Source organism: Protopterus annectens, chromosome 3.part1 (assembly GCF_019279795.1).
Source record: "Protopterus annectens isolate FY-2018-M chromosome 3.part1, PAN1.0, whole genome shotgun sequence".
Taxonomy (NCBI): Eukaryota; Metazoa; Chordata; order Ceratodontiformes; family Protopteridae; genus Protopterus; species Protopterus annectens.
In genome coordinates, this window is record NC_056732.1 from 1,844,778,507 (window position 1) to 1,844,922,685 (window position 144,179).

Below are 144,179 nucleotides of genomic sequence, written 5' to 3' on the forward strand. Positions count from 1 at the left end.
TTTCTTCAGTCACCAAGGCCATTAAGGGCAGATCCTGCCTCACAGCCTGGTTGATTTCTTTGAAACAGTCACCAAGGCCATTGATAGGGAAGGTGGTCCACACAGCCTACCTAGATAAGCTCACCAGCTTAAATATAATACCCCTATGTCACTAGATGGATTGCAAACTGGCTCAAGGACAGAACCCACATGGTTAGAATTGCTGGAGCCATGTCAGACTCCAAACCAGTTACAAGTGGTGTCCCACAAGGCTCAGTCCTGGGACCTCTCTTGTCCAGTATATATTTCTCGGAGGTACAGGCCAACACGGAAGGACTGTGGCTGACCAAGTTCGCAGATGACTGCAAACTGGGTGCCATAATCGACTCTCCAGCCGACACAAGCATCCTCCAAAAGGGCCTCATAGAAACAGACAACTGGTGCCAGTGCCATGGCCTCAAGCTAAATGCCAAAAAGTGTATAGTCATCCCCTTTGGCAAAAACAAAGTGCCCACAAATTACCACATAGGTGGAAATCCATTAAGTACAGAAGAAGTAATTAGGGACCTGGGGACCCAAGTTGATAGCAATCTCTCATTTGACAACCACGTGGCCAAAGTGGTTAGAAAAACATTTTATATAGCCCACCTAATCATGAAGGGATTCACATCTAGATCAGGGGAGGTCATCGTGTCTCTTTACTCATCCCTCATCAGGCCCATAATTGAGTACAATGCCCCTTTTGGGATGTACCTTACCAGACACCTGCAGCAACTGGAAAGACCCCAAAAGTACCTCACCAAGAGGATCAAAGGGCTCAAACAGATGCCATATGCTGCCCGGTTAAAGAAACTCCAGCTCTACTCAGTGACATACCGCCTGTTCAGAGGGCTCTGTGCCTGATGTATAAAGCCATGAACAACCCGGAATTAATGGACATGCTGCACCTCAGAAAATCCAAATCCCATCGAGCTACGCGCTCGAGAGACTTGAACCTCAGCACTGAAATAAATAGGACATGCTGGAGGGACAGATTCATAACCCAGAGGCTCCCTTCACTCTGGAATAAAATCCCAGTCCAGGTTAGGCAGAGTCCCTCATTGACTCTCTTCAAGAGGAATCTTGATGAGTGGATGGGAGATCGTAGGTTTACCCCGGGTATCACTTCTGTGTCACTGTTACATAGAGGCACAGTATACTAACCTCGAAAAAGGGCATAGCAAAATAAATTTAAAATGGGTGGCGAAAGCCAAACACATTCTGGCTAGGCTTATAAATGCCCTAGGGCAGATAGCCTAGTATGAACCTATGAACCTAATAATAAAGTGTTTTTATTGGAAAATTTGCTACATTCCCACAAGATTGATGTTATAGTTTGTGAAACATGGTTAAAGAACAATGACTGGAAACCAATTCTGTCAGGATATAAATGGTTTTAGTGTAACAGACATTCTAACAAATAATCAGGTGGAGGTGTTATGATAGGGATTAAAGATAGCTATGAGACCTGTGATTATTACATGCTCAATGATAACATTAATACTATAGACTGTGTAACTGTGACAATAAAGACAATCCTGGAACACATATTGTTGGAGTGTATAGATCACCAAAGTCAAGTGCAGATGACCTAGAGGAATTCATACATTTCTTACATGAAACACAGGAGAGAGGAATAATATTAGCTGGGAACTTAAATTTACCAGAAATGACTGGCATAATATTGACTCAACAACGTTAGTAAAGTATTTATTTATAGTATATTCAGGAAAATTCCGCTGGTTGTAAAAAAACCTACCAGGGGTTGGAACATACTAGATATTGTTTGTGTTTAAAGAAATTACTGTAACTTCAAGTCAAGTTTTACCACCATTGATGTGCAGTGATCATGGGGTTATAAGGTTAATTTGTCACTAGATAATTCTGATAAATTGAAATCTAAAAATCTAAACCAATGCACAGAAGGGTAATTACAGATTATATGGAAGCAAAACAGTCACTATGTAAAACTAACTGGAGTGAGGTGTTCAGTGGAAAAACTGCAGATGGAATGTGGAAAGTTTTGAAAGAGAAATTGCTTGAGTGCAAAAAGTCAAAAAATGTTTAACATCAGGATCTAGACATACAACATCAGGGGGATATACTTCCATAAGAACAAAACATCTGATTAAGGTTAGAGACAGAAAATATAAGAAATGGAAGACAGGTAGAACTACAACTTTGAGAACTGAAATAAACAAGCTGGACAAACAGATCAAGCATAGTGTGAGACAAGATCAAGAAAATTTTGAAGAAAATGTATATAAAGATATTGAGCATAATAGGAAACCTTTTTATAGATACATAGGATGTGGAAGGAGTAAAGACACACAAGTTGATAAAATGTGTGCAGATTCTAAAATGTATTCTCAGACAAACAGATTACAGATATATTTACAAAATCTTATGCAAAGCAGTTTGGTTCCACAAAAGGGGTGATAGGTTGTCCTAGTGACATCCAGGTAACCCCAGATACTGGAATCAAATTATATTATACAGAAAAAGAACTGCGCAAACTGGATCCCAATAAAAAGTGCAGGGAGCAGATGGAATTAGTAACAATGACCTGAGAACACTTCAGCAAGAACTTACACTACCATTATATTTATTATTCACTATGTCATATCATCCAGGTAACCCCAGATACTGGAATCAAATTATATTATACAGAAAAAGAACTGCGCAAACTGGATCCCAATAAAAAGTGCAGGGAGCAGATGGAATTAGTAACAATGACCTGAGAACACTTCAGCAAGAACTTACACTACCATTATATCTATTATTCACTATGTCATATAAATATGGGGAGATTCCTCAAGATTGAATGCATGCGCTTATTAAACCTGCCTTTAAGGGAAACAGGAGTAGGACAAACCCAGAATCACATAGACTCTTAGGTCTACTTTCATGTTGTAGAAAATTAATGGAGAAGGTAATATTGGATAAGTTATTGTCAGAACTTGATAGGTTGGGACTAGAAACCATATATCAGCATGCATATGTTGAAAATAGATCTATTACCACCTGTAACATGATGTTCTATAACAATTTAACAGCTATGAATGAAAAAATGTGCTGTGATGTAATTTATATAGACTTAACTTCACTATTTGACAAGGACATACACAAAACACTGATCAATAAATTAGTACAACTAGGTATTGATGTACTCTTGATAAGTTGGATAGCTGCATGGCTTACAAATAGGACATGGCAAGTATAATACAGCAACTGGACAGGTGAAACCTTTGGTTATAGTCAAGGTGTCCCACAGGGGATCTACTTCATAACACTGAAATTTCATAACATCGAATTTCATAACATAGAGACCTAAACATCTAAATCCCAAAACACTGAAAACTACAATGCATATGTAACTAACATCCTGTCCACCTATAACAACACCTAACTAACACACTTTCTACTACATTTCTGCAGGGGGCGCAAGCCTCCCTGCACCCCCACACCCACTTGTAAATTAAATATACCAACTCGAAGCTCGAACTACAGTGGAAAAAAGTTAATTTCTTAACCTCATTGTATCACAATCACCATACACTAATGTTGGGAAATTAACTTTTTTCCACTGTAGTGTGATCTTGGAGTTGGTATATTTAATTAATGTGGGGTGTGGGGGGCAGAGCCCTCCACATGGGGGGTGCAGAGGGGCTTCCCCCCTGCAGAAACATAGTAGTAAGTGTGTTTGTTAGTTAGCTGGTGGTGTAGGTGAAGGGGATCTTATTTACTTGTGCAATGTCATTTTCAATGTAAAGAAGCACACTTTCAATGTTCTAAGTTTTCAATGTTTTGGGTTTTCGGTGTTTTGAATTTTCGATGTCATACTCTCAATGTTATAAAACTCAACATTATGAAATTTCAATGTTATGAAGTAGACCCCCAGAGGGCTCTGTCCTAGGCCCTTGCTTGTTTAGATTGTATCTTTCAGACCTAACTTTTTCATCTGAGGTGTTCTATAGTCTATATGCAGATGACCTGAAATTGGGTAAACGGATTACAAGTGTTACAGATAAGGCATGTCTGCAAAATAACTTGACTAAATTGACCATTTGGGCACAGGAGAATAATATGCTAATAAATACATCAAAATCTAAGCATATGAGATTTGGGAGACATAAACTGAAAGGTGAATATTTACTACAGCACACAGTGATTGAAACTGTTGACTCATTTAAGGACCTAGGTATATGGGTAGATTCAGCTATGAGTTTTCCTTATTATATCAACAAATTGGTTGATGATAGTTATAGAACTATAGGATGTATAAAAAGATTTATAAAGTCTAGGAAATCAAACATAATGAAGTCATTGTTTGTTAGTTACACTAGACCCAAACCTGAGTATGGAATAATAATATGGAAACCCTATAAGAAAACAAGCATGAATAAATTGGAAAGAGTACAATGGAAATATACCAAGGGCATCCATGGATGTGAAAATTTAAGTTATTATAAAAGACTAAAATATCTGAACTTGTACAGTGTCTCTTTCAGATATGTAAGAGGAGATCTTATTCAGGTATATAGGGCATTTAGGGACAACTACCTCTGGGAATGTTTGGGGTTATCAAGAAGTATTAGAGAACCATCAGACAACCTGTGTAGAAGATTCTGTAGGAATGCGAAGTGTACTTATTGTTTCTCTGACAGAGTAGCTGATGCATGGAACAGATTACCAAATTGCATTAAAGCAGGTAGTAGTTTAGATATTTTTAAGAACAGCCTGGACATTTATTACGGGAACAAGTGTTTCGGTATATTGGCAAGCTAGAAGGGCATTTATGCCCATGCTCGAAATATTTGTATGTATGTATGTTTGTATGAATGTATGCTCAGTATGCAAGGCTTTTCCCTGGCCATTCCTTCTGCACTCTATCACACAATACTGACTCTATGCTCCTAGTCTGCGCAGAGGATATGACCCCTGCTGCGATTGGCACCCATTTCCCTAAAGACCTATCCTCTGTAATATAGCAGAGTCATTCACTACAGTCTCTGTGCTGTTAGTCCTTCTTGCCTGGCACCCTTAGAGTGACAGTCTGCAGGAATGGTACACTGCCCTCTCCATCAGAATCCATTCTTCAAATGTCCCCAAAAGTAATGGAAGTTTTTCTGACTGATAACTGCAGGATTCACCCCACCCCTTGCTATTCAGAAACACTATTCAAGTTCCAGTCAAGTTCCAGTCTTGTGAAGGCTAAACCATTTATGGGGAGGTGTTAAAGTATCAGCTAATGGATGTCCCAGTATCTCCGCCATCCTGCCAAGAACCAGACAGTGGAAACATACAGATCCAGGGCTCCTCACATGTCCACTGCCTTCAGACAGTCTACAAGTGCACCACTGGATATTCTCTCATACTTCCTACTCACCATTAGAACCCCAGTCTCCACCCACACCCTGCAATGGCAAAACCAAAAACAATAAATTATATCTGTATAAAGAAATTCATGTCACACTGCAGCTCTCCTGTGTGCTTACATCCCTAGTTGTAAACTGTGACATTTACCTCATCTTCATTTACTATGTGGGGAAGACTAAGAAAAGTATTACGGACAGAATATACTAATACACGTATGCTATGAGAAAAATGACAGCAACAATGCTCTGTATAAACACGGTCCTGTTTGTATGAATTTCAATAAGTTTCTCTTTTTGTTTTAGAGAAGGTTCTACATCAGGATAGGGGGCCTCTTAACTGTCCAGATTTTCACAGAATGCCCAGATTTTTGCTTCATATTTTTGGTCTGTTCCTCATAAAATTTGCAGTTTTCTGCCAAACCACTGAGAACTGAAGTCACTAAATAATGACAGACATTTAAGTTTCGTGTTTCATATCCTTCAGAAAATGCATGCTAACACACAACCTGGTATTCTAGCAACTTTCTACAAGAGCAACATTTAAAATCTGTCCTTATTTTTGGGGTTTTGTCTCCCCATTATTTTTGGATTTGTCCAGATTTCATGCTCTAAGAGGTTGAGAGGCATGTAGGGCAGTGACTGGTAAAATAATGTTCTCAAATACAAACTATTTTGGCAACTGTTAGCTGCTGATAGACCACCAGGGATCAATAATTATATATATATATATATATATATATATATATATATATATATATATATATATATATATATATATATATATATATATCAACTGCATTGTGAAAGAGAAACACAATAAAGGGAATTATACAATTCCTCCCTATTAATATTTTAAAACCTAACCCCAATATTAACCTATTTGTTTTTTCTCAAACTATTACCTCCCCCACCAGGATAAACAAGCCCAATAAGAAGGAAAGTACCTTAGACTGGATTCTCATCTATAACCATCCTCAAACTTATGGAACCCTCCCTGATGACGTAAGTGATCACTCACTAACCTACATCATCAGGCTTAAAACCAATCTACCCATTCCAACAATTTTTAGGACTATCAGAACCAACAAAAGCTTTAACCCCAATCTCTGCCAGAGAGAACTAAGAGCATGTAACTGGTCTCCCTTAAAATACCTGACACTGGAGGAAGCTGTTAATTACTTTAATTCTAACTTCCTAGCCATACTAGACCACCATGCCCCAACCCGCTCTATTACAATGAGAACTAAATCTGCCCCGTGGCTTTCAAAAGAAACCAGGCAAAAAATCCAGCTCAGAAATAAATACTGGAATAAATCTCGTTTAACTAAAAACCCAGTCGACCAACAAAACTTCAGACAGCTGAGAAATGAAATTAGAAAAGCTATACTGTCTGACAAAAGAAACTACTACCTACAGTTCCAGCAGACTCACCATAATAAACCACAAAAGTTCTGGGCGAGTATTAATCAATTATTACACCAAGGTCAATCCATCACACCAAACCCACAAGGCACAGACCAGGGGAATCCCAAGCAGACTGCTAATGCCTTTAATACCTTTTTCACTGAGGCCATTCAAACTCTTACCAGTCAGTTATCAACTCAGAACTTAACCTTATCTAACTCTAACACTATCCCACCCCCTCCATTTCTCTTCCAACCTGTCCCAACAACATATATATATTCTTACCCTTATCCAAAAACTGAAACCGTGCACCCCTTCAGCAGACCAACTATCTGCTGAATATCTACAAATAGCAGCCAAATCCATTGCCTGTCCCATTTACAATCTCATCAATAGAACCATCAGTGAAGGACACATCCCTAAAATCTGGAAAGTCTCCCATATTATCCCTCTTCATAAGGGTGGGAACTCTACTGAATACTCCAATTACCGTCCCATACCCCTACTTTCTCCCTTGGCAAAGATCATGGAAAAATGCATCCACAGACAATTGCTAGACCACCTAGTCTAAAATAATTTACTTTCAAACTCTCAACATCGTTTCAGACCTTTTCACAGCACTACTACTGCCCTCCTTTCCTTTACTGACTGTAACCTGAATATGCTTTCCTCTGCACTGTTTATTGATCTGTCTAAGGCATTTGATATGGTAAATCACCAGATACTTATAAATATCCTAAAATCCCTGTCACTAGATGCACTAGCTATAAAATGGTTCCAGTCCTACTTAGACAACAGACAAAAGGGTGTACTTTGGCACAACATTCTATCTACCCACCTGCCCATTAACCTTGGTGTCCCTCAAGGATCCATTTTAGGACCTCTCCTGTTTTCTATATTTAGCAATGACCTTCACCTAGCAATCCCCCAAGCTACATGCATACAATATGCAGATGATTCCACACTTATATGCTCAGCCACATATATATCTGAACTTCACTCCCTTACCCAAAATGTATTTTAACACAGTTGAACAATGGTTTACACAGCGCTGTCTCCTTCTGAACCATAAAAAAACTAAGCTCCTCCTTTTTACTCCTACTCATAAGTCCCCCCTATAGATTTTACAGTCACATCCAATAATGGTACTGTCATATCCTCAGATCCAGCTACCAAACTACTAGGTATCACCATAGATAACAACCTTAACTTCGACATCCATAGCAACAATACTATAAAAACTGTTAACAGAAAACAAGGCTCTCTCTACAGGATCAAACCCTTCCCCTCTCCTGCAGCTAGAATAACTATTGCTCACACCCATCTAATCTCTATTCTCCTCTATGTCTCACCCATATATACTAGTCTATCTAAAAATAACCTTAATAAAATGGAAAACTCCTTCAATAACATAACCAGATTTGCTACAGGAAACCCATTCAGAGCCCACCACGGTTACAATCTAAAACAGCTAGGATGGCTTGAATTACAAAATCAGCTTAAATTCCACCAACTGACCATTGTCCATAAAACCCTTTACAAACCTACAAATACCCCTATACTATCTACCCTCATCATCCCCTACAACAATCTGAAGACCTTACGATCGTCACATAAACTTCTTGTAAATATTTGCATATCAAACAACAGGGCTGGGGATTCTTTTCTCTAATACTGTTGGAAAATCCTGAAACCTTCTTCCTAATGAACTTTCCTCTCTTCTCACTATATCACTCTTTAAAACCAAATTGAAACTTTTCCTCAGAACACACTGGTTGTGCCCCTGTACTAAACCTGACTGATCTACTAGCTCTTCTTACTTGGTTCAACCTACCCTCCTCTTCTCAGTAATCAAGATCCTTTCCTTAAGAACAACAAACCTTGTCCTTCTAGATACTATTACTTACATCTTCTGGAATCTCATTAATGTGACTTCTTTTGTACTAATAAATTGTATATAATCAGCTGCCTTCTTTTTCGTATATTATATACAGAAACTGCATTTGTATTGTTCTACTTATACCTGCACATTTTGCACTATGTTATGAACTTCTGACCTCTGCACTATGTTATGAACTTCTGACCTCTTTGATTATTCTCTCTAATGTAACTGCATTGTGCATTGTTTACATTAATTTTGTATAAATGATTTTGTTACTGTTTCATCGGAGCTTATCTCCCCGGGTATCTACAGAAAATGGACATATATCCAGTTTAGCCCGGTCAACTAATGTAAAATAAATAAATATACCAACGGAAAAAGTTCCGGTCACCCGGACTTTTTTCCATTGGTATAAACTGCCCCAAAATCTTTTTTTTTTACAATTACAAAAAGAGAGAAAATGGAGCAACGGAAACTTTCTTTTTTCCGTTGCTTCCACTTCAAAGCCTTGATGTAGTGGGTATGCGTGGGAACACAAGTCCCATACGCATGCACAGTGCATCAAAAAGCAGAATCAGTATACAACAACCGGCGGAAGAACAGCAATCCGCCATTATACAAAGACATTATTTAAGAAAAGTAACTATTTTTTTCTTAAATAATGTCATTGTATAATAGCAATAACCGACTCCATGGTTGTGGTATCCTGAAGATTTACCCACGGTTGCCTTTGTTTAATCACACCAACCGTGGGTAAATCTTCAATATACCACACCACGTTGTCGGTTATTGCTTAAATAATCTTTATTGGTAGTTTTTGATCACATGGGCTGGTGTGTATTCTCTAAATGTTTCACTTTCTGTGCGTTTTGTCTTTTTCATGATGTCTTGTCATTTAGATAAAAGCAATCAATACATTTTAAGGTAAATTAGTCTTGCTTGGTCAGACTGTTATTTTTATTGGTTTTCTGTGTTTCAGTCTGACTGGTTGTATTTCACTTTTTGTTTTATTCTTTATTTTCTTTTTACTTCTTTTATTACCTTTTTACAAAACATGTCAGCACTGCACATGACTCACTAGATGTTACATGTCAGCACTGTACATGAGTCACTAGATGTTACATGTCAGCACTGTACATGACTCACTAGATGTTACATGTCAGCACTGTAAATGACTCACTAGATGTTACATGTCAGCACTGTCCATGACTCACTAGATGTTACATGTCAGCACTGTCCATGAGTCACTAGATGTTACATGTCAGCACTGTCCATGACTCACTAGAGGTTACATGTCAGCACTGTCCATGACTCACTAGATGTTACATGTCAGCACTGTACATGAGTCACTAGATGTTACATGTCAGCACTGTACATGAGTCACTAGATGTTACATGTCAGCACTGTACATGACTCACTAGATGTTAAGCACATTAGCAGTATCTTGGTGTAACCAAGTAATCTGATCCAGAAGCTTTATTCTCAGTGTTGTTAATTTTAACTATCAAAAGCTTGACTTTTAAGTACACAGTTATACCAGATGTTCAAATATTATTTACTGTAGGAATCTATAAAGTCATGAAATAGTTTATCCCTTCTCATGTCATAATCATCATTTTATACCATCTTCTTTCAGCTAAACAGTCTCTAAGTAAAGGAGGACGCTAGTAATTTATAAAAAAGGAAAAAGAAAAAGAAAAAAGGCAGAACTATGACTTACAAATATATGTGAGCAAACTTAAAAAACAACTACAGTTCAGGTATTAATAAGCCTAGAGTTAAGGCACACGTCTGTAATAGTAGGTTTCCTGGGTAAATATGTCAGGGGCAGCTGACCAAAAATCTAGTACGCCCTACTTAAGTGTCACAACTTGTTGCTGAATTTGGATAGTGTAAACAAATGAATTTGGATAGTGTAAACAAAACAAAGTATGGCCCATGCCATTAAGTAATTCATTTGCCAGATTTTCTAGCACAATAAAAGCATATATTCATCAATTAATATTAAGACTGCCGAATAAAACTCTCCTGATACAATAGGGGACAAGAGTTCAGTTTTGGTTTTTATCTTTTTGAGATCCTTTGCAGTGCTTCTTTAAAGCAAACAAATAATTATTCACAGCAAAGCATTTTCCAGTGAAGCTTTTAATGCACTCTGCATCCTTTATCTCCAACTTTAACAGCCTGGCTCTGTCCCCACCAACACAAACTGCTGATATTAGAATCGAGAGCATGATGTTCGTTACAAATCAGATCAGATGCATAGCAGAATAGAAGTTTATTTTACAAAAGTTCCTTCTGCAGCTCCCTGCAGAAGAAAATCCCCAAGAACACAAACTACACCATTCATAAACAAAAGTCCAACAGTCACAAAAAGCAGGTTTTCTCATTAGCTCAGTTCTTACCTCCAATTTCATGATGCAGTGCACTATTCAGGAAGTGAAGCAGCTACTGCTTGCAAGAGATACAAACCAGAAGAATGATAAACAGACACACAAATCTAAGTATTTCTGTAATGTCTGCACAAGAAACAAACCTCTCTAACTCAACTTTCCAGTTACTCTCTTCCTGTCCTCCTGTGAAATATATCCCCACAGCATGCAGGCAGCCTGATTAATATTCATGACATAAAGCTGTGAGAATATAGAAGAAGGGAGGGGATTGTATAAATATTTAATGAGATGGGCTGGCTCATTCAGCTTGGACTTCATATTGCTAGTTGCTTCTGCTGCAGGCAGAGTAAACCAAGTTCCATACATTTTCCTTTTCTTGCATAGTGCTTCTGTATTATTTTATGGGTGTGCTGCTCTGTCAGATGGCATTTAATCTGATAATCTACCAAAGGTCAGAATGTAGCTCAAGAATACATAAGAATGTGCAGCTGGGTCTTCAGCCACTGCTAATCATAGGTAGGTACTAGGCTATTGGCCCAAGGGCCTATATAAGCCTAGCCAAAAAGGTACCCTGGCTTTCACCACCCAAGAAAATTATTTTCCTGTGCCCCTGTCGAGCAGAGCCACAGAAGTGATCCCTGGGGTGAATTTCCTATTTCCCATCTAATCATCAGAACAACAAAATTTCTGCTGACAGATAATGAGTGCTTGGGTGATCTATTTGCTTATTCTCCTGTATTATAAATAAGATGCACGTATTACTTAACCACCAGCCTATTTCTATTTTATTCCAGAAAACATATAAATTGTCATGACTTTGCCCATTGCAGTCTTCTGTTCTGCTTTTGTTTTTGTTGCTCTCACTTCTTCACAAAGACTATTCTGCTGATGTACTATCCTTTCTGTGAAAAATACATCCCGATATCTCCCTTGAATCTTACTCGTTTTATATTCAGATTATGAATTCTTGTCACTGCATGTACTCTGAAGGTTCCCTTGTGGTACTTAAATTTTCCTATCTTACATCTTTTCTGCCTCTTTTCTTCAACTCTGTTCACATTAAACCATTCTAGTCTTTCTTTATGTTGTTTATGGTGCAGACTGTTCACAGATTTTGCTGCCATGTTCCATACCATAATTTTGAAGGTTCATAGGTTTATACTATACGTTCAGCCCCAAATGAGAAGCTTGATCCCACAATTACTTTTTGCTCATGAAATTTAACAAGGAATTTCTTTGTTTGACATGTAAGGAGAGTATATTCCACACCACCTGTACCTTGTGTATGTTCATGTGCCTCTTTACTACTTTGTCTTACTTCTTCTTTACCTAACAGATCATCTGGTATGAATACCCAAAGTCTCTTTTACTATCATTGCTACTGTTTTCTCCTCATTTGCAAAGTTGTTCTGCAGGTGTACTGTTTTGCATTTCTGTAGTAAATTTAACATGTCTTGTTTTAGAACATTCCTCTGGTCTTTCCATTATGTTCTCATATGCTTTACTTAATTGCTTATACATACTGTTGCATATTTTGTGTCTTATCCACAAAGATGCATTATTTTCTTTCCAGGCCTTCTGTAGTGCTACTTTACCAGGCCAATCTTGATATATCTGGGATAACACTAACAATCATGCTTTCATATGGTTGGACTCTCTTTACAATGTTCCAGATACATTAGATTATATGTCAGATTCAAAAATAAATTTACATAAAATGCAACCTGCTAAGCTATAGTTAAATTGTAATGAATTAATGTATTTTGCAAAAAAAAGTTATTTTGTTTTCAGAGAGAAGAAATTGTTAAAATCTGTTTCTTAGACAAAGATCAGATATATTTTCTTAGGGTATATTATTTATTCATCTCTGTTCCAAAGAGTGTACGTAAGTGTGTTTAGTGTCATTTTTGTGAACTGCAACTTTAGAGTACTATCTATTGATAATGTTCTTTTTCAACTTGTTATAGCTGTACAAATATTTGCACTACATATGTATAAATCCACACTGCGTGAAATGAAGCTGAATTTTTACTTTGTTTATGTCATTTTTTTGTATTAGGTTTGGTAATAGTGCCATTTATTTGTTACCATATTAAGACAATGTGGAACTTTTCTCCCTGGACCTCTGCTGTAACTGGGATATTATCTCATTTGGACTTTCCCAGTAAACAAATGTCAAATAAATACAATAACATTAAATACATTGTTAAGTTAATGGTGATGTAAGTGATCAACATTAGATGCCTTTAATGAGATTTAGATATGTGTGTGTGTGTGTGTGTGTGTGTGTGTGTGTGTGTGTGTGTGTGTGTGTGTGTGTGTGTGTGTGTGTGTGTGTGTGTGTGTGTGTGTGTGTGTGTCTGTGTGTGTGTGTGTGTGCGTGTGTGTGTGTGTGTGTGTGTGTGTGTGTGTGTGTGTGTGTGTGTGTGTGTGTGTGTGTGTGTGTGTGTGTGTGTGTGTGTACACATTGTTTTTGCAGAAATGAGGACATGTTGCATTTCACCACAGAGGTGTTTCACAGGCAGGATGTGACAGACCATAGTGAACAGGAAGAAGTTGTGTGTTATGCAGCCAGAAGGTGAGCAGCGCAGCATTGGGACAGGCTTCAGTTACACATCTCTCTGAGCAGGGAATCATGAACAGGTGAAGACTTAACAGATAGTTGGTGTAGACTGTCTGTGGATGTATACTCCCCCCATATTATCATACAGTCTGCAGAGAAGGTCTCTTCCCCTAAAGCAGTGGTGTAGATCGGGGGATGGAAGGCTGCTGTGGGTGAGAAGTGTTAGGAGCAGTCACAAGGTGTTAATGTTGTGGACCTGCAGTGCCTGTATTTAGAAACAAATACTGATACTGCACTTGGAGTTATGGCTGTGTGGTAATGTAATAGCAGCAAGCTTGTCTTCAACTTCTAGAACTCTTTTTTTCCTACTCAGCTTTGAGATGAGGGGCTATCAGAAACTGGTGTCCTACAAATCCAGGTCTGCCTTTCACTCAACATAATGACCTCAGTGACATTGCAGTATCACATGTCTGACACTGTAGGGGTATCCCAAACAGCCAGGTTTTACATCCTACAAATGTTACCAACAGTCATGTGCCACAGGGCAAAAGTTCCCATCACCACTGCTAGTTTGGCAGATTACCACAGAACCCATCTATGGAGCTGCCAAAATCTCACATTTTTCCAGAACTACAACCACAGGCCTTACCTATAGGTCATAAGGACACAGATGAGATAGACCTACAGCATGGGAGATGCAGTCTGTGGCTTTTAACTAAGTAAATGATTAACAACTGAAAATAACAAAAACAGTGTTTTTATCTAAGTATTAGCAACCTGGCAAAGTCTGTTTCTGTACAATTAGCTGTGTGATAACACACTACCTGTACCTGTACAAAGTGCAAACAGATTAATGTATGATAGCCTACACTGCATGTCTTTGTGACTATCCATATACATGGCAGACATTCCCATGTATGACGTGTTCTCAGTGCCATCTTCCAATTATACACTGTATGGGCAAAGGAATTTGTACAGGTGTTACTCCAGCTGTACACATACAGTCATCTGCATAAACATTAGGCAATGTCAGAGGGACACACACAAAATATCAGAGGGATACACACACAAAATACTATGTGTGTGTGTGTGTGTGTGTGTGTGTGTGTGTGTGTGTGTGTGTGTGTGTGTGTGTGTGTGTGTGTGTGTGTGTGTGTGTGTGTGTGTGTGTGTGTGTGTGTGTGTGTGTGTTTGTATATAGTTATATAAATATGAGTTAACACGCATTAAGCAGATATAGTTATGCATTACACGCAGTTACAGTATGTGTATGGTAAATGCTTGGAGCATGTTATGACTGCCTGTTCCTAGAGCATTGCCTTCCAGACAGCCTACATAGGAGTCCATTTTATTTTATCCCTTGTTTATTGGGCTAGTACCACTAGGACAGTGGCCTTTTTTCAAGGAGAACCAGAGGTGGCATCCATACTAACTATTTGAAATTTGGCCAAAGCATTGAGCTCCAGCAACTCAAGCAAGTAGAACTTCTTAAACAGGATCTCTATAATAAAACCTTAGCAACACACTAACAACACACTAACACCCATTGTGCACTACATACAGCATCTTCTATCACCATTACAGGCAAGAGTGGCCAGATTGGCTTGGGTAAATCCTTCAGACTACAAATATAGTCCACTATCTATACTAATGTACTTCTTACAGATTTTTTCATCCAATATGGCTTGCACCTATCTCATTCAGGCTTTTGTATACTGGCTAAAAAGTTTTCTACCCACATAATCCTCCTTTTAAGGCAATGTCAATCCACTCAGGCAACCAGCTTAGTAAACACAAATTCAAATCTAAAGAATAAAAGCAGGCAGAGGCAAGGCTCCAGTTTCTTCAGCTGATTTATTACAAGACACACAAGCGCTTTCACCACAAGGCTTCTTCAGGTGTATACAATTTTATACACCTGAAGAAGCCTTGTGGTGAAAGCGCTTGTGTGTCTTGTAATAAATCAGCTGAAGAAACTGGAGCCTTGCCTCTGCCTGCCTTTATTCTTTGGATTTGTTTTGTGTTTTTGCAGAGGTACCTGGTTACTATTGGAATTATATTCTGCTTTACAAATTCAAATCTGACAAATATCAGTGCAGAGTTTCAAAATAATGGCATCATTCTTCCTTAACTTGTGTATCCCTCTGTCACTCATATAGGCATACAAGTGTAGGTAGCAGTAATGCTGATGGTGGAAGAGTGCCTTTCTTTATCCAAAACACCATCCCCCTTGTAGACTAACTGTCCAGAACAATGCCCTGCAACTCCTTCATATCTCAATATCAGTAAACAAGATCAATAACACATACTGGCCAAACAGAGAACCCTATGTATTCTTGTGAGAGGAGTGGGTAGTATTCACCCTTCTGAGCTAGGAATTGTGGGTTGAAGGCTTATTGTGTCTGTTATTCTAAAAGTGTTTTTGTCCTGATTTAAGTTCAATTAACTGGAGCTGCTCTGTGTCAGCCTCCTTTGCCAGAGGACCAGAGTGTTTCTGCTTAAACCCAAGCCATCCACAGCCACCCAAATCTTACATAAGGAAAGTTTATGGTCTACACTCTTGTGGCAGGACAGGTAGCTTACATCCTTCTAAGATGTGACTTGCTGGTTCAAGGTTTATTGTGTCTGTTATTCTAAAAGTGTCTTAGTTCTGGTTTAAGCACTTGGGCTTCAGGCCAGTTATGTAACATTAAGAAGGTTTGTTGGTGTACACTCTTGTCAGGGGGAGAGAGTAGTCTACACCCTTGTGAGCTAGGAATTGCTGGTTCAAGGCTTATTGTGTCTGTTATTCTAAAAGTATCTTAGTTCTGGTTTAAGCACTTGGGCTTCAGGCCAGTTATTTTATATTAAGAAGGTTTGTTGGTCTACACTCTTGTCTTGTGCTGAGGGTAGTCTACACCCTTCTGAGCTCCACCCTTCTGAGCTAGGGATTGCTGGTTGAAGGCTTATTGTGCCTGTTATTCTAAGTGTCTTTGTTCTGGTTTAAGCTGAATTAACCAGAGCTGCTCTCTGTTTGGTATCCTTTTACTGGAGGACCAGAGTGTTTCTGCTTAAATCCAAGCCACCCAAAGCCACCCAAATCTTACATAAGTTGTGAATTGCTGGTTCAAGATTTATTGTGTCTTAGTTCTGGTTTAAAGTTTAAAGTAAAAGTGTCTTAGTTCTGGTTTAAGTACTTGGGCTTCAGGCCAGTTATGTAACATTAAGAATGTTTGTTGGTGTACACTCTTGTCTTGGGCTGAGGGTAGTCTACACCCTTCTAAGCTGGGGATTGCTGGTTGAAGGCTTATTGTGCCTGTTATTCTAAGTGTCTTTGTTCTTATTAAACTCAATTAACCAGAGCTGCTCTGTGAAATGAACTCCAACATGATATTTGTGACTTTAGATATATAATCCTTATTCACTATCATACCAAACAATGTGGGTGTAACAACTATTAAAAATTGTCTCACTAAACATAGTGAATATACAGACAAACAAATAGATCTTATTTGTTTTTTTCCTTGAAATCATTTTGGAGAACAATGTATTTATCTACAATCTTAATATATACATTCAGCCTAATGGCGTGGCTATGGGCACATCATGTGCCAAAAGCTACGCCAACATATTCTTAGCCCTGTGGGAGGAAGAACAATTATTTATTAACCCATGGCATCAGGAAAAGGTTTGTTTCTATCAACATTTTTTGGACGATGTTTTTTGATATGGGAGGGTAGCCCTGAGGAATTGTCAAAATATATAGTTTGTATGAACAATATGACTACATATCTAAGGTTTACTTCTAATTTTTCAAAGACAAGAATCAAATATTTAGATGTTTTTGTGGAAAGAGTTATGGACACTTATGTCAACACAGGAGTATATAGAAAACAATGTTATAGAAATTCACTTCTCCACCGTTACAGCATGCATCCAGCATATATATTTAGAAACATTATTAAAGGACAAAGCTTGCATATATCACATTTAAATGCTAGCAATGCCAGATATCAACATGAAATCAATACGTTTAAACATAGGCTTCTCAAACATGGCTATAAAGAGCATGAAATTACAACAGGGCTTGAGAATATAAATAAATTAAGGGAAGATAGAGCGGCACCCTATTTTTCTGCACAAGTGAACTCCCAACATCAGCGTATGGATACCACTCTACACATCACTAAAATTCCTATCTTCTATACTAGTGATGTTCAAGAAATTAGGGACTGAATTAGCAGCTATTGGCATATCCTTATTATGGATAATGACATCCTAAACATAGTAGGTGAGAAACCCATTTTTTTATATAAAAATAAACCCAATCTCAAAAGCTTATTATGTAACACCTTGACAAAAGTCACCACCAATTTATTTACAGGCACTCATCCCTGTGGTAAATGTAACTTTTGCATGTATATTGAAGCAGGGGATACCTATACACATCCAGATAATGGCCAGTTTTATTGGTTTCATGTTTCAGCTGATTGTAGTACCAGCCATATATTTACTTGACTACCTTTCAGCAATGCCACTCTTTTTATATCGGTAAAATCGATGGATCATTCCGTACTAGGATACGTGAACACCTTTATGCCATCAGGATTCAACACTTAGCTAATGCTTTAGCTAAACATGTCATGGCTGCAGGTCAGGACCATACATTCTCTTTCATGGTTATTGATTACACTACTCCTTCAGTTAGAGAAGGTAATATACGTAACCATACAGAGCAGAAAGAGATAAGTTGGGTAATGAGGTTAAGGGCAGACAAGGGTAGAGGGTTAAATGAACAAGCCTCCATCAAACCTACGTTAAGAGCCAGACATCTCTGAGTTAGGTAATCCTAATTCTATTAGAGTAGATCTATTTGTTTATATACTTTTTGTGTTTTTGTTGCATATATGATTTTTGTTGTTTGGACCTTGTTATATGGTAGTTATTTTTAGACAGGTATAGTTATCATAATTTTTTCCTATTCAGGTTTTTACTGATGTTGATTTTTAGATTGATTTTTTTGTTAATTTTTTACTATGTTTCTTGATTTTCTTATTTTAATATATTTGTTAATTTGGCTGTTATGTATTTGTCGATTATTATGCCTATCCATTGCGTTGAGCATTTATAATATGTATTTTTGCCACACTTTGGTTAGCTTACTGTTATCATATGTTTAGTTTATATTTTAGATATGATTAAGTTATTTGATTATTTCTGAACATCCGATTGAAGCAGCATGCGAAGGTAGTCGCTATATACAGTTAGATTTTATTAATACCATCGCACGCTTTTGAGTTTGAAGGGCATCAATGATGGCAGGTAATTTATCCCTGCTATGGATCTTCATTTTAGTTTTAATATTTTTATTTTTATTTTTATCTTCATTTATCAATAGAGCGTATAGCGTTTAAGGTTTTACATCCAGTCTACTGTAAGAAGTCGGTTTGACGACTGCCGTAAGATAATATTACCTAGTTTTACCACTTCCTAAATAGCTTAACAGTTGACATAGAGCATTACGCTCAGTACAATTACTGATCGGGATTCTCTTTTTTAATATATATAAGACATATATTTGGGTCATTAGTATAAATTAGTTTGGATTTCATGTCTTATTAGCGTTGTAATATACTCCACATCACATAGAACGTGGCAAATGCCGTGTGCATGTGGTTAGCATAGACTTTAGATATTAAGTACAAACCTACATGATCAGATTGTAAACAATCTTATTATACATCTTTTGTGCATGCAGCAAACCTTTTATATTAGCCTTATATATGTGGCGATTCTCCACAAAATTTATTAACAAGGTGTTTAGGCAACTTTTAAGTAATTTGGTATGTTGTTGAATTGTCAACTAATGTATGATATTTATATTTATGTCCATTAGTTTTTCTTTTGAATAACATAATATTTGAAAAAATGTATCATGACGATGATTTATTCTTAGTCACAAAGACATTTTTTAAGATTATCATCGTATATGTGTTTGGTATTTCCTATACAGCAGTGTTGAGATATATTTTTGATTTCATAGCCGGTGGTAAATGTTTTAGATTGGTCATCATCTAGTATAAATTCTGTTGATGTACTATTGAATAACACTATCAACTATATAACTTTCACTAGTTTTTAAGTGAAAGACTGCTATAAACTATATGCGTAGATTCACATGGATTGTGTCGCAATAAGTAGCAAGCGTTAATCCATTTTAGCTGGTTGTCACAAAAAAGTATTTATTTGAATAGTGATGTTATTTTATTAATATCATAAAGCTAGATCTGACTTTGTGTGTTTTGCATTGTATTTTTATTATATAAAGTAAAATATCTATCTTCGTTTTATTGATATAAGGATGTAACTTTAAATGACTTAATTAAGCTGTATATACACGTGATAGAGCTATATATAAAGGCTTAATTGATTGCATTTTTTGAAATTTAAAGGTCTGACGAAGCTTTTTTGAAAGCGCTTACCTACAGCATGCCCAATAAACCATGATTTTCCATTTTTAACTGAGTTTTTGGATCATTACTTCCAATGGAATTTTCGTTTTTGGTTTCTTTCATTACCACAGTTTTTTGGTGAGAGACTATACTGGCTTTTGAACTACTCCATGGTCACCTCTTAGCTTATTTTATTAGACTTTGTCATAAGATGTAAATAAACCCACCTTCAGTTTCATGTGAGATGTGTCTGTCTTCAGAAATGACACACCCCTAAACCTCCCATCTCCTGTTGTCACGTACCTTCCAGATGTGCCATCTTCCTCCTTATTCACAAACGTACATGAGCTGTAAATAAACCCACCTTCAGTTTCAGGTGAGATGTGTCAGTCTTCAGAAATGACACACCCCCTAAACCTCCCATCACCTGCTGTCAGCTACCTTCCAGATGTGCCAGCTTCCTCCTTATTCGCAAATGTACATCAGCTGTAAATAAACCCACCTTCAGTTTCATGTGAGATGTTTCTGTCATCAGAAATGACACACCCCCTAAAGCTCCCATCTCCTGCTATCAGCTACCTTCCAGATGTGCTATCTTCCTCCGTATTTCCAAATGTACATAAGCTGTAAATAAACCCAACTTCAGTTTCAGATGTAATGTGTCCTTCAGAAATGACACACCCCCTAAAACTCCCATCTCCTGCTGTCACGTACCTTCCAGATGTAGCATCTTCCTCCTTATTTCCAAATGCACCTCCCATCTCCTGCTGTCATGTACTTCCAGATGTGCCATCTTCTCCTTATTCACAAATGTACACGAGCTGTAAATAAACCCACCTTCAGTTTCATGTGAGATGTGTCTGTCATCAGAAATGACACACCCCTTAAACCTCCCATCTCCTGCTGTCACGTACCTTCCAGATGTGCCATCTTCCTCCTTATTCCCAAATGTACATGAGCTGTAAATAAACCCACCTTCAGTTTTAGGTGAGACGTGTCTGTCATCAGAAATGACACACCCCCTAAACCTCCCATCTCCTGCTGTCACGTACCTTCAAGATGTGCCATCTTTCTCCTTGTTCCCAAACGTACATAAGCTGTACATAGGTTCATAGGTTCATAGGTAGATACTAGGCTATCGGCCCAAGGGCCTATGCAAGCTTAGCCAACAAGTTTCCCTGGCTTACGCCACCGAAGAAAGTTATTTTCCAGTGCCACTGACGAGCAGAGACATAGAAGTGATCCCCGGGGTGTATTTCCTATTTCCCATCCACTCATCAAGATTTTTCTTGAAGAGTGCTGATGAAGAACTTTGCTTGACATAGATGGGTAGCCTGTTCCGAGTATGGGAAGTCTCTGGGATAGGAATCTATCCCTCCAGAATGTCCTGTTTATTGTGGTGACAAGGTTTAGGTCCCTAGAGCGTGTAGCTCGGAGGGATTGGGATTTCTTTAGGTGTAGCATGTCCAACAGCTCTGGGTTTGACATAGCTTTATATGTTAGGCAGAGATCACCTCTGAGTAGGCGATATGCTACGGAGTAAAGCTGGAGTTTTTTAAGACGGTCAGTGTAGGGCATTTGTTTGAGTCCAGTAATCCTCTTTGTGAGGTACTTCTGTGGCCTTTCCAGCTGCTGCACGTCTTGTGAGGTACATTCCAAAAGGGGCATTGTACTCTATAATGGGTCTAATGAGTGATGAGTAGAGGGTAATGATGACCTCTTTTTTCCTGGACGAGAACCCTTTTATGATGAGGTGTGCCATGTAGAAGGACTTCCTGACTACTGTGGCAATGTGACTATCAAAGGAGAGACTACTGTCCACCTGGGTCCCAAGGTCTCTTATCACTCATTCGGTGTTAAGTAGATTGCTGCCTATGTGGTAGTACATGGGTACAGAGTTTTTACCAAAGGGGATGACACTGCACTTTTTGGCATTGAGCTTGTGGCCATGGCTCTGACACCAGGCATCTGTCTCAGAGAGGCCCTTCTGTAGGATGCTCACATCATTTGGGGACTTAACTATTTCTCCTAGTTTGCAGTCATCTGCGAACTTCATTAGCCAGAGGCCTTCATTGTTAGCCTGTACTTCAGAGAAGTAGATACCAAACAGAAGCGATCCCAGGACGGAACCCTGTGGTACTCCACTTGTCACTGGTTTGAAGTCAGGTTTGGAGTCTGCAACTTTTACAGTGTGGGTTCTGTCAGTGAGCCAGTTGGCAACCTATCTTGTGATGTAGGGATTTATGCCTAGTTTATTGAGTTTAGCTATAATTCCAGAATGGGGTATGGTGTTGAAAGCCTTGGAGAGGTCAAGATAGGCTGTGTGAACCACTTTACTCTCATCTACGGCTTTGGTGACTGCCTCAAAGAAGTTGATCAGGTTCAGGAGGCATGATCTGCCTTTCACAAACCCGAACTGGGTGGGATCCAGAGTTTGGAGGTTACCAATGTCTTTGTTTATGAGTTCCATGATGATACGTTCCATGGCTTTGCAGACCAGGCTCGTCAGGCTAATAGGTCTATAGTTCCCGGGATCAGTGGTGGCTCCCCCTTTGTGGAGTGGGATGACTGTTGCTGTGTGACATTCAGTGGGCACAAAGCCTGATGCGAGGCTATTATTGAACATGGTGCTTAAGTGGGGAGCCAGTTCATTCTGAAGTTTGTGTAAAATGCAGCCTGGGATGTTGTCCAGTCCCATGGATGCTGTGTTTTTGGCATTAGAGAGTGCAGCTTTCACCTGCGTAGTTGTGATTACAGGGACTTTACATTATTCCTGTATAGATATGGGCCCTTTAGGGGGTGGGGGGGTAAAGTTAGCACTGAACCTATCTGCCAGGATGTTGGCAATATCAGTTGGTTCTGTAATTTTCATGCCTTTGTGCTGCAACTCAGAGCAGATCTGGGTGTTACCATTGAGATTCTTGACATAGCTATAGAATGCTTTGTGGTTGTCCTTGGAATTAGTGGCAATTTTATTTTTGTAGCTAACTTTGGAGGATCTTATAAGGGATCTGTGCTTCTTACTGAGGCTGACCAGGGAGCTCCTCCACTCATGAGATTTTACTCTCTTTTGCAACAGTTTCTTCCTTCTGTTGTACAGTTTGTTTATGGAAGGGGACCACCAGATTGGCTTCCTTTTTTTGGAGGATAGCGTCTTGGTTCTGTTTGGGAAAGCACAATCCATGCACTCATGTAGGTGCTTATAGAGCGCATTTGTGTAGGATTCAGCAGTTGTAACTGTACTGTCCATCTACATGGATGTCTTGAAGTTCACTACTTCTGTCTTAAGAAGCATGAAGTTGGCTTTGGAGAAATTTCTTACTGTGGTTTCCTTAATGGGGGGTGGGGGTTGGATGTGGATATCAAGGGGGATTAGCTTATGGTCGGATCAGATCAATGAGGAGTTGACTTCAGGTGTGGAACACCGGTCACTCATGTTGGTAATGACTAGGTCTAGGATATTGTTGCTCCTGGTGGGGGTGTGGATAAGTTGATCTAGGGCATTGGAGTTTATGAATTCCAGAAAGCGTTGTGCTAAGGAGTTAGTACATGAGTAGTTTTCCCAGTTAATGGTGGGGTAGTTGAAGTTGCCCATTATTAGGGTGTTTGGTTGAACCCTAATATTTTCCAGTACATCAAGAAAAGAGGAGTGGGAATCCTGGGGCATGGTGGGGGATCTGTAGCAAGCTACAATTTGGATTGCAGTTTTGCCAAGAGATAGTTGCACTTGGATAACCTCGGATGCATTATGCTGAGCAACTAGCCTGGAGATGTGGATATCCTTAATGAATATGGACACCGCCCCCACCTTATGTGTTTCAGTCCAGGTTAGATGGCCGAAAAGTGTGGTATGAGTTATAGCCTGGTAGTGAAGGGGTGCTCTCTGGATCCTTAAAGCAGGTCTCAGTCACTGCACAGATATCGATGGTCTCCATTTTAAGAAGTGCCTCGAGTGAGTGCATTTTGAAATTTAGACTTCTAGCATTGAGTAGCATTACCCTCAGTTTTTGCTTACCTGTTCCTGTTAAGGTGCTGAATTTGTTACTTGAACCCTGCCTAAAAAAAGGCACTATGGGGGCAGCAAGAGCCTGAGCCAGTATCCGGAATCCTAGGGGTGACAGGTGCAGGCCATCTGTGGCAAAGCATCGTGGTCTGTCGACCATGTCATCCCAAGCAGACAGATACTGGATCCCCTTTGAATGACACCAGAAGCTTAGCCAATTGTTGAAATCAATCATTTTGTCCTTGTACTGTGGTATCATTCTGGCCGATGGCAGAATGCTACTCAGAGCTAGGGTCATACCTGCCTGGTCTACAAGATCGCAGAACTCTTCCATGTCTCTTTTCATGTAGTCCAGGGAGATACGTCTCAGGTCATTCACACCAACATGGACAATGACAGAGTCATATTTGTACTTGTTGTGGAGTGACCTGAGTGATTGGGTTATGTGGGGAATCCTTGCACCTGACAGGCAGCTGACAGTAACCTTCTCCTTGTTTAGCCTGGTGAGTGGGACATCAGTGTGCCTGACTATACAGTCACCTATGACTAGTTTGTTGGGTATGTTGTTTTGCCTTATTGGCTGTGCTTGAGTGGCACACTGAATCTGTGGGCTATGTGTCATTTGAGTTGTGTTGGGGGATGGAGGTTGCTTGTGTTTCTGCTTTGGAGGTCTCTGTTGATTAGGCAGATTATTATTGAGAGCCTCCGCAAATGTTTTTGAGTTTCTATGTGTGGATTTTGGTGGTGTAGATGTAGTGAGACTATGTGATGTGTGTGGTGTGGTGCAAATGTTTACCTTTCCCTCATGACTGTCAGGTTCAGTCTTGGTTGGTGAGAGCTTTACCTCCAGTTTGGCTAGATAAGTGCATCTCTCATAGGTTGTAGTGTTGGGTGGTAGGAGGAGAGGATTGTCTGTGTACATGAGGCAATTTCTACATTGCCTCAAGATGCCCAGATTCATCACATAGACAGGGGAGAACACTGGGAGATGACTCTTGGACATGCCTGAATAAAAAACTATTTTCCTCTAGATAAGTGAGGAAAGTGAGTACAAAACCCACCTTCAGTTTCATATGAGATGTGTCTCTCTTCAGAAATGACACACCCATTAAACCTCCCATATCCTGCTGTCACGTACCTTCCAGATGTGTCATCTTACTCCTTATTCACAAATGTACATAAACTACAAATGAACCCACCTTCAGATTCATGTGAGATGTATCTGTCTTCAGAAATGACACACCCCTAAACCTCCCATCTCCTTCAGTCACGTACCTTCCAGATGTGCCATCTTCCTCCTTATTTACAAATGTATATAAGCTAAACATAAATCCACCCTCAGTTTCATGTGAGATATATCTGTCTCCAGAAATTACACACCCCTGAACCTCCCATCTCCTTCAGTCAAGTACCTTCCAGATGTGCCACCTTCCTTCTTATTCCCAAATGTACATAAGCTGTAAATAAACCCACCTTCAGTTTCGGGTGAGATGTGTCAGAAATGACACTCCCTCTAAACCTCCCATCTCTTGCTGTCAAATACCTTCCAGATGTGCCGTCTTCCTCTTTATTCCCAAATGTACATGAGCTGTAAATAAACCCACCTTCAGTTTCATGTGAGATGTGTCTGTCTTCAGAATTGACACACCCCCTAAACCTCTCATCTCCTGTTGTCACGTACTTCCAGATGTGCCATCTACTTCCTTATTCCCAAAGGCGCATAAGCTATAAATAAACCCACCTTCAGTTTCAGGTGAGATGTGTATGTCATCAGAAATAATACCCCCCTAAACCTCCCATCTCCTCCATCCACGTACATTCCAGATGTGCCATCTTCCTCATTAAGCCACAGGGGCATCCTACCGTAGTCACCACTGTCTCTCACTTGCTGAACTGGGCTGGCTTTAACTCCCTCACCTCCTTCAATGGTATCAACTCTCACTCGCCCACAAACTAGTAAACCATCCACTAAATTTCCCATCCCTCCCGAATCTACTCCAACCCTATCGCACCACCAGACCACTAAGATCCAGCCACAAAAATCACTTGCAGATCACTAAAGACAATAACTCTGCTGGTGAAGCACTGTTCTCTTGCACCATAGCCAAATTATGGAACTCCCTCCCACCCACAATTACCTCCATACCATCATGCACCCACTTCAAAACTTTACTAAAAGCGCACCTAAAAACATGCTGGCTATGCCTTTGCAACTCCCACTCTAATATCACCCACCCCATCCAACCACTACCTTTCTTTCCAAACTACTAACTACCTTGATTATAGCAAGCTCAGATGCTCATAAGCCTAGTACTTATTATACAGCAGGAACTTCTTATTGTAACATTTGTTAATGTATGTTCTGGACTTCGCAGATAAAGATTCTAGTTGTCTACTGATGTACTATGTTCTTCATCTGTAAATATGTTGTAAGTAATTGCTATGTAAATTGTTAATCGCTATGTAATCCAATGTAACTACTGTCTGTTTATTTTAACTGTGGAGCTTTTCTCCCCGGGCCTCCGCTGACACTCCCGGTCAACAAATATAAATAAATAAATAAATAAATTCCTAAGCATACATAAGCTGTAAATAAACCCACCTTAAGTTTCAGGTGAGATGGGTCTGTCATCAGAAATGACACACCCCTAAACCTCCCATCTCCTGCTGTCACGTACCTTCCAGATGTGCCATCTTCCTCCTTATTCCCAAACGTACATAAGCTGTAAATAAACCCACCTTCAGTTTCAGGTGAGATGTGTAAGTCATCAGAAATAACACCCCCCTAAACCTCCCATCTCCTCCATCCACGTACATTACAGATGTGCCATCTTCCTCATTAAGCCACAGGGGCATCCTACCATAGTCACCACTGTCTCTCACTTGCTGAACTGGGCTGGCTTTAACTCCCTCACCTCCTTCAATGGTATCAACTCTCACTCACCCACAAACTAGTAAACCTTCCACTAAATTTCCCATCCCACCAGAATCTACTCCAACCCTATCGCACCACCAGACCACTAAAATCCAGCCACAAAAATCACTTGCAGATAACTAAAGACAATAACTCTGCTGGTGAAGCACTATTCTCTTGCACCATAGCCAAATTATGGAACTCCCTCCCACCCACATTTACCTCCATACCATCATGCACCCACTTCAAATCTTTACTACAAACGCACCTAAAAACATGCTGGCTATGCCCTTGCAACTCCCACTCTAATATCACCCACCCCATCCAACCACTACCTTTCTTTCCACCCTACTAACGACCTTGATTATAGCAAGCTCAGATGCTCATAAGCCTAGTACTTATACAGCAGGAACTTCTTATTGTAACATTTGTTAATGTCTGATATGTACTTCACAGATAAAGATTCTAGTTGTCTACTGATGTACTATGTTCTTCATCTGTAAATATGTTGTAAGTAATTGCTATGTAAATTGTTAATCGCTATGTAATCCAATGTAACTACTGTCTGTTTATTTTAACTGTGGAGCTGAAAATGGACCTATGTCCAGTCGGACACTCCCGGTCAACAAATATAAATAAATAAATAAATAAATAAATAAATAAATAAATAAATAATAAATAAATAAATTCCCAAAAGTACAAAAGCTTTAAATAAACCCACCTTCAGTTTCATGTGAGATGTGTCTGTCTTCAGAAATGACACACCCCCTAAACCTCCCATTTCTTGCTGTCACATACCTTCCAGATGTGCCATCTTCCTGTTTATTCACAAACTTTCATGAGCTGTAAATAAACCCACCTTCAGTTATAGGTGAGACATGTCGTCATCAGAAATGACACTCCCTCTAAACCTCCCATCTCTTTCTGTCAAGTACCTTCCAGATGTGCCAGCTTCCTCCTTATTCCCAAACGTTCATAAGCTGTACATAAACCCACCTTTTTTTTTCGGTTGAGATGTGTCTGACTTCAGAAATGACACACACCCTAATCCGCCCATCTTTTTCAATCACGTACCTTCCAGATGTGCCATCTTCCTCCTTATTAACAAACGTACATAAGCTGTAAATAAACCCACCTTCAGTTTCAGGTGAGATGTGTCTGTCCTCAGAAATGACACACCCCCAAAACCTGCCACCTCCTGCTGTCACATACCTTCCAGATGTGCCATCTTCCTCCTTATTTACAAACGTACATAAGCTGTACATAAACCCACCTTCAGTTTCATGTGAGATGTGTCTGTCTTCAGAAATGACACACCCCCTGAACTTCCCATATCCTTCAGTCAAGTACCTTCCAGATGTGCCACCTTCCTTCTTATTCCCAAACGTACATAAGCTGTAAATAAACCCATCTTCAGTTTCATGTTAGATATGTATGTCATCAGAAATGACACCCCCCTAAACCTCCCATCTCCTCCATGCAAGTACATTCCAGATGTGCCATCTTCCTCATTATTTTCAAAAGTACAAAAGCTGTAAATAAACCCACCTTCAGTTTCATGTGAGATGTGTCTGTCTTCAGAAATGACACACCCCCTAAACCACCCATCACCTCCAGTTACGTACCTTCCTGATGTGCCATCTACTTCCTTATTCACAAAGGTACATAAGCTGTAAATAAACCCACCTTCAGTTTCAGGTGAGATATGTATGTCATCAGAAATAATACCCCCCTAAACCTCCCATCTCCTCCATACACGTACATTCCAGATGTGCCATCTTCCTCATTAAGCCACAGGGGCATCCTACCATAGTCACCACTGTCTCTCACTTGCTGAAATGGGCTGGCTTTAACTCCCTCACCTCCTTCAATGGTATCAACTCTCACTCACCCACAAACTAGTAAACCATCCACTAAATTTCCCATCCCTCCAGAATCTACTCCAACCCTATCGCACCACCAGACCACTAAGATCCAGCCACAAAAATCACGTGCAGATAACTAAAGACAATAACTCTGCTGGTGAATCACTATTCTCTTGCACCATTACCAAATTATGTAACTCCCTCCCACCCACAATTACCTCCATACCATCATGCACCCACTTCAAATCTTTACTACAAACGCACCTAAAAACATGCTGGCTATGCCCTTGCAACTCCCACTCTAATATCACCCACCCCATCCAACCACTACCTTTCTTTCCAGACTACTAACTACCTTGATTATAGCAAGCTCAGATGCTCATAAGCCTAGTACTTATTATACAGCAGGAACTTCTTATTGTAACATTTGTTAATGTCTGTTCTGGTCTTCGCAGATAAAGATTCTAGTTGTCTACTGATGTACTATGTTCTTCATCTGTAAATATGTTGTAAGTAATTGCTATGTAAATTGTTAATTGCTATGTAATCCAATGTAACTACTGCCTGTTTATTTTAACTGTGGAGCTTTTCTCCCCGGGCCTCCGCTGACACTCCCGGTCAACAAATATAAATAAATAAATAAATTCCTAAGTGTACATAAGCTGTAAATAAACCCACCTTCAGTTTCGTGTGAGATGTGTCTGTCTTCATAAATGACACACCCCCTAAACCTCCCACCTCCTGCTTTCACGTACCTTCCAGATGTGCCATCTTCCTCCTTATTCACAAACTTACATGAGCTGTAAATAAACCCACCTTCAGTTATAGGTGAGATGTGTCTGTCATCAGAAATGACACTCCCTCTAAACCTCCCATCTCCTGCTGTCACGTACCTTCCAGATGTGCCATCTTCCTCCTTATTCACAAACGTACATAAGCTGTAAATAAACCCACCTTCAGTTTCATGTGAGATGTGTCTATCTTCAGAAATGACACACCGCCGAAACCTCCCATCTCCTGCGGTCACGTACCTTCCAGATGTGCCATTTACCTCCTTATTCCTAAACGTACATGAGCTGTAAAAAAACCCAGCTTAAGCTTCAGGTGAGATATGTCTGTCATCAGAAATGACACACCCACTAAACCTCCCATCTCCTGCTGTCACGTACTTTCCAGATGTGCCGTCTTCCTCCTTATTAACAAATGTACATGAGCTGTAAATAAACCTACCTTCAGTTTCATGTGAGATGTGTCTGTCATCAGAAATGACACACCCCTAAACCTCCCATCTCCTGCTGTCACGTACCTTCCAGATGTGCCATCTTCCACCTTTTTCCCAAAGGTACATAAGCTGTAAAAAAACCAACCTTCAGTTTCAGGTGTGATGTGTCCTTCAGAAATGACACACCCCCTAAATGTCCCATCTCCTGCTGTCACGTATACTCCAGATGTGCCGTCTTCCTCCTTATTCTCAAATATACATAAACTGTAAATGAACCCACCTTCAGATTCATGTGAGATGTATCTGTCTTCAGAAATGACACACCCCCTAAACCTCCCATCTCTTGCTGTCACGTACCATCCAGATGTGCCACCTTCCTTCTTATTCCCAGACGTACATATGCTGTAAATAAACCCAACTTCAGTTTCATTTTAGATGTGTATGTCATCAGAAATGACATCCCCCTAAACCTCCCATCTCCTCCATGCAAGTACATTCCAGATGTGCCATCTTCCTCATTATTTTCAAAAGTACAAAAGCTGTAAATAAACCCACCTTCAGTTTCATGTGAGATGTGTCTGTCTTCAGAAATGACACAACCCCTAAACCTCCCATCTCCTGTTGTCACATACTTCCAGATGTGCCATCTACTTCCTTATTCACAAATGTACATGAGATGTAATAAACCCACCTTCAGGTTTAGGTGAGACGTGTCTGTCATCAGAAATGACACACCCCCTATACCTCCCATCTCCTGCTGTCACATACCTTCCAAATGTGCCATCTACCTCCTTATTTCTAAACGTACATAAGCTGTAAATAAACCCCCTTCAATTTCATGTGAGATGTGTATGTCATCAGAAATAACACCCCCGTAAACCTCCTATCTCCTCCATCCACTTACATTCCAGATGTGCCATCTTCCTCATTAAGCCACAGGGGCATTCTACCGTAATCACCACTGTCTCTCACTTGCTGAACTGGGCTGGCTTGAACTCCCTCACCTCCTTCAGTGGTGTCAACTCTCACTCACCCACAAACTAGTAAACCATCCACTAAATTTCCCATCCCTCCAGAATCTACTCCAACCCTATTGCACCACCAGACCACTAAGATCCAGCAACAAAAATCACTTGCAGATCACTAAAGCCAATAACTCTGCTGGTGAAGCACTATTCTCTTGCACCTTAGCCAAATTATGCAACTCCCTCCCACCCACAATTACCTTCATACCATCATGTACCCACTTCAAAACTTTACTAAAAGCGCACCTAAAAACATGCTGGCTATGCCCTTGCAACTCCCACTCTAATATCACCCACCCCATCAAACCACTACCTTTCTTTCCACTCCACTAACTACCTTGATTATAGCAAGCTCAGATGCTCATAAGCCAGTACTTATTATACAGCAGGAACTTCTTATTGTAACATTTGTTAATGTCTGTTTGTACTTCACAGATAAAGATTCTAGTTGTCTACTGATGTACTATGTTCTTCATCTGTAAATATGTTGTAATTGCTATGTAAATTGTTAATCGCTATGTAATCCAATGTAACTACTGTCTGTTTATTTTAACAGTGGAGCTTTTCTCCCGGGGCCTCTGCTGAAAATGGACCTATGTCCAGTCGGACACTCCCGGTCAACAAATTTAAAGAAAGAAAGAAATAAAGAAAGAAAGAAAGAAAGAAAGAAAGAAAGAAAGAAAGAAAGAAAGAAAGAAATTCCCAAAAGTACAAAAGCTTTAAATAAACCCACCTTCAGTTTCAGGTGTAATGTGTCCTTCAGAAATGACACACCCCCTAAACCTCCCACCTCCTGCTGTCACGTACCTCCAGATGTGCCATCTTCCTCCTTATTCACAAACTTACATGAGCTGTAAATAAACCCGCCATCAGTTATAGGTGAGATGTGTCTGTCATCAGAAATGACACACCCCCTAAAACTCCCATCTCCTGCTGTCACGTACCTTCCAGATGTAGCATCTTCCTCCTTATTTCCAAATGTACATGAACTGTAAATAAACCCACCTTCAGTTTCATGTGAGATCTGTCTGTCATCAGAAATGACACACCCCTTAAACCTCCCATCTCCTGCTGTCACGTACCTTCCACATGAGCCATCTTCGTCATTATTCCCAAATGTAATGGTTAAGGTATTTGCCTTACAAACACAAGGTACAGGGTTCAATTCTCACAAGGGATAATTGGCTAGGCTTAAAAAATGGCTTGCAAGGGCAGTTAGCCTAGTACTAATCTATGAACCTATGAACCTATAAACCCATCTTCAGTTTTAGGTCAGATGTGTCTGTCATCAGAAAGTACACGACACCTAAACCTTCCATCTTCTGCTGTCACGTACCTTCCAGATATGCCATCATCCTCTTTATTCCCAAATGTACATGAGCTGTAAATAAACCCACCTTCAGTTTCATGTGAGATGTGTCTGTCTTCAGAAATGACACACCCCCGAAACCTCTCATTTCCTTCTGTCGGCTACCTTCCAGTTGTGCCGTCTTCCTCTTTATTCCCAAACGTACATACGCTGTAAATGAACCCACCTTCAGTTTCAGGTGAGATGTGTCTGACTTCAGAAATGACACACACCCTAATCCGCCCATCTCCTTCAGTCATGTTCCTTCCAGATGTGCCATCTTCCTCCTTATTCATAAACATACATAAGCTGTAAATAAACCCACCTTTAGTTTCATGTGAGATGTGTATGTCATCAGAAATGATACCCCCTAAACCTCCCATTTCCTCCGTCCATGTACATTCCAGATGTGCCATCTTCCTCATTATTCCCAAAAGTTGTAAATAAACCCACCTTCAGTTTCATGTGAGATGTTTCTGTCATCAGAAATGACACACCCAGGGGCGTGGCCAAGATGGTGATCTGGTAACAGCACTTTCTCACTGCTCTCTTTCCTCAATAATATTTCAGACAGGAATTTTGAGAAAAAAAGAACAATAAGAGGATATTTTTGCTACTAACCACTTTCTAATACCCAGAGACATCATCAGAATAATTTTTATCAACTTTCATTGGAAAATTCCTGTCAAATTAAATACTAGAATATCAACAGCAGCATCAGCTACTCAGAATGAGACATCTCGGGAATCCACCTCAGGATCCAACATTCAAAAAGGATTTACATTCACCTATTTTAAATATTCAGGAGTTGACAACTAAAATAGATAAGATGGATAATAAATTGGACTCTTTTAAAGAAAAATGTACTCCACAACTTGAACAGCTTCAGGAAATGTTCACATAACAGAAAGGTCAAATTTCTGTCATTGAACAGTCCTTAAATGACATCGATTCCAGACTCCTGCAAGAAGAACAACAAACTGAATTTTTACTGCAGCAAAATACACATCTTTTGGAGAAAATAGATGATATGGAAAACAGAATGAGAAGAAATAATATCCGAATATATGGTCTGCAAGAAAAAGCAGGACATAATATAATAAACTTTCTTACTACCTGGATCCCAAATGTATTAAAATTACCGGAAGCCCTTTCTTATGGTATAGAACGTGCACACAGGTCATTGTCAACTTCAGGGAATGCATCTTTAATCAAAAACAAACCAAGATCCATAATTGTAAAACTTTTCTCCACACAAGACAAGGAACTCATCCTCAAGAATGCTTGGACTAACTCACCCATTAACTATAATGATGCATTAATTAGATTTGATAATGACTACTCTACAAAAGTGGTTCTCAAAAGAAAAGAATTCATCCCAATAATAAAAATCTTGAAAAAGAAACAACTGAAAACCCATCTTTTGTTTCCAGCAAGACTTCGAATTTTCCTTCCAGTAGGAATAAAAATATTTGAAACAGTGGACCCAGCAATAAAATATCTCACTACAAATAACATTTTAACACAAGAATAATCTATGGATTGGACACAGTACACCAAAAAACAATGCAGAAGTAAACAACTGGAAGACTGCTGAACAAAAGAAAAAAAAAACTAAAGGGCAAATAACTTATATATTACATGTAACACAAAACTTTAAACAATGTCATAAAAACTAACAGGAAATCTTCCAGTCATAAATCACAGTAATATAACAGGTGCAGTTTTTATTTATTTTATCTCACTTTAATTTAGAATAAATATAAACTAGGTAAATTAATCATTATCACTTAGGTCTATACAAATATATTTGAAACCTGATAACAGTGTTTTCTTTCTCTATATCTCTGACTTAATCATTAGCAAACAAAATGCATAGAGTGATATATTTAAGATGTGTGCTAATTGATATTTGATTCAAGCTGATGCAACCATCCCACCATATATTTTGCTATACTAGCAATTTGTTATAAATCTCTGAATGTTTTATTCCTATAATATGTCTAATCTAAGCTTTCCGACCGGGGCGGGGGGGGGGGATAAATGCATTTTTTGTAGATATTTTGCATGGTTGAAGTACTTAATTCATTATTGTTGTCATAATGATTTACTTTATTGAGACAGAAAGACAGCTTGAGTGTGCGCACATATCTGGCTGTATGAAATATGATGTTGTCACATTCTGGTGCACCACATAGGCTCTTATTGTATTTAACGTACATAAACAAAGCTTTCTGATTAGAAGGGGAGATAATGATGTGTTTATTGAAGATGCTTGAACTGTGCTTTAGCTATGCAAAAAAATATATATATAATATTATCACGAGCGATACCTTGAAAGATAAGAAAAATCTTCACTACTTTCCCGCTCCGTCCACGAGACAGCAGCTTAAAATATTCATGAAGGCAATGTCTAAATGTTATGTTTTTCACTGTGAGCACTTCATGATTGCGTATGGTGCCCTTTAAATAATATGTAATTGCAATATCTCTAACAAAGGAAATAAATCCCAAAACGAGCACATCTTAAAATTCTCCAACTACAAGGAGAAAAGGGATATGTATAAGGAAGATGATTGAGTTGTACTGGATGGTTGTAGTTAGTTAAGAGACTAAACCCTTATATGCTATTACAGTAATTTATTTCACTCTGCTATAATATCATATTGAATCTTTTATATGCAGTAACGCACTAGGTGCTGTTTGTTTTATTAGGATGTGTCATGAAATATGCCCCGCATATAACACAGATAAAACTACACAATAAAAAATATTATCACGAGCGATGCCTTGAACATTAACAAAAATCTTCACTACTTTTCCCGCTCTGTCCACGAGACAGCAGCATTAAGTACACACGCAAGCAACACCTAAATGTTTAATTTCTCATTGCGAGCACTTCGTCTTTGAGTATAACGTTCCTTAAATAAAACGTAATTGCAGCATTACAAGTCAAGGAAGTAAATCCCAAAACGAGCACTTCTTAAAGTGCTAGTACACCTGAATTACGAAACTAACAAATAAAAGATATAAGAGAAGTTATGATACATATATAATTATAGTATTAAGCACATAAAACATGATTAGATTTAGCAAACAGACACTAAACAAAATTTTCTAATAGCTACTTTATATACTAACAGAAATAGCAACCTACACATAGTTATTGATAGAAAAAAGTTAAATATTATTAGATATGCAGTAAGACACTATTGTATAAGTAGATATAGAGATTAATATTAAGAATTTCCAATACTAGAATATTACATATATACAACAGAAATCATAAATAATTACATAGGTTCATATGTTGGTGCTGGAATATCAACCCTGGGGCTTATATAAGCCTAATCATAATAATTTCCTGGCTATTTCTTTCCACATTATTTGCTTACCTGGACTCTTGTTTGGTAAGGTGGCCGGTTTGATCCCCGGGGTGCTTTTCTCTCTCCCATCCAATCATTAAGGTTCTTTTTCGGAGTCTGGCCACTCTCTGGGTCAGGAACCTATCTCTCCAGTGTGTTTTACTTAAGTATTTTTGAACCTTAAGATGTATAAAGACCATTACATGTATATGTAAGTATATATAAATGTATATATGTATATACATAGGTTCATAGGTTCATACTAGGCTATCATAGGTTCATAGGTTCATAGGTTGGTACTAGACTATCGGCCCTAGGGCCTATACAAGCCTAGCCATAACAATTCCCTGGCTATTTCTTCCCACACTATTTATTTCCCTTGACCACTGTCTAGCAGGGTGACTGGCATAGGTTCATAGGTTGGTACTAGGCTATCAGCCCTAGGGCCTATACAAGCCTAGCCATAACAATTCCCTGGCTATTTCTTCCCACATTATTTACTTCCCTGGACCCCTGTCTAGCAGGGCTACTGACGTGATCCCTGGGGTGAATTTCCTTTCTCCCATCCAATCGTCAAGGTTCCTTTTGAAGAGGGCCAAAGAGGCACTCTGCTTGACATGTATGGGCAATCTATTCCAGAGTCTGGGGAGTCTCTGGGTCAGGAACCTATCCCTCCAACATGTTTTGTTTATTGTGATGACAAGGTTTAGATCCCTGGAGCGTGTAGCTCTGAGGGATTGGGATTTCTTTAAGTGTAGCATGTCCAACAGCTCTGGGTTTGACATGGCCTTGTATGTTAAGCAGAGATCGCCTCTGAGTAGATGATATGTGACAGAGTATAGCTGGAGTTTTTTAAGGCGGTCAGCCTAGGGCATCTGCTTTAGGCCTGTGATTCTTTTAGTGAGGTATTTCTGAGGCCTTTCCAGTTGTTGCAGATGTCTTGAGAGGTACATACCAAATGGGGCGTTGTATTCTATAATGGGTCTAATGAGGGATGAGTACAGTGGGACAATGATCTCCTTTTTCTGGATGAAAAGCCCTTTGTGATGAGGTGTGCCACATAGAAGGATTTCCTGACTGTTGTGGCGATGTGGTTATCGAAGGTGAGACCACTGTCCACCTGTGTCCCTAAGTCTCTTATCACACTTTCTGTGTTTAGTGTACTGCCACCTATATGGTAATTCATGGATACATGTTTTTCCCAAAGGGGATAACAATACATTTCTTGGCATTGAGCTTGAGCCCATGGCTCTGGCACCAAGCATCTGTTTCTGTAAAGCCCTTTTGTAGAGTATCCACATCATTTGGGGATTCAATAATGGCTCCCAGTTTGCAGTCATCTGCAAACTTTGTTAGCCAGAGTCCCTTAGTGTTGACCTGTACTTCAGAGAAGTAGATGCCAAACAAGAGCCCCAGGACTGAACCCTGAGGTACTCCACTTGTCACTTGTCTGGAGCTGGATTTGGAGTCGGCTACTTTTACAGTGTGGGTTCTATCAGTAAACCATTTAGCAACCCATTGGGTGACATAGGGATTTATGCCCAACTTAGTAAGTTTATCTATGATTCCAGAGTGGGGGATGGTGTCAAAGGCCTTGGCAAGGTCTAGATAGGCTGTGTGGACCACCTTACCCTTGTCCATGGCTCTGGAGACTGATTCAAATAAGTCAATCAGGTTCAGGAGACAAGATCGTCCCTTCACAAACCCAAACTGGGTGGGGTCCAGTGTTTGAAGGTTGCCAATGTCTTTGTTTATAAGTTCCATGATAATACGCTCCATGGCCTTGCAGATAAGGCTTGTCAGACTGATGGGACGGTAGTTTCCGGGATCCAAGGTGGATCCCCCCTTGTGGATTGGGATAACTGTAGCTCTGCACCACTCAGTGGGCACGAAACCTGAGGTGAGGCTATGATTAAACATGACACTTAGGTGAGGTGCCAGTTCATATTGTAGTTTATGTAGTACACAGCCCGGGATATCATCTGGTCCCATGGATGCTGTATTCTTGGCTTTAGAGAGTGCGTTTTGTACCTGTGTGGCCATTATTACTGGAATTTGGCAATCTTCCGGTATTGAGATGGGCCATTTAGGGGGTGAGAGTGGGGTGAAGTTGGCACTGAATCGATCTGCCAGGATATTGGCAATATCCTTCGGATCAGTATATTTAATGCCATTCTGTTTTAGCTCAGAGCAGATCTGAGCATTGCCATTTAGATTCTTGACATAATTATAGAATGCTTTGTGGTTGTCTTTGGAATCTTTGGCAATTTTATTTTCATAACTAGCTTTGGAGGATTTTATGAGGCATCTCAGTTTCTTACTGAGGATAGTAAGGGAGTTTTTTGCATCCTGGGATTTTCCTCTTTTCTGCAAAAGTTTCTTCCTTTTGTTGTAAAGTTTGTTTATGGCAGGGAACCACCAGATTGGCTTCCTTTTTTGGATGAGAGCATTTTGGTTCTATTTGGGATGGCACGATTCATGCATGAGTGGATGTGCTCGTACAGTGCCATAGTGTAGGATTCAGCAGTTGAACTTTCAGTTCCTGTCTGCATGGGTGTCATGAAGTTTGTCACTTCTGACTTGAGTAGCATGAAGTTGACTTTGGAGAAGTTTTTATGGTGGTTTCTTTACTGGGGGTGGGGTGGGATGTGGATGTTAAGGGTGATTAGCTTATGGTCAGACCTGACTAACGAGGGGTGACCATAGGTATGGAGCATTGATTTCCCATGTTGGTAATGACCAGGTCTAGGATATTGGAGCCCTGGTGGGACTATGGATTAGTTGATCCAGGGCGTTGGAATTTATGAATTCCAAGAACCGTTCAAAGGTGTTGGGACATGAGTAGTTTTCCCAGTTAATGGCAGGGTAGTTAAAATCGCCCAGTATTAGGGTGTTTGGTTCTATCTTAATATTTTCCAGTATGTTTAGAAAGGTGTAGTGAGAATCTTGGGGTATGGTGGGGATCTGTAGCAAGCTACAATTTGGATTGCAGTCTTACCTAGTGTTAGTTGCACTTGGAGAATTTCAGACACATTGTGTTGGCCAACTAGCCTGGTGGTGTGAATATCCTTGGTGAATATTGACACTCCTCCACCTTTAGTGTTAAAGTGTGGTAAGAGTTGTAGCCTGGTATTGCAGGGGTGCTCTCTGGAGCCTTGAACCAGGTCTCAGTTACTGCACAGATATCGATGTTCTCCATTTTTAGGAGTGCCTCGAGAGAGTGCATTTTGAGGTTTAGACTTCTAGCATTGAGTAGCATTACCTTCAGATTTTGCATGCTTGTACCTGTTATGGTGGTGGTTTTGTCCTTTGAAGTTTGCCTAAAAAAGGCACTATAGGGGTGGCAAGAGCCTTAGCCAGTAACCTGAATCCCAGGGGCGACAGGTGCAGACCATCTCCGACAAAGCATCGTGGTCTGTCAATCATGTCATCCCAGGCAGACAGATACTGGATCCCCTTTGAATGACACCATAAGCTTAGCCAATTGTTGAAGTCAATCATTTTATCCTTATATTGTGGTATCATTCTGGGCGAAGGCAGGATGCTACTCAGGGCTAGTGTCATACCTGCCTGGGCCACATGATCCGAGAGCTCTTCCATGTCTCTTTTCATGTAGTCCAGGGAGTGCGTCTCAAGTCATTCACTCCAACATGGACAATGACAGAGTCATATTTGTACTTGTTGTGGAGTGACTTGAGTGCATGCGTTATGTGGCGGATCCTGGCACCCGACAGGCAGCTGACTGTAATTTTCTCCTTAGTCAACCTGGTGAGAGGGACATCAGTGTGCCGGACTATAGAGTCACCTATGACTAAAGTGTTAGGTACATTGTCTTGCCTTAGGGGCTGTTGCTGGGTGGCACACTGGTGTTGTGAACTATGTGACACATTGGTTGTGATTGGTGTTTGTTTGCGTTTCATCTTCAGAGGTCTTTGTTGCCCTAGGGCATTTATAAGCCTAGCCAGAGTGTATTTGGCTTTCACCACCCATTTTAAATTAATTTTGCTATGCCCTTTTTCGAGGTTAGTATATTGTGCCTTTGTCTAACAGTGACACAGAAGTGATACCCGGGGTAAACCTATGATCTCCCATCCACTCATCAAGATTCCTCTTGAAGAGAGTCAATGAGGGACTCTGCCTAACCTGGGCTGGGATTTTATTCCAGAGTGAAGGGAGCCTCTGGGTTATAGGTTCATAGGTTCATACTAGGCTATCTGCCCTAGGGCATTTATATATATTGTCATATAAGTTGACACAAATTTTGTAAAGAGTTCTGGAATATGACTTAAATAACTACTTTCTCAAAAGTTAAGTGATAATAAATCTAATTATTTCATTAAAAATGAGGAAGAAAATGGGAAATACTCATATAACTATAGAATATATAATATTCTTATAGCACAGATATTACATGATACAGACTCTAGAAGTGAAAAATTACCTTAAACAAATTATGAGTCTAATGAAACTACAATCTAAAAAGAACATAAATAATATGAGAATTTTAACCATAATATCTAATCAACAAGGTATTGGTGTCTTAGCAGTGTGAATTAAAGCAACTCTGTCATGTTGGATTGATATGTGAAATGTTGTACTAAGATGAAACAAATTTTGTTAAATGTAATTGAAAAATTGTTTTTGGAACCCTGATTATAAGAAACTCTATAAGTAAGATTAAACTAGTATAAGCATGTTATTGATGTATAAATATTAATACTTACACACAAAATTGCATAAAATTATCTATTAGCTGATCATATTAACTCTTTGATATATGTAAACAGTGACATACTAAGTTATGAGGTTAAGAGACATTAGTCTAAACACTATTCATAGATTTAGAAGGTTTGTGTGGGTACTTATGTTACTCATGGAAAGAGGTATATTACCTCATAGAGATAGGAAAAGGTGTAACCAATTAGAATTAGTTAATTTAGAAGTTTCATTGTTTTCTTATACTGGTTTGGTGTCTACAGAAGATAAGCAGAACTTCCATATAAAGAATAGTGTAAATTATACATATAGTGTAAGCCAAGAGTTAAAATTATGTATATTTACTGTCATACAAATTAAACATAAACCAACACATGAAATATCTGTCTATAAATATTAATGGACTGAATAATAATATCAAAAGGAGGAGTCTATATAAATACATAGATCTACACAATCCACAAATAGTATTTCTTCAGGAGGCGCATCTACTAGATAAAGATATAAACAATCTCAATATTAATAACTACACAGTATTAGTAAGTTCTCAATATAAACAAAAGAAGAGAGGAGTAGCCATACTAATGCATAATACAACTATTTCTCCAAAAATAATTAACACTTTTCAAGACACATCTGGTATGTTTTGCTTAGTGAATATAGAGTTGAATAGGAAAATATACACTTTAGTTAACCTATATTGGATACCAGGTGTAGAAACAGTAAAATATCATTTTGAAGAAATATTACATTTAACTAAAAGTAGCCTAATAATGGCAGGAGACTACAACTGTGTAACAGATGACAAAGATACAGATTCAAAAAGTAAGAGAAGAAAGTTACCTATATCAAAGACACTTATAAAATTTATAGATACAATCTCCATAAAAGATATAAATGAATTTGCTGATCCAGACTCATTAATTTATACTTTTTACTCTCATAGATATAAGACTAGTTCAAGAATTGACAGGATATACATATCCAATGATTTAGCAACAAAAATAAGTAATGTCAAAATAATAAATTGTCCATTATCAGATCATAATGCTCTGGTTTTTGAAATGGAGCTTATGCAAATAAATAATAATCACATTACAAGAATACCTTCATATGTTACAAAACTAACAGACTTTAAAGAATTTTTTGAAGGTGAAATAAAAACTTTCCTTGAACTAAATTCCACAGAGAACATCTCAGAAATATACAGCTGGGACTCCTTAAAAGTATATATATATATATATATATATATATATATATATATATGGAAAAGTACTGTCGAAAAATATGGAATAAAGACATGCTAGAATTACAAAAGAAAGCTGATAAATTAAAATTAGAAATTCAAGAAGGAAATAAAGATTTAATTCAAGAATTACTACAAATTAACAACAAATATGCAGAAATTTTACATCACAAGACAATGATTAACCTAGAAAAGATAAATTCGTATTCATCAAATCCAGCACATCAGAGACAACTAGCTATATATGGAAAAGTACTGTCGAAAAATATGGAATAAAGACATGCTAGAATTACAAAAGAAAGCTGATAAATTAAAATTAGAAATTCAAGAAGGAAATAAAGATTTAATTCAAGAATTACTACAAATTAACAACAAATATGCAGAAATTTTACATCACAAGACAATGATTAACCTAGAAAAGATAAATTCTTATTCATCAAATCCAGCACATCAGAGACAACTAGCTAATAGAACAAAAAATAATAATAAAATCGAGGCAAATAAAAGAATTATATATCCCTAATACAAAGAAAAAAGCCACAGACCTAAATGGTATATTAGAAGCATTTAGATTACAATATAACAACGATAACCTCTCAAAAATTCAGGGAAAACCTGACAAAGATATAAGAAATTATTTTAAAAACAAAATTCTTACTAGATTAACACAAGAACAAATTGATACTATAAGTAAACCAATTACTATGACAGAATTAAGATCACAGATTAAAAAGCTTAAACTAAATAAAGCACCTGGCCCAGATAACATAATACCAGAAATGTATAAAGTAATACCTAATCAAGCTATATCTTTACTCTTAAAAGTATACTCCATAGTTAATCAACATATAATTATACCACCTTCATGGAAATACTCATTTATATCACCAATAATTAAATCAGACAAAAATGAGAAACAATGTTTGTCGTATAGACCAATATCCTTATTAAATATTGATTATAAAATGTTCATGGCAATATATGCTGACAGGACTAAACACTTTCTTCCCATACTAATTCATGATGACCAGACAGGATTTATTAAAGGAAGAAATACATATGATAATCTTAAAATAATTCTGTCATTGATAGATTATAGTAAACATGCAAACTTACATTTAAACATAATATCCTTAGATATTAATAAAGAATTTGATTCTGTTAACTGGAATTTCCTTACACTAGTCCTAAAAGAATATAATTTTTCTACATCCTTTATTGCCCTTATCCAGTCACTATATAAAGATTCCATAGCATATGTCAAATTAGGTTTATATAGATCTGGTCCCATACAAATAAAAAAAAGGAACTAAACAAGGCTGTCCCTTATCACCACTGTTATTTGCATTACTTATAGAACCATTTGCAAATCAGATCAGATCAAATAGTAATATTAAAGGCATCTGCATCAACAAAACTTTATCTCTTAAGCTACAGCTATTTGCAAATGATATACTTTTTACCCTAACAGACACAAATGCATCTTTACAAGCTTTATTTAAGGAAATAAATAATTTTCAAACTATCTCAGGTTTACAGTTCAATGAAAACAAAACAAAAATTATGTCATGTAATACTAAAAAGAAACATATAAACAAAAATATTCCAAATACATAGCAGAAGATAATAAAATAGTATATTTAGGCATAGATCTACTTGAAGACTTAACTGACTCCTTATATATAATTATAATAAAACACTAGATAAAATAGAGCAAGCGATATCTAACTGGAACAAATATATGTTTACAATGGGAGATAGATTATATCTCATTAAATCAATTATTTTTCCTAAAGTATTATATCTAATACAAAGTTTTTCATTGCCACCACCCAAGTATATCCCTCAGAGATATAATAAACTAATATTACATTTTTTATGGTTCCCAGACAAACCCCGAATTGCCTTAAATAAACATTTACCAAATTGGGAAGATGGAGGAATCAATTTACCTGATACTGAGATATATATTATGTCCTCTGTTGTTAAAAATATAACCCTATGGTTAAATGATCACTACAAACCTATATGGAAAGAATTACATGAACAGGTCTATATTGAACTTAATCATAACAACATATCAGATCATTTAACTATAATACCATTTCCTTTAGTTTGGATGTTAAACGATTATCTAGAAGGTAAAAATAAAAATAATAAACTCCCATCCAAATATATGAATATCACACTAACAACATCTAAAACATACATAAGCAAAGTACCAAATATTAGCTCATGGTTCTTTCTGACCTTCCCTATAGCTTTCACACCCACTATCCTTGATACATTCGAAATTCAGAAAATCAATATCCTCAAAATAAGCTCAATAAGCTACTGGCACCAGCTGGTAGAACAAGACAAAATATTAACTAAAGATCAGATAATCAGAAAATACAATATAAATAATGACTCATGGCTACTTCTGCAAAATCTAAGGCAATACCTTATAAATAGAATTGGACAAATGCAAGATACAGTTAGACATACCGTCCCAAAGTTTATTGAATATATTATTATAATTAATAATCAACCTTATCAAGGTGCTGGATATCTATCTAAAATTTACAAAATAATTAAAACAACAAAAATATACCAAACAGACACCTACTGGAATTATTATATCTATTTAACATTTACAAAATAATTAAAACAACAAAAATATACCAAACAGACACCTACTGGAATTATTATACACAGATAAATAATCACCCTCCTAATGAAAAGGAAAAAAAGATTATCTTAAAATCTTCCAAGAAGTCATCAATATAAATAAACTTGCAGTTATTCACTTGGAGATTTTTGAATAGAAGTTTTTATACACCACATAAAGTATTTAAGATGTATGCTAGTGAAGATCTATGTTGGAGATGTCAGACTAAAACAAGAGCTGACTGGCAACACATTTTCATGAATGTAACTGTCTTACTTTGTATTGGAATAATACTAATTATTTTTTTCAGACTGTTTTTAATGATAATTATCAATTATCAAAATCTATGATTTTATTCAACTCTCCTGTTCCGGATTGTGTGCCAAAAAAAGATTTTAAAATCTTATGGACTTTATTGGCATCAGCTCGCAAAATCATCACCTCCCTACATTTAATGAATTTAAAAATTTAGCTAGAACAGTTGGACAAATGGAAATATCTACACTGAAGAACAGAACTACCAGACCTACATCCTTATACAATTCTTGGATGAAAATGCTAGAAATAATTGAGAAAATGGACAAAGATATATGAACTTATATATCATTCTTCATGTTACACTTTAAACTTATTTATAGCTTTTTTCTTAACAGACACCAATGTATATAGTTATATAATCTTTTTAAAGTTTATAGGTTTTACAATTGTATACATATCATTTTCTTTTTTGATTTCATGTAATATTTGACAAATTATCAATAAAAAAAAGATTTAAAAAAAGGAAATGACACACCCCGTAAACCTCCAATCTCCTGCTGTCACGTACCTTCCAGATGTGCCATCTTCCTCCTTATTTGCAAACGTACATGAGCTGTAAAAAAAAAAACACCTTAAGTTTCAGGTGAGATGTGTCTGTCATCAGAAATGACACACCCACTAAACCTACCATCTCCTTCAGTCACGTACCTTCCAGATGTGCCATCTTCCTCTTTATTCCCAAACGTACATAAGCTGTACATAAACCCACCTTCAGTTTTAGGTGAGATGTGTCTGTCATCAGAAATGACACACCCCAAACCTCCCATCTCCTGCTGTCACGTACCTTCCAGATGTGCCATCTTACTCCTTATTCCCAAACGAACATAAACTATAAATGAACCCAGCTTCAGTTTCATGTGAGATGTATCTGTCTTCAGAAATGACACACCCCCTAAACCTCTCATCTCCTTCAGTCACGTACCTTCCAGATGTGCCATCTTATCTCCTTCAGTCACGTACCTTCCAGATGTGCCATCTTCCTCCTTTTTCCCAAATGTACATAAGCTGTAAATAAACCCACCTTCAGTTTCATGTGAGATGTGTCTGTCTTCAGAAATGACACACCCCTAAACCTCCCATCTCCTTCAGTCATGTACCTTCCAGATGTGCCATCTTGCTCCTTATTCACAAATATACATGAGCTGCAAATAAACCCATCTTCAGTTTCATGTGAGATGTGTCTGTCTTCAGAAAGAGCACACCCCTAAACCTCCCATCTCCTTCAGTCAAGTACCTTCCAGATGTGCCATCTTCCTCCTGATTCCCTAATGTACATAAGCTGTAAATAAACCCACCTTCAGTTTAGGGTGAGATGTGTCTGTCTTCAGAAATGACACACCCCCTAATCCTCCCATCTTTTGCTGTCAGGTACCATCCAGAGATGCCATCTTCCAACATTTTACCAAAGGTACATAAGCTGTAAATAAACCCACCTTCAGTTACATGTGAGATGTGTCTGTCTTCAGAAATGACACACCCCCTAAACCTCAGATCTCCTGCTGTCACATACCTTCCAGATGTGCCATCTTCCTCCTGATTCCCAAAAGTACAAAAGCTGTAAATAAACCCACCTTCAGTTTCATGTGAGACATGTCTGTCCTCAGAAATGACACACCCATAAACCTCCCATCTCCTGCCATCACGTACTATCCAGATGTGCCATCTTCATCATTATTCCCAAACGTACATAAGCTGTAAAAAACCCACCTTCAGTTTCATGTCAGATGTGTCTGTCATCAGAAATGACACACCTCCTAAACCTCCCATCTCCTGCTGTCATGTACTATCCCAGATGTGACATCTTCCTAATTATTACCAAATGTACATTAGCTGTGAATAAACCCACCTTCAGTTCCATTTGAGATGTGTCTGTCTTCAGAAAGAACACACCCCCTCCCATCTCCTTCAGTCACGTACCTTCCAGATGTGCCATCTTCCCCTTATTCGCAAACGTACATAAGGTGTAAATAAACCCACCTTGAGTTTCATTTCAGATGTGACTGTCATCAGAAATGAAACACCCCCTAAACCTCCCATCTCCTTCAGTCACGTTCCTTCCAGATGTACCATCCTCCTCCTTATTCACAAATGTACATAAGCTGTAAATTAAACCACCTTCAGTTTCATGTGAGATGTGTCTGTCATCAGAAATGACACACCCCCTAAACCTCCCATCTCCGTCAGTCACATACCTTCCAGATGTGCCATCCTCCTACTTATTCACAAACGTTCATAAGCTGTAAATAAACCCACCTTCAGTTTCATGTGAGATGTGTCTGTCTTCAGAAATGACACACCCCCTAAACCTCCCATCTCCTTCAGTTATGTACTTTCCAGATGTGCCATCCTCCTCCTTATTCACAAACGTACATAAGCTGTAAATAGATATTCTTATCTGAACTCAACAACCTGGTTTGGATTGACTTACAAATCCTGTTATTTGTTCCTATATTATCTCTACTGTATACTCTTCTTCTTCTTCTTCTTCTTTCGGCTTTTTCCGGTTAGGGGTCACCACAGCGGATCACCTATCCGCTCATGATTGGCAGTGGAGTTTTACGGTGTAGAGTTGCCAGCCTGGCACCCAACCCTCCACAGAAGGCACACATACGCACACACTCACACCTAGGGCCAGTTTAGAGTGTCCAATTCACCTATAGCATGTCTTTGGGGTGTGGGAGGAAACCGGAGCACCCGAAGGAAACCCACGCAACCACAGGGAGGACATGCGGACTCTGCACAGAAGGCACCCCAGCTGAGGATTGAACCAGAGAACCTCTTGCTGTGAGGTGGCAACGCTAACCACTGCACCACCATGGCTGCCCATTATCTCTACTGTACACACACACACACACACACACATATATATATATATATATATATATATATATATATACATACATACATATATATATATATATATATATATATATATATATATATATATATATATATATATATAGATAGATAGTTTGTTTGTTTATCTTATTGTCTTTGTGCAAGGCATGCTGCTAGTATGACTATGTGTGATTTTTTTTTATTTATTTTTACACCTCAGCTGTGCTACAGATAGTCATTTTTGATCATTGCACTATCCTGGAAAACAAATATAAATAATATAAAGAAAAATAAAACAAAATGGCACAAGCTTAGCACCATCATCAACTATTGTGAAGACATTAAGATCCCAGAAAGAGGGCATAACCTTTACACACAGTCTAAAGGTGAACACCAAAATATTTAACATAGTACAGATTTGGAAACAGGACCTTTCATGCACCCACTACATAAACAACACCCTTCTTAAATTAAACACTGTCATTGCAGATGTAAGCAGCTTCATGGATAATGAACCAAACTAACGTATACATTGTACATTAAACTTTGCTTGATTGTACATTGCACTGTGCTTGGTCACCACAATGCATTTATACAGTTGTTTTTTCAAGGTAACTAGTCTTAACTACTCTGTTACTGTGTATATTTCTGTATTATTTATTTGTGAAATGTTTGTATTTTTCTCAGGCTAAGCCTGAAATTGGTCAGTATTAATCTCATTTAGCCACCATATATTGTGCCCATTGAATGGAGCACCACAACAGTTATCCCTCTCCTCAAAGGGGGGACCACAACAGACCCCAGGAACTACTGCCCCATTAGCCTGACGAGCCTGGTCTGCAAGGCCATGGAACGTATCATCATGAAACTCATAAATAAAGACATTGGAGATCTCCAAACTCTGGACCCCACACAGTTTGGGTTTGTAAAAGGCAGATCATGTCTCCTAAACCTGATAGACTTCTTTGAAGTAGTCACCAAAGCCATAGATGAGGGTAAGGTGGTTCACACAGCCTATCTAGATCTCGCCAAGGTGTTCGACACCATCCCCCACTATGGAATTATAGATAAACTCACTAAACTAGGTATAAATCCCTATGTCACAAGATGGGTTGCCAACTGGCTTACTGACAGAACCCACACTGTGAAAGTAGCAGACTCCAAATCAGACTTCAGACCAGTGACAAGTGGAGTACCACAGGGTTCAGTCCTGGGTCCTCTCCTGTTTGGTATCTACTTCTCTGAAGTACAGGCTAACATAGAAGGTCTTTGGCTAACTAAATTCACAGATGACTGCAAACTAGGAGCCATAATCAAAACTCCTAATGATGTGGACATCCTTCAAAAGGGCCTCACTGAGACAAATGCCTGGTGTCAAAGCCATGGCCTCAAGCTCAATACCAAAAATGTGCATTGTCATCTCCTTTTGTAAAAACTCTGTACCCATGAACTACCACATAGGCGGTAGTCTACTTAAAACTGAAAGTGTGATAAGAGACCTTGGGACACAGGTGGACAGTAGTCTCTCCTTTGATAATCACATCGCCACAGTGGTCAGAAAATCCTTCTGCGTGGCTTACCTCATCACAAAAGGTTTCTCATCCAGAAAAAAAGAGGTCATTGTTCCCCTCTACTCATCACTCATTAGACCCATTATAGAGTACAATGACCCTTTTGGTATGTACCTCACAAGACATCTACAACAACTGGAAAGGCTGCAGAAATACCTCACAAAGAGGATTACTGGCCTCAAACAGATGCCCTTCGCAGACCATCTCAAAAAACTCCAGCTTTACTCCGTCACATATCACATACTCAGGGGCGATCTCTGCCTAACATACAAAGCTATGTCAAACCCAGAGCTGTTGGACATGCTCCACTTAAAGAAATCCCAATCCCTCCGAGCTACATGCTCTACGGACCTAACCCTTGTCACTACAATAAACAGAACATGCTGGAGGGATAGATTTCTGTCCCAGAGACTTCCCATACTCTGGAACAGACTACCTATCTATGTCAAACAGAGCTCCTCATTAGCACTCTTCAAGAAAAATCTTGATGATTGGATGGGTAATAGGAAATTCACCCCTGGGATCACTTCTGTGTTTCTTCTTGACAGGGGCACAGGAAAATAATTTTCTTGGGTGGCGAAAGCCAGGGTACCTTTTTGGCTAGGCTTGTATAGGCCCTAGGGCCAATAGCCTAGTACCTACCTATGAACCTATGAACCTATGAAATATCCTTAACTTACCCAGAGTATGTAAAATCACTGGGCATGTTCTCTGTCTTCTATAGTCTCCTGAATATGAATCAATGCCTTGTCTTCAAAGCTGTAAATGGCCCAGTCTTGGTTGTGCTACCACAGATCTGCAAAACTGGTAGTAAAACAAATGTAAGACCAAGAGACCAAAACCCATTTTACAACATAAGTAAATAGAACTTGCTGGTGTGACAAATCCCTCTCTCAAAGATTCCCCATCCTTGGGACAAACTCCTATTTCTATAAAGCAAACTACACCCTATGATATATTCACATCTAATGTAGAAAAATGAACAGGAAACTTCACATTTACCCAACTTCTAGCCCCCATGCCCTATAGGGTGAGTAACTCATTGGCTGTACCAGTGGTATTACAATTGCTGGTTTTCAAAAGGCCTAACACGGACTGAGCCTGAACTTGGTCAGTACTGATCAGTGCACCACCCTGGTAAACAAATATAAGTAAATAAATTAATTAACTAGAGTATCACATGCTTGTAATGTATGAGCCTAAGACATGAAACGTGTTAGGTTACCCATCATCCCCATTTCCTTTCTACAGTTTACATCTGTGTGCACACTTCCTGTTTGTCTTTTCTGAACTCTGTGTAACACATTATGATCATTCATGCATTGTTTGGAGTCTTTTCTTCCTATGTCTTCCTATGACATTTCCTCTCCCCTTTCTTTGCTACTTATCTGTATGACACACCCTTCCAGGTCTGCACCTTACGTATCCCCTTGTCTGTCTTTCTGTCTTTTGTACTCTTCATCCTGCATAAGTGTGTTTGTAAGATAAGACAAATGTAAAAGTCTACAGACAAAAGAGTAACTGCTGCTTACATGTTCACAGGTTCATGGAATCATAGTTAAGTACTAGACTAGCTGCCCTTGCAACCCATTTGAAGCTTAGCTAATTGCCCTTCAGAGGTGAGACTCAAACCCTGTGCCTTGTGTGTGAGTTAAGCACCTTAACTATTATCTTTTCATTTGTGCTGTTGATGAAATGTGCACATCCCTACCACAGAATTGTATCTTCTATTATGCATTTGAATAATATAAATTAGATGTTTTAGCTGCCATGTAATATATTTTCCACACTAAATTGTAAACCACTTCCATATAATTTACATTATAATTTTACATGTATATTGTATAAATCGTTGATGTTTCCATATAATGAATTTCTGATCGAAAAATGCTACTACAGTCTTTTACAAGTGGAAGTATATCTTTCCAATCACTATTCATAGGTAGGTTCTAGGCTATCGGCCCTAGGAACTATACAAGCCTAGCCATAATGATTCCCTGGCTATTGCTTCCCACAAATATTTACCTTTTTGGACCCCTAGAACCCAAAGGAAAAACAAGCAAAACCAAGAAGAAGGATAAATCCAAAGCGAAGAAGCCGAACCAGGATGCAAGTTGATACTTTATTATGAACAAACAGAAGTTAAAAACAAGCTCTTTCGCTCGGTTGTTACCGAGCTTTATCAAGTTAAAATGAAAATGAAAAATACACCAGAGAGTTTAAATATGCTCTGGTAGGTCACTAATTAACTAATTAGCATAACTGATTACAAACCAAGTACATTGAAGTCAATATTGCATTCTAACACTTAAAATCAAAAACATCAATGTGCTGTCACAAAAAAGTATATAAAAAAATGTGTGTATAAAAATATATAAAAATATATTCTTTTAGCCAATTCTACAAAGATTGATACAAATGAAAATAACTAACAAGTCTAAAAAACATATTAAATCAGATATTCTAATATAGAAAACACATTCAAATACAGCATTCATAAAAATACAGCATTCATAAAAAACTCAGGGTTGAATTCTCAAAAGGTATGTAGTGAAGGTACATCAAAATATTAAATATATAGTGAATATAAGTGTGTGTACAAATACAAATAACTTGCAAAAGCAAGTGGGGTAAGAAGACAGATTTGGGTGCCATCATCAACTATTGTGAAGACATTAAGATCCCAGAAAGAGGGCATAACCTTTACACACAGTCTAAAGGTGAACACCAAAATATTTAACATAGTACAGATTTGGAAACAGGACCTTTCATGCACCCACTACATAAACAACACCCTTCTTAAATTAAACACTGTCATTGCAGATGTAAGCAGCTTCATGGATAATGAACCAAACTAACGTATACATTGTACATTAAACTTTGCTTGATTGTACATTGCACTGTGCTTGGTCACCACAATGCATTTATACAGTTGTTTTTTCAAGGTAACTAGTCTTAACTACTCTGTTACTGTGTATATTTCTGTATTATTTATTTGTGAAATGTTTGTATTTTTCTCAGGCTAAGCCTGAAATTGGTCAGTATTAATCTCATTTAACCACCATATATTGTGCCCATTGAATGGAGAACCACAACAGTTATTATCCCTCTCCTCAAAGGGGGGGGGGGCCACAACAGACCCCAGGAACTACCGCCCCATTAGCCTGACGAGCCTGGTCTGCAAGGCCATGGAACGTATCATCATGAAACTCATAAACAAAGACATTGGAGATCTCCAAACTCTGGACCCCACACAGTTTGGGTTTGTAAAAGGCAGATCATGTCTCCTAAACCTGATCGACTTCTTTGAAGTAGTCACCAAAGCCATAGATGTGGGTAAGGTGGTTCACACAGCCTATCTAGATCTCGCCAAGGTGTTCGACACCATCCCCCACTATGGAATTATAGATAAACTCACTAAGCTAGGTATAAATCCCTATGTCACAAGATGGGTTGCCAACTGGCTTACTGACAGAACCCACACTGTGAAAGTAGCAGACTCCAAATCAGACTTCAGACCAGTGACAAGTGGAGTACCACAGGGTTCAGTCGTGGGTCCTCTCCTGTTTGGTATCTACTTCTCTGAAGTACAGGCTAACATAGAAGGTCTTTGGCTAACTAAATTCACAGATGACTGCAAACTAGGAGCCATAATCAAAACTCCTAATGATGTGGACATCCTTCAAAAGGGCCTCACTGAGACAAATGCCTGGTGTCAAAGTATGGTCTCAAGCTCAATACCAAAAATGTGCATTGTCATCTCCTTTTGTAAAAACTCTGTACCCATGAACTACCACATAGGCGGTAGTCTACTTAAAACTGAAAGCGTGATAAGAGACCTTGGGACACAGGTGGACAGTAGTCTCTCCTTTGATAATCACATCGCCACAGTGGTCAGAAAATCCTTCTGCGTGGCATACCTCATCACAAAAGGTTTCTCATCCAGAAAAAAAGAGGTCATTGTTCCCCTCTACTCATCACTCATTAGACCCATTATAGAGTACAATAACCCTTTTGGTATGTACCTCACAAGACATCTACAACAACTGGAAAGGCTGCAAAAATACCTCACAAAGAGGATTACTGGCCTCAAACAGATGCCCTTCGCAGACTGTCTCAAAAAACTCCAGCTTTACTCCGTCGCATATCGCATACTCAGAGGCGATCTCTGCCTAACATACAAAGCTATGTCAAACCCAGAGCTGTTGGACATGCTCCACTTAAAGAAATCCCAATCCCTCCGAGCTACATGCTCTACGGATCTAAACCTTTTCACCACAATAAACAGAACATGCTGGAGGGATAGATTCCTGTCCCAGAGACTTCCCATACTCTGGAACAGACTACCTATCTATGTCAAACAGAGCTCCTCATTAGCACTCTTCAAGAAAAATCTTGATGATTGGATGGGTAATAGGAAATTCACCCCTGGGATCACTTCTGTGTTTCTTCTTGACAGGGGCACAGGAAAATAATTTTCTTGGGTGGCGAAAGCCAGGGTACCTTTTTGGCTAGGCTTGTATAGGCCCTAGGGCCAATAGCCTAGTACCTACCTATGAACCTATGAACCTATGAAATATCCTTAACTTACCCAGAGTATGTAAAATCACTGGGCTTGTTCTCTGTCTTCTATAGTCTCCTGAATATGAATCAATGCCTTGTCTTCAAAGCTGTAAATGACCCAGTCTTGGTTGTGCTACCACAGATCTGCAAAACTGGTAGTAAAACAAATGTAAGACCAAGAGACCAAAACCCATTTTACAACATAAGTAAATAGAACTTGCTGGTGTGACAAATCCCTCTCTCAAAGATTCCCCATCCTTGGGACAAACTCCTATTTCTATAAAGCAAACTACACCCTATGATATATTCACAACTAATGTAGAAAAATGAACAGGAAACTTCACATTTACCCAACTTCTAGCCCCCATGCCCTATAGGGTGAGTAACTCATTGGCTGTACCAGTGGTATTACAATTGCTGGTTTTCAAAAGGCCTAACTCGGACTGAGCCTGAACTTGGTCAGTACTGATCAGTGCACCACCCTGGTAAACAAATATAAGTAAATAAATTAATTAACTAGAGTATCACATGCTTGTAATGTATGAGCCTAAGACATGAAACGTGTTAGGTTACCCATCATCCCCATTTCCTTTCTACAGTTTACATCTGTGTGCACACTTCCTGTTTGTCTTTTCTGAACTCTGTGTAACACATTATGATCATTCATGCATTGTTTGGAGTCTTTTCTTCCTACGTCTTCCTATGACATTTCCTCTCCCCTTTCTTTGCTACTTATCTGTATGACACAGCCTTCCAGGTCTGCACCTTACTTATCCCCTTGTCTGTCTTTCTGTCTTTTGTACTTGTGGGGTCCAGTGTTTGAAGGTTGCCAATGTCTTTGTTTATAAGTTCCACGATAATACTATCCATGGCCTTGCAGATCAGGCTCGTCAGACTGATGGGATGGTGGTATCCAGGATTCAAAGTGGACCCCCCCCCCCCCTTGTGGAGTGGGATGACTCTAGCTGTGCACCACTCTGTGGGCATGAAGCCTGAGGTGAGGCTATGATTAAACATGACACATAGGTGAGTTGCCAGTTCATTTTGTAGTTCATGCAGTACACAGCCCAGGATGTTGTCTGGTCCCATGGATGCTGTATTCTTGGCTTTGGAGAGTGCAGTTTTTACCTGAGTGGCCGTGATTACTGGAATTTGGCATTCTTTTGGTATTGAGATGGGCCCTTTAGGAGGTGAGAGGGAGTGAAGTTGGCACTGAATCTATCTGCCAGGATATTGGCAATATCCTTGGGATCAATATATCTAGTGCCATTCCGCTGTAGCTCAGAGCAGATCTGAGTATTGCCATTTAGATTCTTGACATAGCTATAGAATGCCTTGTGGTTGTCTTTGGAATCTTTGGCAATTTTGTTTTCTTAACTAGCTTTGGAAGATTTTATGAGGGATCTCAGCTTTCTACTGAGGCTGGTGAGGGAGTTTTTTGAATCCTGGGTTCTTCCTCTTTTCTGCAATAGTTTCTTCCTTCTGTTGTACAGCTTGTTTATGGCAGGGGACCACCAGATTGGATTCCGTTTTTTAGAGGACAATCTCTTGGTTCTATTTGGGATGACTCAGTCTATGCAAGAGTGAATGTGCTCGTACAGCACCTTAGTGTAGGATTCAGCAGTTGAACTTCCAGTGGCCATCTGCATGGGAGTCTTGATGTTTGTTACTTCTGACTTGAAAAGCATGGAGTTGTCTCTAGAGAAGTTTTTTTACGGAGGTTCCCTTAAAGTTGGGTGGGGGTGGAATGTGGATGTCAAGGGTGATTAGCTTATGGTCTTATCTGACCAACAAGAGGGTGACCACTGGTGTGGAGCATCAATTTCCCATGCTGGTAATGACCAGGTCTAGAATATTGGTACCCCTTTTGGGACTATTAATTAGTTGCTCTAGGGCATTGGAATTTATGAATTCCAAGAACCGTTGAGCAAAGGTGTTGGTACAGGAGTAGTTTTCCCAGTTAATGGCAGGGTAGTTGAAATCACCCAGTATTAGGGTTTTTGGTGGTATCTTAATATTTTCTAGTATGTTTAGAAAGGTGTAGTGAGAATCTTGGGGCATGGTGGGGGATCTGTAGCAAGCTACAATTTGTATTCCAGTCTTACCTAGTGTTAGTTGCACCTGGAGAATTTCAGATGCATTGTGTTGGGCAATCAGCCTGGAGGTGTGAATATCCTTGGTGAATATGGACACTCCTCCACCTTTAATGTTTTGGCCCTGGTTCGGTGGCTGAAAAGTGTGGTATGAGTTTTAGCCTGGAATTGCAGGGGTGCTCTCTGGAGCTTTGAACCAGGTCTCAGTTACTGCACAGATATCGATAGTCTCCATTTTTAGGAGAGCTTCCAGAGACTGCATCTTGAGGTTTAGACTTCCACATTGAGTAGCATTACCTTCAGATTGCTATTGCTAATTTTCTTTTTTCTTTGTTTTTCTGGAGCTTATCTCTCAACCTTCTCTAAAAGAAGACTCGACCTAGTCAAGCTACATGGGTAAACAAATGCAAATAAATATAAATAAAAGTTTTCATCTGTATTCTCTTTCATTTGTCTAGGTCTTTTGGGTTTCTAATACCATAACAGGAATGGACCGCATTCTTAAGTCAAAGTATGATTAAAGTTCATGAAATTAGTATTGTTTCAGTCTTTGATGTTAGCCAGAAGTGCTCTTCACAGCACCCACAATGTGCTCATTAATGACTCCTTCTGCAACTCATATAGAGTAACATGTATGAATAATATATTTAAGTACGACTGTAAATTCTTTTTATAAACCAAGAAGAATCTTCATAGTGTGGAGGGTGTGAAGCTCAGTCCTTGAATTGCATTATGTACTTAGTTCACTAAAAAAATCGAGCACACAAACAAGCGATCCAAGTTGTGTTTAATGGAAAGCATCACAAACATTCATTATTTATTTATAATCACGTTATTTGGAGTATGGGAGTGGTTACAGAGGGTGGTTGTGTTAAGAGCAATAAAAGTATTAAACTCTTTCATTTCTCCAAGTCCCCCTTCCCTCATAATGCCATAGTGTAAAGACGGTGCTACATTAAATATGAAACTAAAAAGCTAATATATAATATAAGAACAGCTTATTAACACTTCATATAGGTTAACCTACTTTGCTTGTATACATTTTTATATATTTTTGCTTTATATAGGCTAACCTTATTGCTTTTATTGCTCTTAATAGAAAATATAGCAAAGTCAGTACACACACACACACACACACACACACACACACACACACACACACACACACACACACACACACACACACACACACACACATACACACACACACACACACACACACACACACACACACACACACACACACACACACACACACATTCACACATACTTGCCCATGCACTCAGAAGTACACACACACATGCATGCATGTCTCTCCCACACACATGCGCAACATATACATGCATGACTGCCCCCTAACACACACACACACACACACACACACACACACACACACACACACACTATAGGTCTGGGGTACACCTCTGATGACTTTTGGTGGAATCTATGCTATTAATTCTAACAGAGGTGTCTGTCTGGCAGTTAGTGCACAACATTAAGACTACGAGCTGTTAATGAGCTGTTTCCTGTGGCACAGGGTTTGATTCCCTTAGCCTTCATTTGCCTGCAGTGTAACCTTCAGCAAGTCACTTAACTAGGCCTACTGAGATTTTGGGACACCTGGCCACATGCCTACAAACTACCTATAAGTCTACCAGTGAGTCAGTAGTCAGTTTTATATATATGGATGTAGATATAGATATAGATATATAGATATATAGTTACAGATAGATAGATAGATAGATAGATAGATATAGATATATACACATTTGTCTGACCTCCACCCCTGTTTGTTTTAAAATTAACTGGGTGCTATAGTTAACTGGTTTCACTGACAAAGTTCTATTTTAAGAGCTTGTCCTGACCTTTTTAGCACTGCATTCGGCCAAAGTGTTTGTGCCTCATACGACAAGAAACACTGAAAAACATCCTTCTTAATGAACCAGTGACTTACCAGCATGTAACACATGGGATACACAAGACTGTACTTAGGTCCCTTGTTTTATATATATATCTATATATATATATATATATATATATATATATATATATATATATAGAGAGAGAGAGAGAGAGAGAGAGATGCATATATATATATATATATATATATATATATATATATATATATATATATATATATATATATATAGATACAGATTGACAGATATAGATATATGCACATTTGTCTGACCTCCACCCTGTTTCTTTTAAAATGAAGTAGGTGCTACAGTTAAGTGTTTTTTCACTGGCAAAGTTCTGTTTTAAGTGTTTGTCCTGACCTTTTTAGCACTGCATTCTGCCAAAGTGTTTGTGCCTCATAGGACAAGAAATACTGAAGTATTGAAAACGTAATTTGTAGTGAACCACTGGCTTACCAGCATGTACCACCAGTAATGCATGTACATTGTTAGCTGCAAAGCTCCAGCTCCTATTTTTGTGATGTAAGTGCATCAATTCTACTCATGCTGTTATAAATCTTTCATTTCTGGCATGATGTGGAACTTATTGCATGAACCTACAATCTCACTTCTGCTACATACAAATGCTAACCTGTACAGATGCAAACCACCACCAATCAGTGCATACATGTATAGTGTTAATGATATATTTTTTGTTCTGATTTGTGAATCACAGTGTTTGAGTGCATTCATCATTCTCTACACATTGAAAAATATCTATCTTTACCTTACTGCGGCGTCTTGAGCAGAGTCATATGTTTTAACTGAATGTTGACTTTGTGTTTTATGTAGTTCAGCTAAGTGCAGGCCTTGCAGGAAGGGTATTGAGGGGGACCATCACATTACTGTTCTAATATATCTATCTATTTATCTATTAATCTATCTATCTATATATGTATGTATGTAAATATAAACATGAATCCGAGGAGAATCTTAAATTAAAATCATGAATTTCATGAACCTCACCCTATACTCACCAGAAATAGCAAGAAACGAGGCTGACACCCCACATAAATGACAGTGAAATCCTAATCCAAGGCTACAATGTCAGTTAATGAAGCCAAGGAACTTTTGCACAGGTGAGTTAGGGCTGGAGTAGGTTTCCCAGTTTATGGTGGGATAATTGAAATCCCCCTTGACCAGAGTGTTTGGCTGCATTTGGATTGACTCCAGTTTTGTCAAGTAGGCCTCTTGCACATCATGATTCATGGTAACTAGCAATGACTTGAATGGGGGTCTTGCCCACAGTAATCAAAACTTGGAATAACTCCCTGGAGTTGTCCAGTCTAACTAGTCGGGAGGTGTATTTAATTGTAATATAGATAAAAACACTGCCACCTTCTATTCTCACATTTTCATTTTGTGGTCTGATGGTGTGGAAGGCATTGTAACTTTACAAGGCTGGGGTACTCTCTAAGGCCTTGAACCAGGTTTCTGTAAATGCTCAGATATCTTCAACCTCCAGTGATAGGAGTGCCTCCAGGGTGTGCAGTTTTTGGTTTTAAACTCTTAGTGTTTAGCAGCATAGCTCTTATTTTGTTATTATTGGCAACTTTCATATTGGTAATTTTGTTCTCGAGACCTTGCCTAATGAAAGCACTAATGGGTAGGCAAGACAATCCTAAGATTTTTGGTGAAAATTAACCAAAGGCCTTTTGACTGAAAACTGTAGTTTTGTTACCTTTACAGCTTTGCAGTAGAAGCATTGGATATGTTACTAAGTGTAATTTTGGGTGGTGTTTTAATGGAATGTTTATGTGACGTTCGAGGACCATTTTTTTCACTGTGCTGTGCAGGAGGTCTTAGTGTTTTAGGAAGGTTACCTGTAAGTGCCTCAGCATAAATAGTTTTATGTGTAGGGTCTTTATCCTGTGCAGCAGGTGTGGTACAAGTGTCACTGACAACCTCTGTAGGATTAGTTTTGGTTCTGTCAAAGAGTTTTCCCACCAGCATTAAAGTGTATTTACATCTCTCACATACACTATCTGTTTTATTAAAAATAAGTGTGTTGTCAGTGTATATGAGACAATTGTTACAATGTGTCAGAGTAACCATCTCAACCACAGTTGGTGTTGCCATTGGATGGTCTGCAGTCGATCAGATAGATAGCTTTGGAACCATGTGATAGTAGAGAGAATATTGATGAGTTTATTGTGATTTACAATATCAAAGGCTTTGGATAAGTCCAAAAATATGGTAGATTCAAATTGTCCATTGTTTCTATAGTGGTTAACTGTGTTGGTAAAGGACATTAGTGCTGTGGTAGTGCTGTGAAAAAGACAAAAAACATGTTTGGTATTTGATAGTTTGTATGTAAGAAGTAGTCCATTAGTTGGGTATGCATGACTCTTTCTAGGATTTTGGATAAGGGGACAGGATGGCAATTGGATGATAATTAGTACGTTCTGTGGAGTTGCCTCCCTTGTATAGTAGTAAAATAGGGTTCCTATTAGCTGACTGAAGACGCAGGTTAGCAAATGCGACTTGGTCGAGCTGTAAATGCAGAAACGGCAAAGTATCGAAGCGGCATGTAAGCAAATTCTTTCCCTGGGAAAGAATTTGCTTGGCCGCTTCAGTAGTTTGCTATTTTTGGCACTGTAGTGCGGTCTCAGAGCTGGTATATTTAAGTAGGGGGGTGGGGGGCACACCCCCCACATCAGGGGGGGGTGTGGGGTGAAGCCCCCAACTTAATATCATGTATTAAAGTGTTTTCTTTTTTTTGTTGTTGGAACAGCGATTGTTTTCCCTTAAAAAAAAATTGCTGTTCTGACAGTTCGGTTTTGTAAGCTTTCGCTTACATGGGGTCGATTAATCACCGTTCGCTAACCTAAGCATTCAGTGATCTAATACAGACCTGTAAAATATGGGAGGATTTCCAAATAACAGGTACCTTGCTCTCTGATATTGATTTATTTATGAGTATGGCTAATGGGTAGGCTATTGCTTCTGCTGCTATCTGTAGGAGTTTTGAAGGAAGGCTATCATTGGCCAGGGTGGTTGGTTTAAGTTTTTGAAAAAGATGTTTAATGGATTTAATAGATACTGGGTGTAAGGTAAAGTGGAAGGTGTTATTTTGGGAGTTGGTGGTATGCTGGGTTGCTGAAGGGGTAGAGCTGCTGACAGTGCTTTGGGAGTTTGTGTGGGCTTGGATAGTTTTTGTGAAATATTTATTGAATTGGGTTGCTATGTTATCAGAATTGTTAGTTGTCGTTGGGGTGGGGGTAGTTAATTTACCTGGTTAAAGTATGTTATTAACTGCATCCCAGAATTTTTGAGCGTTTTTAGAGTTTTTATTCTGGATGTTATGATAGTAGTTTGTTTTGTCTAACTTTACTAGTTTCTTAGCTTTGTTTTGCAATTCCAGGAAATACTGTGTTTTAATTTGGGTATTGTATTTGTGAAATTGTTGCAAAGGTTTGTCCGTAGCCTAAAAAATAGCAGCACCATAGATATTTAAAGAGAAATACAGGCAAAGGAATCCAGGTATGGAAAACTTTACAATACAAAAAATAAGAAGACAAAGAAGATAAGTAGAAAAAGAGATTAGTAATGGAGAAGTCAAAGAAATAGAAATTGAGGTTATGGAGTAGCTGCAAAGTGAAGGATTCAGTGTAGAAAATCTAATACAGAAAGCACCATAACAGGATAGAGAATGGATATCCAAATTAAGTAGAAACCACTGAAACAGGAAGCAATTGGTCAGGTGCCATATCAAGATATTTTGAAGCCTTCCACAGGAAATCAGTATGAACATTCACTTGACGCTAGACAGCAAGGAAAGGAACATGAAACTGTGGAACCTCTGATGCGGTCAATGTTGAGGAGTGATGGGCCAGTGAGTTCCCATATGACAGAACAACAGATGACACAGGATAAACTTGAAGAGAATGTGCCACAAGAAGATGCTATAGAACTTTCTACTGAATGCCCGCAGGAAATGGAAAACAAAGGATGTGTCCTCAGTCTGGAAGAAATGGAACTAAGGGAAGAGTTACTTGATTTAATAGACATAGATATATTAAGATCAGTTAAAGAAATAGACGGCACTAATAACTGATAAAGTTCTGCCACAAGAACACAGGGTAGTGAGAGAAAGGAAGGGACGAAACTGAATACCATCATGGAGGTATCGAACAGAGAAAACTATAAAGCAATTGAGACAAGAAGTCTCACTGTTAGAAGATTATAGAAGAGGGAATAGATGAACAAAAATACTAAGAAAGATGTGATAAAAGCATTGGAAAATATTAGAACAGACCAGGAGCTATCATGCACTATCACAAATAAACTAAAAATTTCAGCACAGGCAGAAAAACATAGAAGATACACTGATAAATATAAAAGAAAAGTACAAAATAAGTGGTTTGTTGATGACCCAAAAAACTTTTATAGAGAACTGGGAAACAAGGTAAAAGGAATTGAAAGACCCCAAAAAAACAAGAAATAGATGCATTTTGGAGAAGTATCTATGAAGCTCCTGTGTAACACAACAAAGATGCTAAATGGATAAAAGAAGTGAAAGAAAGAGTAAGTAGTTCAAAAGGACAGGATATGAAATGGGATGAAGTAACAGCCAGAGAGATTGAAACAAAGTTAAGAAAAGCCTCTGTTTTGAAAACCCCTGGCCCAGATACAGCACCTAACCTGTGGTTAAAAGTATTAACATCTTTGCATGAAGATTTAGCTATGAGTAAGAACTATTTATATGCGCACCCCGAACAAACACCAACCTGACTAACAACAGGTAAAGCAACGCTCCTACTTAAGAGTGAACCAGCAAGCTGCCTCCAAAATTATAGACCAATAACGTGCCTTCCAACAACATATAAACTATACACAGGAATTGATGCCAGCAGAGTTTATAATCATTTAGAAGAAAACTCAATTATGGCTGTAGAACAAAAGGGCAATAAAAGAAAGCCATATGGAACAAAGGAGCATTTGTTGTTAAATAAAGTCATGCTGGAGAACTCTATAAAGGGAAAAATCTAAGTATGACATGGATTGACTACAAAAAAGCATTTGATAGTATCCCACATTTATGGATAAAAGTGTGCTTAAAATGTATAAGATACACCCTACACTGATCGATTACATTACAGTGACCGTAAAACAATAGCAGACCACTTTGTAATTAAGCCACGATAAAGGACAAATTATTATTCTAGGGATAAAAATTTAAAGGGGGATATTCCAGCATGAGTCTCTGTTACCATTGCTATTCTGCCTTGCCCATAACCCTTTAAGCAGTCTGCTTAACAGCTTAGGCCATGGCTATAACATGTCTCCTAGAAAACAACAAAGTCTAAAGACTTCTCATCTTCTCTATGTTGATGATTTAAAACTCTATAACTCATCAGATGAGGAAACGAAAGCACAGCTGCAGGTTGTCAAAACTTTTTCAGATGATATTAGAATGTCACTTAGCCTTGATAAATGTCCAAAACCAACCTTTAAAGCAGAAAAACTGCACACTAGAAAAAGATCAGTTTGGGATAAGAATGTGATATAAAGAACATGAGCAAGAGGGAGTGTATAAATTGATAAATTGATGAAGGGTCAGCTATAAAACATGAACAAATGTGAATAAAACTCAGTAAGGAATACTTTAAAAGACTGACCTCACAAGATCCAAATGTAGTGAACGTTTTGAAACATGAGGAGAATAAATCTAAGATGACATCTCTGCTTAATTTAGCAGACGCATATTGGCATCAAGCAGGAATGGAAATCAAACCAGAAGCAGATAAAAATCAGGCAGCAACTAAATGTGCTAAAACACAAAAGAAAGAATATAAAGTGGAGGACCAAATTAAAAGGCAAGAAATGTGGAAAATGCATAAATATAGTTGCAAGTATAGAAAACTTCTGGATGAGCCTTATGTTGATCAAGAATGAATGCAGGAATGGTTAAGGAGAGGTGAATTCACATTAAGAAATGAAAGTTTAATATTCACAGCCCAAGATAGTGGGCTACGTACATGCTAGTTTACAAAGTCCATTGAACATGTGGGAGAAACAGACAAATATAGGTTTTGTAAAACTGAATTGGAAGCTGTCTCACACCTTGTTGCTGGTTGTGACACAGTAATGGCAGAGGGACTGTATACTGAAAGGCATAATAATGTGGCAAGACTGCTGCACTGGGGATTGTGTAAATATTATGGCATCAAAGTGGCTGAAAAACACTGGAAACATGAGCCACAAAGAATCATAGAAAATGATGAAGTTTATATCACATGGGATCATCCAATACCAATAGTTCAAAAGATAGATGCTAGATAACTGGATATAGTAGTCCAAGAAAAGAAGACAAAAGTAGCATTGATCATTGAAATCGCCATGCCCAGTGACAACAGTGTCTTGCGTACAGAGAGACACAAAGTCATAAAATACCTGGATCTGCAGGCAGAAACGAGAGCCTTGTGGAAGAAAGATACCCAGACAGTTCCAATAGTAGTAAGAGCAACGGGTCTTATAAAAAATAATTTACAATCATATTTAGATATGTTACTAATTCAGGTAACACCATATGAATTGCAGGAGGAGTCATTACGGGGCACATTGCAGATGCTGCGAAGAGCACTTTTGACTGACATCAAAGAGTGAAACAATACTAATTTTATAAACTTTAATCGTACTTTGACTTAGGAATGGGGTCCATTCCCATCATGGTATTAGAAACCCAAGAAGACTTGGAAGAAATTGAAAATGACAGAAGGGTCCTGATGGAGAGATGAAAAGTCAGCAAGCAAAGGAGAGTAGTAGTGCTGAAACTGAATTCATCCTCAAGTCTTGGTGAGTACCTTTACGAGGTGGACCCTGTTTTTCCCAAAATCTCACCAAGGTGAGACTGATATATAGACTGTATTTCTATAGCATATATCACAGACAGAAGTAAATCAAAATAAAAAGGTAGCTGGATGCACAAGACCCAGGATAACAAAGTGTCCATTCCTGGTAGGTGCATTCATGCCAGGACTGGAGAAAATGAAAGTGTAGGATCCTCAAAATAAAGAAACATTCCTACAATGGGGCCAGGCCAGTCTCAGGGGGAGGATGCCCCCCCCCCCCATTGTGGAAGGAAGTAGCAGTCCACAAAAATGACAAAAATTGATTGGCCAAAGAAGAGCCATAAAGACAATAGAGTGGACTATTGAGGATAAGAAAGAAATTATGTATTGTTACTATTATGTAAAAAGCCCTGAATTTCCAGACACAAGATATACAAAATGATTAAGAGAGAAATTAGAGGAAAGAAAAATACTTCCACAGGAAAAAATGTCAGAAGCTTCAAATAAAAAATTTGTCTTCATTAATACAACATATTTTTGAAAAACAGTATAGAGATCAAGAAATTTTGCTCTGCTTGGAAAAAGAAGCATCTGAGGAAGTGAGAAAATATAAACAAGAAAACCTAGAGATGTTTGAAAAATATAAAAAACAAATATGGACCTGGGAAAGAAAGAGAGATCTGATATGGTACAATATTTATGCAAAGGAGAAAGCCAAATTACCTAATATAGAGAAGGCAGTCTCAAAGATATTCAAAGAGAAATTCAGGCAAAGTCATCCAAATATGGAAAATTTCACAGTAAAAAGATTAATATCACAAAGATGTAATGCAGAAAAGATGATTAGTAAAGCAGAAGTTAAAGAAATAGAAGTTGAAGTTATGGAGTGCCTGCGAAGTGAAGGAGTTCATGTAGAAGGTCTAACACAGACTACATCACAGCATGATGGAGTGAGTCTCCAGAATAAGGAAAAGCAAGAAGACCAGGAGACGTGAAGAAGAAATATGGACATGGGAAAGGAAAAGAGATTTAATATGGTGTAATATTTATGCAAAGGAGAAAGCAAAACTAACCAATACAAAAAGAGCAGCACCAAAGATATTTGAAGAGAAATACAGGCAAAGGAATCTGGATATGGAAAACCTTTACAATACAAAAAATAAGAAGACTAAGAATTAATGTAGAAAAAGAGATTAGTAATGGAGAAGTCAGAGAAATAGAAATTCAGGTAATGGAACAGCTGCAAAGAGAAGAAATAATCAAAAATAAAAAAAAGGTAGCTGGATGCACAAGACCCAGGATAACAAAGTGCCCATTCCTGGTAGGTGCAGTGTAGAAAATCAAACGCAGAAAGCACCACAACAGGATAGAGCAATGGATATCCAAATTAAGGGGAAACCAGTGGAACAGGAAGCAACTGGTCAGGTGCCATATCAAGATATTTTGGAGCCTTCCACTGGAAACCAGTATAAACGTTCATTTGAAGCGAGACAACAAGGAAAGGAACAGGGAACTGTAGAAACTCTGATACAGTCAGTGTTGAGGAGTGATAGGCCAGTGAGTTCCCATATGATAGAACAACAGATGACACAGGATGAAATTGAAGAGAATGTGCCACAAGAAGATGCTACAGAACTTACTATAGAATGTCCTCAGGAAACATAAAACAAGGATGTGCCCTCAGTATGGAAGAAAAGGAGTTAAGAGAAGAGTCGCTTGATTTAATAGACAAAGATAGATACATCAAGATCAATGAGATAAATAGACTGCAGAAGGTTAATAAACCCCCAAAAGACAGAAGCTTGATAAAACAAATGAATGCAGTAATTAGGACTGTCCATAGAGATCCATGTGATATAACAGAAGTAAACAGAATATATTACTGTGCTGCTAAATTAATAACTGATAAAGTTCTACCACAGGAACACAGGGTAGTAAGGGAAATGAAGGGGAGAAATTGAATGCCATCATGGAAATATCGAATAGAGAAAACTATAAAGCAGCTAAGATAAGAAGTGTCATTGTTAGAAGATTATAGAAGAGGGAATAGATCAACAAAAATACTAAGAAAGATAGATGTAATAAAAGCAATGCACAGTATTAGAACAGACCAGGATCTATTATGCACTATTGGAGATAACAAACTAAAAATTTCAAAACGGGTGAAAAGACTTAGAAGATACGAAGATAAATAGGGAAAAGCACAAAATAAACAATTTATTGATGACCCAAAAAAGTTTTATAGAGAATTGGGAAATAAGGTAAAAGGAATTGAACGACTACTAAAAAAAGTGGAAGTAGATACATTTTGGAGAAGTATCTATGAAGATCTTGTGGAACATAACAAAGATGTTAAATGGATAGAAGAAGTAAAAGAAAGAATAAGATGTTTGAAGGTACAGGATATGAATTGGGATGAAATAACAGCCAGAGAGATTGAAACAAAGTTGAGAAAAGCCTCTAACTGGAAACCCCAGGCCCAGATGCAGTACCTAACTTTTGGCTTAAAGTATTAACTTCTTTGCACAAGGATTTAGCCATGAGTAAGAACTGTTTATATACGCACCCCGAACACACACCACACTAGTTAACATCAGGAAAAACAATGCTCTTACTTAAGAGTGAACCTGCAAGCTACCCTAAAAATTGTAGACCAATGACTTGTCTTCCAACAAAGTATAAACTGTACACAGGAATTGACGGCAACAGAGTTTATAGTCATTTAGAAGAAAACTCAATTATGGCAGTAGAACAAAAGTGCAGTAAAAGAAAGTCATATGGAACAAAGGACCATTTGTTGTTAAACAAAGTTATAGTGGAGAATTGTAAGAAGGGGAAGAACATAAGTATGACATGGATTGACTACAAAAAAGCATTTGATAGTATCCCACATTCACGGATAAAAGAGTGCTTAAAAATATATAAGGACATCCTACACTGATTGACTGCATTACAGTAACCATGAAACAGTGGCAGACCGCTTTGCAATTAAGGCATGATAAAGGACAGATTATTATCTCAGGGATAAAAATTCAAAGGGGATATTCCAGGGTGACTCTCTGTCACCGTTGCTATTCTGCCTTGCCATTAATCCATTAAGCCGTTACTTAACAGCTTAGGCCATGGCTATAATTTGACTTTTAGAAAACAACAAAGTCTAGTGACTTCTCATCTTCTTCTTGTTAATATTTAAAACTGTATAACTCATCAGATGAGGAACTGAAAGCACAGCTGCAGGTTGTCAAAACTTTTTCAGGTGATATTGAAATGTCATTTGGTCTTGATAAGTATGCAAAAGCAACCTTTAAAAAAGGAAAACTGCAGCACCAGGAAAACATCAGTTTGGGACAAGAATGTGATATAAAAGAACTTGAGCAAGAGGGAGTGTATAAATACTTGGGGACTGATGAAGGATCAGGAATAAAACATGAACAAATGTAAATAAAGCTCAGTAAGGAGTACTTTAGAAGACTTAAATTAATCCTGAAAACAGCATTGACATCTAAGAACAAGATCCAAGCCATAAATCAATTTGCACTTCCTGTCCTAACTTATAGTTTTGGAGTGATTGACTGGCCATAAAAAGTGTTGGATAGGCTGGATATTAAAACAAGAAGATTGCTTTATGCTGACCAAATGATTTATAAAAAATCAGTGTCTACCAAGATTATATATTCCCCGTCCGGAAGGAGGGATGGGCCTCCTTGAAATTGATTACATGTATAGATCTGTAATCGTGGGACTCCACACATATCTACTGACCTTACAAGATCCAAATGTAGTGAAAGTTTTGAAACATGAGGAGAATAAATCTAAGATGACAGCTCTGCTTAATTTAGCAGAAACATATCGACATCAAGCAGGAATGGAAATCAAACGAGAAGTAGATAAAAACCAGGCAGCAACTGAATGTGCTAAAAAACAAAAGAAGGAATATAAGGTGAAGACCAATTGATAAGGCAAAAAATGTGAAAAAAACCCCATAAATATAGTGGGGTCTATATTACATTCTCGAAAGCCGACAATGTCGAATCTGACATTGTCGACACGAGAATAGAGAAACTGCAGAACTACGAACAAGTAAACGGAAATCTCCGTAAGGGGAGATTTCCATTTACTTCAATGTAGTGCAGTCTCGGATTTGGTATATTTAAGTAGTGGGGGGTGTGGGGGATGCAGCCCCCCACATGGGGGGTGCAGGGAGTCTTTCTCCCCTGCCTACACCTTTTAGTTTTTTTTTTTGTTTTTATTTTTTTTGCAAACATTCGATGTTTTAACAGTTCGATCACTAAAGGTCGACCTTTAGTGATTCGAACTGTTAAATATTCGATGTTCTGATATAGATCCAATATAGTTATAAGTATAGTAAACTTCTGAAAGAACCTCAAGTTAATCAAGAATGAATGCAGCAATGGTTAAGGAGAGGTGAATTCACATAAAAAAATGAACGGTTAATATCGGTAGTCCAAGATAGTGGGCTACATACACGCTGGTTTACAAAGTCCATTGAACATGTGGGAGAAACAGACATATGTAGGTTTTGTAAAACCGAATTAGAAACAGTCACACAACTTGTTGCTGGTTGTGACACACTAATGGCAGAAAGACTGTATAGTGAATGGTATAATAATGTGCCGAGACTGTTATACTGGAGATTGTGCAAATATTGTGGTATAGAAGTGGCTGAAAAACACTGGAAACGAACCACAAATAATCATAAAAAAGATGAAGTTTATATCACATGGAATCACTCAATACCAACAGTTCAAAAGAGAGATACTAGAAAACCAGATATAGTGGTCCAAGAAAAGAAGACAAAAGTTGCATTGATCATTGAAATCGCCACACCCATTGACTACAGTGTCTTGCGTACAGAGAGACACAAAGTCATAAAATACCAGGTTCTGCAGACAGAAATGAGAGCCATGTGGAAGAAACATACCCAGACAGTTCCAATATTAGTAGCAGCAACGGGTGTTATAAAAAAGAATTGATAATCGTATTTGGATATGTTAACAATCCATGTAACCCCATACAAATTGTAGAAGGAGTCATTACTAGGCACATTGCGGGTGCTGCAAAGAGCACTACTGGCTGATATCAAAGATTGAAACAATACTAATTTCATGAACTTTAATCGTACTTTGACTTAGGAATGGGGTATATTCCTGTCATAGTATTAGAAACCCAAAAGACTTGGAGAAATTAAAAAGGCAGAAGCCAAATAAACCGGTGTATAAGACCCAGGATAAAAAAAGTGCCCAATCCTGGTAGGCACACTGGTGCCAGGACTGGAAAAAATGACAGTGTAGAATCCTCAAAATATGGAAACATTCCTACAATGGTGCCAGGCCAGCCCCAGGGGGAGGATGGCCCCCTGTTGTAGAAGGAAGTAGCAGTCCACAAAAATCACAAAAATTGATCAGCCAAAGAAGAGCCATAAAGACGATAGAGTGGACTGTTGAGGATAAGAAAGAACTTATGTTTTGTTACTATTATGTAAAAAGCCCAGAATTTCCAGATACAAGATATAAAAAATGATTAAGAGAGAAATTATAGGAAAGAAAAATACTTCCGCAAGAAAAACTGTCAGAAGCTTCAAATAAAAATTTGTGTTCATTAATACAACAGATTTTTGAAAAACAGTATATAGATCAAGAAACTTTGATCTGTTTGGAAAAGAAGCATCTGAGGAAGTGCAAAAATATAAACAACAAAACTTAGAGATATTTGAAAAATATAAAAAAGAAATATGGACATGGGAAAGAAAGAGAGATTAGATATGGTGCAACATTTATGCAAAGGAAAAAGCCAAATTAACTAATATAGAGAAGGCAGTCCCAAAGATATTCAAAGAGAAATACAGGCAAAGGCCTCCAGATATGGAAAATTTCACAATAAAAAAATTAATATCACAAAGATGTAATGCAGAAAAGATGATTAGTAAAGCAGAAGTTAAAGAAATAGAAGTTGAAGTTATGGAGTGCCTGCAAAGTGAAGGATTTAATGTAGGAGGTCTAACACAGACTACATCACAGCATGATGGAGTGAGTCCCCAGAATAAGGAAAAGCAAGAAGATCAGGAGACGTGAAGAAGAAATATGGACATGGGAAAGGAAAACATATTTAATATGGTGTAATGTTTAAGCAAAGGAGAAAGCAAAACTAGCCAATACAAAAAAAGCAGCACCAAAGATAGTTGAAGAGAAGTACAGGCAAAGGAATTCAAACATGGAAAACTTTACAACACAAAAACTAAGAAGACTAGGAGGAAAAGTAGAAAAAGAGATGAGTAATGGAGAAGTCAAAGAAATAGAAATTGAGGTTATGAAGCAGCTGCCAAGAGAAGGATTCAGTGTAGAAAATCAAATGCAGAAAGCACCACGACAGGATAGAGCAATGGATATCCAAATTAAGGGGAAACCAGTGGAACATGAAGCAATTGGTCAGGTGCCATATCAAGATACTTTGCGGCCTTCCACAGGAAACCAGTGTAAACATTCATTTGTAGCTAGACAGCAAGGCAAGGAACAGGAATCTGTAGAAACTCTGATGCAGTCAGTGTTGAGGAGTGATAGGCCAGTGAGTTCCCATATGACAGAACAACAGATGACACAGGGTGAAACTGAAGAGAATGTGTCACAGGAAGATGCTATAGACCTTTCTACAGAATACTCACAGGAAACAGAAAACAAGGGATGTGCCCTCAGTTTGGAAGAAAAGGAGTTAAGAGAAGAGGTACTTCTCTCCAAACTAAACTCCTGCTCTAATGCCCCAGATAACATGCACTCAACCTTTCTCAAATCTGCTACTGATGGGATTGCTTTCCCTATTAGTATCCTGATTAATAGATCCAAAAACAAAACAGTGTAAGAAACTTCTCTGTGTGGAAGATTTTCAGTCCACATATTTCTAGTTAATCACTGTATATTAATCAGATCAGACAAGTTCGCTACTTCTACTACTATTGTCTGATCTGATTAATATACAGTGATTAACTAGAACTATATGGACTGAAAATCGTCCACACAGAGAAGTTTCTTACACTGTTTTGTTTTTGGACCCACTACACTTTAATGGGTTGTTATGAGACTTCGGGGATACCATGGAGATTACTTGTTTTTTTTCTAATTAATAGATCCATATCAAGTATCTTATGTCTCTAAGCTGTGGCATACTGCCTACAATCTACCCCTTCACAAAGGCATTTAAAATACTAATATCTCTAATTTCCACCCCATAGCAATCCTCTCCCCAATCTCCAAAATCCTAGAAAAATGCGTGCATCTCCAGCTTATGCCTTTCCTAACTCAAAACCACCTCCTCACCCCAACCCAACATCAATTCTGACCTTGGCATAGCACTACTACAGTTCTTTTCTCATTTCTTGACACAGTCAACTGTGCCCGAGATTCAGAGGAAATAGTATCCACAGTACTTCTAGACCTCTCCAAGGCATTCGATACTGTTTCACATACCTATCTTCTGGGCCATCTACCAGACCTAAATCTCTCTCAAAATACCCTGTCTTGGTTTGCTAGCTACTTGTCTGACAGATCCCAGGCTGTGAAATGGAGAAAAAGTATCTCTTCTTTTCTCCCTACCCCTACTGGTGTTCCTCAGGGTTCTATTTGGTCCTATGTTGTTCAATATCTTCATCACTACATTCCACTCTGCTGTCCCCAAAGCCAAAGTCATCCAATATGCAGATGACTCAACCCTAGTCTGCTCTGCCACCAATTTCCCTAAACATTTAACTAAGACCCAAACTGTCTTTTCAACCACTGAAGCCTGGACACTCCAAAACCATCTCTCCCTAAATGCAAACAAATATAAAATTTGAATCTTCTTACCATCTAAAACCTTCCTGTTTGACAAAACCTCTTTCCAAGTTCTAAGCCAAAACAACTTCCCCATTGAAATCTTCCCCTTTGCTAAATTACTAGGCGTAACTATAGACAAGCACTTAAAATTTGAAAATCATATTCTCCATAACATAAAAAAAATCAAAAACTTGGCATACTGTTTAGGAATAACCATTTCCTCTCACCCCTTAGCAGACAGACTCAGGCCTCCACCTACCTCCTTCTCTCTCTAATGTATGGTGCCCCCCTACTCACCAGTCTATCTGCCTCCCTTACTTCCAAACTAGAAAACTGTTACAACAAAATTTCTAAATTTGTTACTACTAAAATCAAAAACTCCTCACATCACTGCCTTGCCCTTCATTCTCTAAATTGGCTTGAGCTCTCAAACTATCTGGACTACCTCCAACTCATTACAGCTCACCAACTTCCCTTCAACCGTAAAAAATGCCCAGCCTTCTCAAACATCTTTCTCCCCTATGTTCCAAATAGACCTCTTAGAAATGCACAACAACATCTAATTACTGTTCACAAACCTAGTCATACACCAGGACAACTACTCCTCTCTTTATCCCTTGCTAAAAATGGAATTCCCTTAGAGCAATGTAGAATGTGGAAAACTTTAAAATTTAGCTTCATTCCTATCTCTCCTCCACCTGGAAATGTAATTGCATCCTTCCAACCTGGCTTATCTCTGCTAACCCTTACTAACCAAGTTGATTCCAACTAATCTATGCTAACTTCTCATCAAATATGAACAAATAACTCTATTACTTGTGAATATGTAAATCTGTTCTGTCACTACTTTAATTCCTATTCAAAACTGCAGATTTAAAGACTCAAAATTCTAACTATTACAGTTGGCATACTTCAAACATATTACAGGTATCTTCTTAGATCAATCATTGTAAATAGTTTCTGAATTTGTAAATATGTGTGTATCAATACTTATTCCTGTTATATTTTACTATATAGTACTTTATACTCTTATTGTACTCTGTATAGTGTATTGTATTCTGTATTCTGTATTTTTGGAGCTTTTCTCCCTGGGCCTCCACTGAAAATGGACTTCCTAGGCCCAGTGGACTTCCCCAATCATCAACTGGAAATAAAATATAATAAAATAAAAATAAAATAATGGACATGGATATATATATTAAGATCAATGAGAGAAATAGACTGCAGAAGGTCAATAAAACCCAAAAAGTAAGAAGTTTGATAAAACAAATGAATGTGGTTTATATCACATGGAATCACCCATTACCAACAGTTCAAAAGATAGATGTTAGAAAACCGGATATAGCGGTCCAAAAAAAGAAGACAAAAGTAGCATTGGTCATTGAAATTGCTACACCCAGTGACTTCAGTGTCTTGCATACAGACAGACAAAAAGTCATAAAACATCAGTATTTGCATGCAGAAATGAGAGCAATGTGGAAGAAAGATACCCAGACATTTCCAATAGTAGTAGGAGCAACAGGTCTTATAAAAAAAGAATTTACAGTCATATTTAGATATGTTACCAATCCATGTAACCCCATATGATATGCAGAAGGAGTCATTACTGGGTAAATTGTGGGTGCTGTGAAGAGCACTCCTGGCTGACATCAAAGACTGAGTCATTACTAATTTCATGAACTTATACTTTGACTTAGGAATGTGGTCCATTCCCATCATGGTATTAGAAACCCAAAAGATTTGGAGAAATTAGAAAAGTCAGAAACCCTATAAATGTACCATGTGTTACAAGTCCTTCAGACAGACAAGTGCTTTGAAAAAGCATCATAGGATCCACACCAGGCAAAAAAGTAACAAATTCTAATGCAGAGGATGTCAGTTGGAATGAAGATAATTACTCAGGTAAAGTTACAAAAGGGTCCCAACTGAAAAACACAAGGTGCACTCACTGTGCCCACCATTTGGTTAAAAGTATTAAAATCTTTGCATCATTATATAATGCTGAGAAAAAAAAACTACCCATTGGTGCACCTTGAAATGACTGACACCAGTTTAGACAACAGTGGGGAAAACAGTCTCCTACTTAAAACATGAACCTGTAGATTACCCTAAGAATTATAATTCAACAACTTGTCTTCCAACAACAACATATAAACTATATGCAGGAATTGATCCAGGACAAGTATAGTCATCTAGATAAAATTAGACCATGACATTAGAACAGAAGGGGAATAAAAGAGATCCCTAGTGAACTAAGGATCATCTTTAGCTAAACAAGACATAATAGAGAGTTGTAAAAAGAACAGAAATCTCAGTATGGCATGGATGGACTACAAAAAAAAAGCAATTAATGGTATTCCTCAGTCACAGATTATAGAATACTCCCAAATGTACAAGAGCCACCACACATTTATAAATTATGTTGCAATTACTATGAAAAAGAGTCAAATCACTTTGCAGTTGAACCATGAAAATGGAAGACATTACCCTCTAGGGTGTAAAAATCCAGTATGGAATACTCCAAGGTGTTTTCTTTATTTTTTTTTGTAACCATTACTGTTATGTTGCCTTGCTCTCAATATGTTAAGATGCTTACTTACCCTAGGTCAAGGATTCAGTCTTAGTGCAAGAAAAGTTTCATGTCAAAGGACATGTCACCTGCCTTTTGTGGATTATCTATGCGTTGCTCATCTGACAAAAATCTGACAGTTCAGCCACAAGTCATTAAAACCTTTTCAGATGTAATAAGCATATAATTTAGTCTCAACAAATATGCTAAAGCAACATTTAATGCAGGATATTTGAATAATCCAGAAAATATAAACCTTGTGAAGGAATGAGGTATAAAAAATTGCACAAGAGGGAGTATATAAATATCTAGGAATAGCTGAAGGGGCAGCAATGTAACATGCACAGATGAGAACAAAGTTTAGTAAGAAATGTTTTAGAAGACTGAAACTAATACTGAAAACTGCTTTGACATTAGGAATAAGCTTTAAGCTCTAAATCAACCTGCACTTACTGTTCTAACTTACAGCTTTGGTATAATTGACTGGACTCCGGAAAAGCACTAGATATGTATGATAGGAAAACAAGAAAACTGCTTTATACTCATGAAATGAAGGAGGAAATACTAATAAATCCTACATAAATATGCTACCTATATGTGTATCCTATATGAATTACAGAAGGAGGAAATACTAATAAATCCTACATAAATATGTTACCTATATGTGTATCCGTATGAATTACAGAAGGAGGAAATACTAATAAATCCTACATAAATATGCTACCTATATGTGTATCCCATATGAATTACAGAAGGAGGAAATACTAATAAATCCTACATAAATATAGTACCTATATGTGTATCATGTATGAATTATAGAAGGAGGAAATACTAATAAATCCTACATAAATCTGCTACCTATATGTGTATCCCATATGAATTACAGAAGGAGGAAATACTAATAAATCCTACATAAAAATGCTAACTATATGTGTATCCTGTATGAATTACGGAAGGAAGAAATACTAATAAATCCTACATAAATAAACTACCTACATGTGTATCCTGTATGAATTACAGAAGGAGGAAATACTAATAAATCCTACATAAATATGTTACCTGTATGTGTATCCGGTATCAACTACAGAATGATGAAATACTAATAAATCCTACATAAATATACTACCTATATGTGTATCCCATATGAATTACAGAAGGAGGAAATACTAATAAATCCTACATAAATATGCTACCTATATGTGCATCCAGTATGAATTACAGAAGGAGGAAATATTAATAAATCCTACATAAATATATTACCTATATGTGTATCGTGTATGAATTACAGAGGGAGGAAATACTAATAAATCCTTCATAAATATGCTACCTATATGTGTATCCTGTATGAATTACAGAAGGAGGAAATGCTAATAAATCCTACATAAATATGCTACCTATATGTGTATCCCATATAAATTACAGAAGGAGAAAATACTAATAAATCCTACGTAAAAATACTACCTATATGTATATCCGGTATCAATTACAGAAGGAGGAAATACTAATAAATCCTACATAAATATGCTACCTATATCTGTATCCCATATGAATTACAGAAGGAGGAAATACTAATAAATCCTACATAAATATGTGTATCCCATATGAATTCCCGAAGGAGGAAATACTAATAAATCTTACATAAATATGCTACCTATATGTGTATCCCATATGAATTACAGAAGGAGGAAATGCTAATAAATCCTACATAAATATACTACCTATATGTGTATCCATACCTCTCAACTGTCCCGAATAACTAGTTTTTTATGGAGTTTTGGGGTCCCAATAATGGGGTTCCCTGATTCCTGAGTGGCACCCCATTACTTCAGATTTTCTGGAACTATTTTTCAAAATTTTGCGGTTTCGGAGGTGACATCATCACGTGCGCGATGATGTCAGCTCTGTCAGCATTCAGCGTGTCTGTTTGAAAAGGAGTCACCACGTGTCTTAGATGGATTTACAGAACACAGGATTTGCTTTACTTTCTGCCATTCAGGCGGAGGACTGCCATTTCTATCACAGGAGGAAGATTTTACTAAGCCAGCCACACGCGTCTAAGATGTACTTTTGCTGTTTGGGCAGAACACAGGATTTACTTTGTCGGACCTCAGCAAATGCACTTTTAACTGCTGAGCGCTAAGGTAGATGTGTGTGTGTGTGTGTGTGTGTGTGTGTGTGTGTGTGTGTGCGTGTGTGTGTGTGTGTGTGTGTGTGTGTGTGTGTGTGTGTGTGTGTGTGTGTGTGTGTGTGTGTGTTTTCTTATGGTCTGTTTTCTCTGTAAACATTTGTCAGGAGGCTCTGTGCATCCCAACATAGAAGGACGTAGTTTAGGAGCTAACAGGTGATGAGGTGAAACCTTAGTACACATGTATTTTGGAATAAGATTCCGCTCTTACCTAGGTTTCTTTTTTTAAGTAGAAATGCCTTATAAGAATCCTTGTGGAGTCCATAAAAAGCCAAGTATTGTTTTCCCTATAGAAGTGGTGGTCCTTTTCACCACACTGTACTAGATGAGTAGCACAAGACTTCTAGTTATTAGGAAGATACTGTGATACACTGACCTGGAATTGACTGAGCTTGGTTTTTCCTCATTGTTTTTTTTTTTTGTTTTTGTTTTTTTTTAAGCTGGCCTTGTCATTTTTGTCTGGGTCATCTTGCTCCATTCGGGCTCACACTTCTACCAAACCCCCATTCCCACCCACACTAACATAATTTCCTTTATATAGCTAAACCTGCTTTGCCCCACATCCACAGTATCCAATAGCTACCCCCTCTCCTCTACTTATACCCCACAACACCATTAACTGTAATGCCCACTCCTCACCCCTCCTGAACCTTACCTGCTTTTAACTCTTTGAGTCACTGTTAGAAAAATATGTATTAATATGTGTATTAGCAATATGATTAGTGCATTTAGCGCTTGAAAAGGCTTAACACATTTATTCTATTTCATACTGCATAAATCTGTACAAACTGCAGTTGCTTTCTGACCTTGTACTGTTAGCTAAAATCTTGCTTGTGCCTTGGAAATTTACTGAGAAGCAGGTGATTTCTGCTTGCGTTAGGAAAATAATGAATAGAACAATACTACTTGTATGAAACTTAGACAAGAAGTTCCGCTGGTGCTGTGAGAAAATACACAGCTGTAGAAGTTAGATAATTAGTACAAAGCCTGCTTGAAAATATGAACTGCAATAAGCATTTGCTTGTATCTGAATTAGAAAAGTACCTTGAAAGGTAACAGTGTACAATAGATGCTTGTAAACGGATTAATGGTCACCAAGGCCAGGTTGTTTTTCTCAAAGGTTTCTCACAAATCTAGTCATGTCAGCAGAAAATCTGAGTAACATCTGCTGTAGAACAATATTGAACGTTGTGTTTGATTACGTCAGCTTAGAAGGCCATGTCTTGTAAAATAGTATAAGAATGAACATGCTTCCTGTTAGTAGTTAGACAAATCCTTGTATTTGCATGTTTTGTCTCCTTGCAGCAAGTAAATTAAAGTGCCTTAACTGAACCTTACGTGTATTGGTCTTTGAAGTTGTTTTCATAGGTTCATAGGTTCATAGGTTCATACTAGGCTATCTGCCCAAGGGCATTTATAAGCCTAGCCCATAGTTATGTGGCTTTCGCCACCCCTTTAGTTTGAATAAAAACTATGCCTATCATTTTGCTGTGCCTCTGTCAAGCAGTGACACTGAAGTAATCCCTGGGGTATATCTGCAATCTCCCATCCATTGGTCAAGATTCCTCTTGAACAAGGCCAGAGAGGTGTTCTGCCTCACATGTACCGGGATTTTGTTCCACAGCATAGGGAGTCTCTGGGTGATGAATCTGTCCCTCCAGCACATTCTATTTATAAACGTGTCAAGGTTTAAGTCTCCCCTTGTGGTTCTGAGGGATCTAGATTTTTGAGGTGAAGCATATTCATCAAATCTGGGTTTGACATGGCCTTATATGTCAGGCACAGGTCACCTCTGAGCAAGCGGTATGAGACTGAAGAGAGCTGGAGTTCTTTCAGTCGGGCAGCATAAGACATATTTTTGTGACCCTTTATCCTTTGGTGAGGAACTTTGGGGCCTTTCAAGCTGCAGCAGGTGTCTGGTCAGATACATTCAACGGGCATTGTATTCAATCATAGGTCTAATGAGTGATGAGTACAGGGGACGATGACCTCCTTGATCTAGACGTGAATCCCTTCATGATCAGGTGCGCGATATAGAAGGTTTTCCTAACTACTTTAGCAACATGAGTGTCAAACGAAAGGCTACTGTCAACCTGGGTCCCCAGATCCCTGATGACTTTTTCTGTGCTCAGTGGATTGCCACCTATATGGTAGCTATGACAGATTGGTCCTCCGGACTGGAAACCCTCACTTCACCTCGGATCAGACAGGCCAGGTGGCTTGAAACCGTACGGGGAAGAAACCACATTGGTTCTTCTTAGTTGAAAAGCCCTCTGACTGAATTGTCGTACAAAAGAGGCCATCCACTTTCTGATCTGCGACTGAAGGACGGGTTTACTCGAACCAGGTGATCAATCACGAAGGCTCAGGTAAGGTGAATCTACCTTCTTTTTCTGTTTTAGATCAGGGACTAGACTTGTATTTGTTCTGTTAAGACTTTGTTTATAAGTCAGGGACAGAAAGATTACTGTCTTCTCATAGATCAGGGGAACAGAGCAGGTAGGCAGTCATTCTGAAGAGACTATAAAAACATCCGTGGTACCATGTTAAAAATAAGGTGTTACATAATGATTAAAAGGGTAGAATAAAATGGGTAATAATTGTACAAAAAGGTCCCAAAATCCGTCGTTAACCGAAGATGCAAAATACATGCAGTCACAGAGTGCTGATAATATTAAATACTACTCAAAATGGGTTAATAAGTATGAATTTGATGGTAAATTAGAGAAATCCTCACTTGTCAAACTTGTCAAACAGCTTAAAACCGATTCTAGAGGTCGGGTAAAAAAGCAACGTCAATTAGGAATTCCTCAAGCACAAAGGTGGATTGAGGAAGTAAACCGAAGGGAACAAAAGAATAATAATTCAAAAGCAATGTTTTTAGATAAGGAGGACAATAACTTGGCAATAGCATCAGCCCCTCCGCCTCCCTTACCAGAATATGAGGCAAGTGAACAAGTTAGTCCACCCCTGCGATATCCTGCTGTCACTGTAAGTAGAGACACTACAAAAGCGAAACCGTTTATTAGAGATCCCATCAAGACCAGGTCTCGAACATGGGCAGGATACTCAAAAGGGGCACTGAGTTATATCAAATGGGTAGAAATTCACGATTTATGAGTGAAGAAGAAATATGCCCACTTATAAAATTGCCTAATCCTCTGGCAGGGCAAGAAGGTCAGGACCCAACTATTCTAGTGTATAGACCCTGGACTCTGGAAGACATCCGTAAAGCCACTGAGGGAATTCCCCATCCAAAAGTTAATTTTAGAAAGTTCTTAGAAGATTTGCAAGAAATGAGGCTGAGTTATAATTTAAATGGAGAAGAGGTAGAAAAAGTAGTCAGACAAATTGTGGGACCAGATTGGCACATGATTAGTGGTGACTGGAATCCCCATGATGCTATGCTCAGGCCCCTCCCACATAGTAGCGCAGAATTAGACAACAGAGTGAAAGGTCTTACAGACCAAATCTCTGAGAAATGGAAGCCTAGGGCAGACTGGACTTGCATTAATCAATGCATCCAACAGGAAGGTGAAGCTATTGACTGATATTATGCCAGACTATTAGAATGTTTTAATAACCATTGTGGAATGCAGGTTCCTGAAGATCAAACACACGATTCCCCATATGAGCAGCAGTTAAAGAATGCATTTTTGAAAGGCAGTATCACACCCATAAGCAGTTTTATTACAATACACATGGTAGATCATCGTACAAGCAGGTTACAGTCATTGCTTGAATATGCTAGGCATGCCGAAAGGCATTTTAATAGCAAAAAGAAAAAAAAAGCCCAAGTATTTTCTGTAGAAGATGGAGCAGAAGTATATGTAGTACAGTCTGGGAAAAAGGGCAAGAGAAATGCCCAGGGAAACAAACAATCTGATTAGCGATCAGAGGACTTTGAAGGGCGAAAGAAAAGGAGTGAATGTTTTAAATGCGGTAAAAAAGGACACTTGGCAAGGGATTGCAAGAAAAACAAGAAGGCAACCACGGAGGATAAGGAGGGTGAGGAGTGACTATATGATAGTCAGGAATCACTAGAAGGGGATAGCGAAGAAAGAACAAATGAGAATGTGATAGAAGGAGTAGAGAATGTGACAGAAGAAATAGAGGAAGTGCAAGAAGTCACGGATAGTAAAGAAAATGAAATATTGGATTTGGCTTTATTGAGCTTAGAGCTCTATTTAGCAGACATGAAACCAGAAGTTACACTCCTGGTAGAAGGGAGGGAAGTCAGATTCTTGTGTGACTCAGGGGCATCACGGACCCTGGTACATCCCTCCAAACTGACAGAGAATTCAGAGTCGCCTGATTACATATTAGTGAAAGCAGCTAATGGACAGCTGTATCGGGAGCCCCTCTCCCATAATATTGTGATAACTGATCCTGTTTCAGGATTGACCCAGAAAAGTAAAATTGTTGTATCTGCAAAATGCCCAGTAAACCTCTTGGGCAGAGACCTTATGCAGCTATTTGGTATAGCAGTAGTTCCAACTATGCAGGGTATGGAAGCATAGTGACAAATTAATACATTTGCAGTGCAATTAGAGGGTGAAATGTTTTATTGGTACAGCCAGGACTTGGTTAAGACTGGTCCAGGGGCAGTGACCGAAGAGTTGATGAACGTAGCCATCAGCAAGTTCCCCTCCCTTGACATTGATAAACAGCATTTGTTGCACTGTACTCTGTATTATTGTAACACACCAGGACCTGATAAGGAATATGAGCAAGAATTGTTTGAAAATCGTGCAAACAGATTGATATTACGTAATCTGTACTGGGACACAGAAGGGGACAGCTGTTCATTGTCCCAGGAGTTCTTTGCACTCTATAAATCTAATCGATTACCACATGTTAGCTTAACTAAGGACAAGAATGTAAAATGGGTAGACTTAGGAGAAAAAGTCACGAGATGGGAAAAACAAACAGAGTTAGAACTGTTAGAACAGGGAATACAAATGCAGAAACTGAACTGGATAACTCAGACCCACCCAGCTGTACACTTGCAGTCTAGCAAGGACAGCTGATTAGCACTCCTATTGAAGGAGGAAGAGAATGCCTTACAGAATATACCAGAAAATCTCTGGTCAACAGGAAAATCAGATGTAGGACTTATTCATACAGCAGGACCAGTTACTATTATGCCAAAGTCAGCATTTAGACCACAAAAGAGACAGTATCTCTTAAGAAAAGATGCAGAGGTAGGAATCAAACCTATTATAGCAGCTTTACTTAAGGAAGGAGTGCTGGTGGAATCTCCTGATTCACCATGTAACACACCCTTATTTCCTGTTAAGAAAGCGAATTGAGAGTGGCGTATGGTCCAAGATTTACAAGCTGTAAATGACGCAGTAATACCAAGGGCACCTACGGTGCCAGACCCACACACCCTGTTGAATGATTTAAAACCTCAACAGAAATATTTTTCTGTGGTAGATAGCAACAATGCATTCTTTTCGATACTAGTACACCCTGACAGCCAGCATTGGTTTGCATTCACATTTCAGGGGAAAAGTTATACATATACGTAGCTACCACAGGGGTATTGTGAAAGTCCAACAATATTCTCACAAGAAATGGCAAGCAACTTGGCGGGATTTACCCCACCAAGAGGTAGTCAGATTTTGCTTTATGTTGACGATACCCTGCTGTCGTCCCCCACCCAGCAAGATTGTAAAGAAGATACCATAGCGCTATTACAATTTTTAGCCACTGAAGGACATAAAGTAAACAAAAATAAACTGCAGCTTTGGAAAAAACAAGTTAAATACCTAGGATATGTGATATCCAAGGAAGGTAGGACATTAGATGAGGACAGAAAAATAGTGATTTTGCAAGCACCAAAACCCACCACCAAGAAGGAAATGATGTCCTTCCTGGATACGACTAATTTTTGTTGGAGTTGGATTCCAAACTATGCTTTGGAATCTGCACCGTTGACTAACCTGATTTATAAAAAGCCTATGGCAGCACAGGATTTGTTACAATGGACACCAGAAGCAGAATCTGCTTTCTGCAAACTGAAACAGTTAATAGCGTCCTCATTAGTTTTGGGATTACCAAACTATCATAAACGTTTTTTCCAAACTGTAGATTGTAAGCAAGGTTATATGAAATCAGTATTAACACAGCAGCATGGGGACAAGCAATGCCCTAGTGCTTATTATTCATCACAACTGGACCCAGTGGCACGGTCTTTACCACACTGTGTACAAGCAGTAGTTGCAGCTGCAATGGCAGTACAGGCTTCGGCCTCAGTAGTGTTGTTCCACCCTCTCACATTGAGAGTACCTCATGCAGTCGCAATTATTTTACTGCAAGAGAAGGTAGCATATCTTTCCCCTGATAGACATCTTTCCTGTATGACTATATTGTTGAGCCAACCTCATATGACAATTGAACAATGTACGACTTTGAACCCTTCTACCTTGCTCCCAACCCCTGCAGATGGCACGCCACACAGCTGCCTGCAGGTGATTGAGCAAAAGACACTGCCTAGAAAAGATCTTACGGATGTTCCCTTGGATGATGCCAAGGTGACAAACTACGTGGATGGCTCGTGTAAAAGGGGTCCTGCAGGACAGAACCTAGTAGGATATGCAGTAGTTTCTGATACTGACATTATAGAAGCGAAATCTTTACCACATAATTTATCTGCACAGGCAGCAGAATTGATTGCCTTGACATGGGCATGTACCTTAGCAAAGGGTAAATGTGTGAACATTTTTACTGACAGCCAGTACGCTTTTTCTACTGTACATGTTTTTGCGCAACAGTGGAAAACTCAAGGAATGATAACATCTACTGGCAAACCAATCAATCATGCACAGTTTATTTTAGATCTTTTAGAATCTATTCAGTTACCTCAGAAAGTAGCTATTTGTAAATGCACAGCTCATACCAAACAACAGGATAGGATTTCAAAAGGTAATGCGAGGGCTGATACAGCTGCAAAGCAGGCAGCTTCAGAAGTATTTCTTTTGAATGAGGAACTACAACCCTCTGAGATTTTAGACTTAGAAATGTTAAAGACAATGCAAACACTTATTATGCAAACTGAAAAACAAAAATGGATAAAACAAGGAGCAATTCTCGAAAAGGGGCTGTACATCTCTAAAGAAGGAAAACTGATATTGCCATCTAATTTGTTTAGATATGCAGCTTTGTTGAGCCATGGGCAGTGCCATGTCTCAACAGGGGGGATGGTACAGCTGGTGAACCAAGTGTTCACGACGTATGGATTTACAAATTACTCTAAAAATTTTGTTCGTTATGCCACATCTGTAATAAACATCATGCACAAGGGGCATTAAAGCCCAAGCAAGGGAGTTTCCCTACACCACCGTATCCATTTCATACTATCTGTATGGATTTCATAGAGTTGAATAAATGTAAAAATAAGAAGTATTGTCTTGTCTTTGTAGATATATTTTCCAGATGGGTGGAAGCCTTTCCGACTAAAAATCCAGATGCTATGACTGTAGCCAAAGTTCTTGTTAAAGAAATCATCCCTAGATTCGGCATTCCAGAAAGGATCTACAGTGACAACGGCACACACTTCGTGAACCAGACCATACAGCAGTTAAGCAGACATTTTGGTATTTCCCTAAAAAAATCATTGTGTGTATCACCCTCAATCAGCAGGGCTAGTAGAGAGGCATAATGGGATTTTAAAGAGTAAGCTCAGAAAATTAATAACAGAAACGCAGAGAAACTGGGTGTACTGTCTGCCCCTGGCACTGTTGAACATAAGAACTGTTCCAAATGCAAAAGGATTGACTCCTTTTGAAAAACTCTTTGGAAGGGCTTACTATATACCTCCGTGGAAATCTCTCATGCCCGCAGACCAGGAAGCTGACAGTACATTAGCTGAGTATATGCGAAACCCCTTAAATTCTAAACATTTGTTGCAGTTAAATTCTGTTTTAGATAAAGAACGAACCAGACCATCAGAAGTGGCAGTGCCCCCTGGAGAGTGGATCTGGCTGAAGATAGGTAAGAAGAAGAATTGGGCGTCTCTGGAGCGGGAAGGTCCATATCAAGTGCTTTTGTCAACACCCACTGCAGTCAAAATTGCGGAGCGTGCCTCCTGGATCCACCTGATGCACTGTAAATTAGTTAAAAACTTTAAACTGGACAAAAATATTGTTACATGCCAAGAGCAAAAATGATAGAGTCCAGAAGAAACAGGAATGCAGAACAACCCTTTCCTCAGACGTATTGCATAATCATCCTGTTAACTGTACTAGTGACAATAATCTTTTTGTTGTGGCCTTTTCTTTTCCCAGCCACACAGACTGAACTGAATAAATGTGAAGCGTTACTCATAAACTGGCATCCAAACTTTAACACTTACCAGGCAATTAAATATGTTAATGCTGAGACTTTCAATGTTTCGAATTGCTGGATTTGTACAGCTTTGCTGATAGCATACGGGGGGGTTATTAATGACTACGGTCCCCTAGGGGTCAGTGAGACCTGGGAGAACTTGATTTATGATACCTCAACCATTACAGCACAAGATAAAATAGCATTGCACTTGTCTGTTCCACAAAAGAGAACTGTGTGTTTTTATAAAAATGATACTGTTCAGGAGGTTGGAGCAATTGCAATGTGACTGTTCCTTATAGATGTTACACTAAAGGTAACAATGTAGATCTTTATTGTAATACAAACTATGATTCATTTCTTGGATTGATGCACAAAACACTTGAAGTAAAACATAATTCTGTTCTTTATAAACAGCTATCTACAATTGATAGAAAAATGTTTCATGCAGGGCGAGTATATATTCATAGCAAGGTTACTACTAAAGTAGAGGACTGTTATTTTGTGTGTGGCAGAAAGGCATACAAATGGTTACCTGAGAATTGGTCCGGCAGTTCTTTTTTGGGTTACCTGGTTCCGGCCATACGACACACTGCAGTTTTGCCTCATGAAAAAATTTGAAATGTCCGAGAAGTCATCAAGAATCCTGTAAATCCAGTGGGACAAATCGATGCGCATTGGAAATACCATCACTCTCTAGGCAAAGGACTGACACACATGGACTTCAGTGATAGCGTTATATCATGGGCAGGCATATTACCAGTATATGGAGCAGTGAAATCGATCTGGGAGCTGAGAAAACTGTCAAAACTTCTCGAAGTGATGAGCAACGCAACTTTTTCTGCTCTCGAATTGGTGACTGATGAACTGAATGCTATGAGAACTGTAGTGCTCCAAAACCGCATGGCTCTCGACTTCACCCTAGTGGCGAGAGGTGGTACATGCACTTTAATCCAAGAAGAATGCTGTTCGTATATTCCTGACCATAAACACGAGATAGACAATCATCTTGAGGTAATTCAGCAAGTGTCGGCCATGACCAAACCAGGCCCAAACCCACTGACTGACTTTTTCCAGAAATGGTTTGGGGGTGGGGTACCATCCTAATAAACATCCTGATTGCCATTTGTGTAGGTATGCTCCTACTGGGAGTATGTGTTTGTTGTGGTATCCCCTGCATGAAAAGACTGATTAAAGACCTTATAGACATTTCAGTTTCTGAAACCTTATATCAAAGAACTGAGTCTGAAGAACTGTTAAAAGACTAAAAATGCTTTCATAAGTTTAAACTGAATGACTCTCTTAACTGCATATCCTGAGTGGAAGAGGTTATGAGAAGAAAACAAACTGTTTATGCTTATTTTGAAAGTAGAATAAAAGTATTAATAGGGGCAAATGTTAGAAAAGGGTCCCTATCTATTCACCGACAATTCATTTCACTGACACTCATTTCGTCGACAGTTCATTTCGTCGACAGAAAGATGTGCCCCCTTCCCCAATGTTGTGCAACCCTGGAGTTGATATATATAGTTAGGGGGGGTGTGGGGGGCACAGCCCCCCACAATGGGGGGTGTGGGGGGCGAAGCCCCCCACCTAACAATTTTTGAAGGGGGCACATCTTTCTGTCGACGAAATGAACTGTCGACGAAATGAGTGTCAGTGAAATGAATTGTCGGTGAATAGATAGGGACCCGTTAGAAAAATATGTATTAATGTGTGTATTAGCAATATGCTTAGTGCATTTAGATCTTGAAAAGGCTTAACACATTTATTCTATTTCATACTGCATAAATCTGTACAAACTGCAGTTGCTTTCTGACCTTGTGTTGTTTGCTAAAATTTTGCTTGTGCCTTGGAAATTTACTGAGAAGCAGGTGATTTCTGCTTGCGTTAGGAAAATAATGAATAGAACAATACTACTTGTATGAAACTTAGACAAGACGTTCCGCTGTGCTATGAGAAAATACACAGCTGTAGAAGTTACAGATAATTAGTACAAAGCCTGCTTGAAAATATGAACTGCAATCAGCATTTGCTTGTATCTGAATTAGAAAAGTACCTTGAAATGTAACACTGTACAATAGACGCTTGTAAAAGGATTAATGGTCACCAAGGCCAGGTTGTTTTTCTCAAAAGTTTCTCACAAATCTAGTCATGTCAGCAGAAAATCTGAGTAACATCTGCTGTAGAACAATACTGAAAGTTGTGTTTGATTACGTCAGCTTAGAAGGCCATGCCTTGTAAAATAGTATAAGAATGAACATACTTCCTGTTAGTAGTTAGACAAATCCTTGTATTTGCATGTTTTTGTCTTCTTGCGGCAAGTAAATGAAAAGTGCCTTAACTGAACCTTACGTGTATTGGTCTTTGAAGTTTTTTCCTTTGATAGTCACTCACTTTATAAAACTCCTTCAATCAATTATGGTTTATTCTACTACCTTAAAACATTGTTGCCCTTTAATTCTTTCTGACCTAAAACTAAATCATGGTTATACCTTTCAAAACTCTATTTCTCTCTCTCTCTCATTTCTAATTATTTTCTCAGCTCTACTCTTCACCTGCATACCACCCTATCTCCCACACTCTCTTATCACATTACCCAACATACAGATAACTACTCCACCCATATTTCTCCTATCTCTTTAACAATACCACTATATCATTTCACAAGTTCAAAGTATTGCACATACCAAATGCCCAACCTCTCATCAAACAAAACATCAATCCATTTGCAAATATTTCTTCCTACAAGTACTTCAAAACACAATACTACTCTTATCTGGTGATATTCACTCCAACCCATGCCCTTACCAACAGCACTCTACCATACATATACAGCACCCCCTCCCTCCTTTCCAACTGCCTCACAAATAACTCATTACAGTCACAAGCCTTCAAAGATCTATCTTGTTTGTCAATGAATATACAAAGCATTGTCAATAAAAGCACCATCCTTCACACCTCAATTTCTCAATATAACCCAGATATACTTGCCCTACTGAGACATGGCTAAAACTTCATATTACAGACTGAATTTCTCCCCATGGTTATAATATTGTTCGACTGGATAGAAGTAAATAAAAGTAAAAAAGCTTAAAAAAAGGTGGAGGAGTAGCTGTACTCTTCTCTGACCAGCTCTGCCCCCTCCTTAATTGCTATTCCTGCTTTCTGCCCTGCCAAAATACTTATACCAACCTCTAACCTAAATCAACACAAACATTTGTCTTTGCAGCTTTCTAACATACCCACAGGGAAAAACATTTCCATACATGAGCAGTTTCTTTCTTGGATTTCTATATCCATTCCCTATGAAACCATCATCCTTGTGGATATGAATATTGACTGGAACCTTGTTAATACTGCATCCCCTAGATACTCTATAAACATTAGGGCTTTACCCAGCTGATCACTGTGCCCACTCACCAGCAAAAAAATTCCCAGAATGGTTCGGTCATTGACTGGATGTTATTATCCAACCCCCAATGCTATCATAACCCTTCCACCCTACCTAGCTCCCTTAGTGACCACCTACCTACCTGAGTTGTAAGACACTCTCCCAATCTTAGCAACAACCACCAATGCAAAGAGTCTCATTACCTTAAAAGCAACAATCATGTCACCCTAAACAAATTACTGTCCACTGTAAATTGAGCATTCCTATACACACTACCCCTTAATGAGGCTGTCCAAAGCTTCAACAATATATTCCTAGAAACCATTACCACCCTGACTCCCAGTAGAAAAACTAGACTAAAATGTAATTATGCACCATGGCTAAGCCAGGCAACTTGGTCACTTATGAACAAGAGAGACAGTGCCTGAAGACCATGGGAAAAAAAATCACTCAACTTTCCACCTGAAATTATATAAACAGCTTCACAACCAAGCAAAAACAGCAGGTCCTACTAGGCAAAATAATTTTTTTTTAAAAATCTCTGAGCAACGCACATTCTAACCTGAAGAAATTCTGGCACTCAATAAACAAATCTCCAGGGAACCCCTCTTTACCAAACCCCTTCCCTAATAAACCACCTAATGAAACTGCAACATTACTTAACAACTTTTTCATTGAAACTATAGAAAAGCTTACTAAACCAAAAACTCTTGATATTAAGACTCCAACTCCCACCTCATCTCTTCCCTTGTTCTCCATGGCACCCGTAGCAACTTCCTTCATCAGATCACTTCGTAACAGACTCAAACCCTGATCCCCATCAGCTGACAAACTCCCTCCATTATTTTTCAAACATGCAGCGGACTCTATACCACACCCTGTATCTATATTTATCAATAGATCCATCCAAGAAAATACAATACCAAATATCTGGAAAAAATTCTTTATAATGCCCCTCCACAAGGTAGGAAATTCTACAGAACCTTCAAATTACATGCCTATTGCCATATTATCCCCCTTATCTAAGATACTGGAAAATGTATACATAGACAAATACTAAACCACCTCTTACAGGCAAACCTAATTGCACTCACACAGCACAGTTTCTGCCCCTCACACAGTACTACCACTGCCCTCCTGTCTTTCACACACAACATTTCCCAAGCCAGTGATGATAATAAACTTGCATCAGCTCAATTCCTTGGCCTATCCAAAGCATATATTGCCACTTCCCATCCCATCCTCCTAAACAAACTTTCCAACCTACAGCTCTCTATCTACACTACTTCATGGTTTAACATCTACAAATATCAGTCTATCAGATAGCAAACATCCTTCTTCTCTTTCCATCTTGTTAAGACTAGGGTTCTATCCTGGGCCCCCTACTTTTCAATATATTTACAAATAACCTCCATGTCTCCTGGACTCACTCTACCTTAATACAGTTTGCAGACAATTCCACATTTATTAACACCTCCAACAATTTACAAAATCTCCACACTGTCACTCAACAATCTCTGCACCAAGTAGAACAATGGCTAACTGAAAACAACCTGCTTCTCAACCCAAAATGACCAGACTTCTCCTTTTCCTTCCAAAATAACTCAGTCTAGCTAAAGACAACTTCACCATCTCATCCTTAGATAATACAGTTATCACAGCTGACTCAAACACCAAATTGCTTGGAGTTACCATAGATGACCAATTAAAATTTGACCTACATATCTTAAATTGTATCAAAAAGTCATATCACAAACTAGGTCTTCTATAACACAATGAATATATAACCAACAAATCTAAACCTATACTGGCTCAAACATTTATTCTACCATCCCTGCTGTATGCTGCTCCCGTTGTTACTAACCTCCAAAATAATCTCTTAACCAAAAACTAGAAACCACCTATAGCATGATACCCAGATTCACAGCCAGTAATAGCTACAAATCCCACCATTGTATATCCCTGAAAAGTTTAAGATGGCTTGAGCTCCCCCATATGCTTCAATTATCAGAACTACAAATTGCACACAGCATCCTAACTAGCCCCAACTCCTGCTCTACAATTACATCCATTATTACACCTTACACACCAAATTGTGACCTCAGAAGCACACAACAAAACCTTCTGCAGGTGACCAGGCCAAACATAAATATTGTAAAAATACTTTGCAGTCATTCAGTGTCATACTCATGGAACAAACGTCTATTGTCCCTTCGCTCCACTACCAAAAGTGGCAAATACATAAAGCAACTAAAAATTAATTTCCAGCATGCATAGATCTGCACTTGTTAGGAAATTACCTAATTATTTTTTCCTTCTTCTCTCAATTAACATATCTGCCTGGAATCTACCTAAGCTGTCTACATATATTACTCTCTCTCTCTGCAGTTAGTACCTATGCTATTTAATGCATCTTTGTTGTACTATGTCATGATTTTACTCTGATTTTTTTTTATTTTAGGCATTCCTTGTAAATAACTTAATGCTAACCAAAATTCTCAAACATATTGCTACTGCATTCTCAAAATATTGTACTTTTGCCTTGTATATGTTATTCGTATTCTACATTTCTCTCTGTTTTTGTACTAAGTGTCTTACAACTTGAATTAATTGTTAATTTTTTTCTTATTTTTAATTACTTTCCTGGAGCTTTTCTCTTCAGGTCTCCTCTGAGAAAGGGTTCTCTGGGCCCAGTCATACTAACACAGTTAAAAAAATGTGAAAAATAAAATAAATAAATAAATAAACTCGCCACTTATTGCGTACAATGTTGATTTCTGACTGTGACAGAAAATAAAAGAAACTATGGACAGCCTGCTACTCTTAAATACATTGTAACATCCCCCACATATACACCCATACTAGTGTAAGTCATAGCAATGGGTATTTTACACTGGTTTCAGCAAATACAATACATTGTCTGACACTGGTCTTACCAAGATTGTCAGTAACTGTATAACAGTGATGAAACAGCACCTCTGGGTAAATCAGACAACAGCAGAGATGTCACTTTTATCCAAAGATGGCCTTCATACTCATCAAGTACATCTAGTTAATTAACTGTGTACATCTCAGATGTTCAACTTGTTTCTAAAACATTGCTATAGTAAAATGTTCAAACATACTTTGCAAAAATCAATATTAGACCTGCAGAGAGAGAGAGATAAATGTCTGTTTATCTTGATTATGACAACAAAGTCCATCATTTTCATCCACTGACAGCCCCATACACATACTTTATACCCAATTTGCTAACTGGATATATTTCAAATGTTAAACTAGGTCCCAGTACCATATTTCAAGTTTGTGTCACTGGATATACAGTAACTAAAGAAAAGTGTCCCAGCTTACTTTAGACAAATGCACACAAATCCTGTAAAGTCAAGCTAATTGTTTAAAGTGAGCAAGTGACCATATGGTCACTCATTTTCTCATGTTTCTAGTTATGTAACTTGCCTGCAAAATTGACCAGTTCTGCAGTAAACATTTGCAACTGTCCCAATCGCTACCTTTCACATTCTGTACTAACAGGTGACTAATGACACTACTGCTATAAAACAAAGACACAAGGGCAGACAGAACCTACCAGTGAATTTTATACCTTCCTTTGGTTTTGTTAGCTTTGTTGTCACCCTGCACTCTGAATACAGTCCTAAAGCAGATTATGTGTTCAAAATGTAGAACACTATCTGTCATAATGTGGAACAAGTGGACTTCTTATATACAAAAGGCTATTTTATGACTTAATATGATTCTTAATAATTTAACTTGAATGTTTTTTAAAAAAAAGAAACAAGTTTTATCACACATCTGTTTTCATTGTAGAACAGTATAAAATATGAAATTTGTAAGACTCAGAATTAGGTACATTAATCATAATCGGGTGGATTTGAGAAGTGTTCAGCAGGACATGTGCCATCTGTTTACCTCAATCCTCTTCACATTTTAAAATCTTAATCACTGCAGTGACAGACGCTAATAATGCCTGGTACTAAGATAGGCAACAGCCATAATTAAGCGGTGCTAATACAAAATGTTGAATCCACCATATGATCTTAAAGTATTGCAGTTTTATGTAAACTTAAAATGAAATAGGTTCATAGGTTCATACTAGGCTATCTGCCCGAGGGCATTTACAAGCCTAGCCCATAGTTTTGTGGCTTACGCCACCCCTTTAGTATGGGGAGCTATACCCATTATTTTGCTGTGCCTCTGTCGAGCAGTGACACTGAGGTAATCCCTGGGGTATATCTGCGATCTCTCATCCATTGGTCAAGATTTCTCTTGAACAAGGCCAGCGAGGTGCTCTGCCTCACATATACTGGGATTTTGTTCCACAGCATAGGGAGTCTTTGGGTGATGAATCTATCCCTCCAGCACATCCTATTAATAGCCGTGTCGAGGTTTACGTCTCCCGCCCTTGTGGCTCTGACAGATCTAGATTTTTTGAGGTGAAGCATATTCCTCAAATCTGGGTTTGACATGGCCTTGTATGTTAGGCAAAGGTCACCTCTGAGTAAGCGGTAAGTGACTGAATAGAGCTGGAGTTCTTTCAGTCGGGCAGCATAGGACAGATGTTTGAGACCCTTTATCCTTTTGGTGAGGAACTTTGGGCCTCCAGCTGCTGCAAGTGTCGGGTCAGATACATTCCGAATGGGGCATTGTACTCAATCATTGGTCTGATGAGTGATGAGTATAGGGAGACTATGACCTCCCTTGATCTAGATGAGAATCCCTTCATGATAAGGTGGGCAATGTAGAAGGTCTTCCTAACTACTTTAGCTACATGGGTGTCGAATGACAGACTACTATCAACCTGGGTTCCCAGGTCCCTGATAACTTCTTCTGTGCTCAGTGGATTGCCACCTATTTGGTAGCTAGGGGTAACCTTGTTTTCCCGAAGGGTATGACTATGCATTTTTGGCATTTAACTTTAGGCCATGGCTCTGGCACCAGTTATCCGCTTCTGTGAGACCCTTCTGAAGGATATCTGTGTCAGATGTGTTTTCTACTATGGCCCCAGTTTGCAGTCATCTGCAAACTTTGTCAGCCATAACCCTCCTGTGTTTGCTTGTACTTTGGAAAAGTAGATGCCAAACAAGAGTGGGCCCAGGACTGAGCCCTGTGGTACACCACTTGTGACAGGCTTTGAGTCTGACATGGCGCCAGCAACTCTGACCCTGTGGGTTCTGTCACTCAGCCAGTTTGCAACCCATCTTGTGATGTATGGGTTAACATTTAAGCTGATGAGTTTTTCAATGATACCCGAGTGGGGTATTGTATCAAGGCCTGCCAGATCGAGGTAGGCTGTATGGACTGCCTTTCCTCATCAATGGCTTTGGTGACTGTTTCAAAAAGTCAACCAAGTTTAGAAGGCATGATCTGCCTTTGACAAAGCCAAACTGGGATGGATCCAAAGTCTGCAAATTTCCTATGTCTTTATTTATGAGGTCCATTATGATCCTCTCCATGGCTTTGCAGATAAGGCTTGTCAAGCTAATGGGCGGTAATTTCCAGGGTCGGTGGAGGCACCGCCTTTGTGAAGTGGGACCACAGTTGCAGTCGCCACTCCTGGGTGCGTATCCAGAGGTAAGACTATGATTAAACAGCTGTCCTAGCTGTGGGTTTAATTCCTCATTGATTTCGTGGAGCACACAGCCGGGGACACCATCAGGTCCCATGGATGCTGTGTTTTGCTTTGGAGAGAGCAGTTCTCACTTGGGCTTTGGAGATGTTTGGGGGCTGCAATCGCTTGGTATAGATATCTCCTTTGGGGAGGGGAGAAGTTTGCACTGAACCTGTCAGCCAGTATGTTGGCAATGTCTGTAGGATCAGTAATCTTCACATCATTTTGAACTAGTTCTGAGCATATCTGGGAGTTTCCTCCCAGGTTTCTAACATAGCTAAAGAAGGCCTTATGATTGTCTTTTGAGTCTTTAGCTATTTTTCTCTCAAAATTTGCTTTGGGTGATTTTATGAGAGCTCTTAGTTTTTACTTATAGTGATCAAGGGTGTCTTACCTTTTAAGGATTTTGCTCTATCTTGTAGTAGCTTCCTCCTTTTGTTGTAGAGTTTGTTTATGGCTGGGGTCCACCAGACTGGACGCTTGCCTTTGGTACAAAGAGTCTTTGTTTTGCTTGGGATTGCCTTATCCATGCAGTCCTGCAGGTGCTGGTAGAAGGCATTTGTAAGTGATTCAGCGGCTTGAGTACTTTTTCCGCTCGGGCCTTAAAGGAGACCACACTAGTCTTTAGAAGTGTGAAGTCGGCTTTCGAGAAGTTCTTTACTTTGGTATTTTTATTTCAGGTGGGGGTGGGATGAGGACCTCCAGCGAGATTAGTTTGTGATCTGATCTCACCAGTGAGGGGTATACTTCCGGTGTTGAACATTGTGCTCCCATGTTCGTGATGATGAGATCAAGTATGTTTTCTCCTCTTGTGGGGATGGTGACTAGTTGTTCCATGGCATTTGAGTTTATGAATTCCAGGAACTTTTGGGCTAGGGTGCTGTTCATTACAGATTCTGAATGTTATATTCCATGACTGTATACAGAAGAATCACTTCTTAAGAAGAATAACAAGTTTGTTTTCTTGCATTTACATTATAAGGATGCATGTGCATCTGTATCTAGCATCTATTTGTGAATGTGTATATATCCGAGTGTGTAGTTGTGTGATTGTATATACAAAAAATGAACATAAAATGAAAGACTGCATTCCTTGTATTTTTACCACCTAGTTTGTGGTTTATAATATAAAAGTAAGCAGCAGGCTCGAGATAAAACACGGCAAGGGTTGTATTTCCAGCTACCACGTGATAGCGTAGTACTTGGTATATACACTTGGGAGGGGAGTCTCCATAATGTCCCTCGAAGTCTCACAAACCCAGCATGTCAATATACAGGGTCTAACATCAAATAATGAGGAAATTTCTCTGTGTGGAAAATCTAAGATTCCCTAGAGTTCCTTAGACTTCAGGAACCTAATAAAAACATACTGTGAATATCCCACCTAATAACAGGTGGTAAAAAACTTTCTTTAAAACCTTTTCGAAGTATAAATCCACTAATGAAAGTAGGGAAACACAAGCTAGTTCAATCAAATTTTCTTTATTAGAAACACACAAACAAGCTATCCAAATAGTAGTTAAAAAAACAGAATAAAGTATAGAAATTCACCATTCCATGTATGCAACTGTTTAAAATCTGTTTAAAAGTAAGGGAGTGGTTTACTAGGATAGCGCTTTTGTAAAAGAAAATTATCATGTTTGACACTGTGCTGCCCTACTTTAAGCTGTGTGTTTCCAGGATATGTTAAACTAAACTAAAAGTTAAACTAAGAAGTATACATTAATAATTGCTAAAACTTCCTGAAAGCATTTCATTGTAGTATCAAAAAATAAAAAGTTAATACTAGTCTCCAAAATTCCTTAGAAATCTTTTCTACCTACATACAGAAACATTTTTAACATGGATCACTTTCATCTATTAGAACTTCTTCCAGTTTGTGTGCCAAGTGGGAAAAGCAACTAAAAATTAATAGTTAAATAACAGTATCTAACACCAAATTTTGTTGGGCTAAAAACAATAATTATTATTTAAAAAACTGTAGTACAAAAAACAAATCCGAAATAAAAACCTACCACTAACACTTGAGAATATATATATATATATATATATATATATATATATATATATATATATATATATATATATACAGTATGTACATAAATCTATGAATCTCAAATGATAAATCTATTAATCTATTAAAGAATTATAAAGTAAAATACACTCAGAAATCTATAAAAAAATAAGTAGGAAAAATCTAGTGGAAAAAACAGTCACTGATGCTCACAGCGGTGATATTCACTGAGGTCTGCAAACTCTAGAAAAAGTGTGTAAACAAGACCCTGTTTAACATTTATGAATGGTATAGTATTGGAGCCAGAGTCAACAGGCACTGAAGCAGCAGTAACCACACTGCGTAATTGAGTGTCGCACCCTCCACCTGTCCACTATCTGAGGGGCTACTGGCATAGGCCTACTGGCTGTGTGTGATGGAATTACAGGGGATGGCTGGATGTCATCTTCGGTGTCAGATTCAACCTCTGCACCCCATGACTGTGCCTATGTTTGGCCACTATAGGTTCATAGGTTATAGGTTCATAGGTTGGTACTGGGCTATCTGCCAGAAGGCATATATTAGCCCAGCCACATTGTGCGGTATTCACCGCCCTTTTAGTAGTTTCCTAGACCCTTGTACTAGCAGCTAGTACCCTTGGCCCCTATCTAGTAGTGCTGTTGGTGTGATCCCCGGTGTGAACTTTCTGTTACCCATCCACTCATCAGGGTTCCTCTTGAAGAGTGATAGTGAGGGGCTCTGTCTTATGTAGATCAGGACCCTGTTCCATAGTAAGGGAAGTTTCTGCAAAAGGAATCTATCTCTCCAGCATGTTCTATTCATTGTTGTGTTGAGGTTTATATCCCTAGAGCGTGTAGCTCGAGTAGATTTGGTTTTGCTAAGATGGAGCATGTTCAACAATTCTGGGTTGGACATGGCTCTGTACGTTAGACAGAGATCGCCTCTGAGAAAGTGGTATGCAACAGAGAACAGTCTTAGCTTTTTCAATCGTGCTGCATAGGGCAACTGTTTGAGGCCAGTAATCCTCTTGGTTAGGTACCTCTGTGGTCTCTCCAGCTGCTGGAGATGTCTAGCCAGGTACATTCCAATTGGTGCATTGTACTCAATAATGGGTCTGATGAGGGAAGAGTAGAGGGGCACCATTACATCCTTAGATCTTGATGCGAACCCTTTCATGATCAGATGGGTCACATAGAAGGATTTTCTAACCACTTTGGCAACATGGTTATCAAAGGAAAGCTGATTATCTACTTGGGTCCCTAGATCCCTTATTTCTTCTTCAGATTTCAGGGGATTACCTCCTATGTTGTAGTTTGCGGGTACTCTGTTTTTTCCAAAGGGGATTACTATGCATTTTTTTGCATTTAGCTTGAGACCATGGCTTTGACACCAATGCATCAGTCTCATTTAGGCCCTTCTGGAGGATCTCCATGTTGGCCGGAGACTCTATTATAGCATCGTGCTTGCCTGTACTTCTGAGAAGTATATGCCAAACAGGAGGGGCCCCAGGACAGAGCCCTGAGGCACACCACTCGTTACAGGTCTGGATTCAGACATAGATCCCGCTACTCTTCCTTTATGGGATCTGTCTGAGAGCCAGTTTGCGATCCATCTTGTCACGTAAGCGTTTATGCCCAGGCTGGTGAGCTTATCAATAATACCTGAATGGGGAATAGTGTCAAATGCTTAAGCAAGGTCAAGGTAAGCCGTGTGTACCTCCTTTCCCTTATCTATAGCCTGAGTAACTGTCTCAAAGAAATCCACCAGGTTCAGGAGGCATGATCTGCCCTTGACGAAGCCGAACTGTGTGGGGTCCAGCGACTGGAGGTTCCCAATCTCACCATTTATGAGTTCCATAATGATTCGCTCCATAGCCTTACAGATCAGACTGGTCAGGCTTATTGGTCGATAGTTCCTAGGGTCAGTTGTGGCCCCACCCTTGTGTAGTGGGACCACTGTTGCCGTGCGCCATTCTATGGGCACATATCCTGTGGAGAGGCTGAGACTGAACAGGGTATTAAGCTGCGGGGTTAATTCCTTTTGGAGCTCACGTATGACACAGCCTGGGACACCATCTTTTCCCATGGAGGCAGTGTTTTTAGCTTTAGATAGAGCCTTGTTAACCAACGTATCAGTAATAATTGGACTTACACAATCCCTTGGAATGGTAATAGGCCCTGTACGTGGTGAGGGGGGGGGAGAGAAATTTGCATTGAACCTGTCAGCCAAGATGTTGGCAATGTCATCATCAGAGTCTGCTGATACTCTGACATCAGATGGTTGGAGTCCCACACTTTCACTGTCAGGATTACCTCTATTAACAAGCAACAAACACAGGAAAAAATAAATACCTACACTACTATAGTCCAATATATGCTAACAAACTATAACAGTGGTGCCACTGTTACAGACACTACAGTGATACACACATCAGTCCTGACACCCTCATCACAAATTAATTATTTATCTAAACTACTCATCAGTACTGACATAAAAATGTTTGGCTTACCATATGCAGATGATTGTAGGCTCCCTGTGATTGGTGGTTCTGGAAGAAGTTAAGGGAAAGGTAAAGACACCATCATCAGAATGAACAGCAACACTGGAGGGGTTAGAAAATGTTGCCCTTTTTATGTCCATTAATGATACTTTTAACAATAACTTGGATGACACGTCCCTCCCAAGCCCATTTGTAATCAACCATAATATGTTAGCTGTATCAATCTACAATTATTGCTCCCACAAAAAAATAATGTTAAACAGAACTTAAATATTGCTTACAATATATTACTGTACAAGAAGTATTTAACAACTGAGATAGGTAAGCATACCTGGAAGTTCCTCCTGGGACATACTTGTCTCCCCTGAAACAGGAGCACCAATGTCAATGACATGCTGTTGTGCACTTTCCAGTGAGCTGTCTGGATCCCTGACAGTGGACAGGAACTCTTCAGGTAGTGTCAGTGGTCACTGTATAGCAACCCCTCTGGTAGCCATCCTTTCACAGGCCACTGCAGCTACTCTCTTCTGGGCTGATGAAACCATGTCAGTGGCTCTGTGACAAACTTGATCATATGTTCTGCTGTGGCCACCTACTGCATTCATATCAACAACTATCTGCTGCCAAATTTGCATTCTGCAAGACATAACCTCATTTCCCCCTCTCAAGCAGAAAGGCACCATGCTTCCAAAATGTTTCCACAATGACTTATTTCCAGGGTCACTGAAGGGTGGTCCTGGATTGGGGTGTCTGGGTGCCATAGTCCTAGGTACATAAAATACAAAAGTAGGATAATATACACAAGTATCACATAAATAAAAGTGCTGCTTCGGTGTAACATATAAAAGGTAATATTTCAGTATTACCTACTGTAGAAACATAAAACAGTCAAGATATTCAAATATAACATAAAACAGTCAAGATATTCAAATATAAAAAGGAACTGTGTGGTTGCAACATATTACAATCACACAAAAAGCAAGGGTGGATCCACAACAATGAGAGAAACAATAGCAAAATCTTGTTTGTGCCAAACAGAAATGCAACTTTGCTCCCCCACCCCAAAACAACAGGCAAATGACACATTTGTCTAACAAATTGAAATGCTAACCATGCTATAAAATAATCTGTCCCTGAAACATATGTACAGATGTATCATATAACATTCATTTTTAAGCAATTGATAGTCATGTCTACCTGTGGCCAGCACTCCCTTAAAGGAGTGTATGGTCCATCCTAGAAGGCTAACACCCCTGTATCATTGACAATATGGGACATTTGCATTTCATGGGTATAACAATAGAAGGGAGTACAGATAAAAACAGTTGCAACATTAGCACTTATGATGAGATCTAATAAGGCTGTGCATCAGCGAAAGTAAAATGCCCTGACAAACATGCCTATGCCATCACTACACTTCTAAGAAATGCATACAGATAAAAGTAACATTTGCTAATATGTCTATATATATACATATATATATATATATATATATATATATATATATATATATATATATATATATATATATATATATATATGTGTGTATGTATATATATATATGGGTCTACCTGAGATGGTCGACAAGCCATTTGATCGACTTTCATTTGGTCGACAATTCATTTGGTCGACAAGCATGTTATGTGGGGGGCTTCGCCCCCCACACCCCCCCTAACTATATATATCAACTCCCGGGTCGCACAACAGTGAGGAGGGGGGCAAATCTGCCTGTCAACCAAATGAATTGTCGACCAAATGAAAGTCGATCAAATGGCTTGTCGACCATCTCAGGTAGACCCATATAGATATATATATATATATATATATATATAAACAGATTTTTCTTACTGACATTTCACCATATGCAATATGCAGTTTATAGCAGAATCATGCAAGCATACCATTTCAAGATCAGTAGTCTGCTGTGCAGATAAATCCCAAAGCACAATATCTTCTGTGTTATCTACATAAACACATCTCCTCACCTCCAGATTTCCAAACTTCACAGTTCCCTTTTTGTAGTGTAGATTCAGGTCTGTAAGCATGGTGAATATGAAAATGAGGTGTGACCTCATTAGAATTGCTGAATCCTAAATACTTGGATCCGTGAAGCTGATGTAAACATAGTGCAGACACTCCCTCAGTGCTTGTTATTCATGGAATACAACTGTAAATGACTACTGGTAGGGAAAGCAAAACATTACAGCAATTCAGTCTCCCCTACCTCCAGTGGATGTGTTTGCCAGATTAGACTTACAAAGTGCAAAAGTAATTGTATCAAGGTTTTAAATGACAGTAAGCAGTACACATTTCACAATTGCTGTTCAGTAACATCCAACCTCCCTTTCATTTCTTGACAACTGCATATTACTACCACTTAACATTTCACACATTTTAATAACAATGATACAGAATGCCTTACAGACTGCACATCTCAAATTACTCAGTCAGATAGGGCAAGAATGGGCAACAAAAAGATAGATAAGACAGAAGCTGCATTTATAGCAATAGTCAGAAATCACTGTGTGATTACTCAGTGCACAGTTCTGAAAAGAATGCATGTATAAACAACTGTCATATGTTTTGTTAGAGCTGTGATAAAATGAGAGGCTGCCAGCTCAACTATATAGAATTTTGTAAATAATTCTATGTCATTGTAAATATTAATATGATCCACAGGTTTGTTTTACAAATGTAAGAAATGTGTGCTCTTAAGGGAAATTGTAGTTTACTGTGTGTGTACTTATTATCCTCCCAATGTGCACGTCCCTTACTGGTGTTAGTGGTGAGGATTGAGGCTCCTTGATTACTGGGCCAGTGTACAGGCATTGCATATTAATTGGTGGCAGTGGTGGGATATCTACATCAAATTGATAGTGGTGAGTTAGCCATATCACATATTAATTGTTTGGCAGTAGTGTGGATAGTGAATTCCTGTAGCTTGTGTACAGTGATCACTGAAGGTGTTTGTGTACTCTAAATCAGCCATGCAGTGAACATTCAGAGTTCAGATCACAATTGTTTTATTTCTTTTGTTAGCTTAGTTAGTCAGGGAGAGCAGGCAAGCATGTCAGCAGAAGAGTATGGCAGTGCCAGTTGGCTGAGATCTGCCAGGCTAAAAAAACTGGTGCATGGAAACCTGACTAAAGCTGACAGGACTGCAGCTTTGGTCACAGCTGCATCTGAAAATAGCAACCAGGAGGATGATCGGACTAGCCATAGAGATGTACAACACTCAGAGAATGGACAGCTCAACCTTTCTACAGAGGACTTAAAAATACGTCTGAAGCTAAAGAGATTTGAGTTGGAAGCCAGGCATTTGGAAATAAAAGCGGAGGCAAAGGAGAGGCAGAGGCAACATGAAAAGGAGACGCTGACTCTTTGCTAGAGTCATGGCGGTAATGGGGAAGGGAGTAACTTGAACCCCAGAAGCAACAGAAGGTCATTAAATGTCTTCCACAGTTTACAGAGGGGGATAAATTTGATAGTTTCATTCATATGTTTGAGACGGTATGTAAACATTATAATGTTGACCAAAGGCTCTGGGTACGGTTCCTGACCCCTTTGCTCTATGGTAAAGCTGTAAATGTTCTTTCCAAATTATCTGATGTTGACTTTTAAACTATAATGTTGTAAAGAATTATTTGCTATAATTTTTTAAGCTAACACCTGAAGCTTATAGGTTCATAGGTTCATAGGTTCATAGGTTGGTACTAGGCTATTGGCCCTAGGGTCTATACAAGCCTAGCCATAACAATTCCCTGGCTATTTCTTCCCACACTATTTACTTCCCTGGACCCCTGTCTAGCAGGGTGACTGATGTGATCCCCGGGATGAATTTCCTATCTCCCATCCAATCATCAAGGTTCCTTTTAAAGAGGGCCAAAGAGGCACTCTGCTTGACATGTATGGGCAGTCTATTCCAGAGTCTGGAGAGTCTCTGGGTCAGGAGCCTATCCCTCCAGCATGTTTTGGTTATTGTGATGACAAGGTTTAGATCCCTGGAGCATGTGGCTCTGAGGGATTGGGATTTCTTTAAGTGTAGCATGTCCAACATCTCTGGGTTTGACATGGCCTTGTATGTTAAGCAGAGATCACCTCAGAGTAGACCATATGTGACAGAGTATGGCTGGTGTTTTTTAAGGCGGTCAGCATAGGGCATCTGCTTTAGGCCTGTGATTCTTTTAGTGAGGTATTTCTGCGGCCTTTCCAGTTGTTGCAGATGTCTTGAGAGGTACATACCAAATGGGGCATTGTATTCTATAATGGGTCTAATTCGGGATGAGTACAGTGGGACAATGACCTCCTTTTTTCTGGATGAAAAGCCCTTAGTGAGAAGGTGTGTCACATAGAAGGATTTCCTGACTGTTGTGGCGATGTGATTATTGAAGGTGAGACTACTGTCCACCTGTGTCCCTAAGTCTCTTATCACACTTTTGGTGTTTAGTGTACTGCCACCTATGTGGTAATTCACGGGTACATGTTTCTTGAGCATAGCAGCAAGGCAGATGAAAGTGTGTGTGAATATGTTGCTGAACTAAGCACTTATTTTCATAGGTGGGTGAGTGGACGTCAGGTCACCACTTTTGCAGGGCTGGCAGACCTTTTGGTGAGCGAACAAGCCCTTAGCAGTTTGCCTGAGGACATGAGGATCTGGTTAGCTGATAGACAATGCTCTACTGCAGATGAGTTGGGGAAGAAGGGAGGCCTATACCTAGCAAGCAGGGAATCTCTGCACAGGAAAGGGACACCCAGTGCTGCTCATGGGTCTAAGAGAACCCATTGTGGGCAGCCCAGACTGCCCCAACAGAATCTGCCAGTAGCAGGGGAAGCCACTAGTCCAGGTACACATTCATGACCTAGGGTTAAATGTTTTGAATGCAGCCAGTGGGGCCATGTAGCATACAGATGCCCATGGAGGCAAGTTGGGGAACAAAAGCTGGGAGAATCAGTAAGTGGGAATGACAAAATGCCAACAGTAGGTTGTCTTGAGACAACAAGGGTACCAAACAACCACAAGAGGTTATATCCTATCTTAGTGAATGACAAAGAAACCATTGCTAAGAGAGACACAGCTTCTGACCTAACCATTGTGAAGCCTGCAGTGGTTAAGTAGGAGCACTACTTGCCTGGGCAGTCTACTCCAGTCAGAGCTTTAGGAAGGACCCCATTCCAAATACCTTTAGCTGGGCTCACCTTGACTGGGAGGGTGGAAAAGAAAGTTAGTAAGTAGGTGTGTTTGAGGATATCCCTGCAGATGTCCTGATAGGGAATGATTTTGATAAGACAGTACCATGTGTTCATGCAATTACACCCAGTCAGGCTTGGAGACAAGCACGTGGGTCTGGTAGCCTGGGGGAGAAACAGACAGACCGCATATTTGCAGCCAGAACTGGTGAGGTGGTTACTTCAGGGAGCAAGCTACCCTGTAGCAGTGAGACTGAAGGTGAGGCACAGCTGCTTGTGGGTACTGATGTTCCCTTGGACAGAGTGATTGCAAAGGTAGAGGTGAGTAGTAGTACCCAGGCTGACAGTGAGGCACTGCTATCAGAGGTTACCAGACTTCCTGTGGAAGGGGAGCTGGGAAGGGTTACAAAGAGAGAGTTGAGACAGGCTCAGCTCTCAGACTCTACATTACAAGGCTTGTGGCAGGTAGCTAGTGAAGCTCCTGATTCTCAAGGGAAGGGGGGGATCTGTATACTGGGACAAAGGGTTACTGTATAGAGAGTAGACCCCTGAGGGACGGCTAGAAGGTGAGAGAATACAGCAGTTAGTAGTGCCTACAGCCTACCATCTGGCAATTCTAGCCATAGCCCATGATATTCCATTTGCAGGTCATATGGGAATAACATATACAAAGAGACATATTATGAAGAACTTCTATTGAGCTGGGATTTCCAGAGATGTAACAGGGTACTGAAAGAACTGTGAGCAGTACCAAAAAGTAGGCAAGGCAAGAGACAAGGTGAAAGCTCCTTTGATGCTTTTGCCTGTAATCACAGAGCCATTTCAGAGGGTAGCTCTGGATATAGTGGGGTCTCTGAGTACCCCAAGCTCCACAAGGGAAAAAGTATATCCTAGTGGTAGTAGATTATGCTACAAGATACCCTGAGACAGTGGCTTTGTCCTCCATTGAGGCAGAAAAGGTGGCAAATGCTTTGTTAGAGATTTTCAGCAGGGTAGGTTTTCCAAAAGCAATACTGACTGACAGAGGTGCCAATTTCATGTCAGACCTGCTGGCTTGTCTGTGGAAGTACTGTGGGGGTGAAGCACCTAAAGTCCACCCCTACCATCCCCAAACTAATGGTCTTGTTGAGAGGCTAAACTCTACACTCAAGTCCATTGCGGACAAGTTTAGCAAATATTTGCCCCATCTGTTGTTTTCTTACAGAGATTCCCCATTAATACACATGTTTTTCACCCTTTCAGTTGTTGTATGGGCATAGGGTGTGGGGGTCTCTAGACTTAATTTGTGATGAGTGGGAGAATGAGTGTAAATCTCACAAGGAATATGTTGTGCCATATGCCTTAAACCTCAGGATAAGGCTTAGAGAACTCATGGGCTTGGCCCAGGAGAACCTGGGAGAAGCCCAAAAGCAGAAAAAAAGTCTGGTATGACAGGAATGTTCGTGCTAAAGAGTATGCTGTAGGGCAGCAGGTAATGGGTCGCATTCCTGTCAGACACAACAAGCTGCAGGCAGCCTGGGAGGGACCCAACAAGGTGGTAAGGAAGGTCAGTGATGTTAACTACATGGTGGAACTGCAAGGCAGGAGGCAGGAGCACAAATTGTACCATGTTAACATGATGAACCTTTATCAAAATAGGGAGGCCCTTGCGCTGAGTATTTGCAGTGGATGCAGAAGGAATCTGAGGGAGATCAGGTGACTGATCTCCTCAGTGAGGCTCAGACTGACACCTCAATGGAAGGGTAGCATTGTCCCAGCAGCTATCTCCTACCCAGGTTTGAGAAATCTGAGCCATGTTACAGGGGTTTGAGAACATGTTCACTGGGAAACCAGGGTGCACCCACCTGGTGCAGCACCAGGTAGATACAGTATGCCAAAGGCCTATTAGGCAGGCCCCTTATAGGATGCCTGAGAGACTCAAACAGACTCTGAGGGAGGAGATACAGGAAGTGTTGGAAATAGGGGTAATTCAAGAGTCCAACAGTCCCTGGGCCTCCCCAGTAGTGCTGGTTCAAAAGAAGGATGGCAGCACCAAGTTCTGTGTGGACTACAGGAAATTAATAATCACACAGTGTCAGATGCTTACCCCATGCCTAGGACAGATGAAGCCCTAGAGCAGCTGGGTGGGGCTAAGTATCTTACCACCATTGATTTTACCAAGGGTTACTGGCAGGTGCCCTTGTCTCCCAGCACTAGAGAGAGGTCAGCCTTTGTGATTCCTTTTGGCTTGTATGAGTTTACAAAGATGCCCTATGGAATGAAAAATGCCCCAGTGACTTTCCAGAGGCTGGTAGATCATATCCTAGCAGGAGCAGGAGATTTTTCCTTTACTTACCTAGATGATATGGCTATCTACATCAGTATGGCAGTAGTCTTCTACCTGGGATATAGAGTGGGGAAAGATAAGATCAGGCCAGAACCTGCCAAAGTGGAAGCCATCCAGGCATGGCCTGCACCTGTTACCAAAAAGCAGGTGAGGGCACTTTTAGGGACAGCAGGGTACTACAGAAAGTTTGTCTCCAGTTATAGTACCATAGCTGCTCCCCTCATAGACCTGACAAGAAAAAAACAGGCCAGATAAGGTAGTGTGGACCCCAGCATGTGAGCAGACATTCCAGAAGCTTAAAAAGCTTTGGGAGGACCCCCTGTGTTAGCCAGTCCAGATTACAGCAAATAATTTGTTGTGCCAGTGAATGCTTTGAACCATGGGGTGGGGGTTGTACTTAGCCAGATTTCTTCAGACAGAGATGAGCACCCAGTGCTTTATCTCAGTCATAGGGTCCAACCCAGGGAGGAATGCTATGCAGCTGTAGAAAAGGAATGTCTAGCCATAGCCATAGTGTTTGGCATTACAGAAACTTCAACCTTATCCGTGTGGAAGACAATTCACTGTAGCTACAGATCACACTCCCCTAACATGATTACATTGAGCCAGCCAGCAAAATGCCAAATTACTCAGGTGGAGCCTAGGGTTGCAAGCATATGATATGTCAGTGCAGCACCACAGTGGGATTAGCAATGCCAAAGCAGATGGGCTCTCAAGACAGGGAATGGGGTAAGGTATACCCAGATAGACTCAACCCTCTCAAGCAACATTTATCAAGGGTCACTTGAAAAACTAGCTTGAGTTCTCGGGGAGGGGGGATGTGATAAAGTGAGAGGCTGCCAGCCCAGCTAGATAGAATTTTGTAAATAATTCTATGTCATTTTAAATATTAATATGATCCACAGGCTTGTTTTACAAATGTAAGAAAACTGTTATGTGCTGAGCTTCAAGATTGCAACCACAGTGCACCCTGCTGGAAGAAAGCAGAAATGTCTATAAACTCTATGCCTACGTAATGTATGTTTTCATGGTAGAAATTGGGACATACAGAGTTAACTTGCAAACTCTAAGAATACAAGCTGATAAGTAAAGAGTTTTATGTCTGTGTTATCTCAAGCTAATAGATGGGATGTCTAGGTTAGGAGTTTCTTTCTATTGTCTTAAGGCAGAGATAATTACTAGGTTTCACATGTAAAGTGTCTTTTATTGCTCTCTGGCTTCCTGGCAGATGCAGATCACAAATAAATGTTACATTTTAAGTAATGTTAGCCTGGGAACTTAAGCAGATGTGACAAGAATGATGTAATCTGAAATGACTCAGCAGTAATGTGTATTATCAATTTAAGAACTATCTCAGGGAGAAAGAGACTGCATTTTGTATTTGTTCTGAATCTGACAACAACTCACCAGCACTTACCTTGATCTGTAAGCAAGACTTAGATCTTAGTATTTCTCTTAGAGATAGATAGCAATATAGCCAGATTAGTGTAGATGTTTCCTATATTTATGTCAGACTGTCCTACAATGCTGTTTTAAAGTATTTCCTGAGATTTCTGAACTCTCTATTGTCACTGTGTTGAATTAAAGAGTATTGTCTTGTGCTTTTATTATTTATTAGTAAATATTTTTAAACCTTTTAACTGTGGCTGTTTTGTGTAGAGATATTTAAGCTCTTAGCATACTTGCATGTATTTGGTGATACTGTACAAGCCACTCCTAAATAGCCTTCAAGTCTCAGTCACACTTACCAATGGGATAATAATAACATTGCACAGTAGAACTGACACCCTTTGGTAAGGGCCTTTATAGTAGCCGATAGTAGTGCTTGGTGGCAGTTGGTACTACTTCATAGTCTGGGCAGAAGGGGGCATAGCTAGTGAACCTGTACCAGCCTTTCCCAGGAGTGTCTGTGTGTTTGTATATAAATCAAATCTGAAAGTGTATGTGTGTCAGCTACTTGGGCAGGGACACTGGTTGGACAGAGAGGATGCTGGAGGTTTTGGCTTGACAACTTGGCTGAAATTTGAACCCTATAGCTGTGCCAGTGGGGAGTCTTATTGGGGATCTGGAGAGAAAGGGAGAAACCAGCCCCAGACTGACTGTGATCTCTGTGTGTTCTTAAGGTCACTTGTACTTTACTGTGGATGTACTTGTTATTCTCCCAATGTGCACATCCCTTACTGGTGTTAGTGGTGAGGATTGAGGCTCCTTGTTTACTGGGCCAGTGCACGGGTGTCACATGTGCTGTAGATGATATTGCAATTTGTTGTATGCACAATAATTTTAGTTCTCTACTGCAAAGCTGTTTGTGTAGCAAAGGGTGATAAGACACCCTTATTGTGTTCAGAAGGTCCATTGAAGTGAGAGTTCAAATCCAAACCTGTGTAAAAATATTTCATGTGTACCAACATAATTTTTAGTGTTGTTTATCTAATAGATTTCTTTTTCATTTCACCTAATTTACCCTTCTTTATTTATTTATTTTTTAATGCCAGACTTTGTGTGGTGTGTGGCTTAGTGCAAACAAGGTAAATGGATAAACATAATGAATGTCAGGTATAGCTGTGCTTCTCTTATTTACGTGATGCTTGACAGTGTGCAAACCTGGACTAGTGGCCCACACAAGAAGCAGACAGAACACCTGCAGATAGGGTGTAGACAATGTAAAGGTCAGAAAGGGTACATTGTTGTAGTTTTTGCTTTCCATCACGCAACATAGCTAAGAGACATTGGGCAGCAGTTAGCAAGCTTCCCCGACATCTGCAGCCATTGAACAACTACAGACAGGATGCAGGCAGTCAATTTAAAATGGATACATTCTGTTAGTTCTGTAGGGCACTGAGGAAACACGGTAAGAGACATTGTGCAGTGGTTAATACACAGAGGTTATGAATGAATAGGGAATTATTCAAGTGTTATTTAACTATTCCTGTGTCAGCAGCTGTAAATGTAGGGCTGTAATAAAGATGGTCCTGGGTTCTAATGCAGGAAGTGCAACATATTTTTACTGTTGTGACAGTTCAGTTTATAGTAATGAGCACAAAAATATACAACTATTATTTCAACATTCTTTTGGCAACAGGTTGAAGTGTATGGCTGCCATACACGTGGTCTTGGGTTTTAATGCAGGAAATTCATCAGACATTTTTACTGTTCCATTTCACATTATATTCTAACTCACTTATAACACTGTAGACATAATCATAAATAGTGGAGTTGATATGAATTATATGTATGAGGGATAAGACACCCTTACTGTCTTTTCAGATGTATGGCTAAGAATATACTGTCTACTATGTTTGTGTAAGTATAATTCTGCTATCTGGACTTGGATGTCCTGAAGTTGTGGGCTCAAATACAATAAGTAACAACTACACAATACTGCATTTCTTTAACAATATTACATAAAAAAGCACTAAAGTAATACTATAACATAAATTAAACTTTATACATGTGGCATAAATGCCCTGCTGTTAACTCTAATCTGTATAATTAGCCCAAACATATGTACAATATGCACATTACAAGGATTAGTATGAGCAATCTGTATTATAGTTGTTAGGCCATGTACTTAAATCTAATAGTTCAGATAAAATAGTTGTATAATTGTGATACTGCATTGTATGTCACATATTATGGTACTAATTTTGTGTCTTTTTTCTCTCACCCCAACCCTTATCTCTTTTTATTTTCTTTTATGTCTTGTCAAAATGTCTCCATGTCATCCATCCGTAACAAATCACTAAATGCTTCACAGCACAGTGAGGTAGGCCAGACCTAGTGGCTCAGCCTGTCCCCGCTCCACCAGCTCCAGCACCAATGCCCAGCAAATGTTGGACCCAACCTGGCAGTAATGCCTCCGCTGCCTCTGCATTATCTGCACCCTTAGATAGCACTTCCCCACAGCTGGTGCTGTGGTACTCTCTGGGAGTACTAGCGGAGGTGGGAATTGGGGTTTGGACTCACACACTAATGGCAAGCAGTGGTGAATGGCTCTTCAATGGTGAGGTTACTTTTACTCAATGCTGCTTAAGAACACTGTTCTACATAAAAATACAGTAACACATGGTGAAGGTAGAGTACAGTAAAATTCCATTGCATTATCAGTACTTATTTAAAAGTATTACATACAGATAAATTTGAACCCTATATCATCTGGGCTCAAAAAAGGAATGTATTATACAATGCCTACCCTAAAAACGTGCACGCTGATTGGCCAGCCCAACCAGCGTGCCCGTGGTAAATCCCTCAATATACTAACGGAAAAAGATCCGGTCACCCGGACTTTTTCCGTTAGTATAAAACACTGTCTCGCTATGTTAAAAGAGTTTAACATAGCGACACAGATTTAAAAAGCAACGGAGATCTCCGTTGCTTTTTAAAGCTGTCTCGCTATGTTAAACTCCTTTAACATAGTGACACAGTAAAGCAACGGAGATCTTGCGATCTCCTTTTCTTTTTTTTAAACCTGTCTCGCTATGTTAAATGAGTTTAACATAGCGAGACAGCTTTAAAATAAGCAACGGAGATCTCCGTTGCTTATTTTAAAGCTGTCTCGCTATGTTAAACCCATTTAACATAGCGAGATAAAGCAACGGAGAACTTGCGTTCTCCGTTGCTTTGCCCACAGTTCTGATGTACTGCGTAGGCATGCGCAGTACATCAGAACTGCCATGAACACCAGACAGGTGCGGAAGGGCAGCAAAGAGGCATTATACAATGCCATTATTTAAGAAAAGTAATTATTTCTTTTCTTAAATAATGGCATTATATAACAATAACCACTTCTGGGTGTGGGTAATGCTGGATTTACCCACGGTTGTCTTTGTTTGGTCCTCGGCTTCACTCGGGACCAAACCACGCCAACCGTGGGTAAATCCAGCATTACCCACACCCAGGCGTGGGTTATTGCTATATTAATGCATATACATCTGCTGCAACAGAGTCAGCTAAGCAACAGAGGTATTTCCTACACTCATCACTAATTCTCATAATTTTAGCAATGAGCTTTGCATTTGTGCAGTGCTTACCTATGAGCAAACAGGGTAAGCAATAGAAATGTGTATCCTGCATGCAGAAATACTTTGGGGACATCTCGTAAACCCGCTGCTCAGTGGTGCACTATGCAAACTGGACAATAGCATGTATTACTTTTGTTTACTGCCCATGTAGTCTTCATGCCATGAAACTACTTTGGAAGCTCCTGAGCTCCCAAGCCTTTCTGTGTTGGTTGGAAGCCTTCTAGCTTATCATTGGAAGTGGTAAGCACTAGGTAGCCTATCTACCACAAGAGGAGTGGTTTCTGGCCCAGATTTGTGGTTTATTGGCTGTTTGGGCAGTTTCTTCCATCTCTTTCAACTTTCTGGCTTAAAAGCCTGTGTTTGCGCTTGTTTCCCCCCTTTCCTGCAGCTAGTCAAGTCCAGATGCAGATTTTCTGTGTCCCAAACTGTAAGCTTTTGAGCCCCCCAAGCCTTTCTATGTTGGAGGGAAGCCTTCTAGCTTATCAATGGGAGTGGTAAGCACTAGGTAGCCCAGCTACCACAAAAGGAGTGGTTCCTGGCTCAGAAATTGTAGTTTATTGGCTGTTTGGACAGTTTTTCCATCTCTCTCAACTTTCCGCTTTAAAAGCCCGCGTTTGAGCTTGTTTCCTGCCTTTCCTGTAACTAGTCTAGTCCAGATACAGACTTGCTGTATCCAGGACTTTTTGAAAGCTTCTGAGCGGTGCCAGAGTCTGCTCTTCAATTTTTCCCTTAGATCTACTAGTTCTCTCCTCTCCTGCACTTATACTAGCTTATTAGTCTAGCCCTTTTATCAGCTGTCTTGTAGCAATTATTGTAGCACACAAGTGCTACTAGCACTAAACGTTCTACAAGGAAACAGATCTAGTACTTATTATCAATGCCCACCCCTCCAGGCATGTTTAAAGTTCAGTTCTCTGTGCTTGATGCTATTAATCTGGTGAACTTGGGCATCCTGAGGCAATGTAGCAACTGCCTCATGTACACCGACGACCCTCTCCTCTTACCTTCCAACACTCAGACTTCTGAGAGATGCACTTATATATCCAAATTGTAAGCCACACACTCTCCAACCAAGACTGGAATAGCTGGCCGAGAGGAGAAGGTCAACACTTGCACCACACCACATAGAATACATAGCCCTCTGGAATATACACCAGCACTGCCTTCACATAAAAACACAAACCACACACCCACTTCACGTCGGCTCTCAATAAAAATCTATTCAAGCAGCAGAGACCTCCAAGGCAGAAATGCACTTGACCACCACAACACTAATCACGAGACACATAACTCTCCTAAACAGTGTGCCACTCAACCAAAGCCCCTGAGGCAAAACAGCATGCCCAACACACTAGTCATGGGTGACTCGATAGTGAGGCACACTGATGTCCCACTCACTATGTTAAATAAAGAGAAAGTAACAGTCAGCTGCCTGTCAGGTGCCAGGAACCAACACATAATGTATGCACTCAGGCCGCTCAATAACAGATACAATTATGACTGTCATTGTACATGTGGGTGTGAATGACCTGAGACGTACCTCCCTGGACTACATGAAAAGAGACATGGAGTAGCTCTCGGATTATGTAGCCCAGGCAGATATGACCCTAGCCCTGAGCAGCATCCTACCATCACCCAGAATGATACCACAGTACAAGCAGAAAATGACTGATTTCAACAATTGGTTAAGTTTCTGGTGTCACTCTAAGGGGATCCAGTATCTGTCTGCCTGGGATGACATGATTGACAGACCTTGATGCTTTGCCAGAGATGGCCTGCATCTGTCACACCTGGGCTTCTGGATACTGGCCAAGGTTCTTGCCACCCCTTTTTTTAGGCAGTGTTCCAAAGACCAAATTACCACCGTAACAGCTACAAACAAAGGCAATCTGAAGGTCATGTTGCTCAATGCTACAAGTCTAAATCTCAAAATGCACTCACTCAAGGCACTCCTTAAAATGGAGAACATCGACATTTGTGCTGTAACAGAAACCTGGTTCAAGGCAGCAGAAAGCACCCCTGCACTACCAGGCTATAACTCATTCCCCACCTTTTGGCCCCAGAACTTAGACCAAAGCTCCAAAGGCGGTGGTGTTTCCATATTCATAAAGGAGGTGCACACCTCCAGACTGGTAGCTCAACATAATGCATCAGAGATACTTCAGGTGCAGATAACATTGGGTAAGACAGCGATTCAGGTCGTAGCCTGCTATAGGTCCCCAACCATGTCCTAAGACTCGCACTCCACATTCCTAAGCACCCTGGAGAATATTAGGGTCCAACCTAACACTCACTTACTAGGTGAGTTCAACTATTCCTCCATTAACTGGGTAAACTACTCATGTACCAATACACTTGCCCAATGTTTCCTGGAGCTTCATTAATTCCAATGACCTGGACCAGCTCGTTCTTACCCCCACTAGAGGTAGCAACATCCTTGACCTGGTCATTACTAACATGGGCAACCGTTGCTCTACACCAATAGTCAGCTCCTCCTTGGTTAGATCTGACCACAAACTAATCACCTTGGAAATCCACATCCCTCCCACCCACCCCTCCCTAGTAAAGGTAACCACCATGAAAAATGTCTCCAAAGTTAGCTTTGGGATCCTAAAAACAGAGGTGGCTAACTTCATGGCACCCATGCAAATGGAGAATAATTACGTGACCGCAGAATCATATACCAATCCACTGTATGAACATGTACACAAATGCATGGATCTCACCATACCCAATAGAACCAAGACACTCTCCTCCAAAAAAAGGAAGCCAATTTGGTGGTCCCCTGCCATAAACAAACTACAACAGAAGGAGGAAACTGATGTGGAATAAGGTAAAGTCCCAAGACTGGAAAAACAAAAAGGTGAGATTCATCATCAAATCCTCTAAAGCTAGGTATGAAAACAGAATTGCAGCAGATAGTAAAGACAACCACAAGGCCTTCTATAGTTATGTAAAGAATCTCCATGGCAATACCCAGATTTTCTCTGAGCTACTGCACAATGGTACCTCCTATACCGAGCAAACAGATTACTTATTTTATTTATTTATTTTATTTAACATTTGTTAACCAGGAAAGTCCGACTTGGAACGTAGTCAATTTGCAGCAGAGGTCCGAGGAGAAATACTACCAGTATACTGGCCGACAAATTCAGTGTCATCTTTACCCCTCTCCCCCCCAAAGGACCAATCACAAAACCAGTAGATTGCCCGGCACCCAGTATTACTGCTGCACAGGTTAAAACAGCACTGTCTAAGGCTAAGAATACAGCTTCTATGGGACATGACAATATCCCTGGTTGTGTTCTACATGAACTACAGAGTGAAATGGCACCTCACCTGTGTTCCCTGTTCAATCACAGCCTCACCTCGGACTTTGTCTCTGCCAAATGGCGCACTGCTACAGTCATCCTTTTCCACAAAGGAGGAGCAACTACAGACCCTGGGAACTATTGCTCCATTAGCCTGACGAGTCTGATATGCAAAGCTATGGAATGCATCATCATGGACCTAATAAACAAGGATATAGGGAATCTCCAAACTCTGGATCCCACACAATTTAGTTTTGTGAAGGGTAGATCATGTCTGCTCAACTCATTTGACTTCTTTGAGTCAGTCACCAGAGCAGTGGATGAAGGCAAGGTGGTTCATACAGCCTTCCTTGATCTGGCCAATGCTTTTGATACCATTCCCTACTCAGGAATCATAGAAAAACTCACTAAGATTGGCATCAACCCATATATCACTAGGTGGGTTGCAAACTGGCTCACAAATAGAACCCACAGTGTGAAAGTAGCTGACTCCAAGTCAGACTGCCAATTAGTCATGAGTGGAGTCCCACAGGGTTTGGTCCTGGGTCCTCTCCTCTCTACTTCTCTGAAGTCCAGGCCAACATGAGGGGACTCTGGCTGACAATGTTAGCAGATGATTACAAGTTGGGAGCTATTATTAACTCCCAGGTGATGTTGACATCTTACAGAATGGCCTCACTGTGACAAGTGACTGGTGTCAGAACCATGGCCTTAAGCTCAATGCCAAAAAATGTGTCGTCATCCCCTTTGGGAAAAACCCAGTTCCCATAAATTACCACATTGACAGCTGTTCACTGAACACAGAACGCATTATAAGAGATATGGGAACACAGACTGACAACAACCTCTCTTTTGATCACCACATTGCCACTGTAGTCAGAACATCCTTCTATGTGGCACATCTCATTACTAAGGGTTTTGCATCCAGGAAGAAAGAGGTCATTGTCTCCCTCTACTCTTCCCTCATTAGGCCAATCATTGAGTACAATGCCCCATTTGGCATGTACCTCACTAGACACCTGCAACAACTGGAGAGGCCGCAAAAGTACCTCACAAAGAGGATCCTAGACCTTAAACACTTGTCCTATATGGACAGACTCAAAAAACTCCAACTATTCTCTGTCTCATATCACCTACATAGAGGCAGTCTCTTCTTGACTTACAAAACCATGCCTGACCCAGCTCTGTTAGGAATGTTACATCTAAAGAAATCCCAATCCCTCTACACCACACACTCCAGAGACCTCAACCTCATTACCACAATTAACAGAACATGCTGGAAGGACAGGCTCATAACCCAGAGACTGCCCATGCTATGGAACAGACTTCCCATACATGTCAATCAGAGCACTTCGCTGACCCTCTTCAAGAGAAATCTTGATGAGTGGATGGGAAACAGAAAATTCACCCCGGGGATAACTCCAGTGGCTCTACTCAACAGAGACATTGGGAACTAAGGTCATGTGGGACTATCCCAGGGTAATCCTATGGCTAGGCTTGTAAAGGCCTATCTACAAATATGTCACATATTTGCAATGTAGTCATGTGTTACCTCCCCCCATGCACTGCAATGCTGGTCTCTCAGAACCTGTTCACAAATATATCAACTATACTACAGAAATACATAACAAATGTTGTATGATAAACCATATACATCTTTAGAATGGCAATATACATTCAGATTTTCAAATACTTGTATTAATATGGACGCCTGTTTACATATAGTTTGTTAAGTTGCCTCTTAAAATATACCTCACATTGGAACACAACCACCACATACTACACATTGCGCACTCATCATTCTGATAACATGCAGAACTTGAAATATCTTGACAGCTGAACATGCCTACACATCCATTTCATGCAGGTCTCCCAACATCTCTTCAACATTCAGCACTGCTGTCATCCACCATAAGTTGTCCTGCAGCCTAAAAGTCAGACTTGTGCTGTGGCACTTGCGTAACGTACTGTGTTCTATAGATGGTGTAGTTAGGTAGGGCTTCTGTTTTCACTGCATTTAACTGTGAGGTGTGTATGTGTTTGTGTGTCTGTCTAGCCATTGGAGTATAAGTGTGTCTCCAACAGTTACCACTCCATTCTCATAGATTGACAATCTTTTGACACTTGCACATGCCTATATATCCATTTCATGCAGGCCTCTCAACATCAACTCTCCACCATCCAGTGAGGATGTTGTCCACCATAAGTTGTCCAGCAGCCTTGTATATGTCAGACTTATGCCGTGGTGGTTGTGTAAAGTACTGTGTTTAAAGGTTGGTGTGCTTACATAGGTAGGGGTTCAGTTCTCACTGCAGTCAACTGAGATGTGTGTGTGTCTGTGTGTGTGTGTGTGTGTGTCTATCTAGCCAGAGGAGCATAAGTGTGCATCCGACAGTTGTCACTCCATCCCCATGGGTTGACAGTCTTTTGACACGTGCACATGACTACACATCCATTTCATTCAGCCCTCCCATCATCTTCTCTACAACATCCAGTGGTGATGTCATCCACCATAAGTTGTCCTGCAGCCTTGTAAAAGTCAGGCTTGTGCTGTGGTGCTTGTCTTAAATACACAGTTTTCCAGTCAGTGTAATTAGATAGGGTTTCTCTTCTCACTGCACTCAACCTGGGTGTGTGTGTTTGCACACTTGTTTACCATTACAGAGAGAATTTTACGCCAGCTTGTGGGACACTGCTATTAGCATTTTCTCCTCACCAGACACTGCTGATATTATCAGCTATAAAGTGTTGCCTGACACTCTCCACCAGACTTCAGCTGTGGCACTTGCCTTAAATACAAAGTTCTCTAGACAGTGTACTTAGAGGTTCTGGTCTCACTGCAGTCAACAGTAGAGTGTATGTGTTTGTGCAGTTGTTTGACATTAGAAAGAACATTTTACACCAGCATGTGGGACACTGCTATTAGCATTTTCTTCTCACCAGAAACTGCTGATGTCATCAGCTGTATCTGATTTACAGATGTGCAGTATTCCCTTCAGGGCAGGGTCAGAGACTGGCCTATAGGTCATGCACAAGTCACCTCATCCTTTACGATACAGATTACAGTGCCAGGGCTTCCAGTCTATCCACATACACCATGGCATGGTTTGTATGGCCTGTATTTCCTTGCTGAGAAATCATGGACATTTTACGTATGGACACTAGCAATTTCCTGGCTGTGTGCAACATACATGTGAGTTGTTAATGTACAGCCATGTATTTTACATCTGTTAGATGTTGTAAAAGAGGTCATCAAGGGCATGCATGATGAGAACAGTATCATTCCATGGAACTTAACAAGGCCAAAGCATTTGACACAAATCCACACTGAGCTATTCACTCAACACTGTCAGATGTGGCCATAAACACTTATTCACCAAGTGGGTAGACCACTGGGTCACATATGCGGCATTTAAATATGTTGAAATGTGAAGTGACATATATCTCTGGTCCAGTGATCAAGTCCACACATCATGGTTGTCTGCTGGGCCCTTTCTTGTCCATTAAGTTACAGGTGTGAAGAATGACATACACATACTGTGTCCAAACAGCTGTCTGGAGGACTGCAGACTGTGGGCATTCATTGACTCTAATGGTGATAGTAGTATAACACAGACAGTATCAACACACATCAAAGATTGTTGTCACAGCACTGACAACAAATGAGATGAAACAAAAACATGGGGGATTTGTTACATTATGAAAACAAGCACACAAACCAAGGATGATGTAGACTTCACACCCTATAAGCAGGCCAGTTGGTATGTGACCTGTGTCCTGGTTTAGATGGTATATGGAATGCCCACCAGCATGTGACCACAGTGGTGAGTACTCTCTTGTATGTAACACAACTACTAAGTGCAGAACATCCACATCAAAGACCAGAATACCGCCATAGTTCACAGCCTTCGTCACACCAATAACTGAGTAACAATGCAGCCGCCTTCATATACCTTGCTACACATCTTCCAGTAATGTGAACCTGAAGTGTAACATGTTTGCCACAGTGAGCTTTCATACTTATTGGCCATCCCTAGGTTTTTGTTTTTTGCATAACCATTACTGTTTGGAACACCCATCAAGGTGTTATACCAGATGCATGCATGATACCTGTTCTGGTGATGCACACAGTACATACATAGCTATTTGACAACTTTGATGGTACAGGATACATTCATGACAGTGTGGATTGTGCCACATATATGCCATGCACACCAGTAAACTAGCCTTGATTTATCAGAATGTCACATACAGCACCGTTGGAGACTTCTTACTGCGTGAGGAAAGAAAATCACTTTTCTGTCTGTGTGTTACTTAAACTGATAGAGCTGCTTTCTGTTATTGCTTGTTACATTTTGTTTTCTGATTTGAAAAATCTACTTTGCCTGGTGCTTTTGTTCTTTGTCACAGATAGACACTTAAATTACCCACGCAGCACATTTTACATGTTTTCAAGACTGAAGACCTACAAAAACTACAAACACTGTTGGCAACTCACTGTTGAGTGAGGAAAGTAAATCTCTTTTTATCTGTGAGTTGCTAAACCTGATATAGCTGCTTTCTGTTCCACCTGTTCTACTTTTTCTGTTTTGAGAAATTTGATTGTTCTGGTGTTTTTGTTGTATGTGGCAGATCATCATCTGGATCATAATCATGAATGCCTTTTTCCCATTTTCAAGATAGGGTAGGGAGTCATAGGTTCATAGATTAGTAAAAAGCTAACTGCCCTTGTAGGCCATTTTTTAAACATAGCCAATTACCTCATGTGAGAATCTAATCCTGCATTTTCTGTCTGTGAGGTAAACACCCCAACCATTATGACAACTTCCCACCCTTTATGCCAGCTTCCCATCCCTCGTATCAACTGTCACTATATCTGTCTACTCAGTGCCACTTCCCTGCCTTCTTTGACACTCATACCTGACTCTCACAGGTCATCCTCACACAATTCATCCACCTCTTTGCCCTTGTTTCCTCTTGCTTTCATCTTGTCTACCCAAAATCTTTTCCAGCAGTTTGTATTTTGTTTTTCTGCACATGTGCTTGAGCCACCATAATCTGTTCTATTTGATCTTTTCTGCAATAGGAGCTACTTTGGCTTCTGCTCTTATGTCCTCATTTCTTCATCTATCCCACAGTGTGCACCCTCCTATCCATCTCAGGCACTTCATCTTCATCACTTCTAGCTTCATCAGCTGCTCTGCATTTACTTCTCCAGTTTCTGTACCATACAGTAATACTGGTCACACCATTGTTTTGTACACCTTACTTTTCAACTTCTTTGGCATTTGTTTGTCAATACTACACCAGACACTCTGTGCCAGATGGCTGGAGCACCACTGATTCTAGTTTTGACCTTTTCTTTCATACTTCCCTTCTCTTCAACCACCCCTCCACAGATACTTGAAGCTGCGAACCTGTTCCACTCTTTTCCATTATATCTCAATTCCCAGCTACTTCTGAACGTCACCATTTTCTGCCATTACAACTGTCTTATCTGTACTCAATTTCATTTCATGTGCCTTCAATTTTAAATTCCAGTCCCTGTCTTTGCTGGAGTTACTGCTCAGACTCTGGCTGTAATGCCATATCATCTGCATAGAGAAACTGTGTTGATCTGTTCCCTCCAGCCTGTTAGCTAATGTACTCCATTGCTAGTATGAACAGCTGAGGACTCAGAGCTGAACCCTGCTTCATGTCCACTCCCAATGGGAACCTCTCTGTGAGACCAAACACTGTTCATACTTGAGTCATTGGGTCTTTGCACATAGCTTGCACTAGTTTTACCAATGTTTCTGAGATGTCAAACAACCACAAGGTTGCTCAAATCAGCTTTCTTGGGACCTTCTCATATACTTTCTCCAATTCTAGGACTATCCAGTTGGACTCTTTCCTCATCTTTAGCTTCTTCTCAACTATCTGTCTCACTGCAAACATCGGGTCAGTTGTACTGCATCCTGATCTGAATCTGAACTCCTCATCTTCCATCTTACTTTTTACTACTTTTTGTATTCATTTATCAATCATTCTCTCCAGAACTTTCATGATATGTGACAGGGGTTTGATACCTCAGTACTGCCAACAGTTGTGAATGCCCTCTTTGTTCTTGAACACTGGCATTAGTATGCTTATTCTCCAGTCTTCTGGGATATGCCTTTCTCTCCAGACTGCCATGAGTACTCTCAGGAGCCATTTCTCCCCTATCTGACCCAGCATCTTTATCATACCTGCTGTGACCTCATCTGCTGCTTTTCCTGACTTCATTTTCCTTAGTGCTGTTCTTACTTCATCTTTGGTGGGCTCCTCCTGTTCTCTCACTGTTGGCTGTATCTGGGGCAGTACAGCTTCTGTGGGGGTTTCTTCATTCAGAAGTTGTTGGAAGTACTCCTTCCATCTGTCTTTGATGTCCTGTGGACTGGTGAGCAGGTTGTTGCTGTCATCCCTTATGAATGCATGTCTGACTATCTTCTTTATCTTTCTGTCTTTACATAGCAACCTTTCTTTGTGACAACTACTGACTTACTGTCCGGAAGTTGGTAGAGTGGCTATCATGCATTTTTCTTTGCTATTGCAACTCCTCTCTTAGCTTCTTTCTTAGTGAGTGAGTATTCCTACTTAGTCTGATCTATCTTTTCTGTCTCCCACTTTATCCTACATGCCTTCTTTCTTTTAATCACTTCCTTGACTTCTGCATTCCAGCATCAGCTTTCCTTACTTTTCTTATTTCTATACCTTCTTCGGCTACATATCTGTTCTGTAGTCCTCACACATATTGTTTTGAGACTCTGCCATTCTTCTTGAACTCCACCTATTTCCTCTTCTTCTTCTTGAGGTGCTAGAGCCCTGAGTAATTCCTTGAACTGTTGTGCTTTCTCTCCAGTCAACTTCCAGGTTTTCAACCTGGTCTCTGTTGACCTTAGAGTCTTCTCTGACCACTGTTTGCAGCTGATTGTGGCAAGCAGTGGTTTATGCAGTCAGCTGACTGTTTCACTAGTGCAGACTTTGCAATCACCAATTCCACCCCAGTGCCCTTTCCTTACTAGGAGGAAGTCTACCTGAGTTGCATGTTGGACAATCATGTATGTGATCTTGTGACCATCTCTCATTATAAACCATGTGTTGGTTACCATCAAGCCATTTGCCAGGCCATAGTCAAGAATGGCCTCTCTTTGTTTATTCCTGTTGCCCCAAACGTGGATGCATGCAGTCCTCATAACTTCTTCTGTCTGTTCCAATATGCGTGTTCAGGTCCCCCATTATCAACATCAGTTCCTGTTATCCTGCTTTATCTAGTAGGTCCTACACCTGCTGTCTGATTCTGTTTTGTTTTTTGTTTTGAGAAATCTGCTTGGACCAGTGTTTTTTTTTTTTTTTTTGTCTGTGTGGCAGATACATACTTTAATTTACTAGACTGCAAATTTCACGTTTTTTTTTTCACTGGATAATTTGTTTCTTGAATGATACTTAAATACACAGAGGGTATTTGTGGCCTTGTCTTTTCTGATGACTCAAGGCCTGAAAATGCAAGCACTGTTGGTGACCCTGTCCTGCATTAGTAAAGTAAATCTCTTTTTTGTCTGTAAGTTGCTTAAACTGATAGAACTGTTCTCTGCTCTACCTGTTCAATTTTGTTTCCTGTTTTGAGACATTTGCTTGGCCTGGTGTTTTTGTTCTATGTGGCAGATAAACATTAAATTACCTAGGCTGCACATTTCACATTTTTTTCCATTGGTTAATTTGTTTGTTGAGTGATGCTTACATACACAGAGAACATCTGTCACCTTGTCTTTTTTGATACGACTCAAGGCCTACAAAATATATAACCACTGTTGTTGTGTCCCTGCTGGGAGATGAAAGTAAATCTTTTTTTTTTGTCTGTGAGTTGCTTAAAATGGTAGAACTGCTTTCTGTTTTACCTGTTCCATTTTTGCTTTCTGTGTTGAGAAATCTGTTTGACCTAGTGTTTTGTTGTATGTGGCAGATAAACATTTATGCGTGAAATGTGCTGCCTGGATATAGATAGATAGATAGATAGATAGATAGATAGATAGATAGATAGATAGATAATGTGGTTGTATTATGTTTTATCTTACATACATTTTGTCCAATAACAAATTATCTAGAAATTTCATCTAAAACGCATTAAATCCAAAACAGTTAGTTGAACCACATTGCATCTAACATTTAATATACAGGAAATACTCCTCCAATTTTTTTTCAGGGAGGGGCAAAAACCACTGCATTCCCCTGCCCCCATTAAACATACTAAATCTACAGCCACACAGCTGCAGAGAAAAGAGAAAACACCACACAAAGTGAATCTGACTCACTGCAATCATCAAGTCATTTGTGTTGCATCGTGATCTGAATCTGAACTGCTCATCTCCATGTTCATTTATTAATCACCCTCATCAGAACTTTCATGCAGTGTGATAGGAGTCTGACACCTCCATACCACCCAGAATTGTGAATAACTCCTTCTTTCTTGTACATGGGCACTATTATGCTTTTATTCTCCAGTCATCTGGGATATACCTTTTTCTTTAGACTGATATAGGTACCTTCAGGAGCCATTTCTCCCTTATCTCACCTATCATCTTGATTATATCTGCTGTGACTTCATCTGAGCCTGCTGAGTTTCTGACATAACTTTCCTTAATGTTATTCTAACTAATTCTATGATTTATTCGGAAGCTGAAGAAAGTACTTCTTCCATCTGCCTTTAATGGGGAAGCATAGCTTGTCCAACTATCTAGTACCCCACCACCCTCAGTTATTCAAATGAAGAGAAAAAAAAACATGTGGCCAGATGCACAACACACACCCCTCCCTCCAACCATCAGCCATTCAGGTCCCATTTCTTTGCCCTGCTCCTGACCATCCTTCGTCAGACTTTAGTAATAAAAAATCTTTTTCTTTTTTTTTGCTCCAGTTTATACCCTGTATGAAGTGCTACAGGTGCTCAAATTTTTAGCTAAAAAATCTTATTTTCCGTTAAGCCCCAACAAACTGCTTGCGACTGTATACTAAGCATGTAGCACTCTATTTTTTAGGTAAAAAACAACATAAGTCTTGCTGTTTTTTGCAACTGCTTACTACAAATGTAGCAAGCAGTTACTACAGTGTTCAGGTGTAACTGCAAATGAATACCAGCCTTTAAAAGTTGGTATTACATTAAAGAGCATTTGGGATGATGAATGGCTGATCACACCCCTTGTTATTTTGCACTCTGAGCAGTTATTCCTCGCACACTGCACTAGCTATACTACTGCTCTGATGTCCTGTGAACTACTGAGCAAATTGTTGCTTGCACCTCTTATGAAGGGTGCCTGATTATCTTATTTTCTACCTTTGCCTTGCAACCTGATATAGTTCCTTTGTGCCATTTACTGAGCCACTTTCCAGAAGCTCGTATATTACTCATGATGTCTTGTTCTTTGCTATTGCAACTCGTCTTTTAACCTGTATGTTAGCCGATCAGTATTCTTCTTAACTGTTTTTCCTGCACACCTTCTTTATGCATATATATATATATATATATATATATATATATATAATTATATATATATATATATAATTATATATATATATATATATATATATATATATATATATATAGATAGCTAGATAGATATAGATAGCTTGATATAGATATATACATATATATTTTATTTTATTTATTTTACATTTGTTTACCTAGAATGTCCAACTGGGCCAGAAGGCTATTTTCAGTGGAGGCCTGGGAGAAATGCTCCATTACAAACAATTTTAACAATTACAATAATAATTGGAAAGTAGCATTAAGTATAAAATGTAAAGTTCCAGCTTGAAAAAATTATCATATGCAAAAAATTATAACAAATGTAACATAAAGGACATATGTGGAATCTCAAGAGAGACAGTCTCTACAGGGCAACAATATGCAGCAGTGCATTAGTTCTATACAATAATTATTTCACATCAACAGTTTATATGGCAATATCATCACATTATGTATAAGAAGAGCTAGGATATATCAACAGTTGGAAGAACTAGGCTTAGAGTGCTGCGAAAGAAGGCAAACATGGTAGTAGGCTTGGAGTACTAGTAACAGGCTTGGAGTACTGGTAGTAGGCTTGGAGGACTGGTAGTAGGCTTAGAGTACTAGTAACAGGCTTGGAGTACTAGTAGTAGGCTTGGAGTACTGGTAGTAGGCTTGGAGGACTGGTAGTAGGCTTGGAGTACTAGTAGTAGGCTTGGAGGACTGGTAGTAGGCTTGGAGTACTAGTAGTAGGCTTGGAGTACTAGTAACAGGCTTGGAGTACTAGTAACAGGCTTGGAGGACTGGTAGTAGGCTTGGAGTACTAGTAGTAGGCTTGGAGGACTGGTAGTAGGCTTGGAGTACTAGTAACAGGCTTGGAGTACTAGTAGTAGGCTTGGAGTACTAGTAACAGGCTTGGAGTACTAGTAGTAGGCTTGGAGTACTAGTAACAGGCTTGGAGTACTAGTAGTAGGCTTGGAGTACTAGTAACAGGCTTGGAGGACTGGTAGTAGGCTTGGAGTACTAGTAGTACGCTTGGAGGACTGGTAGTAGGCTTGGAGGACTGGTAGTAGGCTTGGAGGACTAGTAGTAGGCTTGGAGTACTAGTAACAGGCTTGGAGTACTAGTAACAGGCTTGGAGGACTGGTAGTAGGCTTGGAGTACTAGTAGTAGGCTTGGAGGACTGGTAGGCTTGGAGTACTAGTAACAGGCTTGGAGTACTGGTAGTAGGCTTGGAGTACTAGTAACAGGCTTGGAATACTAGTAGTAGGCTTGGAGGACTGGTAGTAGGCTTGGAGTACTGGTAGTAGGCTTGGAGTACTAGTAACAGGCTTGGAGTATTAGTAGTAGGCTTGGAGTACTGGTAGTAGGCTTGGAGTACTAGTAACAGGCTTGGAGTACTGGTAGTAGGCTTGGAGTACTAGTAGCAGGCTTGGAGTACTGGTAGTAGGCTTGGAGTACTGGTAGTAGGCTTGGAGTACTAGTAACAGGCTTGGAATACTAGTAGTAGGCTTGGAGTACTGGTAGTAGGCTTGGAGTACTAGTAACAGGCTTGGAGTACTGGTAGTAGGCTTGGAGTACTGGTAGTAGGCTTGGAGTACTAGTAACAGGCTTGGAGTACTGGTAGTAGGCTTGGAGTACTGGTAGTAGGCTTGGAGTACTAGTAACAGGCTTGGAGTACTGGTAGTAGGCTTGGAGTACTGGTAGTAGGCTTGGAGTACTAGTAACAGGCTTGGAGTACTGGTAGTAGGCTTGGAGTACTGGTAGTAGGCTTGGAGTACTAGTAACAGGCTTGGAGTACTGGTAGTAGGCTTGGAGTACTGGTAGTAGGCTTGGAGTACTAGTAACAGGCTTGCAGTACTGGTAGTAGGCTTGGAGTACTAGTAGCAGGCTTGGAATACTAGTAGCAGGCTTGGAGTACTGGTAGTAGGCTTGGAGTACTAGTAGCAGGCTTGGAGTACTAGTAACAGGCTTGGAGTACTGGTAGTAGACCTGGAATACTAGGAGAGAAGCGAAGTATAGTTAGCCTGGAGTTGTGCAGGATCATAGCCAGTTGTTGGTTAGGTGTTCCCTGAGGAGAAATTTAAATTTGGATGTCTTAGTATTGTTTAGCATGTGTTGAAGAATGGAATTCCAGGACTTGGATATTTGAGAGAATTCCTACAACTATTGTTGGTCTTAGTTCCTTTTAGCAAGAGTTTGTCAGAGAATCTTAGGGTTTTGCAGTTAGTGTAGGGCTTAACTAAGTTCTTGAGTGCAGGGCAATTATCAGGTTGGTGAATGATGGAGTGGGCAATAGCTAATGATTCATGGACAGGAGAGTGGGTAGTTTGGTCCATTTTAGCAGGTAGACAGCAGATCAGTGGTGAGATCTGTAAGGGTGGTTTATAGCAAATCTAGTGGTTTTATTGTAACAGACCTCTAATTTGTTAAGTCTGTTTTCCTGAGATTTATAAAAATGGGACAGGCGTATTGAAGGGTAGAGTAGAGGTGTCCTGGCTATGGAATGTCTGGCTGTGTTGGCAAGGTATGGCTGGGCCCTGTAAAGTCAGTCACATTTGACATGAACCTTTCTGATAGCTAGAGCTAAGTGTTTGCCATGTTTCAGGCAGTTGTGGATTGTGACCCCAAGAAGTTTGGCATTATTGACAAGATAATAAAGGGGGGAGGATGATCAGAAGTTTTATTATTTGAGAAGAGCCTCAGCTTTCTTTTGTTAGGACTGAGTATTAGTTGGTAGTCAGAAAGATAGTTTTAGATGTCTAAGAAGGATATTTGGGTATTTTCCAGGAGTTCTGAAAGGGAGGGAGCTGAACATATGAGGGAGGAGTCATCTGCATATTGAATGATGGTGGTAAGGTGGGTGGTGGTACAAAGTTTGTTAGTGAAGATGGTGAAGAGCAGTGGACCCAGACATGAGCCTTGTGGGACACCAACTGAGATGGGTAACAGGGAAGAGAGTTCATTTCCCCACTTAACAGATTGTTAATAGTCTAATAAGTAGCTATGAAACCACAAGGGGGCAGGTTAGGAGAGGTTTAAGGAAGCTAGTTCACTGAGTAGTTTTTGGTGAGATACCATGTTGAATACTTTAGACATATCAAGGAAAATGGATGATATGAGTTGGCCATTGTTACTGAACTGGTTGATAGTGTTAGTGAAATTTATTAGAGTGGTTGTGGTATTGTGTTTGTGTCTAAAACCATGTCAGGAATTGGACAGAAGGTTGGAGTTGTGGACTGACCTGATTTTAAGAGTTGCTTTATACCTCCCCCCAAATTTTGGGGATTGTTTTGGTGTTTTTGTTGGATCATGGTGTAGTGTACCTTTTTGTCATTCTTGATTTGTTTTTTGGCTAGGTTTCTTATTTGACAGGCTTGAAGGGAAGCTTGTTTTTTTGTTGTTGAGACCAGGCTCTGTCTCTCTGTTTGAGGAGATGCTTGGTGTCCTTAGTTAGCCATGATATCTGATTTGATTTAACATGGATATTCCTAAGGGGTGCTAAATTGTTTAGGATACTAGGAATTTATTATTGAAGTAGTGAACTGCAGAATCTATGTGGAGATATTTTAGTGGGGTCCAGTTGCATTGTTGTAGGGGGGATTTCAAGATATCAGGGGAAAAAATAGTTTTGTTGTGGGATTGTTTATATATGATAGTTTTTGGAGGGCAAATTCAGTGCCTGAGCAGGTAGGTGGAGAGATGATCACTTAGGATGTCTGAGAGGCAACTAGAGTGGTGACAGAGGGAGGGCCTATTAGTTAAGGTCCAATCGAGGATTGATTTCTTGCTACTATGTTTGCCGATTCTGGTTGGGGAGTATATTATTTTAGAGAAATCATAGATGTTAATAAAATTGGAGGGGCTATCTAAAGAGCAGATGTACCAATCCATGTTGAAATCCCCCATTATATTGGTTTTCTGGTAAAATGTAGAGGCTGTCCAACAAAGAAGGTTTTCAATAATGGAGGGTTATTACCTGAGAGTATTTAATTTGCTATAATTGTAATGTGTTTATTGGAGACTAATAGTTCTGAATTCATTAGGTCTGGGGGTTTATATTCAAGATGTACCATTTTGAGTGTATCTTTGTATATTATGGCTATGCTATCCCCACGCTTGTGTGTCCTGTCAAGTCTATGGATATTGTAGCCTTGGATTAGAATTTCATTGTCATTTATGTGGGCTTTAGCCAAGTTTCTGTTAAGACTGCTGTTTGTGGTGAGGATAGGGTAAGGTTTGCATGAAATATGTGAATTTTCTTTTAAGTTGCTCCTTAGATTCATGTTTTTATAAATATATATATATATATATATATATATATATATATATATATATATATATATATATTAGAACAGGAACATCATGTTCCCAATCAGTAACCTTCCTGCAAGGTCTGCCCTTAGCTGAACTACGTAAAACGCAAAGTCAGCATTCAGTTGAAACATATGGCTCTGCTAATGACACTGCAGTAAAGTAAATATGGATATTTTTCAGTGTGTAGGAAATGCTGAATGCACTTAAACACTATGTTATTCGCAAATCAGAACAAAAAATATATCATTAACACTATACATGTGTACACTGTTTGGTGGTTGTTTGCATCTGTACAGGTTAGCATTTGTATGTAGCAGAAGTGAGATTGTAGGTTCATGCAGTAAGTTCCATGTCATGTGAGAAATGAAAGATTTATGACAGCATAAGTAGAATTCATGCACTTACATCACAAAAATGGGAGTTGGAGCTTTGCAGCTACTAATGTACATGCATTACTGGTGGTACATGCTGGTAAGCCACTGGTTCACTAAGAAGGATATTTTCAATATTTCAAGTGTTTTTTGTCCTGTGAGGCACAGACACTTTGGCAGAGTGCAGTGCTAAAAAGGTCAGGACAAGCACTTAAAACAGAACTTTGCCAGTGAAACCAGTTAACTGTAGCACCCACTTTATTTTAAAACAAATAGGGTGGGTGTCTTCTATATCTATATCTATCAGTGTGTGTGTGTGTGTGTGTGTGTGTGTGTGTGTGTGTGTGTGTGTGTGTATATATATATATATATATATATATATATATAAATATATATATATATATATATATATATATATATATATATATATATATATGTATATATAAATATATATATATATATATATATATAGTGGATATAATAAAATGGCAGGTTTTTGTGATATAAAAAAATGAGACCACAATAAATCATTTCAAAACTTTTCCCACCCTTAATGTGACTTATAACCTGCACAATTCAATTGAAAAACAAACAAATCTATTAGGGGAAAAATATAAAAAAATAAAAAACGTACAATAAGCTGGTTGCATAAGTGTGCAATAAAAAAATAAAAAACGTTTATTTATATTTATTTGCATTTGTTTACCTGGATAGCTTGACTAGGTAGAGTCTGCTTTTAGAGAATATTCAGATATATAAGCTTCAGAATAAAAAGGAAAACAGAAAATTAGTAATGTAATTGTGATTGGAAAGATATACAAAAAGATATGCAAAAGACTGTGGCAGCATGTTTCATATAGAAACATCAAATATTTATACAATATTCATGTAAAATTACAATGTAAATTATATGGAAGTGGTTTACAATTTAGTATGGAAAATATATTGCATGGTATCAAAAAACATCTAATTTATATTATTCACATGCATAATAGAAGATGCAATTCTGTGGCAGTGATATGCACATTTCATCAACAGCACAAATGAAAAGATAATGGTTAAGGTGTTTACCTCACCCACAAGGTACAGGGTTTGATTCTCACCTTTGAAGGGCAATTAGCTAGTCTTAAAATGGCCTACAAGGGCAGCTAGCCTTGTACTTACCTGTGATTTTATGAGCCTGTGAAAATGTAAGCAGCAGTTACTCTTTTACCTGTAGAAATTTACATTTGTCTTACCTTACAAACACACGTGTGCAGGATGAAGAGTACAAAAGTCAGGAAGACAGAAAGTGGATAAGGAAGGTGCAGACCTGGAAGGGTGTGTCATACATATAAACAGCAAGGAAAGGGGAGAGAAAACATCATAGGAAGACGCAGGAGGCAAAAGACTCCCGACAATGCATGAATGATCATAATGTGTTACACAGAGTTCAGAAAAGACAAACAGGAAGTGTGCACACAGATGTAGACTGTGGAAAGGAAATGGGGATGATGGGTAACCTAACATGTTTCATGTCTTAGATACATTGCAAGCATGTGATACTCTAGTTAATTAATTTATTTACTTATATTTGTTTACTAGGGTGGTGCACTGATTAGTACTGAGCAAGTTCATGCTCAGCCTGAATTAAGCCTTATTTAGGCAAACCCACCGCCATAAATAGCACAAGTAACAAAAAACTGAGGGTAATGCTCCTCAATGCAAGAAGTCTAAACCTCAAAATGCACACACTCGAGGCATTCCTCAGTATGGAGAAAATCGATATATGTGCAGTAACAGAAACCTGGTTTAAGGGTCCAGACAGCAGCCCAGTACTACCAGACTACAACTCATACCATACATTTCAACCACAGAACACAAACCGAAATACAAAAGGCGGGGGCGTATACATATTCATCAAGGATACCCACACCTCTAGGTTAATGGCACAGCACGATGCTTCAGAGATTATCCACATGCAACTAACAATGGGCAAAACTGCAATTCAAATTGTAGTTTGCTACAGATCACCCACCATGTCCCAGGACCCACATTCTGTGTTTCTGAAAACACTGGGAAACATAAAGGTCCTACCAAACACCCTAATATTGGGTGATTTCAATTACCCAAACATTAACTGGGAGAACTACTCAAGTACTAACTCCCTTGCCCAACTTTTCCTAGAATTTATAAACTCAAACACCTTGGTTCAACTGGTCAACACTCCCACCAGAGGTGACAACATATTGGACCTGGTTATCACCAACATGGGCAACCGGTGTTCCACACCAGAGGTCAACCCCTTGCTGGTTAGATCTGACCATAAACAAATCACTTTCGATATCCATATTCCGCCCCCACCCCCAGACAAGAAAGCCACCGTGAATATGGAGGAAGATGGCACATCTGGAAGGTATGTGACAGCAGGAGGTGGGAGGTTTAGGGGTTGTGCCATTTCTTATGACATGCACATCGCACCTGAAAATTAAGGTGAGTTTATTTACAGCTTATGTACGTTTGTGAATAAGGAGGAAGATGGCACATCTGGAAGGTACGTGACTGAAGGAGATGGGAGGTTTAGGGGGTGTGTCATTTCTGAAGACAGACACATCTCACATGAAACTGAAGGTGGGTTTATTTACAGCTTATGTACGTTTGGGAATTAGGAGGAAGATGACACATCTAGAAGGTACGTGACAGCAGAAGATGGAAGGTTTAAGGGGGGTGTTTAATTTCTGATGACAGACACATCTCACATGAAATTGAAGGTGGGTTTATTTACAGCTTATGTACCTTTGGGAAACTGTTGGAAGATGGCACATCTGGAAGGTATGTGACAGCAGGAGATGGGAGGTTTAGGGGTGTGTCATTTCTGAGGACAGACACATCTCACATGAAAGTGAAGGTGGGTTTTCAGGTCCTTTCTGAAGGTGGACAAGTTGGGAGTTCTCTTAGTGGGTAGACAGGAAGGATTGCCAGAGAGAGAGAGGAAGCAAGTATACAGACAGAATGTCTGGTGAACCAGAGGAAGGATTCAGGAGTTGAGAGGGTGCAGTTTGAGAGTAGTGGATTAAGTTGTATAGAGAGGTTTTTTTGTAAATATTTAGCCAAAAGTGCACTGAATGGTGAATGATTGTGAATGAAGTACCTAAGAAAAAGTTGACTCCTTGTTTGATTGTGAGCCATCTTGCTTTGTTGACTGTACAACACTGATATTCTCAAAAGATCATTTATGGACTTTGTCAGTTAGAGGCCTTTTTTGTCAGATTTGAAATCAGCCCTGTAGATGCCAAATAAAAGTCATTGCAAAACAGAGAACAACAGCTTACCTGTTGAAATGTTGAGACCATATCTCTCAACAGTACAAAATTCCTTGGTATTTACCACGTTTGAGGTCCAAATTATTAGGTGCCATGAATTCCTTAGTGGCTGCTTTAATCCCCCCTTTTTTTTTTTCGATTTTTTTTTTTTAGTTGTCGTTGACGTCATCACATGCATGGCATGCACGATGATGTCAGCTTCATGAGGGAGACTGGCAGCCTGTGGGCCTGGACTGTTCTGTTAAACTTTGCTTATTTTTATGTATATTTGTAATCACTGTCAGACTCATACTACATTGATTGAATTAACATTCCTTTGCAGCAGCATGTAGCAGCTGTACAGCAATAGCACATAGCGAGCAGAGGTGTTAACTATACTTAAGTTATTCAATAGCAATCAGTAAAGTTTAATAGTAAACATCTGCCTGCATTCTGCTTCTGTGGCAGGCAAGCCAAGAAGGAGCAAGTGCTGCAAGTTTAAGTTAGTTGTGCAAATGTGCAGTGCAGAGTCGGGTGTCCCGTACTCCCAGACCCATCCGCCCAGCATTTGGGGCCTGTCTGCAACTGCAAGAAATCTATCCCAAACCCCAGAGACCTAGACCCATGATCAAAAGGGAGAGAAACAGTACAGCAGCAATTAGGATGAGAAAATTTCTCTCCAGCGGCTCAACTTCTTTCAGCTCCAGGTAAGAATTAAAAAAAACAAAAAAAGGAAAATGGATATCAGAAGCTTTATCTTTTTTTTTTGTTATAGTATTTGTTGCTGTAGGCAGGGCTGGCCTTAGGTCAACTGATGTCCTAGGCAAAAGGGCTCCTCAGCACCCCCCCCCCCCCACACACACCACCCAGTGCACCCATCCTGGCATACCTACAGCACCCAGATTACTTTTTTCTTCCTTTTTCTTATGGTTTCTCTTACTCTTCAGTTTCTCCTATATTGATTCAACATGTTTTAAATAACCCATTTATTTACTATGAAAAAATAAACAAATAAATACTGGAAAAGCGACCCTGATACAGTGGCATCCTAGACAACTGCCTAGTTGGCCTATGCCTAAGGCCGGCTATGGCTGTAGGAGTTCTGTCATGCAGGCTTAGCTTGAAATAAGCTGCTGATGCAAAAGCTATTGTTCTGTTAAGTTAAATGAATTAAAGCAATATTTAAGGAGTCCCTGATTCTGGACCTCTCTCCCACCATTATTTTTGGCTTTGTTCATAATTCTCAAACAAAGACAACAAGAATTGATTGTCCCTATCCCCTTCAATAAACACACATCACACCAAATGACATTTGACGACCTTTATTAAATTTTATAACATAGCTGTGTTCACCCAATTCATTAATTACAACTATTCATAATATAATTGATTCTAAACACAGCACAACATCCTTGTAATGTTAATCAGGGCAGCGTCCTACTCACCCTGCCCCCAGTAAGTAGCGTCCATACCTCTGCTCGCTTACTTTACTTATGAAGCACCATCCTTGTAATGTTAATCAGGGCAGCGTACCTACTCAACGTGTCCAACAAGCAAGGACCATACCTCTGCTCGCTTACTTTACTTATGAAGCAGCATCCCATCTCACTTCATACACCAGTTATTGAACTACCTTCACCAAATAAGCCGCATCCTTACCTCAGCCTGCTTATCTATTCAGCAAGCTTCCTCCAAATACTCATTTTCCTTTCCCCAGCTCCTTGAAATGAACATCCAGACACCAGAGGGGGAACAGAAGAGGGCAAGCCTATCCCTCTTCTCCACCATCCAGCCTGACCAGGCTGTTCCCCCTCCTTTCTACCCAAAATTGTTCAAACCACTATTTACCATAAAGGGAAGGGTTAAGCCAAACATCATTTGGTGTACCCATCATCTGTAAATCACCTTAGAATCCTGTCATAAACCCACCTTGCCATACCGTCACTGAAACACACCCTAATGAAACTCAATAAAGTAGGATTACCATGACCCCACTGTACCACCGGAACATCCACCTCAAGAGAATACATACCCTTTTCCTCTTCCTTCAAAGCTAAAATCAATGCTCAACCTGAATGGATTTACAACCTATAACCACAAACTATAACCCCCTGAACTCAAATCGACACCCAGTCAAAGCAACTAGTATCAAGTCTTACACCCAGGACCCTGTTAACTGTAATCTATCAGTTTAGCCCACCAACTACCCCATTCTGTATGTGCAACAACTCAATTACCGTAGGGAATATTCTAACTCCAAAATTTTAATGTCCTAACCTTAGATGGCAGAAATCCAGCGCCCCTTGTCCTAGTTCCTGAAAACTCCTTATGCTCAGCAATGAAATACTCTATGTGCCCAGACATAAAACCCCCCAATTCACTCATTAACAAACCATTCTTAACCCCTGTTTGTCCCCAGCCTTTCCCCTCAAAAGCTCTCTTTCCTTATGTTACCTTTACCACTAGCAGGTAATTAAGACCTATCCTACAGCTGCCTTATCTTGCAACCAGGCTTCCTTAAACCTTCTAACTCCCTGTAACCATGCACCCAGTTTCTAAAACTACCCCAACACAGCCATCTGCCTACCATGCTTCCTAAAACCCTATCTGCAAAATTCACCCAAACCCAAGTGAAATGATCCTTGTACTATTCTGCAAAATCATAACCTGGTATGTAACTTTAACACTACCTACTCAAGGGACAAATTTGTCACCCCAAGATACCACCCGTTAGGAACAGACTCCAGGACCCTGTCAAACACCTTAATGGCCCTTCACCCACATACGGTTCAAACAACTGGATGAGTGAATACGACCACCCAAGGTTCCAAGAAAAGAAGGATTGAACTTCACTGGCTTACAGGAGCTGTAGGGCTGTAGCCTACTATGTTCCGGTGCTCCTATGAACGTTATGACTTTACTCATCCTGTGAGATCCCCACACTCCCATAAACCATCCATGACACTTTTTCCCTTGACCCCCTTACCTACCTCTTCCTTACTTGCCTCCTATACCAATACACTAATCAGCTCCCACTAATTAAACACAGAGCTCTAGCATGCCTTACTAAGGTGATTACTCAGACCCTCCTTATGCCCCATTCAAGTGGCAAGAACGTCCATCCTATCAAAAATCACCTTTCAAATCCTCTTTTCAAGCCACCGCATGATGCCTTCTGCACTTCAGCAATCTGCAAGGAAAAAAATGATAAATTCTATGTGCACACACACCATAATTACTTAACATGGAGGCACTGACCAGGACCCCTGCCACCCCATCAAACCCTTACCTATGGTCCACTTACTTCCGTCATTATTATTGAATGCAAATGCCCAAAAGCAGGGACAACTTTCAACGTTAATCTAACATACTAAACAGTTAATAGAACAAATTGTATGACCCATTAACCCTGATATCACAAACTCAAATGCCTGTCCTTCTCTGACTAGCAGTGTAAAATCCTCTACCAAAACTCGATAACTTTGAAATCCACTTACTTCCGTCAGTAATGGTTGCCCATTTGTGTTCCCCATGTGTAACCACCTCATTGGCCACTGCTTCTATCATCTGCAAATTCACTGTATTGCCACAACTGGTACTCTGCACACCACCATCTACAAAGAAAAGGACAAAAGTAAACCCTCTAATAGTAATGAGAAGGCTCCACCTTATACCCACATAGGTTCATAGGTTCATAGATTAGTACTAAGCTAACTGCCCTTTCGAGCCATTTTAAGCCTAGCCAATTATCCCCTGTGAGACTCAAACCCAGCACCTTGTGTTTGTAAGGCAAACACCTTAACCATTAGGCCACCCTCCCAACCCTACTACATTCCACTTATTCCAAATTACAGCCGCAGTGTTCCAAGCCCCATCTGCAAGAAAGAAAAAGATGTAAAACATCCAAAATACATAACACACATTCCAAGACACCTTCAAGGACAACCTATCTTGCCAACCTGGGAAGGAATGTACCACCGCCATTCTCATCTATGAGAAAGCAGCCATAACTGAAGCTATGCTTCCAATGACCCTATCAAATACCCAAGATAAATTTAACTACCAGTAGAGTATGATAAAAGTAAACACCACAGATGAAGGGACCCATCAATATCCACAACCCAGGTAACCTTGCAATTCCAGAACACATCCATTAGTGCCCTGTATAAGCCAAGCTAATGTATATTGTAAAACCATCTGCCTAGCTCTTAACCTTCCATCTCCAACTGAGGCACACTAACCAGCATAATGTGGAACGAATGGACACAATGCAGCAAACCTAGTAATAGCTAGCTAGCAGCTTACCAAATACAATCAGGTATTATTTTAAATATGAGTAAAAAACAAACAGTCCTGGATAAAAAGCCTCCTCAGAAATGATACTTATAGAAACAAAACAAAAACGGATGATGCTCAACACGGCCGATAAAGAACACTTTATATACTGCAGTGAATAAAGTGTTTTTTATCGGCTGTGTTGAGCCTCATCCATTTTTGTTTTGTTTCTATTATTTTAAATAGTCCTCTTGCAAACTTAAAAGTTGATAAAACAGGTTGCGGCGGCATGGATATTCAGAATGGTATGAAGTCCACAACTCAAATGCCTGTCATTATTTCTGACTACAGTCTTAAGACTTTACCATAACTTGTCAGAAGACACCCTTTTAAGGAAAGAATTGTATTTATATTTGATGTTTGTTTAGGTCATAACACAATTTAAAAGTTCTGAATACCCCAAATGAAATTCTTAAACTTAATTATAACATACTTTGAGAAGTGCAAGTGTGGTGTCCATTACGTGAATCAAATGTATGAAGCCTATTGCTCATGTGCCATGCACAACATTACTCCTGACACCCTAAGCCCATGAAAGGAAAGCTGCACCGGCTCCTCTACAGTGCACAACCACCACAGACACCCAGAAGCCAAAAACAACCCAACTCAAAACAAACTCCAGCTGCAGCCAACAGCCAAAGCAAAACTGAAAGGTTCCACTGGGAATCCATCTCCAGTTGTATAGCCCCAACGTGCAACCTCCTGGTCAGGATCACTCTCAGAACTTACAAATACATTTTTACATCTACACTCACTGTTAGTTGCAGACTCTCTAGACCAATACGTATGTGCTATACTTCAATCTGCACAAATTAGAACCACAGAAGACATACCTGTGGTTCTTCTTTTCCTGACAACTTTTCTGTATTATGCATTTGGCTAATGAAGGTTACTATTTATTGTAAACAATTTGCAGCTCATGAAATCATTATATATATTTTTTTGCATTTATCTGCAGCAATACCTTACTGCAAGCACATTTTAAATCATATCCCCATGCATACAGTTCCATAAATTACACGAAATATGTAATGATAACCTATTTTCCATGCACCTTATAAATACTGTTGAACAATAGGTTCTAACCTCCAATCCTGCCTTCTTAAATTCCCAAAAGAAAGGTGCAAAGCAAAATTTCAAGGAAACCATGCATGCACCTATTGAGAAGTCAACAATGGACATGCACAGCCAACACTACCCTTTAATAACACACCCACCCACTAGTACTCCTATGTAAAGTCCTACAAAGAAGACAGTTCAGTGTGATCACCACTCATGTTGCTGGACTTCAGTTTCAACTTCAACCTTATTATAAAACTTGACTCCTAAGAAGGTGAAGCAAATCATTTAAGGAATAAAGGAAGTTTGTCAAGAAGAAAGAAACCACAACTATTAGTTGCACCAGCACTCACGAATTCCTCCGTGATGAAGAAACCCACAAAACTGCAAGACACAATGAAAATGTCATCCACATTCATCAGCCAATCCATGTCTCAAGCACTCACACTCGAATCCGACCCCTTCCACACTCCCCCATCCACTGCACGAACTGAGGGACTAAATCCAACAACCAGCCCAAGGAATCCACAACGAGCCCCAATGGGCCTGGCAAAACCACAGCAGCACACACTGTCCACCACAGATATTTAGCTTCCCATTGCTTGGCTGAACCAGAACTAAATGTTTGGTAACGTGCTTTTTTTTTTTTTTTGTATTTATTTACTTTTTGTCTAACCTGGTTGTTTCCAAGAATAACTTTTTAACAAGCTGCGCCAACTCTGTGCAATCCTGTACCTGTACCCCTGAGAGTTTCCCTTTTTTTTGATAAGAACAAGGCAGATCTCAGATGCTCACGCAAAAAAAGGCACACCATCCTGGCAACCTGCGAAACACCAGAAACCGCCATGTAGAAGAGGAGCGCACAACATGTAGCACTATTCCAATCCTCCCAACAACTCAAAAAACAAAATCCAAGAGGATGGTCTATCCATTGGCACAGCCCCTAGAGAAAATAGTGGGTGACAGCAGTAAGATCACCCAGTATCATCCACAGTCATAAGATTAATTATGAAAGAGGCGGGAGGAAGCAATCACCAAGCAGGATCTGCAACTTTTCAATAGGTAGAAAAACAACAGACCAGATGGTGTAGGCAAGCCTCTACCTCGAACAAATAACATGCACTGTCCCTTGTGAGCCTGCCAAGCACCGTCCAGCCACCAGAAAACAGACACCATCCAGACACCAGCCATGCCCCTCCAAACTGCTGCCATCAGCAAACTTGGAAGAAGAAACCCCACGCCCCCACAACTTATCAACAAAGTCCAACCCTAGCCTGTTACTGACCACAGCCAGCTAACAGCAACCACCATAAATGCACTCTCAGATGACCCCTGGAAAAGCCCGTGAAACAGCAAAAACCTCATGTAGCCACAGCTCGTGATCTCTGTTTTTTTTTTTTTTTTTTTTTTTTTTTTATTACCCGTTCTGCAACCTTCCATAGCTGCAAAGCAGACGGAGCCATCTGGATGCACTAAAGGGGCTACAGCAAACAACCCAGACCTGACAACAAATGCCAAGGACCCACCTTTTTTTTTTATAGCAATCACCTCCCTGCCTCCAACTGCAACACCACGCTCCCAACAAACAGCGATGGCAAAAGGGCCAAAGAAAAGGAAAGGACCAAAGGAAACCATCCCCACTGCATCAAACTCAAAATTCCCTCATGTCTTCTTTTTCCTTCCCTTCTTCGCTACCACCTCAACGTGCAACCCGTGGCAACAGACCATCATGTCTTGCCCACTGAAAACAAGGGGAAACCAGCCACAAGCCCCACGCTGCAGCACCTAAACCAAAGGACTCCAGATGACATGAACACCCAAATGCCACAAAGATCACTGTCCTCCAACTCACCATACACCACCCATCCACCACGGCCTACCTGTACCCCACAGGTTGTCAAGGATGTAGTACTTGCAGTAGCAAGTTCATGCCAAAATGTGATTGCTTAACTCTGTTACACTAGACTAAACCCCTTAAGCCCCTCCCCATCCTTATCTCATTTCCTCCCAACCATCTCTGCCTTCACTTAACCCTTTCACCTCCCTAACCCACTTAACTCCTCCTAATATCCACCCCCCCCCCATGAAGATGTCCCGGGACAACTTAGTTTGTTGCCAAACTTAATTTATTGCACAAACTAAGATCTCATGAGGAACATGCTGCTTTCAGTTGCTTGGCAGAGGTTTGCTTTAATGGCCATTAGTTATAACAAGTTCATAGGTAGGTTCATAGGTAGGTACTAGGCTACTGGCACTAGGGCCCATATAAGCCTAGCCAAAAATGTACCCTGGCTTTCGCCACCCAAGAAATTTTTTTTCCATTGCCCCTGTGGAGCAGTGCCACAGAAGTGATCCCTGGAGTGAATTTCCTATTTCCCATCCAATCATATAGGTTCATAGGTCCTGTATAAAGCAGATTCATTTCTGAATGTAAGGTTTCCTACTGATTTACCAATCACTGTTACACAGCCAAATGCTATTTAACCTTAGCTGGTTCATTATGTCCAGAGCTGTCAATGACTTTGCTGGTTCAGCTGTAGCTAGATCTGCCCTCCTTCCTCCTTTCCTGTTACGGGCACTTGTGCAGACAGCAATATTTAGGCTATCCAACTACTCATGTATAAAGTGCTGCTATTGCCATGCCACAAAGTGTCTATTACTTATTAAAGGTTTTTAATCACAGCAAACTGTAGTTTTATTATCATCTTAGAGTGGACAAACTGTACATTAAACCCTGACTGGTAAACAAATGCTCTCCGGCAAGGTGTTAGTGTACAGGCAGGGCCCACTAAGAAATGAGGCTACAACTTCACAGCAGCATATTAACCTGCCTTGAAACTCAGACATTTTGAAAGCAAGCAAACAATATGTTTTTATTATTACAGTACTTTGATGTTTAGTGAGTGTAATATTAAAATAAGATAAAAATTCTGCTGTAATGGTATCACAGTCCCAACAATGAAGCAGAGTAGCATGAACTGGAAATAGACTTACTTTCTTAGATAAGTGTCTTCATAGCATTATATTCTTGCTTCAGGTACTGGTTTAATGGAAATCAAGCCATTAATACCTGGGTATACTGTTGCATTTAGTAATATCTGCCATTTAATCTCACTTTCACCCAATTTGGTCCTAACATTCCATCCCCTAGGGTTAACTTTAACTAATATGGCAAATTTAAATAGATCACAGTTCAGACTTGCTTCTAGGTGCCTATACAATGTGTTTTTGGTATCCTTTTTTCTAATGCTGTAATAATGGTCGTAAATACGGTTCCTAAGGCACCTATCAGTTTTCCCTACATAGTAACTCGGACACTTTACATGTTTTGCTAGGTATATCACATGCTGTGTCCTGCAGTTACCCTTTTTAAACCTGACAAGTGTGCTTTTGGAATTTCTAAGTAACAAAGTACTATCTTCCAATATAGCAAAGCATTGGTTGCAATTCCCACATTTCTTTGTTCCACCTTGTGTCACCAAAGTTTTGCTTCCATATGTTCTAAATTCAAACAACTTCTTCAAGGTTGAATTTGTTTGTACGGTTTGTCCCCCAGTTTCCCTACATCACTGTTCAAAATATTCCAATTAGTTCCTATTATTTTTTGTAAACCTCTTGTGTGTGGACCATACTTTAAAATACAAGCCCACTTATAATTGATACCACTTGTATTATTGTCAGATGCCACATTGGCGTTCTTATATGTGTTGCCCTTATAGCCTAATCCTACCTCTAATAGGGGTTTGTATATTTTTTCTCATTCATTCTGGACATAATTACTGATATCAGTTATTAAATGGCTTGGGTATCCACTTTTACTGAACATCTCACCAATGTTTTCCAACTCTTTGGCCATCTCAAGATAATTCGAGGTCATACGTGCAGCTCCAATGCATTGACCTTTAAATATACTCCGTTTTTGATTCACTGGATGACAACTTGAGAATTCCAAATACGATTTGCTAAATGTATCTTTCCTGTAAATTTTTGATTCAAAACCAACTTTAGTGATATAAATAAATGTGTCCAAATATGGGATACCTGTCTTACTGGCACTATACATAAATTTAAAACAATTACTAGCAGTATTTAAATCATGTAAAAAGATGTTAGCTTCTTCCATAGTGCCATTCCATAGTATAAAGATATCATCCAAATAGCGAACATAACAGCTGACGTGTTTACAAAATGCACTATTAAAAACATATTCTTCTTCCCAATCCAATAGTACTAGGTTGGCTATCCAACTACTCATGTATAAAGTGCTGCTGTTGCCATGCCACAAAGCGTCTATTACTTATTAAAGGTTTTTAATCACAGCAAACTGTAGTTTATCATCATCTTAGAGTGGGCAAACTGTACATTAAACCCTGACTGGTAAACAAATGCTCTCCGGCAAGGTGTTAGTGTACAGGAAGGGCCCACTAAGAAAAGACTCTACAACTTCACAGCAGCATATTAACCTGCCTTGAAACTCAGACATTTTAAAAGCAAGCAAACACCATTTTTTTATTATTACAGTACTTTGATGTTTAGTGAGTGTAATATTAAAATAAAAACATGCAAAGAAAAGAAATACCTGTGTGTGTGCATGTGCATGTGTGCTTGCATGCATGCCAGCGATCATGTGTGAGTGAATGAATGAGACAGATAAAGACAGACAGCACTAGGGTTGGCAGATGTTACTATTTGAGCTTGACTGTCCTGAGATCAGCAACCCAATCCCAAGTCCCACACTCCTTTTTAAAATCCTGGAGAAACAGCCTCCACTTTGTGATTTTTGATTGGCTCATATGCCAGCATACTGGCTAATCATAAATCGCAAAGCAGAGCTACTTCTATTTAATGCCCCCCCCCTTTTTTTGGTTCCTACCTGTCCCTTTAGAAATCTGGCAACCCTGGACAGCACTGAATGCAACAGACAGTCTGTCATTTCTGATTTATTAAACTAATGTTTATCTTTTTTTCAAAATGTAGACATTAGATGCTTTAGCTGAAAAGTCAATTGAATGCAAAACTATGGACTATAAAGGGAAGGGAAGGAGGTGATAAGAGGTAATACTTAGAGGTTGATTTTTTTGTTTTGTTAATATTCATTTGCTCAGAATAAAGCTTCTATAGTTGTGTTCATGCATAGCAAATGGCTGTTAAGTGGTATGTATATGTGTTTACATCTATGAATATGTGTGTCTGTCTGATTGTCTACATTTTTGCATGTGTTATGTTTTTCTATGTGTATGTGCGTGTCTGTATATCTGTATGTTTGTACTTCTGAACATGTATGTGTATGTGTCTAGACTTGGATTTCTTATATTTTTGATGTAAAATACTTCTCAAGTAAAAATGCATATAATAAAGCAAGTTTGATTCTTGAGACAGAGGAACTATGTTACATCGGAAATATAAAAAAAAATAAATATGTATATAGTTTTTAAAAACTACAAAACAATTTTACAGATAGTCCATTCTCTAAGCTCAATAATGCCCTTCAGGGCATGTGTATTGTGGAAATAGCACCCTTCCAGAGGTGTACAGGCCATCCACCATACCCCTTTACATGTGTTATTTCCACAATAACACACACCCTATTGTGCATTATTACTTGTATACAACACCAGCATGCTTCTCAACTATCTCTAATTATGTCTCATAATTTTGTCCGGTCCCTTATGGGTGATTTTTCTAATAAACTACTGAGGTTACAGCCAGTCACTAAAGCCATAGCTCTCAATGCATCAGGGACAAATTTCAGCAGAATCAGGGACACTTTTGAAATAGTAATATTAACCTGAAACACATAAATATTAAGAGAATGTGAATTAAGTATTAAGGAATTATATATATATATATATATATATATATATATATATATATATATATATATATATATATATATATATATAGATAGATATGCATATATTCCTTTCTCACATAACATTCTGAATTATTTGTGAAGTACCACAACATGATACTATAAATGTGCAAAGTTATGAGTGACGTAGAGGAAAGTAAGGGTTTGTTGAGCGGGTGTGTGAAGCGACAAACTAGCAATATGAATTTGACAGTTAAAACCAATAGTAGTGGAATTAGTTAAAACAGGAGAATAGGTAAGCCACATACATTAAGTAGTTCCAGGTGACTTGATATAGATAAGGCATGGGAGGGGTCTGACAATGTTTTTATTTAGAGGCTTCAGTGGATAGTTTTCCTAATGAAACAGACATTGTATCAATCCCTTAAGTAGTACTGCAGTTGACAGCTACAAATGAGGGGACTAGTATTGCAGGAATAAGCAGAGACACAGCAGTGGGTAGGAAGGGTGGCAGATTACAGGATAAAGGGGAGATGGGAGTAAATTATAGGAAGGCTATCCGTTTCACAAATAATTTAAAAGAAACTGTAAATAAGTAAGATGGGAATAGAGAGATTGCAGGTGTAAAGTGCATAAATA